Genomic DNA, 144179 nt, shown 5'->3' on the forward strand with positions numbered 1-144179 from the left:
TGACAAGGGCCAATTCACCATATATGACAACAAATCTACTTCAGACTTATCCATAGATATTAAATGTATTATATTTTTTAAAGCCTTTTTATGTTTCTAAGGACTTTTTTTTATTATTATGAGAACCTCTATTTATTTTCAGCTGGAAAAACACTAAATATGCAGTATTTACAAAAATGAATGAAAGGCCAAAGGGAAATATTTGTGATGAAAATATTACAGCCTTGACCGTGTCATTAATAAATAGCAGAATTGAATTTAAAGGTGCAGTCCGCAACTCTCAGATCCCACTTTCCCCCTCCCTCCCCGCTGCTCTCTTGCCCTGCCTCCAAACTTTCCAAAGTCCCTCCCTCAGAGTAGCTAACAAGCTAACGTTAGTCAGACAGCAACATCACAGTAATATAACATTCTCTGTTAAAAGCATGTTACTGCAGCGCTTCTCTCTCTCAATGTGCACACAGTACACCAATCTATCAGCAGCAGCAACAACAGTATCACTTACAGCACCCAAACAGAGGCTTATGCACTACATAGTTCTAGCGTAACAATTACAAATCCAACATAATGTAAATCAAGCAGCAGTAATTACCTTTCAAGCAGAAAAGTCACCAATTCCATCTTCAACTCCTCCAGACCATACACTGTAAAAAAGACGGTGCTCCAGCCCGGGAACGGGGCGGGGCCTGTGAGCAACAGCTGACAGACAGCCCATCAAACACAATCGAGGCTCTGATTGGTTCTTTTTGCTCGGTTGCGGTGCATTCTGGCAATCTGCCAAAGGCAGCAGGAGCAGCAGGGGGCGGGGCTCAATGAGTCTGTTTTTTTCACACAAACTACTAGCTTGATCTACCGGATGCGGCTCCGCTGCGTTACGTCACCGCCGCGTCACCGGAGCTGATAGGTTTCCACTTTAGTCTATGTGTTAATTTCCATCAGGTCCACTGTGGTGCGTGTCTGCTGTGGTGTGGTCGTCCAGTGCCCTCCACCAGATACAGTATCAGCACAGAGCAAATGAAGCTAAACAGGAAATTATGGGTTACAAAATAAAACACTTTAGATTATATTTCAAGTAACTATATCACCAAAATGTCATAATGTGTAAAAACAATATCACATTCACTATATTGTTTCCTCTCATACTGTAACTCACTGTAAACTGCAGCAACTTTGATTTAGTTCATGTTTTATTGGTTTTACAGTTTTATCTCTGTTGGTTGTTGATAAAAAAAAAATGTGTCAATGACAAATCCAGAGTCCAACTTTCTTGTTCTCCTTCGTTAGGAACACTGACCTGTTTATCTATTTATTGTTGTGTTTATAACACATACATTTAACCGCGTTCTCGCGCAATTACATACAGTAAATATTGTGAGAACTGCTCTGTCTCGTGACCTCACAGTCGTCCAACCGGAAAAGGCAACCGGTGGGGATTACCGGACGGCAAAACCAAATCGGTGCCGTGGCGCAGTGGAGACGTATCCAGTGTAGACCCCCAGTCAGGCTGTCCTTACATAGACACACCTTTAGCAAATATAACAAAAAGTCACTTTTAAAAGAGTTGCAGACTGCACCTTTAATGCATTAGTATTTTTGGCACAAGGACATTTTTAGGTTAAATATTAAATATGTTCACCTTATATATTTTGCAAGATTAAGAAATCCTTCACTGAAATGTACCTAAAATGTCTGGTTGCTAGGAGGTCATTACACCTAAAACATATTTTCCCAATGTTTTCACATATTTCTGAAGGTAAAGGTATTGATCTATTAGATATTATTTGAAAAAGAATTGTATGTCACGATTACAGTATATGAAAAATATGTGGCTACAATTTAGGAGGTTACTCAGTGTCAGTATGATGCATAATACAGTAAATGTCTCTATTAACTTCCAATAAACAGGACTTTAGAATTAAGCAAAGATAAATGTAAAAACAATAGTGGCAAAATTTCATACAACTAGCCTTAAAAATGACCAGAATATTGAAAGGCAAAAACAAATAAAAAACACCCAAAATTGAAATAACCATAGTCACAACTTTTGAAACAATATTTGTAAAAAGCTGCTGAAAAATCAGGCGTTTTATGGTGTAACAATCGCAGAAATTTTGTCGCGAAATCTTTAGGTTCTGAGAAATAGGAAAAAGTCATGTTACCAATTTATTTATAGAAACCATTTTTATAAATTAAAATATGTAATGAATAGTTTTTTCCCCATTCATTTAATGTAAATCTAAAACAGGATATAAATCTACCTATATGGTGATATAAAAAGTTTTAAATATCACACAGCACTAGCTCAACAGTAAAATAATGTTAAAAACATTAAAGGCTCCCAGACAGTCAGATATAAATAATAATTACAGTGTAGAGAAATTTAAGAGATTTGTGAAAGCACCTTCAGTTTTATTTACCGTGAAAAATCAAACCACTAATTACATCATGTAAAATAAAAAGAGTTCAAATTTACAACGTTGAATTATTATTGCTTTGACAAAGCTTCAGATGTTCTGGTGCAGTAATAAAATGCTTTAAATGTGCTGACTCACAGCTGCTGGAAAACAGAGCAATCGATGGTCAACATTTCATTTTTAACATGTTTGTGTGTTTTTTTAAAACAAGTGTTTTTCATAAATGAGCAAAAACAGCAACACCTGAGGCAGAGAAATGGCAGTGGTTTGTGTCATTCTGCTAATACCACATGGGGGCATTAGGTGGCAGTGTCGAGTCATTGTAGCGTTAGTAACTGATCTATTGTTTAAAATAATAACATCAGCATCCTGGGACTTCTGTACGGTGTAGAGTTTAGGACATCCTCAGGTCTCAGAGTGAGGTATCATGACTCAGCATAATCAATGTCATTTGTCAGACCAAACATGACTCAGCAAAATCTGTTATTGCCACACCAGTCATGACTCAGCAAAAATCAGATTTCTATACAACCTCCTTTAAGAAATATTGTCTTGATTTATTTTTACTTCAGTTTATTATTTCCTTTTATTTCAGAATGGTTTTATTTTCCTTGTGGAAAAAACATATATAAACGTACATTGTTAGATTAATAAATACATATTTAAATGTAACATTGATAAAACTGAACCTTTAAAAATAAATAGAAAATTACAGCCTAAAACTTTACTCCTCTACCTGAAGCAGCACATATTGATGACGTCATGTATACTTCTGGTTTCTTCAAAATAAAACGTGTGTTTTAAGGCCTGAGGCCGTTGAGTCTGATGACCGTTTGGTTTGATCAATGAAAGAGGTTTTGCTGAGTCATGATACCTCACTGAGACCTGAGGATGTCCTAAAATGTTCACATATCAACACATTTTAAGTTGAAGAGTAAAAAATATTCCAGTTCTTACAACATGGACAAGGTTAAAAAGGAAAGGGAAAATGTAATGACAAAAATGGGGAATATATATCCACGTTATTTAAATAAAAAGCCGGCGAAAGGCCTCACAGACGGTAAATCTGCTGAGCTCATGATCCTCGTGTAAGTCAGCATATCCGTCACGTCTCATCAGGCCACAGAAAAAGAAGGTCTGATGTCAGAGTTCAACGTGACGAGCGTCAGTCGAGGGAAATGATGTCCGATATGCCGGCGTCCGTCCCTGAGGCCACGCCCCCTCTGCCTGTGACGAGCCGCGCCTCGTGCACGGAGCTGGTGGTGTGTGCGCTGCTCTCGTAGAGGCTGGAGGTGGAAACCAGTGCTGAGCTGGTGCTGGCTGCAGCCACGCTCAGGTTGTTCAGGAACAACTGGGGACGAAAATGCTGGGAAACAAAAACAACACGTTAACAACACGTTAAACCTCAGTGATTACAGCTGAGATCAAAACACACCTTTGAACATCTTTCACATTTGTTTGTGTTTCATTTATTAATCTATGAGGCCTGCACTGGTTCCATCATTTATCAACCATTCGTACGTTCAGACCTGAACTTATTTTTAACCCCAGGATCCTGGAGCGTCTCAACAAAAACTCACTTTAGAAAACTGTGTCATTCTAGAACAGAGGTTCTCAAACCTTTTTTGCTCTATTCCCCCTTTTCTCTTATTACTAAATCAAAGTCCCTCCTTTGTCCGACTATATTTTGCTTAGAAAAGAATTTAAAAACAACTATAGATCATAATAATGGAATTAACAAGTGATAGCACACATTTTAAAGTATATCAGTTTGTAAATCAGTAGAAAGAAACAATATGTAGTGCAGAGGTTACCAATCTGTGTGACACCATTATGATTTCAATCATTTCTGGTGACCCCAAAGACATTTTGTTTTAGTTTTTGATCATGTTTGAGCTCAGATTTGTTTAGTTTTTACTGTATTTTAGTTGAACTAGATTCACAAAGTGAAAGTATAGAAATACGGTTGTTTAAAATTTGTGTTGTTTTAATTTAAAAAAAAAAGAAGAAGAATAATTAAAACATTTTAAAAATCTGTTTTAATTTTTTAGAAATTTCAGGCGACCCTTCATGGGGTCCAAAACCCAAGGTTGAAAAACATTTATTTAGTGGCTCCAGAATAGATTTATTTATAGTTTTTATCATTTCTGGTCATCTCAAGACTGACACTTTATTTGATAATTGTCCCCTCTCTCATGTATCCCCTGAAGTGCCATTGCGTACCCCTAGGGGTACACGTACCCCCATTTGAATTAACCTCATTTAAATCAGGGGTTCGAGACACTAGGAGGGGGTCGCCAGATGCCTTTAAGTAACAATTTCAGCTCATTATTGCTCATTTTTACCCTTTTTCTGCAGTCAGCATTTGTCTCCAGTTTCATTTTGTAAAATAAATCGTGAATCGAATAGAATCGGGAGTTGAGTGAATCGTTACATCCCTACTCACCATATTTTAACTTATTTTCATCACTTTTTCTTGCCATATTTTTGCTCCTTTCAATGAATTTTTGCGACATTATTCACATTTCTGACACTTCTACATCACATTTCAATGTCTTTTCTGCACATTTTCCACCACTTTTTCACCTAATGTCACATATGTTGACCCATTATCGTCACTTTTAACCTCTTTTTACCATATTTCATGATTATTTTTTACCAATTTAACCACATTCACGATTATGGGATGGACCCCAAAAATCTCTCCCCTTTATTCCCCCTTATAGATGGTCCTGTCTCCACATGACTGTTCTTCAATGTTCATGTCTGTGTTCAACCACCTTCAGCTACAGTGGGGGTCCCTGGTCTCTGGGACCTTTATTTTGGGGCTGAAAGGGTTGAGAACCACTGCTATACAGTACATATTTATAAAACTAAAGCCAACAAACTTACTTGAGAATCAGCTTGAAGTAAAGAGAACAATTCCAGGCCTGTGAAGAAGAAGCACAGGTTATAAAAATAAGCGTCGTGTGAAGGTTCTAATAGTTAATTATGATCAGACTCACTCTGAATGTCTGCGGGGATATTAGCGAGCGTAGAGGAATGGAAGGGTACGGCGTAATCAGCCAGAGAAGATGTCAGATAAGACGGGTCCAGAGTCTGTACGTTTGGCACGCGGACAGTGGGCTGATAGGACAACACCCTGAGAGGGAGAAGGACAAGTAAATCACATAAAATACTCAACAACATGTAAAAAGTAGATCAATTAAATAGTAGATTAATTAAGTAAAAGTTTCTCTAGTTACTTTCACGCCCCACGTTTATTGTTGGTGATAAATCTTGGTACGGTTCCCTTACATACAGTAAACATCTCAAGGAGAAACTTAAGGAAGTCCAAATCTACTGTACCACAATTGGAACTATATTTATTTTACACAAAGGCATCTGTAGAAAATAAAAAGTTTATCAAAATGTACAATTACTTAAATATTAGGGCTGTAGTCAACCAAGGAAACGGTTGGGAGACAAAAAAACGGAGAATGAATGTTTAGGTTCAGAGGACGAGGAGGAGAAAGAAAGAGACAAATATTTTGTTTTGGCGTTTTGTGGTGCAGATTTGCTTTTAAACACACACCATTTATAATATGAATCTTATCCAAGCTTTGACCAGAACCCGACAAAGCAAAAGTAAAACCTACAGGTCTGACAGAGATTAGGTATTTATATCAGAGCCTGACCTGATACCGACAATTAAAACATATTTTTGCCTCATACAAATGACATATTTACATTTGTTTTAGTGGAAAACCTGCTTTTCAGTCACTCATTCAGTGCCAGCCATTCTCAGATTTTCTACCCCCTCAGTACCAGCCGTTTTTGAGCATTTTGACTGATTTTAAAGACCCACAGAATATTTTCTACTATGACTATCTGAAATCTGGATCAGATTCTGAAAGATTGAAGTCTCTACTTTCATTAAAAAAAAAGTTAGTTTCTGGCTCATTTCGTTCTTTAGTAATCAGCTGTTAAATAAAGCAAGTTTTACACAAATCTTCAGTTTCAGAGCAACAACCTGAGAAAAAAGCCTTTTACTAAAAAAAAACCCTCTCAGTGATTTTAAAGCTATTTTTTCGCTTTAGTGACAAATCTAACATCTGAACATCGTTTCCTTATATAAAACAATAAAAACACTGAGACAGGGCTTTTGATGGCAAAACTATTATTATTTATCTATCTGGTTCAGAGTTGAATGGATTTCTTACTGTATTTTGGCGTTCCTCCAACTTTCGCTCCTGTCAGTCTGCACACACGCAACTACCTCTTCCTCCGGACATGCAGAGTGTCACTGCGTTCCCCTTTTTTTTAATGGTTTTATCTCACCATCGCCACACTATCCATGAGCTCCACACATGCTCTGGTTGAGTGTGCGCTGCATGAACGTCAAATATCGTACGTAGCGCAATTTTCTGTCTGGTAAACGCCTTTCCTCCTCTCCCTCTGAGCTCTGCTGAGCATGGATGATCTCTCATCCAAAGGTGCGCTGCTACCTCCTACGTGTCACCTATTATTTTGCTATCTGGCTCACAGGCTGGGGGTATTTTGTCTAGTAATCCCCGTGAAAAAACGCAAATGACGAGTTATCTCGTCAATGGCACTGAGTGAGTTAATAAACTGTTATGTCAACATCAGATCAGTGCACGGGGAAAGAAACGCACGTTAAACACAGGTGCGCAGTGCGCCCGAGGCGCCAGAGACAGCAGTGGATCTATTTACATAATCCACGTATCAAATATAAGAATAATCCATGTTCTTGTGCAGAAAAAAGGATTGATTTAACAGTGGATGCTTGTGCTTCAAGCCTGTCTTAATTTGTTCCCTCTCTGATGTGATCTGCTCTGAGGACAGAGCACTGTGCCGACACTCACTGACAGAGCTGTTACTGGACACAGAATCATGTTTAGGCATTAAATACATTATATTGATATTTAATATTTATCACCTATATAAGTGCATTGCATCTTTTTTTTTTTTTTACGGTATTGAAACTGATACCGTTGCTGGTCGACCAATGAATTCAATTCAAAATAAAAAAAATTCTGAGGCTAAAATAACTGATAAATAATAATCATATATAAATATTCAATAATAATACATGTTTTGTTTTTTTTGGTGCCGTGCATTACGTATAATCTGATTGGTCGGCTATGATGTGATGCATTTGATTATTTTCTGGTAATTTTGTTTTTTGTAGTTTCACGATGTCCGTTGATCATTTTTAAAATGAAAATAATAATTTACTCAGTAATGGTTGGGAGTAGAAATGTAATGAATTACTTTACTTCTTTTAAAATGCACTTTAGTAAAAATTACTGATTTAGAAATAAAACTAAAAAAACTACAAGTACCCATAAAAGCAACTACAGTAACATGAGTACTTGTAATCCATTACTTTCACCTCTGCACAGAGCTAATAATAGCTTGAGTCTGGATTATTATTAGATGTAATAAATAAAGCAGTACAAAGTAACACACTCACCCTTTTGAATGGATTTCTTCGCTCTTTGAAATGTACGCACAGCTTTTTTTTAGCGGGGGGTCTGAGTCTGCTTCATCTTCTGAGGAGGAGGCGGAGCTTTCCAGAGTCAAATCTATCACATCTGCCTTCTTTGTGGGGCTCGGCTCCATAGAGGTGGAAACGACCAATGGCTGACGAGCAGGAGCTAAAGCAAAGACATCAAGGATCACATTAGCATCAAAGAATACACAAATCTCAATATCATTTAAAAAATCTATGATTGATTGAAAAAGAAAAAGAATTTGCTTGTTCATATTGCCCAAATGAGACTTTGGTCCTGTTTCCACGACAACGTTTTGCTTCTGATTTTGTTTTTGTTTAAAAAAAGTTCTGCATTCACACAGCAACATATTGAAAACAATCTCTGTTTACATGAGACCACTGGAAACATAAACAATGTAGTAAACATGCCAGGCCAATAGATGGTGGTATGATTTATCAATGAACCAAAATAAGCAAACAAGTGTTGGTGTGCATCACTCTTTGGATTTAAAATGAATTTATCCAACAAAGTGTAGATTTACTTCATCATCACTTCGATCAGAGACATATTTCGCGTCTGCACAAGATTCTGACCAATCACAGAGCTGCACTTTTACAGACAAATATTAGGGTACCTGGGGTCGGCCTTAATTTCTATCTTTTTAACACGGACTCTGGTCGAACTCTGTTTCAAAAAGCGCGAGATGACGCACAAATGTTTGCTGTGGAGGTGAATGGATGACTGTCCTCTGGTACATTATTAGATGTGAAATGTTAAATAAAGATGAGTTATTAAAGAAACTCGTCTAGATGTGTGCGCTGCGCACGGATGTTGAATAGTGTGTCAGGCAGCAATAGGTTCAGGATTAAAAATAAATCAGCTTTTCTCTGTTTCAGGTCGTATTCTGACGGCTCACGGGCTGGGTCAGGTCTAACTTTGTAGGTATGATTAAAGCTAAAGCTAACATCTGAGGCTCTGTAGCCTCAGTGAACATGTCAATCACACAGAAAGTTCAGTTTCCCTGTTTACACGGACACGGAAGGGGATGCGTTTTCAAAAACTTCCACTCTGAAGTTCCGTTTTCAAGGACCTTTGTGAGCAAAAGAACCCAAGAGTGTTTTAACTGCTCTAGGAATCGTTGTCGTGAACACACCCTTAGAGTAGAGGAGAATTAAACAGTAGGCCTACAGTGGTTAAATAGGGCCTTATACACATCATAGTCTGTAACATCCACATAGCATGAACGCTAAAAACTAGAGATGCTTTTGGTTACTAAAGTCTAGCTGTGGGACAAAGGGATGAGGAGGGCTAGGACAGATTGATTAAACCCTGATCCAGGTGTCCACAGGAAGTCCTTACCTTCTATTTTTGTGATTGGCTGAGAGGAGACCTTGACGGTTTCTTTCTTTGGTCTCATTGGACACCAGGTCCCGTCCTCCTGGAACTTGATTTCATCCACGTCTGAACAGTCATTGAGGATCTCTAAGAATAAACTGAACAGGAAAAAGAAGCACATCACATGACTCCAAAACATTCAGTCACTCAACAGACTAAATAATACTTTCATGCAAAAGTTTCAAAACTTATAAAAAGAAAATCTATCACAAAAACCTAAATGTTTAAAGATCCCTTGATTACAGTACATTATTTAAACGCTCATTAGGAAGGTAACAATTCACTCAACTCCAGATACGATACAATTCGATTCACAATACGATTCTCTCGCGATTTATTTCACAAAATGAAACTGTAGACAAATGATGACTGAAAAATATTCCTGTATTATTTTCCTTGATCTTTCACTGTCAAAAGAATCCCTTGATAAACTATTCAAAACAATGCAATTTAACTAAAAATAAATACTGAATGAAATAAATAAACAAATAATACAAATGAAGAAGAAGCCTATTCATTCAAATTCTGGCTCTACAATAAACAATGCGAAACTGCATAATAGTTCATTTTCTTTTTAAAAGTGCAACTGAAAATGTATTTTGTGCCTTAACAATTGCACAGTCAGCGTACTGTATTTACAGCAGATATTGGTTTGGACCAGCAGAGGGCGCTGGTAACCCAGTGGTTGGTTTGGCATGCAGCTATTCTAGCAGTGAAGAAGAGATGCTATGCTAGCAGACAGAGCTAAAAAAAAGAAAAGTGACTTTTACAGATATTCAAGTACTACTACAGATATTCTTTTGGTGCTAAAGGGGTAAGGAATCATTTATGAACATGTTTAAAAGTAGTAAGCGATTCCGCCTGCCGCCTACACTTCTGGATGGATAAATAATCTTCGACATGACGAGTGCTGTTGTTTGTATCAGGCGTTTTCTTCCACACTACTTGCTTACAATGAGCTACAATGAGCTGACCAATCGTGGCAAGGTCAGGTCAATGTCACTCTCTAGGTTGCCAGTTTGTAATTACAAACAAATGCATGGCTGGATAGATTACTGGAAATGTCCTCTGAAGTTTTGATGCGCGCAATGCACAAAAGTACCAGTAACATGCTAGTGGGGTTGCCAGATTGGGGGCCCTCTAGTGGCCAGGGGGCCCTAAGCAGCCACTTAGTCTGCGTATAGGCTGGGCCATGCCTGGCGCCTACGCTCACGTCACGTGTGAGTGACATAGTTCAAACAAGAGAAGGATAAATAGATAGCGGCCTCTGCTGTTGAAAAAAAAGTATTGCGATTCAATTTGTAGAGTATCAATATGAACCGTGACACCTATGAATCAATTAATAGCTGTCTTACGATTCATCTTTACATTTCTAATGCTCATTAGTCCAAATTATTCCAAAATAAAAACACATGAAGGCTGTTTCCACTGGATGGTGTTTGGAAACTGACCCATCGATGATGAGGCTCTCGTACGTAGCTTTCTTATCACACACTGGACAGATCCACGTGGGTTTCTTCTCGTTCATCTGCAGGTAGAGCGCTGCATCGAAACATTGCAGGTGAGAGCACGTCACCGCCCTGCATGGCACCGTCAGCCTCATCTTCCCCAACTGGAACGTAAACGGGTTACATTTGCTTCACATAAAATTAAATATCACCGTTGTACAGAAACTTATTTTAACAGTTAATGCCTCTTTTGTCCTGCCTTTTAATATTTGTTTTTTTTTTTTTTTTAAATCCTGTATCACTTTGAGATTTGGTATCAAATGTAAAGTGCATTACAAATATAATGTATTATTATTATTACATGGGCATTTTGTGGTGTGCTGGTTTTCATGTTCTCCCTGTGTGGGTTTTCTCTGCACATTCTGGCTTTCTGCTACAGTCCAAAAACACATCTGTTGGGTTTATTAGAGACTCTAAAATGCCAAAAGCAGGAGAATGAAACCCCCAATTTCCACTGGATATCTGCTGCGTTATGTAGCTAATACAGGGTTCACACACTTTTTTCACAATTATTTTCCAAAATATTTTACCAAATTTCCAAGGCTTAGTTCTGAAAAAGCGCGTATGTGTGAATGAAGGCGGGCTGAAGGAAAGGAGGAGGTGATGTCATTTATTTAGGCTGTCTAGAAATCACTGAACATGGAGTTTTCCCAACGCTTTAAATGTCATTGAAATCTCTGAAAATGATAAACTTCACTTTTAATTTGAAACGCCTTCATTGATAAACAATATAACAAGTTGATTTGATTAGATCATTGCAGTGTGACTGAGTCACAGTTAAAATCTCTCTCCTTGATCAGCGCTTCATCATCATCATCATCACTGTAAAGTGTGACAGAGTTAGATGCTGGAGAGATGAGGAAATAACGTGTCCACAGAGCGTCCTGCTTTAATACAGAGGGATGTTTGCAGTGAAACAGAACTATTAACTCCTATAATACACAGTTTTAAATATAACTAGTTCAAAGTGACCTGAGCTGAGCCTCATTAAAATATGTGTGGGACCAGTTTGTGTTCCATCCTCATCTGCATATGACAGCTTGTTTCACTCTGTAGTGGATCAAACTGTGACTTTACGTTGGACATAGTATGAAAATAGTTGAATCACTGTGACCAACGTGGACAGAAGTCTGCGTCTGTCAGAGTTTTAATTAATCATGCAGCAGCAGCTGAGTGATCACAGCTGCTGCTGTGTCTGTGTGGTTTCAAATGTAACTAAGTCCATATTTCTAGTGCAATATAATGTTTCACCTTATTGGGGCGCTGCACTTATTCCAGGGTTAGAAGAACGTAAGAAGAAAAGGACTTAAGCACACCGGAGAATGCGCGTAAAGCCAGATTTGAATGGGAACGCCCACATTTCAGGGCTGCTCCACACACAGTGCGTGACTGGGATTATGGCTGACTTAAGTACAGGGGGAGAAAACAGTGTGGCTTTTTGGACTGACACACATGGGGAAATAGACCCCTACATACATTATATTGGTATTTAATCCTTATCGCCTATATAAATGCATTAAATTTATTTTTAAATGGTATTCAAACTGATACCATTGCTGGTCGACCAATGAAAATCTTGGTCGAACACGACGGCATCGACCAACTACTTGACTAAACGACCAAAGTTGGCAGCCCTAGACTTTTCAAGACTGGAAAATCAGTATTTCAAATTCCATAACTTTTCCAGGAATTTAATGGCCGTGGGGACCCTGCTAACACCTCTCCATTCTTTTGGCCTTTTATTAATCTCTACAGTCAGGACACGCACTCACGGTGAGGCGTCGTTAAAGTTTTACGGCCCCGTCTGTGGAACAGTCTGCCAGAGCACCTCAGGGCTGCAGAGAATGTTCATATTTTTAAGAACTTTTTTATTCTATGTTACTATAGCTTTTTATTGTATATTAGCTCTTATTTAATTTACATTTTTCATTTTACTTATTTTATTCCCTCTATTATAACCTTAACCGTATTTCTATATTACATTTCTATTACTTATATTTTATGTTGTTTTTAAGGTTTGAGGATTGCTATTTTAAACTGTGTTTTATCCTTAATTATTGCTGTTGTTTTCTGTGATGCTGCCCTCCTTCCAAGATCCTCCAAGATTGTACTTATCTTTATTCTATGTGTGTGTGTGTGTGTGTGTGTGTGTGTGTGTGTGTGAGATGTTGTTGAGGTTTCCTGTGGATTGTTTGCGTGGAGTATTTTTTAATCTATGTTAATTTTAATGATGTAAAGAGTTTTGGACTATATTTTATATATGAAAAGCGCTAAATAAAAAAATTGTTTCATTTTATTCTAGTCAATGTGACAATTTCCACGCCATACGTATGCGGTCCACCACAGCTGTGTAATGACTCCATCAGTCCAACGCCGTCCCCAGCAGATACGCAGTCCTATTTTTGCCAAAAAGCGAAGCAACGACGCATAAATTCAGCAAAGATAAGCTGGTTTGGGACAGGAAGTAGTGCACAGACACAGAATAAAACATTAGGTTTATTTTCAAAATAAAATACTTCAGGTTGAAGGCGGATCATATTTCGAGAATTCTCACCAGGAATTTTTCATTCACAACGAAGGAGGAGCGCGTGGCTTTGGGGTTTTAAGTTTGTCATTTTCAGACCTCGCACCCTTTGGCACCAGAGTGTGTTTTGTTGAACACTTGATGATATTTATATGTAATCATATCAACAAACAAAGAGTAGATTTATTTTTTAAAAAAAAGCATTTTCCTACCGGACACATAAGTGATACTCGAAGACTTGTTGTAGCGACCTCGCTGTCGGGGTCCGCCGTCAGCTTTTCTTTGACTGGAAAACAATGAAAACACTGCATTAGTTTGACAGTTTGCAATGTAAACTTAATATAACCAATAACTTAAAGGGGGGGGTTATCATGTAAAAATCATGTTAGTGTGTCATTCCCTCCTGAAAAACCTCCCACCTCTTATGTTCTCTTCCTTAGTTCAGCCCACAGCACCCGTCTCTGCAGATTTAGCTTTTAATTTACTTATTAATGGCTTATGTTGTCTGTACTCATTAATGTAAAATGTAAATAAAACTTGCACCGCTCCCTCGCTTCCAGCTTAGTCAAAACAGCTGCAGTCACAGCAAACAGCTGCTGAGAGATAACTGCGTGTCGATAGGTCTGCTCTGCTCACCGTAGTAGCTGCCCGTCTTTAGTTTTTAAAAATGTCTTCAGCGACAAAATGTATTTTTGGATGTGAAGAAAACAGCCTTCTTTTGATTGAAACAATTGGTCAACAATGGTTGAAGTTCATCTTTGGAAGCGGCGCTCGTCCCAAAATGATCTGCTGTTTGTTTCATTCACTTTTCATATGACTGCTTTAAAACAAGAGCTTATGTGAAAGTGGATTAATAAGTACAATGACACTAAAAAACAATGCATTCCCTATTTGTAAAGAGAACTACTTCTTCAGAGCCAGCAGCAGCACGGGTAAGCGTGTGTGTGTGTGTGTGTGTGTGTGTGTGTGTGTGTGTGTGTGCGTGTGTGTGTGTGAGAGCCAGTGGCTGGGGAGAGAACACCTCCTCTGACCATATGTTAGCATTCCTCACTTTCATAACCATTCAAAAATGTAGAAAGTAGCCAAATTCAACGCACAGAAACACAGAAGTAAAACGCATCCGCTTGTGCTAAATTTTCCATGAAATGAGCAAGTTTATAAACTGCAATTTAGTTTTTCGCCTCTAGCGATTGCAGTTGGCCGGATCTGAGCACTTTTGGAAGCACTATTGATGCTAGAGCTGCTTTCACATTGCCCTACCCCATAAACACAGTACAAAGAGGTGGCACCCTTCCCGCATTTACACGGACTTTAAGTTTTTTTTAATATTTGCTGCATTTTCCCAAAAAATGTGGGCAGCATATTTATTTGAGTATGCTATAAAAAATGATATCCCCTCTTTCAGGGCAGTAAGACTGTGGTATTTCAGAAGTCAGGGGGAGGGGCCTCTAAGTAGATTATTGGTCTTTTTGTGTATGACTTTGTGGCCTTACTCAGAGCTCTGGAGTGGTCTGGGTTCCTGATGCCCTTCATCCTGAGCCTCTGTAAAAGCAATGGTGATGTGAGCTGCCTCACCAGGTACACAGACATGGAGTAGGTCTGAAAACAAACAAACACACAATGTAAACTACACACAGAAAACAAAGTGTGCACGTAAGATAACTTTCTCCTTTCATCCTTACTTTTCCAATCTCTTGTGCCCATGTGACTGAAATCTGATTGGGTACTGCAGAGGAGAGCCGTACCAGTGACGTGATGTTCAGGGGTCTTCCTGGTCTTTTTTGTTCTATACCATTTTTGGGCGGTGGTGCAAAACCCTTTAGTAGCAGAACATAGCTTTAGTATTTTGTGTCCATTGGGTAATAAACAATCAAGATGAAAAAAAACCAAATACTTACAGGCAAAGGAAAGAGTTTACCATTGACCTTAATGCAAAGACTGTTGGGGTAATTATCTTCTTGAAGGCAACTTGTTTCAGACAAACAAAACCTAAAAACCAAGAAACTTAATGTGAATCCAGGTGTTTTTAAACGTTAGTGAGATTAATCAACAAAAAACCATCATACATCATCCTACACTTTTCAGTATGTGTAAATATCATCAAGACCACAACATCCAGGTGACGTAATACCTTCAGTCTCACTTCTGTTCATTTGTTTTTAATCTGTGTGTATCGTACATATTTTGTAACATTGGTATGTTGTGACAGGTATGGTTGTTGTTTATCTTTTATTTTATTTTATTTATTTATTATTATTTAGTTTTTATAATTATATAATTGTAATTTTGTTTACTTATCTTTAAAATACATATCTAAAATAACAGTATGCTGTGTGTTTAATTTTATACGATGTATAGTAAATTTTGCTCATTTTATTAATACATGTAAATGTGCATATATCAATGGTATGTGAGTGTCTTTGTCAATGTTTTTCAACCTTGGGGTCACCTGAAACGTCTAGTAATTGTTGTAACAGAAAAAAAATTGGGTAAAAAAAAATAATTTATTTTTCATATCTACATAACACACAATAAATATCAAATAAATGTATCCTATACTTACACTTCCTCAAATATAAATTTAGTTCAAATAAAATGCAATATACAAATATCTAAGGTACTTGTCACTTTGTGCACTAATCTCGGCTACTGTATTTGTACACACTTTAATAAACATGAAAAATTAAATCTCGAAAAATTAAATGTCTCTGTGGTCACGGGACATTTATAATAACAAAATGGGGTCATGACCTGAAACAGGCTGGTAACTTCCGGTCTATATACTGTATATATGCATACATTCTAATTTTGTGTGACCACTAAATATTTTTTTCACACTATTGTTGCTTTTATTCCTACTATTTCTACTGTTATTCAGTTTGTTAGTTTTTTTTATTTAACCCTAATCTTGTTGTTTCTTTGTTGTTGTTTTATGTTTTTTTTATGCACTTAATTTCTGTACTAAATGTGGAAACTTGGTAATTGAATGCCAAAAATGTGTAATAAAAATAAAAAAGGTTTGGGGAAAAAACAAAACTGTCTCACCTTAATTGAATTTGAACCATATAGTCTCTCCTGCCGCCAGGTAGAAAGTCCCTGGAAAAAAACAAAAAAAGAGGTCAATTTACTTTCAATAAACATTTTTCCTGCAAAAAGGTTCACGTAAAACACCCAAACCCGGGCATCGTCCCAGTGGGCCATTGACCCTAAGTGAGCCGTTCTGATCCATTACGTTTATTTTTATTTTTTGAAGAGCGAGTGGAGGCAGACATACTAACAAGTGGCCAAAAATGGTCCAAAAGTGGCAAAAATGTAGCAAGAAAAGAGTTTAAAGTGACTAAAATGGACAAAAAGCAGGCATGAGTGGCCAAAAAATGGGCAAATAAAGAGGAACCAGGTGGTATGCAATGGCAAAGGGTAATTTAAATGGACGAAATGTGGCAAACAATAGTGAAAAAGGGCAAAATGTGGAACAAAAACAGGCAAAATGTAGGAAAAAAGAAAAGAAGTGGTATTTATTGGGCAAAAGTTAGCTTATTTGGATAAAAAGAGGCCAAAAAAAATTAAAGAAAGGACAAAAATTGGATAAAACTTTACAAAAAATAGTAAAAAAGGGATATTTATTTGCAAATTGTAGCTAAAGTCTGAAAAGTGTCAGAACTTTTGAAAAGGGGCAAAAATGGGTTAAAAAGTTTCCCCTTTTAAGGTTTTCTGGGGGAATAATGATTAAAATTAAGACAAAGAGCCACATGTTGAGAATCACTGACTTAATAACAGCAGGGGAAACTTTTTAACCCATTTTTGCCCCCAGGTTTTCTGGGGGAATAATGATTAAAATTAAGACAAAGAGCCACATGTTGAGAATCACTGACTTAATAACAGCTTCTACATGGCGTCACTCATAATGTAGATAATGAGTTGGTCTGGAAAAGAAAATGCCGGGGCTGAATTTCTGTCCCTGCCCAAACCTACCGGGATATGCAGACTTCCCGAACTTGCTGTGGAGTGAGGGCGAAGATGAAATGTTTTTCTTGATGGTAGCGCTGTGCAGTGCTGGCCCCTGAAAACACAGAAGACAGAGGTTCTTACACAGAACCACAAAAATAAAATAAAAGGTCATGCATATCCAGGCACAGTGTTCAAACCCACAACAGGCATCAATGACTTCACACACAAAAAAACTGTGCTATAAAAGACACTATAACAGTGCTATCATAAGTACAAGTAAATGGTAAATAGGCTTCACTTATACATTGGAAGTAGGGCTGTGCATTGGCATGAATCTGACAATACAGTGAACAGTACAATACACATCACAATATCAATATATACAAATGCTACCTTTACAAGTACGAGGGATGTCCCGATACAACTTTTTCATTTCCGATATCAGTGATTTTAGATGTAGAAGATGTATGAGATACTTTATGTTTATCATATAAAGTTTAACTTTTATTTTTACATAGGTCTGGGCAAAAAAATCGATTTAATCGATTTATCAAATTTGTAGACAAAAACTATTTTTATTTTGCAAATTCAAGTTTTTAAAAAAATATATATGTATTTTTAATTTATTTATCTATTTTTATTATTATTTTTTTCACCACAGTTTTTCCGGACTTTTTCTGCGTTTCGTCCTTGTGGGTTACTGTAGCAAGATGTGAGCCCGCCCCCTCTTTGTTTACATTTGTTTACCCTTTGAGTAGCTATGTGTGCCACAGGCATGTTTAATTTTTTATTCGCACTATGCTGAGATGCTAAGGGAAGAGTTATTATTTAAATTGTAATATCATAAAATATGTAGTTATCTGTTTTCTTAATTAGAAAATTTAAGCTACTGTGAAGTTGCTGTTGCTCTTTTGCTTAAACCTGGTTAAAGTTTGAAATTGTTGAATGACAGAGAATCATTTACTTCTTATTTTGGGATTGTTTTATGCATTTTAACTCTTGAGGACAATCACAGCAATGAATTTGCACTTTTGACAATACATCTGATGTCTGCTGTCATTTTTAGTGCATTGAAGAAAAAAAATTGAAAATCGAATCGAAACTTAAATTTTTCTTTAAAAAATCTGAGATTTCTTTCTTTTGGCAAAATCGCCCAACCCTATATTTACAACACATTCTGATTCTGTTAAGGTCTTAATTAAATAATTTTTTTCGTTAACTAATTTTTCCTTACACCCTTAAATGGAAGCACATCATTTATTAAATAAAAATTGAGAAGACATTTCACATAAGTCAATATTAAGGCGTCACTGAAACAACAGCATCCGTCTTTTCTTCTGCAGCTACACAAATTCCTGATAGCCCCGCCCACTCTAACTACCCAACTACACAAAATAAGACTTTTTATGCTCTTAGATTATAGCTGTGTAATTTCTTTTCAAAGTAGGCTCTGCTTTTATTTACATAACTGCAGGTTTTATTTTCTGGCTTTATTCAAAACTACAAAACCAAAATCTTCTGAAAATATCTACAAATTGGAACAAAACATGAAAAACCTAACTACCAGTATAAACTATGTAAAATATAATTATTTTTTTGCTAAAAATGTTGACTTCATGCACATGTGTTTTGTTTTTTACATTAAAGGGGACATATCATGGTTTTAAATCCTTCCTTTTTACATATAAATCATACAGTTGTGGTCTATATAAAGTGGAACTGCAATGCTTGGGTCTGAATTCCTTATTATTATAGCTCCACCCCTTTTCTACCCCTTTTCTGATGTGCTTTTGAGAGCAACTCGTTTTGGTGCTGTCTCTTTAAATGCAAATGAGACACTTCATACCCCGCCCCCTCTTCAGATGACACTCGGTTCACCTCCACCCTGCTCAGCCATTTTTGTAGTTTGATAGAAGAGATACGGCTATGTAGCAGCGCATAAACTTTTTATTCAGAGGTTATTTACACAATGTCAACAACGTTAGACTTGTCCATCCATCCTTACATTTTCCAGCCAGAGTCTGACCCAGCGGAGCGAGATGAAAATGAAGATGATGAACCTGCAGAACCCTAACAAGTGAGCTAACACAAGCACCGAGCTAACGCTAGCGCCAAGCTAACATTACGAAATGCATTTTAATACAGTCTTTTCAAAGACAAAAACGGCAAAATGAAATGACTAATGAAAACTTTAGACTTAAATTAAATCACGTAGGCCATATCATCAAGGATCTAAAACGAGCACACAGCGCTAACATATGAAGACGGTGCAACTGCTAATGCTAACAAAACAATGACAGGGACGTCTTATCATCACTTTTTAGCGTTATTTACAGCTTACCGAAGTGCTCTGTTCATCGTCTCCAAAGATAGAAGGAATTGAACCCTCAATCAGACAAAGTCTTTCTGTAAATCCTTCTTTATACTGGTGGAGGTTGATGAAGCAGTCATCATTGAAGTGCTTCACACACACAAAAATGACCTTACCCACAGATGTGGTACATTTCTATAAAAAATAAAACTCAACCAGACACTTTGAAAAGGTTCTGATGTTGAGAGACGGTGTAATGAAGTGTGTGGGTTACTACATCCAACAACCCAACATTTTGACTTATCCTCTCGTAACTTCTGCATCCTGGAGCTTGGACTACAAAATAAAAGCGAGAAATAAAAATGGCGGATTGCTCGAAGTGTTGGACCTGGAGTTGATGAACTAATTTGGCAGTTCTGCTGCAAATACTGTGATGTAATAGTTCAAAAAACGTAATAGAGAATAGAAAAATCGAAACAGATTGAAAAATAAGAGCAAAACAGAATATAATGATATCTACGGAGCACCTGAAGAGACTAATTTGATTTTTTCTGTACTTCTAAGCACTCTAGATATACAACAAAATGCATTTAAGGGCTAAAAAAGTGGATTTAGCATGATATGTCCCCTTTAAGGTTCCCAGAGCACTGATTAACAGATAAACTGCATAAATTGTATTTCTTGTTTCTAATCCTAATATTGACTTGTAATTTAAGTGCACATTTCTGAACAATAACTCAGAAATATAATCCCGTCTTTTCTTCACCATGTGATTGTGGTTCCATACCTCACTGGCACAATACAACTAACTAATAATGGTGGTCACATTAATTCTTAGAAATTACAAAATAGGGGTCGCCATAGCTAAACAGTTAGATTAAAAAAAAAAAAAAAACAGAACTGTGTGGATTAGTTTAGTACTGTGTGAACAAAACAAAGGTTCACCTAAACTTGAGGGCTTAATGAGAACGTCCAGCACGTCGTAGAAAGGGAGGGGCTTCATCTGCACGTCTGGGTGGACGGGGGGCATGAGAGGGGTGGGCTGCTGCAGGTTCATGCTGCTTCTGGATGCTGCTGGAACACCTTCCCCAGTGGAGCTACAGGCCTGAATCAATCTGAGACACAACAGATGTCCACCGTTAGCCAGAAAACAGCAGAACAGAAACAATTAGTCGACGAGCCAGTTGGTCAGGCTTTAAATGTTTTTGTTGCCGTTTCAAGCAATTCCCTATCCCTATTGTATTTCTGGAGTCATTTTATTTTTTGATATTTTTGTAATATTTATGTAGTAGTCTTGTGTGTTTTTGTTGTCTGTGTATTTGCATTTTGTGAGTTTCAATGTAAATTAGTGGGGTTTTTTAGTCATTTTATGTAGTTTTGTGTAATATTCTGTAATTATTTATTTTCTTATTAAATTTAGAGCATTAATAAAAATTCTTTAAGGCCATGACTATATATTTCACAAAGAACTGAGGGGTATTCCATAAAGAGGGTTATGTTCAAAATATGAGTATGTTGGGGCTAGGGGTGGGAACCTCACGATACGATATGATGTGCAATACTAAGCTCACGATAACGATTATCTCACGATATGACGATACTGTGATTATCGATATATTGGTCAGAAATCAATCTACGATAATCTAATCTATGCATATTCATGATTGTCCCGTCTACAAACACGGCCACTGCATTTCTCCTCGCCGAACGGTGACATAGGGCCAGAGGACGGCCCGCCCCCCTCCCACCCACTCTGTAGTCAAGTTCTCGCAGCTTTATAAACACGAGACAGAGCGTGGGGGCGGGGCATTCGCCGGTACATACATAGACTGTAGAAAATACATACATAGCAATGCGTGAAGGACGCTGACATGCTCGCCTTCGTGGGTGTGTTTGTTTACATGTCAATCACAGCAGGGAGCTTCCTGGAGGCGTGGCTTCTCCAGCTCAGTGCCGCATCAAATTCGTCATCAAAGTGGGAACGCGTCATCAAATTGTAGCGAGGTGTCTGGGCTCGCCCTGCAATAAGAATGGAGCAAATCACCCTCTAACTAATTATCGAGGGAATCAAAGAAAAAACACTTTGGACATGTGTATGAAGCCATAATAGAACTTTATCATGTTTAAAGCACAAAAAAGCCCATTTACCGTAACATGGGCCCTTTAAACAGTTGTCACGTCAATGAAGCAATGAAGCGACCAAAAAGCGCGACTAATCACGGGCAAATTAAGAGACCATAGTCGCTGAAGTGGCATTCTATGTGAACGCACCTTTAGAACAGGCTCATATTCCCCTATAAACACCGGCTAATTTCACCCATCGGGATGAATAAATCACTCTCTTCCAAGTGGTTGCCATGGCAGCTCGTGTAATCTTTGCTCCATTGATGATGCCTTTTTATCGCATGTGTGCACGAAAGTAACCCAAGGTTTACATACTCAGGGTTGATTGACCCAATTCATACCAGCTGTAATGGAATCAGATACCCAGAGTTTCCCATCGCGGGGTATGTTGACCCAGAGTTTATGGATAGACTCAGAGTTTGTTAATCCTCCTTTATGGAATACCCCTCTGGTGAGTTAAAATAGATGTATTTATTTATCTGCAAAATCAACACCACGATAAGCAGGTGGTAGCACAATCACCACTTTTTTTTTCCACTATTAACTTAATTTCACGCTTATCCTTTTTGCCAATTAAACCACATTCACTATTTGTTATGGCCATCATTTGCCAGTTTAAAATAATTGTTCATACTTTTTGAATAACATTACCCAAAATTTTTTAAATAAATTACACTTTGAGTTTGTAAACAACTATATCAATAGTGTGTGAAAGATCTCTTAAAATGAGCCAGCAATTGTCAGTTATTCCTCAAAATTTTATTAGAAATTATTTTTCAAAACTTAAACACTTCAACTTAACAGTAAACAAATACCGGGGCACGATTTAAAAAAATATATACAACCCATTTCCTAAGGTTTATCAAAATAAAAAAGTAAAACGGGTGTAGCCCGTAGCCACTGCTATAACCCGTCTGGTTAAGACCTGTAGCTTCCTCCACGGTGCGTGAGGGACCTGTGTGGACAAAGCTGTCCATGGGCCGCTGTGATGTACTGTGGGGGACAAAAAACCCATTGATTTGTACAACAACTTCAATTAACTCGCTCATAAGTAAATCTATATGATAATTAATGCAGCTTTGTCCATATTTAGCATTTTTTAATAAATATTGTTAAGTTTGTTGTTGTTTTTTACTTATTTTTATATTTTGTCGTTTGGTGTATTTTTCTGTAATGTATGTTTTTTGGAGTCATTGTGTGTATTTTTGTATCTTTCTGTTGTCTTTTTATGCATTTTTTGTATAATTATTTTTTGTTGCCATTGTAGTGTGATTCTGGAGTCATTTCGTGTATTTTTGTATCTTTTTTGGTGTAGTTTTGTGCATTACTGTTGTCATTTTGTGTATTTTTTGTATAGACCCATGCCACATGACCTCACAGGTCACGTGACGTATGGCCCTGCGCCATGTTGGAAGAACCAGCCACCGCAGGAAAAGTTTTTAAATCATAAACTGTATATAGTGAAGCAAAGAGCCCACAGCGATGGTAAACGTTTGCGCTGTGTTTGGGTGTTCTAACACGGCTGGGACTGGAGTACACAAGTCTTTCTTCAGGATACCAGCTGTGAGAACCACCCAAGGGGAAAAAAACCAAGGCACTTTCTCATGAAACGAGGAAGGCTTGGCTAGCTGCCCTGTGCAGGACTGACCTAAAGACAACAAGCCTGTACCTGTACCTGTACAGGATTGGCTGATCACGCGAGTGGTGTAGCAAAGGTGTTACGCCTGTTCATTGTAGCCATGTTGTTTCTTACCCTGATGAAGGTCCTTTGACAAAAAGTTTGGGAAATTAAATAGTTTTATTTGCATTGATCCAGGTGTGCAGATCTATTTCTCACACAAATTTAGGTCATCAATAAAATAGCTCAGATTCTGAAAACCCAGCATTGCACACTCATATTACAGATGAATTCTGAAAAATTAGCCAACTTACCCTGGGTTTAACCACATGGAGTTCATTATGAATAAAAGCAGCTACTTCACAAATCCAGCCACAAACAAACTGGTTGTAAACTTCCAGTCCCTTGAAACTTTTCATGTGGTCCATAGTGTATGAGCTAGATGTAAAGACGAGGTAGTTCACAATGTCAGGATAAGTCACTCCCAGGATATCAGAGACATCTTCATTCCATTTGTCAACAGCGACATTGTAGGGGTCATTCCCACTGATCAGACCTAGTTTCTCCTTGTACCGACTTCTTTCAGCTTCTGGTAGAGTGTCAACATAATCCGTGTTCTCCGACATACTGAGGCCAAACGGAGACGACCTTCGAATATCGTTTAACACATGGGCTGCTTTCAATAAGTCAAAAAATAACTATTATTCAAGTAAACACAACCACACAGGTGCATCCGTTTCAGGCAGTCAACTTCCAAGATGGCGCTGGGTCAATGCGCCATGACGTCAGTCACAAGGGTCTATAGAGGGTTTACACGGCACGTCATCAACCCAGAAGTCGCCATTTTGGAGATAAGCAGCACGTTTACAAACAGTACACAAACGAACAAATCCTAAAATTATGAGAGGAAATGGTGAACTACTGCCATGTTTTTGGCTGTACTAATCAGTTACACCATGAAAAACGTGGAATTTTATAGCCTGCCAAAAGTTACAATGTCTGCATTTTATAGTCAGTAGTTCTACATCAGGAGAGCAGTAATATGAGACTAGCTCACCATTGTTGCACCAGTTATTGGTGTATTCCGGCAGAATTCCGAGCCACACACACATTCCTTCCTTTTATAAACCTGTATTTTTTATCTGATTGCTTAGATGTCAGTATGTAAACTTGTCATGGTGTGAAACCCAGGGCTGTGGCTATGCAGCTCCAAATGATAATTCTCTTTGTCCAAGGTGTTGTGACAAACATACATTATTATTTAGGGTATTATAAAATCCACATTAACAAAATCGACCAATGAAAACAGAATCGCTGTCACCGTGAGGCCATTAACACATTTTTTTATAAGGAAATGGTTTTAGGACCATTGATGACGTGATTTCTTTTCCAAATTCTGTTTTATTTTTTTCTCAGATTCTGTGTTTTGCACATAATTTTTTTAATATTCCGTTTTTTAGAAATATTAATCAACTTATTCATGAAATATTCGTTTTTAACTCCTGTGAGGAAACAAAAATACTAATAAATAAAAAACCTCACAGTTTCACAAAATTGTCAAAAATAAGGTAAGATACAATAAAAGGTATATATAACTTGTAGTGACATGGATTATTCTGACTGCTCCTTTTTAATTATTTACATGTCATATAAAGATGTATGAGAACCAAATTAATGTCACCCAATTGCAAATTCCAAGGATCGATGGTTTACTGAACCTAATCAGGTTTATTGATTAAGTTTTGATCTGTTTATGCAGGAAATATCTGTGTGTGTGGCTCAGAATTCCGCCGGGATTTTAATTCCGGCTTTTACCAGGATCCCAACTCACCGCGAGTTTTAGCCTTCTACTTTTCTTTCTGGACATCTCTATTTATTGTTTAGTGTTTTTATTTATTTTTTATTTTTCTCATTTAGTGTATTTTTATTATGAATACCGTATGTGTGGTGAGGGCGTGTTTTGAGACGTGTGTGTCTTTCTGTAGCGCCACACGCGTCGGAGATGTGAAGAGGAAAGATATGTAAGTGAGATTTTAGCGCATTTGCCTCTTGTTACTTATGCCTCATCATTATTAACTCATAATCAGGCTAAAAAGCGTTACCGTATAGAGGATCCGACTCTGCTGGCAGAAGTGGCTTTCACGTGAGGATGTTTTCTTTTCAGGTGCTGCAGCATCGTGGAAGTGCTGTTATGGTAAGCTAGAGCTATCCCACAGTATCTACACAGGACTACTGTTTCCGCATCGCAAAGCGTAAAATGTTCCCACGCTTTAGACAATTTCTGTCGTTTTCGCACTCCACCGGTGTCCACGTATTTCGCCATTGCCAGGGAGATGATAATGATGCGCATCCATTAATTCAGTCCGGGTGAAACATGACGCCCCACAGACGGTCTACAAAGCGGCCGTGATACGGACTTTGGTGACATGAATTAAATGAAGCCTCGAGGCAAAAAAAAATCACGATATATTGCCCAGTTCTACCTGGGGGACTAAAACACACACACACACACACACACACACACACACACACACACACACACACACACACACACACACACACACACACACACACTTCTATTTCATTTGTGGACTTTTGTTGGTTACATTCGTAGTAAAACATGTTAATTTTTTTCCGGCGAAAAACACAACAGATTCGTCACATCTCGCGATAACAGCAGTGTCGGTTTTCGCAAAAGCAACAGGACCTTTAATTTGTTGCATTGTGTTACTCTCAGACTGTTCTTCGTGTTTAAACCCTGACTTTCTTCTCTCTCTTTTTTTCCACAATACTACGGTGTTGTACTTGATTTCTTACCATGACAACATGAAAACACAGCTCCCATTAAAAGATTTAAAGATAGATACATTTGAGCAGGGACTGTTTATCTGTTAGCACTTTGGCTAAACACCGGAACAAAGACGATGTGCTGTGACAACACAAGCTTTTACTCAACAAGACACTAGTATGTCCCTCACTGGGGTTTTCACACATTACCTGAGTCTTAAACGATCTAATAGCTAACAGAGAACAGTTACAATTTGTGTTTTTATTTCCACTTACCAGAAACTCTCCCTCCTCCGCCATCTTCTTTTCCGGTTAGTCCCGCCGACAGACGGACTACTTCCGGGTCACGATCTACTTGGGATTTTCTTGCAGCCTAGTTCTTCTTCTTCTTCTTCTTCTTCTAATGGTTTCCGGCAGGCTGTACACTAACAGCCTAGTTCTTTGTAATAATAATAATATATATATATTTTTAACGAATCATTAACAATAATGATATATTTGTATATTTTTACTTATTAGTAATAATATGTGATTTAAAAAAATAATTATTTAAAATAATAATATTTAAATGTATATTTTAACTTAATGATGATAATTGTTTTTTTTAACTAATTAATAATAATAAATGAATATTATTACTTATTAATAATCATAATGTTTCACAATAGATAGAAACAGATAGATAGAATGCCTTTGTCCCTGTACATGTGTATGATGAGATTTAAAAAAAAAAAGCCAACTCCAGTAACAGTGCAAAACAGTGTAAGAATATACAATGTAAACATAGGACATAAATAGTGCAAGAAAGGAGGTAAAGTGAACAGTCATGGGGACTGGGGAGTATGTGCATTTTGCATAAAAAAAATAAACAACTACAGTGCTATATACAGTGTCTGGTGTATATGTGTATAGCACATTATCTAAATATAGATCATGTATTGTGTCCATTTAAGGTTATTCTGTCCAATTCTGAGTCTCTGCATTGACTAATTGATGTCTTTATTTCACACATGTAAAATTATTACAGAACAATAGTTTAAAAAACTAAAAATAAAAAATAGACTATTAATTTGATCCACAAATACGTAAACTTCTCATTTTACATGTGCGAAAAGAGGTAGGAAGAAGTGTAGACTAATTTAACCCGACCCCTTTATTCACTACAGATTTGTAATTATTATTATTTTTTAAATACAACTAACAATACAATGAATTTCCCATATATAATCATACAAACAATCTATTCACAAATAGTCCATATCTTATCAGTATTACTCAAAACAGAAAAAAATAACAAAAAAACAACTGATTAGTAAAGCCTCTTCATTCCTGTACTTTGTGAAATAATTTCTTTATAACTGTTTTTAAACTGAATTATGTTTGAACATTGTTTTACTCCAAAAATTGACATAAAGAAACCTTTCAAAGTTGTTTGAACACTTAAATGTTCTCTCTCTTTCAAAGAACAGGTTTTGGATATTTTCTGGCAGTAGAAATTAACCAGTGCAAAAATAAGTCACCATTTCTCCTCCTACTCCAATACTTTTGCTATTTTTTTCAAAATTTTCTTCCGCACCATCTGGTTTTTTTGGGCAGCTGTTTGAAAGAAAAAAAATCAATATCCATTTACTAGAACAAAATATACAAACACTGAGCAAAACACAATACACAACATTGAAAATAAAAAAACAACCAAAATAGACTGAAACCAAAATTAAGCAGACATCGGTCAAAAGACAAACTTTCAATAAGTTGGAAAAACTTAGCAGCAAGATTAGAGTCTATAAACTTAAAAACATTATTAAATATTTTTAAGTCATTTTAAGAATTTGACAAATATGGCTTAATTTTTAGATATCTACATTTATGAATGAAAAATGTTGCCAAAATAAAATAAAAATAAAAATCCTTACTTTTATGCTTAAATATTTAAACCAAACTCAAGTGATGAAAAATTAGAATCCCAACGAGAAAATGAATCCTACAAAAAATAGATTAAAAAAACTCTGATTTTTGAATGTGAAAATATAAAAATCCAAACGTACAACAGTGTCAGAGTAAAAGAACAACCACACACACACACATCAATATTAAACTTTTGATTAAAAAAAAAATATGTCACAATAGCTATTATTCATTATTTACTTTTAATTTCACAAACCACCCGTTTGATGAATCCATTATCTCACAGTACTATTGCTCTAGGATTAAAGCTAGGGATGAGACGATACACGGAGTTCACTATATGATTGATGATAAATGGGCTCGCGAAATCGACACAATATTTTTTGGAAAGGAAAGAAGACAAAAAAAAAAAAAATGAGTAAGCTGCTGCTGCGCTTCCCAAATTCATCATTGTAACCTCACAGCTTGATTGTTGTAAATATCTAAATCATATTTGTATTATTTTTGTAAATATATGGATCATATGTATATCATTTGTATAATTATTATTATTATCTATCCTACTTTAATTTCTACTACTGTAATGTGTATCTTATCCCTATTTTTAACAGTCTTACTTAATTATACACATCTGTTTTTTTTTTTTTTTTTCCGTCTTTGTTAACGTTTTTATTCTTTTAGTTGTGATTTTTTTTTTTTTCTGTGGCTGTAACAATGGCTGGAGGAGGCGTGCGTGGATCGGGAGCTCTCGGCATCTCTGCTGAGACTGCTGCCTCTGCGACCCGGCCCCGGATAAAGCAGAAGAAAATGGATGGATGGCTGTAACATAATTTATAAAATAATTCTGATCCTGAAAGCACCCTCAATCCATTTAGCGCGTTTCACTCTAATGAATATGTATAGTAGGCGGAGCTCAGAAAGGGAGCAAAAATATGGGAGGAGGAAATGCATACAAGTTAATGCAGGGGACGCAATATGATTCATCTTTGCTGGACTTCACTGCTGCTTCTGTTTTTCCGTATAAATTTAGCACCACCCACAACCAGGTGGTAACTGTCAAAGCTTTTTGCGCAATGATGACATCAGTGTTATTTGTGAGGAGGCGGGGCAGGGGAGAGGAAAGACCACCGAGGGATGGAATTTTCAGACCTCCCGTTACAGATACAACTTTTTCACTTTCGATTTGATACCGATATTGCAGCCTTGAGTATTGTCCGATACCGATATCGGCCCGATACAATATCAGCACAAATCATACATACTTTTACTTATTTTGTAGTGTGGAATGTTAGAAAAGGCTTGATCAAGTGATGTTACTCAAACAGAGAACAACAGTCAACAATTAATGTTTACTTTAGTTATTTTTTTACTGTCAGTATATGGTGGGAACAACTGAGGGAGGGGACAAAAACAACAAAAACTTAGTGAATTCCTCGCAGCAGGTGACGAAACTACGTCACTAAAGAATTTAGGGAAGCAACTGGTTTATTTCAGATCTTAGTGAATCCGCCCCACTGAGTATGACCTTTTCAACTCAACAGAAACACATACATGTATAAAAAACAGAACAATCTAGTGTTTAGTAGATTATGTGATTTTTTTTTTAATTTATTTATCCGAAACATGAACCTCCAAAGCTTTCACACATATTTATTTTTTTCACTTGCTTATACAGGGTTTCAACATTTCTGGATCTCTGCACTTAGAATAAGCATTTGTTCATTTATTCCAGTTCCCTGTGCTGGCTCATGAAGTGCTAAACGTAAAAGAAATAAATACTGGTAACATCTGAACAGGTACAGGGTGTTTACAACTTTACAGGTAACATCATCCACGCTGCCATTATGGCACCAGTGTGTGTCAGAATACACAGTCACTGCGATGGAAGTGTGAGTGAAAAACACAAAGAAAACAAATGTCAAGAAAAGTTCAGCAGGTGTAGAACAAACAAAGGAAGTTATTTAGACCTGGTTCAGATGTAAAGATTCAGACTAAATTATATGTAATGATTCATAAGATGAAGGAAAAGTGGAAACAGGTTGACCTCCCACACCTGTCCTTGTTAAACACACTGTTCTACTGTTTGTTTGCAGAGGGGATAAAAATGTATCTGTTGTTATGGTGACGAGGGAAATCCCAACCTTAACAACAACACAAATAATAGGAAAAAAAAACATTTGATTTCCCCCGAATGACAATATATCTTCTATACATTTCAGCAGTGTTCCAAATTAACCCATGAAATGAACAATTCTTTACAAAAATAACAATGAGTGTGCGTATATGTACGTGTGTGTGTGTGTTAGTCACTCATATATTCCTCTATAAGCAGATCAGCGTTCTCTAAAAGGACCTGGTTTGTGTTGGGCTGAGGTTGACTTGCAGGCATTTCTTCTTCAGTCCCATCCAGATGTTTCTCTCTTTCTTTGTCTTCCTCCTCTTCATCATCAGTGTCCGTCTCCAACAGGGCTGGTTCTTTGTCTGCCAGGGTCTCCAGTTTTAATCTGTACACACAACACAGAGGAATCAGAGCTTGGATGTGGGGGCATAAACAGAGTTTGAAATTGTAATTACAATGTGTGTAACATATACAATAATGAAAAAAATGACTAATAACAAAACTGACAATGCTGACTATAAAAATGTGTGCCGACGCCTCGTTTAATGTTTTAAATTCATGATAAAATCTTTCTGCTTCATTGTTGCTGCAGTACCACATATGAACTGCTGGGGGCAGCGTCGCTTCACCATTTACATTGTGAAGAAGAATTGTGAAACAGAAGAAGAATAAACAAACACCCCCCCCCGACTAAAACTATGACTGAAGTGATTTACATTATCGTCAACAAATAAAGGACGAGATGAAAATAGACTGTGATGAAAATCAGGGAGAGATGTATCCTGGAATCATCCTAATCTCCTTGTATTATTCATATACAGGCCATTAGTCTGGAAGCGCTAATGGCGTTTGAGTTCTGGTGGCTGAGCAGGGGCGGGACAAACACACACAGAGTAACCAATCAAACAATGAGCAGCTCTGACGACAAAAGCTCAACAAGCGTAGTTCTGATTTTCAATGTTTTTTGCTGCCGATTTTAATGTTCTTATTGATTTTAAGCGGTTGAATATTTTCTGTTGTACTTTTTGATCATGTAAAGCACATTGAGTTGATTTGTGTATGAAATGTGCTACTAGCCTTTTTCCATAAATGGAGCCAGCAGCTGAAAACAGCGTGTAGTACGGTACAGACTTAGTTTTAAACATGAGGTATGTTCTTCTCTGAGTATGTTACCATGGCAACATTGTCCGTGAACTAAACCTGGTCGCTGGCAGGTTTTATCAAAGAAACCCTGGGTTTCTACCTGGCTCCGCCCACCTGAACACTGTTTCTGAACACTTTAATGAACCTTAACACTTTTCTCTGAAACACATTAGTCACATCACACACCACAGACATGTTCACATCATTACTAATGTTGTGTTGATTTACGTGTTTTTTTTGGTTTTTTGTGCATACGGTAATTTTCTTTATAACATTGTGGATACAGATCATTAAATGAAAGACACTGAGAGGTTGATCTACATTAAAACATCTACTGATGTCTGTGGTAAAGTTCACTAAATACAAACCTATGGATAATATAAAGGAGGAGATGATCATTTAAATTAATCCACGTTTGAGCTACGATTGTTGTTTTATATTGTTATACAGTTAAATCTGTAGATGAGTGAATTATGACACTGCTCTTGGAAGCGATAGGTTGCAGGTTCGCGTCCCGCTTCAGTTTTTTTTTATGACATTTTTTGGACGTTGAGATGACTCTGGCGACAATATATTACATTAAAAATCAATATAAATGATGCAATATGAAGCGACAGTCACTGTCTTTATATCCAGTGTAACAGGAGGGCTCTCTATGCAGCCATCCTATGCTGCTGCCACATCTCTACAGACACATTTTATTCATATTATTCACCGCTTGTCACGTCACTGAACCAATAAAGTGATGAAGCGACCAAAAACTGTGACTAATCACGGGTGATTTAAGCCACTATAGTCACAGAAGAACAGGCTCATATTCCTCAAACACTGGCTTATTTCACCCATCAGGGTGAATAAATCACTCTCTTCTGGGTGGTTGCCATGGCAGCTCATGTAATCTTTGCTCCATTGATGATGGCTTTTTATCGCGCGTGTGCACGAAAGTAACCCAAGGTTTACATACTCAGGGTTGACTGACCCACTTCATACCAGCTGTAATGGAATCCGATTCCCAGAGTTTCCCATCGCAGGGTATGTTGACCCAGAGTTTATGGATAGACTCAGAGTTTGTTTACCCTCCTTTATGGAATACACCTCTGGTCTTTTAAAACAGAGCAGAGTGCAGCTGCGATGGTCTTGTCCGTGTCAGCCACCATGTTTGTTTTGATACTGCTTTGTGGAGGGGATATGACGTTTTTTCCTGTTCAGCTCTCATTGGCTCGACCTGTCACTACCTAATCTTTTCACAAAGTGGATCCTTTCAACGCATGCGTAAAACGCGGCCTATTTTACGGCAGTTTGTGTACTATTTAAAAGGTTGAAACCCTGCTATTTAAAAAGAATTAGAAATGTATGTTTTGAGTGAATTCCGATTTATTTAGTTTTTTTTAATCTTATTTTCTGTTTGGTTTTTGAGTTTATGATCTTTGACATTTGCACTATTTGTTTTGTATAAATTGAGTTGCAAATGAATACTTATTGCACAAAAGTTGTTCTGGTAGCTGGAGAGGTGCCTTGAGCAAGGCACCGAACCCCAACACTGCTCTGGTGTGCTCCCTTTACATGCTGACATCTCTCCATTAATGCATATCCACAGGTCCTGTTTGTGCATGTGTGTGATTTAGGCCTGTGTGTGAGAAGCATGTTCCTAAAATAACAAATTTTCCCCTGGGATTAATAAAGTATTTCAAATTAAAAAAGATAAAAAATTCATCCATGGTTGTTGGATCATAATAATCTCCACAAAAGTTCAAGATTTACAGGACAGGACCTTCTGCTCCAAGGACACAATCAACAGTTTGTATGGCTTTGTGCTTCTATTTGTCTTCACTACAAGTCATTAAATCATGCAATTACAAGTGAATTAGCGAGATATTCTGAGTCCTCACTGCAACTGATACGCATCACGGACAGAGGAGGTGGAGATTGATGGACTGCAGTTTACGCAGCGGAGACGTTACGGAGTAGTTATGCATCCAGTGGAAATCCAGTATTAGCTCTGTGGCTTTGCTTATCCATAACTTATGATATCAAGAGGAAAAACATCATATGGTACCTGCCAGGACGTTTCCTCAGTGGCATCTGACCAACATCCTGGATGAAAGTGATCTGGGCTGGAGGACAACAGAACCATGCATGGTCAGAGGTTCCACAGCAAACTACAACACTGTGCTTCTCCAAATGCATATCAAACATTCAAACAAGGCTAAAACATACGCATTGAGACTTTAGGCCTATTTATGTTCCACACTAAACTAATATTTTGGTCTCACTACACCATTCACAGGTTCTCAAACAGTGGTTCTGTGTGTAGATGTGCTACCTTGGTTCCTCATAGGGTTGGTGAGCTTAGCCAGGTACGGCAGCAGCTCAGTCTGTAGAGTGACTGGAGTCAGACAGAAGCTCCTGAACATGGACTGAGCAGCAGAACAGTTCTCTCTGTACTGAACACACACACGCACACACGCACGCACACACACACACACACACACACACACACACACACACACAGAGTGATTTGATTGTCTGCGTGTTCAATAATAATAATAATATATAAGAAAATAAATATGAATAAAACTATACTACAAAATTATAAAATAAATAAAATAAACAATACAAAATAAAAAATAAAAAATACATAAGAATAAATAATAATAACATATATAACAATAACAATGAAATAATATTACAAAAATAAATTATATATATATATATATATATATATTCTGAGTGTAAATTAATGAGAAATAAAAATAACTTTTTTTTATTTTAGCCAATGGCTGCAATGAAAGAAAGTGAAAAATTACCCACTGTATATAATCAAGTGTTCAATAATACGGTAGTAGTATAATTATCAGTCCAGAGATAGAACGTGAAGCATCTGCATCAAAATTCCATTGTTTTCCTTTATTACTGTGTGCTCAGATTCTTTCCCTAATGAACCAACAATAGTGGAACAAAAATGTAATTATTTAGTCCAAAGTAAGTTCATGAAACAAAACTTATCCCAATGACTCCATATAAACACATTTTTTTTCCTAAACTGTGTCCTACTGAAAGCTGAAACTGCAGCTCTACTGACATATGATAGAACATGTTAATGTCCTCTATGTGTCCTAATCAAGTGTTCTGATGCTAACTTTGTTCTGAAAGCTGTCCTCCACGTGTCCTACCTTCTTGCTGACCAGCAGCCAGTGAGGTTTGTGCAGTGGTCTGAATCCCACAGAAACCTGCTGGGAGTTTGAATGAAGGAGACCTCTGGTGGCCACGGAGGAACCGTAATCAGCCAACGTGCTTCGACTCTGTAAACAACACAGAGGAGCCACTTACGTTCTGTTACTGATCAGGGTGTGTTACCACTGTAATGAACACAGGATATATGCATAGTCTGCTTTTCTATTGTATATGTGCACATATAAATAAACATTTATTATGAAATCATACTGGGCCTGTACAATGAAGCTGGATTGGTTTGTGACACTGAAAGTCCTGTAAGATAACGCTGCCAGGCTGTATAAAATACAAATAATCTACACGTTACATGAACGCAGCATCAGAGCCACGGACTGCACCCAGAATGAGGCGGAAACGTGAATTTATATTCTGATTAACTCATTGGCTGCCAGCCATTTTCAGAACAGCTACCCCCCTCACTGCCAGCCATTTTAGAGCATTTTGACCGATTTTTAAAGACCAACAGAATATTTTGTACTATGACAATCTGAAATCCAAATGAGACTCTCTACTTTCATCAGATTTTTTTTTTTTTGTGTGTGTTTCTAGCTTGTTTCGTTCTTCCGTAATCAGCAGTTAAATAGAAGCATGTTTCTGACAAAAAGCTGAGAAAAAAAAAAGTTATTCTAAAAAAAAAAAAAACAAAAAAAAAAAAAACCTGTCAGTCAATGGCAGGGAGTGAGTTAAGCAATATTGTAAAATCTTACAAATTTAGGCATTAACATGAAATCTCTGCCTGCATTCCTTCCTTCCTGCTTTTTCTGCATCAACAGTGTTTTGGCCTAAATCATGCATTTTAAATCTTTGTCCCTACTTAATTAAACGCACTGACTTTAATTAACACAAGGCTGATGGGACTTCCTACGTCCAGTGGTTCCCAACCTTTTTCGGGTCGTGAACCCATTTTTCTATCATGTTTTTCATCATGTTTTTTTAAATACAGGATTAGTGCACAAGGTAACAAGATGAGACAGCTCAGATATTTTAATTGAGAAGAATACTTTTGTTTGAGATTGTGTGGTAAATAATATTAATAAACAATAATCATAAAATATTAATAATTTAATAATTGAAAAATATGTACATATATACTGTTAATAAGTAATTTTTTATCAATTACTAGACATTTCAGGCAACCCCATATTAATTACCGGCGACCCCAAGGTTGAAAAACACTGGTCTATACTGACCGAGTGCACCGTTATGCATAAAGAAAAGAATGTAATATCACCAAGAAGCCTGTGTGAGTTCAAGGCCAGGCTGATCAAACTGACCGTCCAATCAGCAGTGAGTAGGTCAGCGTCAGACAGGTACCCACTGGCTCTGTCCACGTCCTCCAACTCAGAGAAGAAGTCCAGGTAGTTCTGGTGCAGGTACAGGTTGAAGAACTCTCCAGACATGTGTGAACGCTCAACGACCAGCTGAAAACAAACAAAAACAAATGTTAACAGAGGAGGAGCTTAATTTTACTGTGATGTTTTCTACCTCAGGGTCCATTTGCAGTGGCTCTCTATGATGACATAACAGATGAGAAGGTAGATCAGCTCCAGAAGGACCTTCACCTGCTGCCACACCTTCAGAACTACCTCCTGTCAACAGAAAGTAAAGAGATCATGATTGGATTAAACATGTGGCGTTAGATGATGGGAAGATTGCATTGTATTTATAATAATACTAATATTACATATTTTAAGATTAGTTGATAATTTACACAATGATTTTCTCTGTCATTTTCACTTCTACTGACAATTAGATGCTAAAGCATGGCTTCTCAATCTTGGGTCAAGACCCCATTTAGGGTTGCGAGACACTGGGAGGGGGCCAACAGCAGATGCCTTTAAGACACTAAAAATATTTTTGTTTATTTTTACCCTTTTTCTGCCACTACAACAAACTCACCATATTTTAACCTATTTTCATCACTTTTTCTTATATTTTTGCTCATTTTAATGCATTTTTGCTACATTCCTGCCACTTCTACATCAAATTTCAATGCCTTTTCTGCACATTTTTCCACTTTCAAGACATTATCAGCACTTATAAACACTTTCCACCACTTTTCCACCTAACGTCACATAACTTTTAACCTCTTTTCACCATGTTTCATGCAGCTTTTTACCAATTTAACCACATTTGTCATACCCATTTTTTCCAGTTTAAACTAATTGTTCCAATATTGACACTTCTGTCCATTTTTATCCACTCTAATTTGCAACTTTTAACCAATTTCTGTGGTTTTCAAAATCCCATTTCACCACCTTTTCCACCATTTTTGGTAATTTTGAACCCATTTTATTTGTGATTAAAACCAGGATTTCCATCTTTAAGATGACTATAATAATAATAAACGTTCCTGGATAACAGTGGATATTATTCAGATGAATAAATAAATGTGGTTATCACAGATTCATAGAACAATGGACCATCATTTTACTGACTTTATGGATGGACCACAAAAATCTCTCCTTTATTCCCCCTTATAGATGGTCCTGTCTCCACATGACTGTTCTTCAATGTTCATGTCTGTGTTCAACCACCTTCAGCTACAGTGGGGGTCCCCGCTCTCTGGGACCTTTATTTTAGGGGTCGTGGGCTGAAAAGGTTGAGAACCACTGCTCTAAAGCACCAGATTTGGCCCCCGGGGTCAACTCATTTGGTTCAATTGAGAGTACTAAACTCAATGTCACAACAGCAATAAATATCTGAGACATCTGTATAAAAATGAAAATCAATGGTATGTTTAGCGATAAGTCATTTGGAATTCTAAGTAGATTTGATTTGGTGTTTTTAATGATTTGGCGAAAGACGTCACATTAAAGGTGAAAGAATTGGTTCAACCAGATAAATAAACTTCTTCTTTTATCCATTATTTCTTCAACTTAATCTGAAGTGACTCACGTTTGCAGTGCAGGATCTTCCCCAGTGCCCTGAAGAGAAACAGAGCAGCATCTTTTCCACCGATTGCCTGTTCTCCGCTCTGCTCCTTGGAATGTCCAGACTTTGGTTTTCTACGGTTGGTTCTGGACACCACGGTTCTGCTCACTGACGGGACCGCCCTGTCCTTTGTTGTCCTCCATAAATCCTTTTCCAATGATGTGTCTGAGAGGTTTCAAGAATTAAAATAGTTTGAGTAAAAGCTCAAATAAAACTAAGCTCCATCAATATAAAAAAAGGAGAGGATAACACGTGAAAAAGGTCAAAAGTTAGACCTGAAGAGCAGGAAAACTGGAGGCTGTTGATGGCACTGCGGATATCTCCTGAGCTTCCTGAACACAGCATCTCTAACGCTGCCTGATCGAGGGCGCTGAGTTTCCCACAGCTCTGCTTGGAAGTACATAGAGATCATTAGTGCTTTATCCTAATTAAAAGGGAACACTTGGAGGTATAGCTTTACTCACCTTTGCTGCCTCCTGGGTCGAAATACACGTCAGAACCTTCTTCATTGTGGTTGGAGCCACTGGATTAAAGCTGGAATCAGAGTTCAAACACATTAGTCTAAGGTTTTTATTTATATTAACACTTTAAGATCAAATATGAATTGCTTTCTCAATGCGAGGTTTGACATGAACATCCTCCCAAATGCTTAAGACATGTTGATTTTAGTGACTCAGTCACTCCCATTGGCTCCTTAGTCTTCCTAAATAAGAAATAGATTACAACGGGACATTAAACCACTGCTATGTTCATTATGGCCTGCAGTGTCAGTATGTGAGTTGCGTAGGTGCAGTGGTCAACTGTCTCGTTTTTTGTGTGACAACCAACAGGTTCCAAAACCTTTGTGTTTTTAAAAAAAAACAGCTGGAAACTGTGAGGTCTTTGAAGACATTCCAGGGTTGGGGTCAATTATAACTGTAATTGATAATTAATTACAATTATGGCGTAATTGTATTTGTAATTGTAATTCAAATAATATGTTGTTAATAACTGAATTGTAATTGGGTTCAGATAATTAACTTTGTAATTGTAATTGTAATTGTCAAGGAAATTCTATAAAAACTGTCAATTGCGATTTAATTTAATTTAATGTAAAATACATAGTAAACAATCATTAAAATATGTTTCATATCAACTGTTCCCACTACCTGCCACTTCTCTTCACAAACATTTTACCATTTAAAAAAATAAAATAAAAAATTTAGGGAAACAGTGACAGAAAAAAGGCTCAGACGCCCACATCAAAAATATTAATACCAATATTGTCATTGATTAGGGAGCCTAACAAGGTAACTAAGAGATGAGAAACTAATTGATGATTTAAGACATGGGTCAAACTGACCCGTTATAATAGGAGATGCTAACAGAAACCAAAAATAAGACGAAGGTTATGTTTTATTGAATTATTTATCAAAGACTGAGTAATTGTGATTAACTGTAACTGAACTTTAGTAATTGAGAACGTGATTATAAAATACTTTCAGGGGAAAAATAACTAGTGTAATTTTAGTTGTAATTTGACAAAATGTTGTTCACGGTCATCGTAATTGAGTTGTAATTGAACACAGATAATTGAAGACGTAATTTAAAGCTACTGTATTTCTACTTTCCTGTATGGTTTGACTAGTCAGTAACACAAATCTAAAACCAAAGAACACAATAGAATTATATAGAATGGAACAAGAATTAAAGCTAGGGTAAGTAATTTTCTCCAGTTACGCTTTTTAAGTTTTTGGTTGAAATTGTCTTTATGTCCTGACAGAAATTAACATCTTATGTGCTCTGAAAAAGGAACAAAGAAAATCTGTAGCAGCTGTAAATCTGTAATAACTTCAACCAATGGAAAAAAACTCGACCCCTCACATGCACGAGCTCACACTGAAAGCGCGTCACCGCTGACAGAGTTAAAACAGTGTTTCTGGTCACGTTTTTTAACATATATAATGATAAAGTTTATTGTTTACTTACTGCTGAATGAGACATGAGACAACGTAGTTTCTACACAATACAAGTGATGAGCTGAGGTCTGCTATTGGAGTAGCTGTGAGCATGCATGTGAGTGAGACGGAGCACAAGGGGGAGGGGCGAGGGCGGTAAAGGCGGAGCCATCAGGGAGGCTACATTCCAAATCATGCTAGCTTTTGAAAATCGCCTACCCTACCTTTGAAGTGTATTTGACCCTAACCCTGCTTTCTATATGTGTCCCACCCAGCAGTGCTGAAGGCTCCAACCTGATGTTGCTGATGGAAAGTTCCTCCTGGATGTCTTTAGGGAAGAGGAGACGAGAGCTGCTGTCTCCACTCAGACTGTCTGACACGATGAACACCAGAGGACATCGACTGGTCTTTACAAAGCGCCTGTAGGACAACAGGAAGACACCCTGATTAGCAATTCTTTTCATTAATTGTAGGTAGAGAAGAGAAATGACAGTGGCTGATACTGTATTTATTATCATGTCGTGCACAGAGGTTTTCATCTGCTGATGTGAACTCTGAACTAAACACATTGGCCCTCGTTTATGAAGCGTTCATACGTTCAGATCTGAGTGTATGACGTGCGTTTGACCAAATTCACACAAGCTTTAGTATTTAGTTTATCAATTTTGACGTGATCGTACGCTACGATCAGATCGCACGTCAGATCTGAGCTCATGTAGATAATCTGAGTGGATTAGTGGAGCAGCAGCAACATGTGACTGAGACTGAAAATAAAGTATTAATAAAACCTAATCTGTCATTTCAGCATAAGCAGAAACACATTCAGAACAGATTTAAATGGATTATTAAAATAAATTAAACAAAATAAAATACATTTTTAAAAAAAGACGACGTTATTACAGATACCACTTTTTTTCCTGGTATCCTGCCAAAATCCAAAAGGAGGATAAGGGGAGTTACACGCTGAGGCGTCCGGTCACGTGTAGCAACAGAGCGCGCCTAGCGGACGTGGGGCGGGGAAGAACGGGGCGAGCAGAGTGATAGAGCGTACGCGCAGCATCGAGATGCCACGTCGACTCAGCAGCGGCTGATTCCCCCATCCACCAGGAGCTCTCTCCTGTTGAGTCTACCCGTGTAGACGTCCTTCTACACCGTGTAGTAAAACTACTTTGTCCGTTAGATGAAGAACCACACGAGAAAAGTTGCTCTCAACTCAGCTGCGTGTCGCACACTGTTTTATTACCATCACACCCTGGGAAGCAGTACAGAACATTTTTTAAAATAAATGGAGTTTATATCATCTATTGCCATTTTGAGGAAAAATAAAAAGATATGATTATTGGTTCATATCAGCCAGGCCTAATGTACTGTAACAAAAACAGTAATGTTTCATCTTGTAAAGGTGATGATTGTCCAAACTATGTGAAATGAGTCGTTCAAACACTGCTTAAAGTAGGATTTTATTAAAGCTAGGTTCGGTAATTTTCTCCAGATACACTTTTTAAGTTTTTGGTTGAAGTTGTCTTTATGTCCTGACAGAAATTAAGATCTTATGTGTTCTGAAAAAGGAACAAAGAAAATCCATCATCTGTAGCAACTGTAAACCTGTAATAACTTTGACCAATGCAAAAAACAAACCGTTTTTTTCTTTTAACCAATCACGTTTCCCTGTCTCCCTGCTCGTTCTCGATCCCTCGCATGCACGAGCTCACACTGAAAGCGTGTCACCACTGACAGAGTTAAAACAGAGTTTTTAGTCACGTTTTTTAACATATATAATGATAAAGTTTTTTTACTTACTGCTGAATGAGACAATGTTTCTACACAATACAAGTGATGAGCTGAGCTCCTCTTCTGCAGCAGCTGTGAGCATGCATGTGAGTGAGACGGAACACAGGGGGGAGGGGGGTAAAGACGGAGCCGTCGGGGAGGCTACATTCAAAATCATGCTAGCTTTTGAAAATCATGCTATCTTTTGAAAATCATGCTAGCTTTTGAAAATCACCTACCCTACCATTAATATAAGTGTGTTACCTCAAAAACAAATGGAAATCACTAGACTGATGTTGCCTTGTTATGTAGCAAGTGTTGCTAATGCTAATGTTACACCTCTTTAGTTAAACAAAGTAAAAAGACTGTGTTACTAAAAGAACATGTCATCCATTTTGTTTGATGTTAATTGTACAGTTTGATGAATTGCTAACATAATTGTTTTTAATTGTTTGAAAAGTACCCTGACTTAAATTATCTTTTATCCTTTTTTTTTTTTAGGGCAATGATTTTAAGTTGGTGAATTGGTTTGTTTTATTGGTAAACAACTTTAAAATAGTCTAAATGATTTGAATGGAAAAAATTGTGATAAAATAGAGATTGTGATTTTACAAAGACAAAATTGTGATATAAATGTTTTTCCATATCGCACACCCTTACCTCATAGTGATGCAAAGTCAAAGTAAAAAAGCTAAAATGCAGAGTCAGCAATCACCTTAGGATGTCATGCAGGGTGCTGGGCTGTCTGTAGAACTGGTTTGGGAAATCCTACAAAGATTAGCAGAAAGAGAAAATGTTACGTCATAACGTTAATAATGAAGTTCATTACACAGCGTTTGATTATATGTTTAGAATAACAGGCCGGGTTGGGGTCAATTATAATAGTAATTGCCTAATTGATAATTAATTACAATTATGAGATAATTATAACTGTAACTGTAATTGTGTTCAGGTAAATGTAAATACATAAAAACTTATAAACATTTATTAATTAGTTAAATGTAAATCTAAGGAACCATGCTACAGTTATATGGCTTACAAATACTTAGTTAACATTTATTAAAATATGTTTCAATCAACTTTTCCTGCTACCTGTCACTTCTCTTCAGAATCATTTGATCATTTAAAAAAAAAAAAAAAAAAAATATATATATATATATATATATACAGTATATATATACAGTATATACACATATATAGGGGTATACTAATAGAAAAAAGCTTAGACACCCACACCAAAAATATTAATAGCAATATTTCATGGATAAAGAAGCATACCAAAGTAACTAAGAGATGACAAATAATTTATATGATAGATAATATTTTTTGTGGATTTTACAGCTGATTTAAGACATGAGTCTAAATCGATGCTAACAGAAAGCTAACATAAGAAGAAGTTTAAGTTAAATAGGGTTATTTATCAAAGGCTCATTAAGTGTGATTAATTTAATTTCAACTTGAGAACTTAATTGTAATTGACATTCAGGGAAAAAATAATTATTATAATTTTAATTGCAATTGGAAAACTGCCGGACACTGCAACCGTAATGAAGTTGTAATTGAACATGAATAATTGAAGACAGAATTGTAATTGAAAAAGATTAAAGATGTCTCTTTAGAACCGGATAAAATAAATTGTGATGAAACATTGTGGTGAATGAAAAAAGGTTGCACACATACCTCCACCAGTATGAGTTTCCTGTCTGTAGCTCCTCCCCCTTCGTCACATGTCATCCTCAGACAGTTGTATTTGTTGGCTCTGAGCAAGAACTCTTGGAACTGGGTTAACTGGGAGATACTGCTGAAGCCATGTGTCCACTGATCTGATCAATAAAAAAACAAATACTTTATTGATCGGGTATGTGAATTCATTTCACTGCAATTAGCCTATTTGACTGTCTTTGGTTATATTTTCATGAAAAAACATGAATTATGCATAATGTGACTAATCATTAGTGATTTTACAGTCCATGTCAGACATGAGCAACTGGCTACATGTGGCCCTTGATCTAATTTAATGCGGCCCCCAAAGTAAACATACAAATTGACAGAAAAATGCGCACAAAAAAAGCAAGAATTATAACACTGCAGGAAGATAGAGTGAAAGACAAGAAAAACACCAAAAATGAACAAAACGAAAACAGAACTACACAAATTAACTCTAAATAACACAAAACGACAACAAAAATATACAAAATGACTCAAAAAAATATACAAAATGACTCAAAAAAATATACAAAATGACTCCAAAGAATATACAAAATTACAGAAAATGACATCAAAAGTACACAAAAGACAAGAAAAACTCAAAAAATTACTCCACAAACCCATAGTATGAACAAACAAGCAAAACAACAGCATAAATACTGAAGTTACTGAAAAAGTTACTAAAAAAATGCAAAATGACAACACAAACACACAATAGGACTTCAAAAAGCATTAATTATACAGAAAAAATACACAAAAGGACAAGAGAAATGCACAAAACGCTTCATAAAGAGCAAGACAACAACAAACATAACCAGAATGACAGAAAAACACACAAAAATACAATAAAAACTCTTTGCTTTTTCCTGTATTAATGCTCAGATTTGTCATTATTCTAAATGTTGATGTGACTGTTGATATATTGTCCACCAGATAAGATGTATAGCAGATCTTTTTCTATATTCTGAGAGAGTAGGTGGAGCTTATTACTAAACCATATTTACCTTTCTATGTGATGGAGTTTCTGACATATTGGAAGATGAACATGAAAAAAAAAATAAGGACACACCCCCCTCACTAAATAGTCCATATTTAAAAAAATATTAATCGGATCAAACCAAAAATTACAGTGTGACTTGTGGATATTTAAGGAACAATTGGTAAAAAATGTCAGAATTGTTTGAGACCGAAGTGCGTGGGAAGTCCTGAAAATGTGCTGAAAGGACCTGTGATGACTCATGAGCAGGATGAAGACTCCTCTTACCCATCTGACTGCTGAACGGCTCCAGGTTTGAGGGGTTCGTCCATTCCTGAATCCTGAGCTTCAGTTCCAAGGATAAGACCCGGACTGTGGCCGTCTTTCCACAACCTGATGGACCCGTTAGCAAAAGGATCCGCCCCTGAGGCGCGGTGGGAAGAACCGACACGTAAACCTTCACAGACCATCACACACAGTGGCCACGTTTACATGGGAGCTTTGATTTCTCTTTAATTCAGAATAAAAGTGAAATCCTCTTTAAACTGACCTTGTAAACACTTAAATCCAAATGCAAATGTAATTCCAAATTAAACTTAAATCAGAATTAGGTGGCTGGTTTATAAATAATTCCTCCATCTTGTAAACACTTAATTCCGCTTTAAGTTAATTCTGGTGGTTGTGAGCATGCTCGACCAGGCGCGATGACACGCTAGTGACGACATAATCCAAGATGGCCGTCCGGATTAAAGCCGATACTATTCATTTAATAAGAGCCTTAAAAGACATGGATATAATGAAAAGAGTGGATGAACGGAAGAATGAACATGAGGACATTCACACGGACATCAGGAAACGAAACAGGCTGTATCAAACGGGAGATACTAAAACCCGGAGCGGATTAAATGCGTCCCCGTACTGCATGCACAGAGTTTATCATTGTACCAGTTGTTAAAGCTACTATCTTTACTAGGGAGAAAAACATTTATTCCTGGTTATTGTTTCCCAGAGTGATTAGTTCTTATCTCCTTCTCCTGCTCAGCTGACCAAAGTGAGACCGTGTGTTATTGTCCAGCTGCTGCTTAGAATTAATATTTTCATGTAAACATGAAGCAGAACACTTTAATTACGAATAATTTACTATTTTAAGTGCCATAAAACACAGTGACTGTACAAAATATATAATATGAATTAATCTGTTGTTCTTTTAAAAATACTAGTAGAAGTTTTCAGTGAAATGGTCCCGAACTTTTCAGACTTTAGGTTGGTTCTTCTTCACAATGTAAATGGTGAAGCGACACTGCACCCAGCAGAAAGACTTTATCATGAATTTACAACATTAAACGACGCAAAATTTTGTAGTCAACATTATCAATTATGTTACTTTTCATTATTATATATGTAACACACGAATCTCGAGACGGTCTATATATTTAATTATTAAAAATATATATATTTTGCCTCCCATGGTAAGAATCTTAAACTCAGCCTATGCTGTTATTGTACCTTTGCTGAGTTGGAATGAGCTTGTAGCCAGTTCTCCACCTCTTCTATCTTCTTCTTGTGAACAGCCAGATCGCCCTAATCAATCCAACAAACAGTAAATCAATCAATCAAAGCAGTGCTTATTGAAGAAATGTGCAAAGTACCAGTTCCTACCTGAGAGCGGGGGGAGTATCTGTCCACCCAGGGTTGATCCTGATCCCTTAGGACCGACTCCTTCAGTAGGTGAGAGCTCAGGCTCTCTGCTTTCCTCTTTCTGGGCATCTTCACCTCACACCTGGAAGTGTGATGAGTCTTTCCTCCTCTTTTCTTTCCATAAACAGGAACAATGTCGTCATCGCTCAGATCAATGAACGATGGAGCCACCCACTGGCTCACCTGTTACAATTTAAAGACATCTCGTTTTCAGGAGACAAAACATCAGTAACGTATTACAGATGGTGGTGGTAGCCAGATAGCCCTGGACTAGCTGATAACAATGTTTGTGGAAATTAGCTCAAAGGCTAAGGATAGAATACCTCAGGATTTCATTCAATCATAATGTATTTGTAAAAATGGAAAGTAAGGAAATTTGGCAATTTTCTCTGAAAATGTGTGGGAAGCATCATCAATATACCATAAATTAATATGTGCATTGATTGTTCAAGCTCTCAAAGAGAGAAAAATAACACGTCTCATTTAAAATATAAACTGGTGACTAAATAAGTAGTATTAATGTCTAATAACTGAAAGAGGCTGAAAGTATAAAATGGGATGAAAAAAAAGTGAATTGTGGAGGGAAAATCTTTAAGTCATGTCCATGTAAATCTGACACAAAGATTACAAACTCCAGCTTTGATTGCCAATTTTAAAAATAATCCACTTCAGGCCAATAATAATAATAATTTAAATATCATTAGAATTCCAACTTTTGTGATGCTACATTTGAACCACATCATTAATCCCTGTATATTATACAAAATCATTAGCCTTCCCCTTCTGATTTCAACACACAAAATGATAGAGAAATACAACAAAAGAACAACAAAATACAGAAAATAACAAAATTCAAAATTCACAAAATGAAAGAGCTAATATACACAATGGCAATAAAATACTGTCTTGGCTGATTTGTTGTTTGTAATGTTTTCAATCTAACTCTGGGACATGCACAAGAATTCCATTGTTTTCAACTTGTACATCAGAATCAGAATCAGAAATGTTTTTAATGGCCATGTACAGTTTTAAGGACAGTACAAGGAATTTGTCTTGGTAGTATATGGTCATATGGTAATAAACTTTATTATATTATATTCTTTTTTTTCCAACAATGTCTTTATTATTTTTTGCTTTACAACACACAACAACAGTACAACCTCCCAGACACACACCCGTGCTTCTGCTTCTTCAAAAAGAATGTCATGTTACAGGAGTGTACAGAGACATCTGTATTTCCAAGAAACAACAAAACAAAGGGTAACTAAAAAAATGAATATAAAACTTAAAAGGTATAGTCCCAAGTCCGATTAGTCTCATGAGTCCTCATTACGATCCTCGGATAGATTCAAACGTTCCACGTAGGTGATAAATGGCCTCCATATGGATTCAAACAAGTCACTTTTCCCTTTCAGAAGATATGTAATCCGTTCCAGTGGTAGAATTGTCAACATCTGTTTGGCCCATTGACCAATACTGGGAGCCCTACAGCTTTTCCAGTTCAGTGCAATCAGAAGCTTGGCTTGTAGTAAACCAATGTCAATAAGAATCCGTTCACATTTAGCGTATTTAGGATAGTTTGGATAAATTCCCAAAATGAAAAAAGCAGGTTCTTGAGTGAAGCTTTTTGAGATGATGTCTTTTAAAGTTTGTGTAACTGCATTCTAAAAAGACTGAATTACCCTACATGCAGTGAAAAAGTGTACCCTTTTCTTCATTACACTTTGTAGAAGTATCTGGAATGTCAGGGTTGTATTTATTCAATTTAACTAGAGTGATGTAAACTCTCATTAACCACTTATATTGTAGTATCCTTAACCTTGAGTTAATAGTTTGTTTTTGGGCTTTTATACAAACAGAACGCCATTCTTCAAGAGATAGATTCATTTCTAGGTCCTTTCTCCATGCCTCTAGTTTAATAGTTGAGTTCTCTGAAGAATTTGAGGCCAATAAATTATAAAATTGTGAGATTGCTCCTTTTTTCGAACTGTCTTCAGTAACTAAGACCTCTAATTTAGATTTAAATGGTTTTAATAGATTGCTTTGTTTTTTCTGAATAAAGTTTCTAAGTTGAAGATATTTTAAAAAGTATTTCCTATGTATATTATATTTATATTGAAGAGTTTCAAATGACATCATATCATCTGACCCTGCAGTGTATAAATCCTGAATTTTACCCAAACCATTTAGTGCCCATTGTTTAAACACTGCATCTGCTCTGCCTGGTTTAAATTCTTGGTTTGCCCATATCGGAGAAACTGGTTCTTTCATACATTTTTTAGTATTGTACCATACTTTAACCATATTCTTAACAATTGGATTTGTGGTTTTTTTAAGTAAGTTAGCTTCTGAATCGGATAAAATCTATAGAGGTAAAGATGGGCTTATTTTCCATTTCTGTCCACTGGGGAGCATCCGTTGTACTGAAATAATACCTGATGGACCTAAGTTGCGCTGCCCAGTTATACCACATTATATTTGGACATTTCAGTCCTCCCTCACCATGAGATAAATGAAGTAGGGACAGCCTTATCCTAGCTCTTTGGTTTTTCCATATGAAGCTTAGTATTAATGTTTTAATCTTCTTAAACCAAACATTTGGAGGTGGTAAGGGAATATTCTGAAAGATGTACAGCAATTTGGGGAGTACATTCATTTTGTAAATGTTGATTCGACCAACCAGAGACATGGGAAGAGACATCCATCTATTAACGTTATCAGTTATTTCTTTAGTTACAGATTCATAATTATTTTGAACTATTAAATCCAAACTTGGGAGTATTTTAATTCCTAAATACGTAAACTGGTGGACTGAATGAAACTGTGAGGTTACTACAGGAGGTGTATCTCTCTTTTTCTTGTCCAGCAGGAGAATAGAGGATTTAGATCTATTTATAGTATAACCTGAGATATGATCAAACTCATCGATTAGTTGTAGCAAGGCAGGGATAGATTTATCTAATTGAGAGAGAAATAATATTATGTCATACGCGTATAATGAGAGTCTATGTTCTACTTGATCAACTACAATTCCAGAAATATGTGTATGTGCACGTACTGCTATGGCTAGTGGTTCCAATGCTAGAGTGAACAGGAGAGGTGACAGGGGCAGCCCTGCCTACACCCACGCATTATTTTAATTGGAGTAGACACATTTTTGTTTGTCAGAATTTCTGCCATGGGATTTATATAGAGTAACTGAACCCCCCTGCGGAATGTTTCTCCATATCCAAATCGTGACAAAACATTGAAAAGATAAGGCCACTCAACCCTATCGAATGCCTTCTCAGCATCAAGAGAGAGGAGCGCCCCATCTGCAGCATTGTCAGAGCCATGAATAACGTTAAGGACCCTACGTACATTGTGCAGACCTTGGCGACCCAAAACAAAACCATTTTGATCTCTATGGATAACTGTCGGAAGGGAGTCTTGTAAACGCATTGCCAGCAATTTACAGAGTATTTTTAAATCTGAGTGAAGCAAACTTATTGGCCTCATATTACCACACCTATCATTAGGTTTCCCTGGTTTAGGTAAGAGAACAATTAATGCGCGAGTCATCAAGTCAGGAAGGCTACCATTATTAAATGCTTCTAGATACATTTCTAGCATCGGCTTTATTATTTTATTTAAGAATTTCTTATAAAAGTCAATTGGGAACCCATCAGGACCACCTTTCTTTCCAAGTCGCATATTGTCAATCACCCTTTTTATTTCTTCTTCACTAATATCGGCTTCCAACTGTTCATTAATCATCTGTAATAGTGGGAATAGATCATTTATCCAGAAATGCATTATGTAGACTAAAGTCTACACCTTCCTTAGAATCAAACAGTTTTCCAAAATAATTTTTAAACTCTATATTTATTTCCTTTGGGTCCACTACAGTCATTCCATATACATTTATTATTGAGGTAATGTTTTTTTGAGCCTCCAGTTGTCTAATTTGCCAAGCTAAGGTTTTGCCAGGCTTCTCTCGTTGCTCATAAAAAGTTTGATTGAGCCTTATGATATTAGAGGTCGCCCGGTCTGCAGATTCTTTATTATACTCGGCTTTTAACAGTAACAATTCTTTTTCTGCCAATGGATTTTTATTTTTGAAAACCTGTCCCTCTAATGTTTTTATTTTCTCTTCCAATTGAATTCTTTTTTTTCGTGAATCCTTAGACTTTGATGATGTAAAAGAAATTATATGCCCCCTTAGAACGGCCTTAAAGTCCTCCCACCTGATACAGGCTGTGGTTTGTGTAGTGTTCATGTCAAAATATTCATCGATTTTATCTCCTACGTATTTAAGGAATTCCTTATCCTTAAGCCATTTTAGGTGCAGGCACCATCTAGGGGGGTCCGACCTAAGATCCTTATGGGAATATACAATACTACAGGGAGAGTGGTCTGATACTGTTATACTGTCGTAGTAACAGTTAATTATATTAGGTAGTAACTCTGCTGAAATTAGAAAGTAATCTATTCGAGAATATGAGTTAAAAGTTTTAGAATGGCAAGAATACATTATGTCAATGGGTTTACGATGACGCCAAATATCTAGCATATTTAAGTCCTTCATAAAGTCCTGGATGACATCCCTACTTTTATGATGAGTTAAGTCAGTCCCAGTTGATCTATCTAAAGTAGGGTTCAAAACACAGTTCCAATCCCCACCAATGATGGTTTTTCCTGAGAGATGAAATGGTTAGAAAGAGATTTGTGAAAAATTGATCATCATCTATAATAGGCCCATAAACATTTACCAAATTGATTTTTTCATGTAAAATAAGTCCTTGAATTACTAAATATCTACCAAATTTATCCTTAATAAATTATATTATATTCTATTCTAAAATGACAACACAAACCCACAGAAACCATTCTCAGGTAATGAAGGATCATGTGTGTAACGGAGGATTTAGTATTCAGTACTCTGATACTCACCCTGCTTGAGGAAGCCTTGTGTCCCAGTGTGAGTTTGTTCATCCTGCAGCTCTGACGTCACACAGAGGTCAGCTGACCGATGCTCGTCATAACGTTACATTACACTGGAGCTGATGGTTGAAAAGTAACGTTACATTAGAGCTGATAGTTGAAAAGTAACGTTACATTAGAGCTGATAGTTGAAAAGTAACGCTACATTACATTAGAGCTGATAGTTGAAAAGTAACGTTACATTAGAGCTGATAGCTGAAAAGTAAGGCTACATTACATTAGAGCTGATAGTTGAAAAGTAATGTTACATTACATTAGAGCTGATAGTTGAAAAGTAACGTTACTTTTGTTTTGTCTACCTAAACCAGAGGTCTGCAACCTGTGGCTCAAAAAAAAACTATTGAAAAAAAATAGTTATTTTTTTTACAGAGACTATTAATGATTAATGACAAATAAAATTTGTTAATCTAAAATAAATCACATTGTACAATGACTCAGCACGTTCCTACTTCACCTCCTACAACATCTACAGACCATCAACTTTCCTCCACCTGTGACTAACCTTAAGTTTTAAATCCCTGGTAAGAAACTAAACCAACAAAAACACTATTCTGGAAGAAAATACAGATTTTAATTGTGTGGGAACAAATTCATTTAACCACCAATGTACAGGTTAAATATGTATGTTTTATGTGAGGCAAGAAATGAGTAATTTGCATGTGTTGATCACATGATCATGTGTTATCAAATTCATGTTACTTTTTGTAGCCTTTCAAATACATTAACAAAAAAAAAATCTACTTTATATAACATTGTGTTCATATAAACTGAATTTGAAGATGAAGATACCGTTTTATTTCTTGATGTCAATTTATTTTATTCTAAACTGTTTTTAAATCGCCATTTACATGATCAATATAAAGCAAATCAAATGAAATCAAACATTATTGTATATAATTTAATACACTGTATTGTCTTTATTAAGAAGGTATTTTTGGCTCCAGGAGGACTTTAATCCAGGTGAGATGAGCTAACATGTTTCCTTGTAGAGTAAATGTTGCAGACCCCTGATCTAAACACACACACACACACCAGTATTTAAACTTTCCTCATTACAAACGAACATCTAATTAAACGTCTGTTTGAATAATTCTGACATTAACTACAGTTGTTGTGTTGTTCGGTGCATGCGTCTTCCTGTGTTAAACAGTCATAAAAGCTGAGATTAAACGGTGATAAAGTGAATTTTACCGTGTTTAAAAGCTTCATGTCACAACAGAGTTCCGTTGGTCGGTGCCTTTTCGAGTAAATATATCACTAACCTGTGTTGAAAGAGGTGAATAATGAGGAATAGATGCTCTTTATCGTCACTCAATAACAAACTCCAGCAGTTGTGGTGATGCCGTAAAGTGACGGTGAAATGTCGTAAAAAGGCTGCGAAGCAACACTTTACGACAGCGCTTGTTTACTGTCCCGGTTCCGTAGTTTTTCTGTCCTGTTTAAAGGTTTGGATAGTGTGTGTATGTGTGTGTGTGAGGTGGTAATTAAAGCTTGTATGTGTAAAGCCTTCACACACACACACACACACACCTTCATCATCATCAGCAGCAGCTCTGTGTCGTTCTACTGGAAACACGTGGTGGAGCCCAGCGAGATATGAAGATAAACATGAGGCCCAACATTCTGTTAACAGGTCAGAAAAGTTCTACAAACTCTCATTGTTCTAACATCTAGGACTAGTTGCACTAGTCACACACACATATTAAGGCAGTGGTTCTCAAATGTGGGTACGCGATAGCACTACAGGGGGTACTTTAGAGAGACAGGGAGGGAAATGTACTAATAAAGTGTCAGTCTTGGTCCCAAACCAGGCGTGAGATGACTGGACAGATCGATTTTTTTATTTCTTTTTTTAAATTATTTTATTTTATTTTCAACATTAACACAGCAGCAGTGTATTTACCACAATGAGAAAATATTAATAATTTTAAAAAAGCCTGTAGATCAGGGGTCACCAACATGGTGCTCGCGGGCCCCAGGTAGCCCACATGGACCATGTGAGGGCCCCTCTGGAGCTCTAGTCACCAATGAATGAGCTCCATCTAAAATCTGATTTACTTTCCAGGATTTAAACTCACAAAGATGAATACATATGACAGATGTAGTTAGTACTAGGAGTTAAATATTGTTGTATGTGATTAAGTTTTAGTATTAAAATAACCATCTTTAAATGTTTATTTTTACTGAAACATTGTGGCAAATGTTAAGTGTTGCAGATTGGGTGTATGAGTTGTGATATGTTAGCTATAACATAATATATAAGATGTATTTTTAAAAACAAAAGGTGGATTTTTTGGAAGATATAACATAATTTTTGCATCTTACAAATGTCGCATGTTATACGATTAGTTAAAAGTTGTTTAGTATCTAGTAAAATAGGAATATGATTATTTTTCAACCATGGGGTTGGGACCCCATGTTGGGTCACCTGAAATTTCTGAAAAATTAAAATATGAAATATGTAATTATTTTTTAGCACGATAATATAAGCTACATATATGTAGTGAAAGCCTACTTTTTATTTTAATATTATTATTATTACTCACCTTTGTTACAAACGTTGCTCACTGAGGACACCTGCTGGTCAATAGTTACGGGGTGTGTTTTTTTAAGGATAATAGACCCGCTTTAGTTGTTTTTAAAAGCCCTTTGTGCAGTCACGTTTCTACGCAGCTTTTAACTTATCCTGAGTTACCATGACTACCTGCATTTAAGACCATTTTATGAAATAATCTATTTACGGTGTCATTGCAGTCCAAACAAATCTGACGTTGCATACCCTTGAACCAAGCAGCAGCCATGTTGAAAGTCTCAGGTCAATCTGAGCCTGATGCACAGAGATATTTGACACACACACACACACACACACACACACACACACACACACACAGTGCTTCCTTGCTTTATAGATCAAGATAGATATAGATCATATTTTGGAGGAAAATTCAGAATAGTCAAAATACAGATTCTTATACTTTTATTTCAATTGTCAATAATTGTTGTAACTAATGTATTTTTCTTCCTAATAACCTTCTTACAAACCGTTTGAACTCATAAACCAAAACATTTCTTCATTTATAACCATGCAAAATTACACAAAAATATACATTCGTAAAATAGAAATGTAAGATAAGTGAAAGAAAAGGTTAATATTATAACCTTTTTCATTTTCCGACTAAAGAAAGTCAAAATGCTGAATACTATTAACAGACCGACTGCTATAGATATGACTAATAATAACCCATTAGGATATTTAAAGTGATGTAATGTGTTTTTTATTCATTGTGTTCTTTCCTGAAGTCAGTTATTATTGTTCTTTGTTTTTGATGTCGTTCCAGGAACTCCTGGAGTTGGTAAAACCACTCTGGGAAAGGAACTGGCCCAGCGGACGGGTTTGACCTACGTTAACATTGGAGACCTGGCCCAGGAAGGTAGAGCTGCTTTTAACACTTATAGAGACACTGCTGAGCTTTCAAATCAAGTTATTATCAGGGTCCCCACAGTCCTGGATTCCTGGAAAAGTTACAGAATTTGAAAAAACAGTTTTCCAGTCCTATTTTATTTTAATGTTTAAAATACGTTAAACCCCGAAGATGTTAAGCATTATCTCAAAGTGAAAGTGCTGCATACCAGCAGCATCAATGAGCGGGAATCACGAGATCTCACAAATTCACGCAAATTCACTCTCCGCCTCATTTATAAAACTGTGCGTTGGTAAAATCACTTCAGCCGGCGTACGCTAAAAACCAGGAAATGCATACGCATTAGCTTCAGAACTAAGTAGGGATGTAAAAATTAATCATGAGGCAGTTAAAAATGTGATTCAAAGGTGTCACGGTTCACATCGATACTCTGAAATTGAATCGCAGTTTTTTTTTTATTATTTTTTTTATTTTTTTTAACAGCAGAAGGCACTATCTATTTAGAATTTGAAATTCAGGACGCACCACCATGTTTTAAATCAGAAGTGTGGAAGCATTTTGGTTTCCCCAAGACAAAATGAAAGAAGTGAGAAATAAAGAACGTGAAATCCAAGGTCAGAAGGTCACAGAGAGGAAAGGTAGAAAGAATGAAAGACATAGTTTATTTATTTATATTATTTCTTTGATATGGGATTTGTTTTAAAATTCAATTAAGGCACAAAATACATTTTCAGTTGCACTTTTAAAAAGAAAATGAACTATTACGCAGTTTTACATAGTTTACTGTAGAGCCAGAATTTAAATGAATAAGCTTCGTCTTCATTTGTACTATTTCTTTATTTATTTCATTCAGGATTTATTTTTGATTAAATTGCATTGTTTTGAATAGTTTATCAAGGGATTCTTTTGACAATGAAAGATGAAAGAAAATAGTACAGTATTTTTATTTTCATTTTTGAAGAAAAAACAATGAATATTTTTCAGTCATCATTAAGTCTACAGTCTCATTTTGTAAAATAAATTGTGAGAGAATCGTATTGTGAACCCAGTATCCTGAATCGTATCGGGAGTTGAGTATTTCGTTGCATCTCTAGAACTAAGTCATGGAATTTTGGTAAAATATTTCGGAAAATCATTGTGAAAAAAGTGTGGGAACCCTGTCTTATATGGTTCAATGCAGCTTTTATTTCCATTTTTAAATCTCTAAGTATTTATTCATAACACTAAAGGCTGTTTTAAGTGACCATTTTAAATGTTGAGTTAATAACGATCAGAGGGCTTGTTCCTTCCTCCTATAGGTCAGCTTTATGATGGATATGATGAAGAGTATCAGTGTCCCATTCTGGACGAGGACAAGGTGAGTTTACTTTGTGCCACTCAGTGACTCGTCAATTACTTAGAATTAGTACAGTAATTACTACATGAGTCTAGTACATTATTAGGGCCTCTGATTTGCCATTTAGAAAATGTTCCAAATTCTGATGCATGATTAGAATTCACAGAAATAACCAGAGTTTTTAACGAACAGATCCAAATGTCGCTGTTACACAAAGGTGGATTGTTTCAGTTTAGTTTACTGCCAAAGATGGGCCGTCGACTCGAAGTGGGTCGGTCCGGTCCATTTTTTTTTATGAACGAGTGGGGGCAGACATGGTAACGGGGGGGGAAAAACAGTCCAAAACGTGGCAAGAGAAGAGTGTAAAGTGACTAAAATGGGTCCAAAGCGGTCATGAGTGGCCAAAGAATTGGCAGATAAAGAGGAACCAGGTGGTATGTAATGGCAGAGAGTAGCTTAAATGAGCAAAATGTGTCAAACAATAGTGGAAAAGGGAAAAAATGTGGAAGAAAGTGACCAATTTTTTTTTTTTTTTTTTAAGTACAAAAATTTGATAAGTCTCAAAAAAATAGGAAAATAGGGATATTTATTCGTCCAAAAGTAGCAGAAAAGTGACTAAAATGGACCAGAAGCAACCAAAAGTGGCCAAAAATGGGCAAATAAAGAGCAACCAGGTGGTATGTAAAGCTAAAGGGTAGCTTTAATAAGCAAAATGTGGAACAAAAAGAGGCAAAATGTAGGAAAAAAGGAAACAAGTGGTATTTATTGGGCAAAAGTTAGCTTATTTGAATGAAAAGTGGCCAAGAAAATTCAGGAATGGACAAAAATTGGGTAAGTGTCAAAAAGAACTTAGAAAAAAAGGAAAGAAATTGAAAAAAAGAGAAATTTATTGTGAAAATGTAGCTAAAGTCTAGTGTCAGAACTTTTTGAAAAGGGGCAAAAATGGGACAAAGGAAGTTGCAAAATGGCCAAAGGAAATAGATAAAAAGTTTTCTGGGGTAATGATAGTTTAAATTAAGACATAAAGAGCCACATGTTGAGAATCACTGACTGATAACAGCTTCTACGTGGTGTCTCTGACTGGTGTGGACAGAAAATGGCCAGGCTGACATTATGGTCCATGTGCTGTGTATTATGTGTATATGCTGATGGTAAATAATACTGCGTGTGCTTGGTAACAGGTGGTGGATGAGCTGGAGGATCAGATGGGAGAAGGTGGAGTGATCGTGGACTATCACGGCTGTGACCTGTTCCCTGAACGCTGGTTTCACATCGTCTTCGTGCTGCGTACTGACAGCAGTCAGCTGTACACTAGGCTGGAGGGAAGGTCGCTAAACGCAGTTATTTATTATTTAATGTTCTCTAAGCCTCGAGTTTTTTTAATTTTAGTTTTTTAGTTTTTAGGAGAAGATTTCTCATTTTTTAGATTTTTTTAAGGACAGATTGTTATAATGTAAAAAAAGGTGTTTTTGTTTAAACCTTATTGACAATAATAACTTATTTATTTACTATATTGTATTTTGCCGTTACAAGAAAAGGTTGGTCACTAATAAAACTAAATCAGACTTTGCTCTCAAAATGAACACTGGTGTTTAGTATTAATATTTTCTATATATTTATTGTCATTAGAAGAAAGCTATGTTTATATATATTGAATAGATAGATATGTATTTGTTCTTAGCTGTTTTCAAACATACAATACAAAGAGTAAACATTCATTTTAAAAACCTAAAAAAGGAATGAGCTGAAACAGTAACTGAGTCCATCCACAAACAGCATTATAATAAAAACACAATAGAAACCACTCAATAACAGATATTCATCAACTTATGATTGAAAAGGTGCAAAACATTTGTTTTTTTAAATAATTTTTGAACACAGACAGTGAACTCATTAACATAGTGACTTTAACACCATAAACAGAAACACATCGTGTTCTAAATTTACTTTCTTCAAAAACATAAACCCCTCTTAAATTATATTTAACTTCTTTGTTTTAAAAGTGAAATAATAGTTTATTTCTTACTCATTTCTGAGTACATTTTTAACCTTATTATATTCATACGTTTTATTGTTCTAGATTTATTAAACAGTTTGTTAGTAGATGCCTTGAATTCCACTTTATTATATCTTAATGCTTTCTTTTGTAATGTGATTAATGGATCTATATATGTTTTACATGTATTAGCTCAGCTTTCTGATCAATAGTCCAGGTTTGGTAATATAAGAGATGAATAAAGCACTATTTATTATTGTTTTTATTCTGTGTAGAATGCTAATAGTAACCAGAGTTGTAGCTTCTGAAATGATACATTTAATGATATTGTTGTGAAAACATCTCCATTAACGTGTATAAACATATAAATATAATTATTCCACGGTTCTTTTCTCTGTGACGTGACAGGAACTACACGGGGAAGAAGCTGCAGGACAACGTTCAGTGTGAGATCTTCCAGACCATCTACGAGGAGGCCATGGAGGCTTATAAACACGAGATCGTTCACCAGCTTCCCAGCAACACACCAGAGGACATGGAGCAGAACCTGGACCAGATAGTACAGTGGACCGAGCAGTGGATCAAGGACAACAACTAGAACTCTCAACATCCAACAACCAGAACGATTAACATCCAACCAGGGCCGGCCCTCGCTTTTTTGGTGCCCTAGGCGAAATTACTTAATGCCCCCCCCTTCGGGACATCCACGGCTATGTAAAAAATCACAACAGTTTAATACGTACAAATATAAACTTTCACGTAAAAACAAAATCAGAGCTGTGTAATGAGAATAATATTCAAATTAAAAAAAGAAAGGTTTTCAAGTAATAAATACTTATCTGGAACAACAAAAGTATAATACGATAAAAAACATTTCAAGAAAAAAGGTTTTCTAGTAATAAATGCTTCACTGAAACATCTCAACAACAGGGGCCAGCTTTAGGCCCTTGAATGAATAAAAATAGATACAGATTTTTTTCCACAAGTCTATACACAGTGTGTACACATTATTTATTTTAAATATCAACACAAAACAATGCAATTCTGTGACACCATTGGAAAAAAAATACAACCCATTTTCAAATGTAGAATAAGGCACAATAATACATTATAACACCTACAGGTATAGTGCAAATGTTTCAAGGGAATAATAACAAAAATGGTGCAAAATAATCTACTTTCCTGTATGGTTTGACTAGTCAGTAACACAAATCTAAAACCAAAGAATACAATAGAATTATATAGACTTAAAGCTAGGGTAAGTAATTTTCTCCAGATACACTTTTTAAGTTTTTGGTTGAAATTGTCTTTATGTCCTGACAGAAATTAAAATCTTATGTTCTCTGAAAAAGGAACAAAGAAAATCTGTAGCAGCTGTAAACCTGTAATAACTTCAACCAATGGAAAAAACAAACCTTTTTTTTTTTTAAACCAATCACGTCTCCGTCTCCCTGCTCGTTCTAGACCCCTCACATGCACGAGCGCACACTGAAAGCGCGTCACCGCTGACAGAGTTAAAACAGAGTTTTTGGTCATATTTTTTAACACATATAATGATAAAGTTTGTTTACTTACTGCTGAATGAGACAACGTTTCTACACAATACAAGTGATGAGCTGAGCTCCTCTTCTGCAGCAGCTGTGAGCATGCATGTGAGTGAGACGGGAGCACAGAGAGGAGGGACGAGGAGGGTTAAGGCGGAGCCATCAGGGAGGCTACATTCAAAATCATGCTAGCTTTTGAAAATCGCCTACCCTACATTTAAAATAAATATAAATATAGGCAGAAGATTATCAGGTATAGTGGTGCCTGTGTTGCCTGTCAGGAAGGCCGGCCCTGCATCCAACAACAACGACTAGAACTCTCAACATTCAACAACAACTAGAACTCTCAACATCCAACAACAACGACTAGAACTCTCAACATCCAACAACAACGACTAGAACTCTCAACATCCAACAACAACTAGAACTCTCAACATCCAACAACAACGACTAGAACTCTCAACATCCAACAATAAATAGAACTCTCAACATCCAACAATAACACCAACTCTTTCAATATATTCAGTTTGAAACAGTTTCCACAATTGTTTAAGGCAGTGGCTATCCGTAGGGTTGCCGTATCAATATTCCAACATTCTATTCGTACGCAGCGCCCCTATTTGGTCAGTTTAGGTCGTGTGACTAAGACTAAACCTGACCCTAAAAATTGTTGCAATGTAGGGTTATAACCTCACCCTAAAACGCTACGTATGTGTACTTCGGTAACCGTACCAATAGCACCAGGGGTTGTCCATACAGCAACCGTACAAATAGACACTTTCATTGTTTAATGAAGACTTGGTTTGTTTGTTTTCTAATATGTTCAATTTTTATGGAGTTTCTCTAGTACAGTGTACATTTTAGACATTCTCAGGGTGAGGTATCGAGTATCAGGAAAACCTCTGTCATTTATCAGACCAAACAGACTCGTGACTCAGCAAAACCTCCATCAAATCAAACGGTTAAGTTATTTCAACGTTTCATTTAACTTTGTATTTATTAATCAAACAATACGTTCATATATCTTAACTTTCAAAAAAATAAAAGGAAAGAACAGTTTTCAACTTACTTTGTCGTGTACTTTTGGTTCCTTCAAAATAAAACGCCTTAAGGCCTGAGGCCGTTAAGTCTGATGACTTATTTTGAAACCTGAGGCCGTCTCATTCTACGGCGCTTGTTTTGAAGTGAGGCAGTCAGGTTTTGCTGAGTCATGAGTCCGTTTGTTCTAATAAATAATGTTTTTTTGATACCTGTCCTAAATGTACACCGTGAATAAAAGTTTAAAATATGTCCCACATGTTTAATTTCCACCTATTTTTTACATTTTGCATGATTTAAATGTTATTTCAACTGAAATAAATGAACGTTGTCCACATGCATATATTATCATATTTCATTAAAAATGATCAAATTTGAGGCGCCGTGTTTGACCCTAGAGAATCTTTTTAAAAATCTAAAAAAAAATATATATTTTTTTTTTTTTTTACCTCAAAAGGAACAATATTTCACCCAGGGAGGAAAAAGTGTTATTTTTTGTTTTTTTTAGCCACCCTAGTGATCATGTCCTCAAAGACGATGAAAAATAGAAATTGTAGGTTATTCGTGACATGGACCTCATTGTAATGGCAGCAGTGTTCTAAGGGGGTGTGGCCTCTTTCAGCAGGATAACACCTGACCACAAAGCAGTAATGTTTGAATAACAACCAGTTCTCGGATCGCATTTCAATCCACCTTCATGTGGGATAAACTGGACAAACGAGTCGGATCCTTGAGATTCCCAAGACGTAACATTCAGGAGTACAAGGAGACACGGTGGTTTTGGCATCAGAAGAAGAACACAGTTTAAAGTGTTTTTGTTTTTTTTCCAGCAAGTTGATTTTGTCATTTTCTTTGAAATATTATGTTGATGTTTCATTTATTCAGACAACTTTTTTCAGGACGTTTTCTTTGAAGTTTACTTTGATCTGACATTATTTCAACTGCCAACTGTCAGTCTTGCCTACTGATTGCTTTGATGCTTTCCTTAGAAAACACCTCGTAAGGATACATCAAAGCAATCAGTAGATGCCTCTGAGGAAGACTGACAGTTGGCAGTCAAAACATGTCAGGAGATCAAAGTAAATTTCCTAAAAAAAAAGAAGTCTGAATAAATGTAACCTCAACATATCTTTTTTTTTTTTTTTTCCATTACAATAGCAAATACAATTTGAATTGCATAAAAAAATACTTTTCTGTTGTATCTAAATTAAAATAATGCTGGTGATGTTTGTTCCTTTCATGATGACGTGTGTTTTTTTAAACACGTCAGCAGGTCAGGGAAGTGTCACCTGAACATTGTGGGAAATATCAGGATGTTTCACTAACCAATGCAATAAAAAATAAGCTCCACCCACAAATACTACAACAGGGATAATTACTGGTAAAATAAACAGGACGGCATATTTCTGCAGTGGAAAATAGGCTGACAGACAGCTGGATTTGACAAGGATCTCATAACAGGTGATAATTTCACACTTAGCTACACTTACATTCATATGATGTCAGTGTAGCTACAGAAGTAAGTTTACTGTGCAGTAGATGAGAGATAATGTTAGAAGGCAGATGTTAGAAGTTTTACTTCTTTCTGCACCTTTTCATTCATCTTTTCTTTTTTCAATGTGGAGGAGAAATAAATTTGTTTGAATGTTTTAAATGAAATAAATGAGTAATTTTATGGAGGTCGTGTTGTCTCAATTATTTGGTACAAAATTTAAAAAAACAGCATTTTCAATTAAGAAAAATCATCATCAAATCCATTAACACATTTTCAAAGAAAAAAAAGTGTTCAAATGCAAATAAAAATTTGAAACAAAAAAAAATTGCATTCAAACTATTTTTGTTCTTTAAAAAAAATACATATATATATATATATATCGTATTTTTCAGACTATAGGGCGCACCGAATTATAAGGTGCACTCGCAATGAATGGGTCTGACTGGGTCTATTTTCATTCATAAGGCGCACCGGTTTGTTATTATTATTATTATTATTATTAAGACGCGTTAGGCGAAACAAAATAGTCAGATAAGTCAAACTTTTTTCAACTCATTAACAATAACTCTGAACAATGTTCAGGTTTAACACATAAAATATAGAACATTACACTCACTGAAGCCTAACCTGAAGACATCAGGAGGAAGATGCTGAACTCATGTTCTCCACAGTTGCTGAACCACGTTGCTGAAGTTACAGCTGATTAGATCATGGCTTTGTTTCAGCCTCGGGGGAAACAAGAAGATACCATGTCCCTCCCTGAGGAGACCATGTTCCTCCATGAGGAGACCATGTCACTCTCTCAGCAGTCAGCAGTGAAGGTGGAGAACCTAAACCCAGAGCAGCTTTGAGATTAACATTTTAAAAACTTTAAAATATTAACCATAAAATTAAGGGACCTGTGAAAATAAATTACCAACATTTGTCATCTTTTTACGTTGTGAGGTCATGTTAGAAGGTCTGAAAAGTAACGAGTTAATTTTTAAAATGTAAGGTGTAGAAAATACAGATATTTGTTAAACAAAGTCACCAAAAAATCAAAAAATACTCAAGTAAAGTACAGATACCAGGAAAAACTACTTACGTATACAGTATGTACTTCATTATTTGTCACCTCTATGGAAAGAAAAAAAAAATCACAAAGGAAAGTCATAATTATGAGAAAGAAAGTCATAATTATGAGATAGAAAGTCATAATTATGAGAAAGAAAGTCATAATTATGAGTTAGTAAAGTCATAATTATGAGAAAGAAAGTCAGAATTATGAGTTAGTAAAGTCATAATTATGAGTTAGTAAAGTCATAATTATGAGAAAGAAAGTTACGAGATAGAAAGTCATAATCATGAGATAGAAAGTCATAATTATGAGATAGAAACATTTATGGTTTCTATCTGTACCAATGGCACTGACCAGAAGTCTCTATTTGTTTCCTTCAGCCACATCAGTTTGAACCTTTCCAGAGCTTCTTTTCATTTGTATTCTTTCTATGATGAGTTTACTCAGCAAACAAAGTATTTGATCATTTTTAAAGCCCAGTCTAAAGTAGTTAGTCTTTAATAGTTTTATCAGCGTCAGCTACTCACCACGTGAGCTGCTGTAAATGTGTTAAAGTATCTCATAATTATGACTTTACGTGATCATTTTTTGTGTTTTTTTGTGTGGCGGAAACGGGCTTCCATCCAACTGTGATTATAACTGCATAATAAAAAATAAAATAAAATCTTTAGTTGTTGTATTTCTGTCTGTTGTCCACCAGGGGGAGTCCTAGTCCTCACTACAACCTGATCCTAATCCGGAGAAGCAGCAACACGTCAACGCGGCTCGTGAGAGTCGGAAGTGGTGCAGTTCTACAGCTGCTGATACACATGGAGTGAACAGGGACACAATGGGTACGTGGTTCTTTACATTCTACTCATTCATGTCTGTATCTGTGTCTGTTACTGACCCACACACCGCGGTTCGGTTACACCGCGGTTCTGTCTCTGTGAGGCTCATTTTATTGTCGGTGTTACATCACAAATGATCAGATGTTAATAATCCAGGTGTGTCACACACTCTGAAAACTTTATTTAGTAATGGCTGGTTGATCTGTGAACCAATCTATTGATGATACAGTCACTGGGTTCTAATGGTTCTAATGGTTCTAATAAGTGATTAGATTACACATCATTGATTATATTCAGCAGAAGTGTAATAGTACTGATATATAACTCAAGTACAAGTAAATCATACATAAAATACTCATGTACAAGTAAAAAGCAGCTGAATTAAATAGAACTCAAAGTATTAGTTACAAGTTTCTTTCACCCTCCATGTTTATTATTGGTAATAAACCTTGGTACGGGTCCCTTACATACAGTAAATATCTCATTTAGAAACTTAAAGAACGACACAATCCACCACAATTGGACAATTATTTTTTATATAAAATAACACAAAATAATTCAATTTATAATAAATAAATCCTCAGGCTATAAGTATAGATACTGTACATTTATTCTAAAACTGAGAAAATAACCTCCATTTAAAGACAGGGTAGGTAATTTTTGTAAACTTGCATGATTTTTAAAGCATCCTCCAAGTACTGCACTTTTACCCGCCCCCTTCCCTCTGTGCTCCCTCCAAAGCCACGCCCCTCACACGCATGCACGAGCACAGCTGCTTCAATAGCATAGCTCTCATGTCTCATTCAGCAGTAAGTAAACACTAAACTTTATCATTATATATGTTAAAAAATGTGACTAAAAACTGTCATCGGTGACGCGCTTTAAGTGTAAGCTAGTGCACGCAAGCGGTCGAGAAGAAACAGGGAGACGTGGTTGGTTAAAAAAAAAAAACGTTTATTTTTTGTCATCAGCTGCTACAGATGATGGATTTTATTTGTTCCTTTTCTCAGAGCACTTAAGATCTTAATTTCTGTCAGAACATGAAGACAATTTTAACCAAAAAGTTCAAGTGTATCTGGAGGAAATTACCTACCCTACCTTTAATGCCGTTTTGGTGCCGTGCATTACGTTTAATCTGATTGGGCGGCTATGATGTGATGTATTAGATTTAATCTAATTGGGCGGCTATGATGTGATGTATTAGATTTAATCTGATTGGGCGGCTATGATGTGATATATTTTATTGTCTTCTTTTCATTTAATTCTAAAATTCTTCAATCATAAGTTTACGTGGAAATTAACAGGTCATTTTCTACGACTTTGAAACTCTGAGAATGTATCACTTCAGCTTTGAGTGAATTAAGTATTTAAGTGTCAATCTTTATCGTCTTCAGGGTTCTCACAGCGTAGGAGGATCAGGTGGTGCACGAGTGTCTCAGGGGGATCCTGTTTGTAATGGACAGTGATTATGGGTTGCACACAGGCAAGATTGGGGGCAGCTATGTGGCTGCAGGGGTCCTCAGGTAAAGACAGGAGCATCCGAGCAGATGGCCTGTATTAAATAGATGATGCTGCTGATGTGTGTGATTAAAAAGAGTTTAAACAACACGTGCACGCCTGGAAGTCCAAGTGTGTAACAATTATTACGACGGTATCGATTAAGAAAGGAAACAACAGAAAATCTCCCCACGCTGCTGAAAACGCACTGTAGGGGGCGACACCGCACCGTAGGGGATACACATGACAACGTTGGGGGTTCCTACGCTCAACAGCGCTGGAGAGAGAGAACCCTGGTTTTAGAACAGTTTAAGAGCAGCCAATGGGAAAAGACAGTTGAACGTGATGAGCCTACACCTGTGTGTGTGTGTGTGTGTGTGTGTGTGTGTGTGTGTGTGTGTGTGTGTGTCCTACAGGGACCTGCAATCATGCCACAGCCCAGAATGATGCTGGTGGTGACGGGGGACGACTTTGGTTACTGTCCCAGGAGGAACCAGGGCATCGTGGATTGTTTCCAGGCTGGAGGAATCTCCAACGTGTCTCTACTGGTCAACGCCTCCGCGGCCAAAGAAGCTGCTGACCTGGCCAAGAGGTATGTTACGCTCAGCCTAGGAGCCACTGAACGGCACATGAACACGTCATCCTCCACCAGCCTCAAGCAGCACGCCAACACATCTGTTTCAAACTGGGCTATTTATTTGAGCCACATAAGAAAAATAATAAGTACCAAACTGGGTTACGCAGAACCCACAAATAAAAGAACATAACTTTCCAAGCCAACTGGGCCTAGCTGAACAAAACGTATCACCGTTTCGGTCTCGCTGTAAAGCTGTCAAAGGGCAGAAAGAAGTGCTGCGTGCTGGTTGGAGCATGGGTATAGGATGACCCGCCCTCTGAACCACCTCTGGCCACACCATACGTCATCTGGGTCTTTTTGTAGCCGCCCTCCACCGAAGCTCAGCCAATCCGAAGTGGACCCGTTATTCTCAGACCACGTAGGTTGGGCTGTTGATAGAGAGACACACCCCCCCCAGCGCACAACACAGAAACACAAGTAACACACAAACAAACTGAAAGATGACAACAGTCGTAACACCCCCTTCCCTAAGAATTAAACACTCCCGAAGAGTTTAATTTAAAGAGGATCGAGAAAGAGCATCAGCCAACACATTTTCTGTGCCCTTCTTATGAAGAATGTTGACATTAAAATCTTGTAAAAGAAGGGACCACCGCATAAGGCGTTGGTTTGAATTCCTCATCCGCGAAAGGAAAACGAGGGGGTTGTGGTCGGTATTCTTTGGGCACCACTACCTGATGAACCGCCTGTAATTCATCAGCTTCAGGACTCCACTTCCTCATCAGAACACCATCTTCAAAGAAGAACACAGGAAACGTGTTTACACCAGCTGATGCAGAAGACAAACAAGATGTTAATGTTTTATCATTTCTTTGAGCAGTTATTAACATCTCACGGGTCACATTTAATGTTAACTCAGCATCACTGGGGAATAAACATAGTTCATTTTTACTTTTTATCTCGTTTTCAGATTTTACAATATTTTCAAAAATGTTGGATTTCACATTTTCATCAACAGTAGTCATGAACGAATCAGACAAATCTACAACGTCACACAGTTTACGAGCCTGTGCGCGCGTAACGGCGCACACAGGGAACAGAGATGGCACAGAGGGGTCAGCAGGAGCGGCCATGGACGAGACGGGGATCGGATCATCGGCAACCACTGGGGAGGGAAACACATTTCCACCAGCTAAATCATTCCCTAGGATAAACGAAACGCCACTAACGGGCAACCGTGGACACACGGCCACTTTGACAGGTCCTGACACTAACGGTGACTGCAGATGCACCATGTGCAGTGGGACTCTCATCACAGTCATCCCGATGCCCCACATTAACACATCAGCATCACACGAAGTTTCATCCGACAGGGGTAGGACGTCACGCAACATTACGGACTGATAGGCAGCCGTATCCCGTAGGATGTTAATAGGTGCCTTTTCTTTTTCTTCACCAGTCACAGAAACAAAGCCCTGCGTAACAAAAGGCTCAAAACGAGAATCCACGTCTAACATTGCAGCTTTCGGAGGCGCAGAAAATAACTCAGGTGAAGACACAGTCTTAATCAAACACATACCCGCAGGTTTACTTGGTTTGGACGGCTCTTTCTTTCTTAAACTCGGACACACAGCAATCAAGTGACCTGGCTCTTTGCAGTAAAAACACTCACGGCTGTCCTGCGCACCCGTGGGAACAGTTTTACGAGCGAGCCTCGGTGACCTATTTCTATTTCTAAGTTCATACACATTATTTTGACAGCGCGACGATTGCATTGGAAACACACTCTTATGTGTCAAAATAAATTCATCCGCTAACACAGCAGCTTTTGTAACAGAGGACACTTTTTGTTCGTTCAAATAAATCACGATGCGCTCAGGCAAACACTTTTTAAATTCTTCAATCAAAATTAACTCACGCATTTCCTCCAAGGAGTTAATTTTACATGCTTGACACCACTTGTCAAACAACACGCTTTTCTCACGGCAAAATTCCACGTACGTCTGATTGGTATTTTTTTCTCTATTCCTAAATCTCTGTCTATAAGCTTCAGGGACAAGCTCATAGGCACACAGCACAGCTTTCTTTAACGTCTCATAATCTAAACTCTGCTCAATAGACAAACTGGCACAGACATCCTGTGCTTTCCCCACTAGTTTGCACTGCAGTAGTAGCGACCAAAATTCTGTGGGCCAATTTAGCGCAGCAGCTATGCGCTCAAAAGCACTAAAATAAGAGTCGACCTCCGACTCACGAAACTGAGGAACTAAGGCAATGTGCTTACTCATGTCAAAGCTAGCCGCGGAAGCAGACGCACTGTGACTGGGGACGGGCGTGCCGGGAGGCGGGCTCCGCTCCAGTTCTAGGACGCGGAGACGAAGATGCATTGTCTGCACCTCCAACTCACGGTTTCTCCCCTCTGCCTCTCTGATTGCTAGGGTTAGGCGGAGATCCTCTGCAGTCATGCCTGTCAGAGAACCAGCGGCCGATTTGCGATCTCCATCAAGGACTCCACTGGCACCCTGCGGCTCCAATGCGTCTTTCTGAAGTGCTGCGGCCTCACTCTCACCCCCTCTAGCATGCAGCACACCGGCGTCCACCAGCTGTCGACCCAGCACTCTCTGCATGTCTGCTTTGCGGATATTAGCAGACACATTTAATCTGAACTGATTTGCAATCATTAACAACTCATTTTTTTTACATTTCTCAAAGGTATCCCAAGAAGGATTATCACAAAAATCTTCTACAGAAAAATCTGCCATCTCCCACCTTTTTTCCTCCCACACAAAAGAGAAAAAATACACCAATCAGAGAAAAATATACACCGCAACACTACTGCCTCAAAAATCGCGAAAAAAAACAAATTCCGTTGGACAAGCCCCCAATTCATGTTACGCTCAGCCTAGGAGCCACTGAACGGCACATGAACACGTCATCCTCCACCAGCCTCAAGCAGCACGCCAACACATCTGTTTCAAACTGGGCTATTTATTTGAGCCACATAAGAAAAATAATAAGTACCAAACTGGGTTACGCAGAACCCACAAATAAAAGAACATAACTTTCCAAGCCAACTGGGCCAAGCTGAACAAAACGTATCACCGTTTCGGTCTCGCTGTAAAGCTGTCAAAGGGCAGAAGGAAGTGCTGCGTGCTGGTTGGAGCATGGGTATAGGATGACCCGCCCTCTGAACCACCTCTGGCCACACCATACGTCATCTGGGTCTTTTTGTAGCCGCCCTCCACCGAAGCTCAGCCAATCCGAAGTGGACCCGTTATTCTCAGACCACGTAGGTTGGGCTGTTGATAGAGAGACACACCCCCCCCAGCGCACAACACAGAAACACAAGTAACACACAAACAAACTGAAAGACGACAACAGTCGTAACAGGTAGAAGAAACGTAAAAGTGTCTACTTAGTGTCCCAGACTTCACCACTGCTACAGTACATGTGTGAATAAACACACCGAGGCTCGTCATTAACAGAGCAGAGCTAAAGCTGTAACGTGTGTGTGCATCATCATCATCATCATCATCATCGTCATCAGCTGCTGCTTTATAATAAGTGAAACATTGATCATTTCTGAATGCAGGAATGTATGAAGTTAAGAAAATTTGGTATTAACTCATTCACTGCCACCAATTTTAGAGCATTTTGACTGATTTTTTTAAGACCAACAGAATATTTTGTACTATGACAATCTGAAACCAGATTCTGAAAGATTAAACTCTCTACTTTCATCAGAGTCTTTTTTTTGTTTCTAGCTTGTTTCGTTCTTCCGTAATCATCAGTTGAATAGAGGCAAGTTTCACCCAAATCTCCAGTTTGTGACAAAAAGTTGAGAAAAACGTCTTTTTCTGAAAAAATGTATTTGTGACTTTGAAGCAATTTTTTTTTTGCTTTAGTGACACCTCAACATTAGTTTCCTTCTATAAAACTACAAAAACAACACTGAGACCAGGCTTTTGATGGCATAATTATTATTATTTTACTATCTATGTCAGATAGTAAAATAAAAAGTTGCTTCCCTCCACACGTAACTTTATTGATCGACTTCTCTCACGATCGCGACACTCTCAGTCGTCAACTTAGTTCCACACATGCTCTGCTCTAGTGTGCGCTGCTGTTAGCGTCACCATCAACTCTCGTAGCGCCATTTTTTTGTCTCGTAAACTCTTTTCCTCTTCCTCTGAGCTCTGCTCATTATGGCTAACTACTGCCACCTACATGGCACCAGTTGGTCACTACATCATAGTACAAACCTGATATTCATGAGATAACTCCGTCACACTGTCTCCTAGCAACCCCCGTCAAAAACACATTTGAGGTATTTTTTTTATTTTTTTTGGCGGTGAGTGAGTTAATATGAGGAAAAAATGTGTCCAGTCCTCACACTGTAATAATAATAATAATAATTTGTTTATCAACAAAGACGTTTCAAATGAAAAGTGCGTTTATCCATTTCACAGATTTCAGTGACATTTACAAGCATTAGGAAAACTCCATCCATCCATCCATCCATCTTCTTCCGCTTAGCCGTTCTGGGTCGCGGGGGCAGCATCCTCAGTAGGGAGGCCCAGACTTCCCTCTCCCCGGCCACTTCCTCCAGCTCTTCCGGGGGGACCCCGAGACGTTCCCAGGCCAGCCGAGAGACATAGTCTCTCCAGCGTGTCCTGGGTCTTCCCCGGTGCCTCCTTCCGGAGGGACGTGCCCTGAACGCCTCACTAGGGAGGCGTTCAGGGGGCATCCTAATTAGGTGCCCGAGCCACCTCATCTGGCTCTTCTCGATGCGGAGGAGCAGCGACTCTACTTTGAGCCCCTCCCGAATGACTGAGCTTCTCACCCTATCTCTAAGGGAGAGCCCAGCCACCCTACGGAGGAAACTCATTTTGGCCGCTTGTACCCGTGATCTTGTTCTTTCGGTCATGACCCAAAGCTCATGACCATAGGTGAGGGTTGGAACGTAGACCGACCTGTAAATAGAGAGCTTCTCTTTTTGGCTCAGCTCCCTTTTTACAATGACGGACCGGTGCAGACTCCGCATCACTGCAGACGCCGCACCAATCCGCCTGTCGATCTCTCGCTCCATCCTTCCCTCACTCGTGAACAAGACCCCGAGGTACTTGAACTCCTCCACCTGGGGGAGAACCTCATCTCCAACCTGGAGAAGGCACTCCACCTTTTTCCGGTCGAGAACCATGGACTCGGATTTGGAGGTGCTTCAACTCTCACTGGATCGGTTCGCAGCCGAGTGTGAAGCGGCCGGAATGAGGAAAACTCCATGTTCCATGATTTCTAGACAGCCCCAAAATAATGACATTATGTCCCAGTCCACCTCCTTTGCTTCAGAATGCCTTAATTCACAGACCAACGCACTTTTGGTTGATTTACGTGTGGTGGGCGTGTCAGGATCCTGGACCGGAGCGTAACTGCAGGCACATGAAAAAAACGCTTAAGTCCAGACGGGAGAATATGGCCCTGGTGAACCTATGAGCTCCTGACCAGTAGTAGGGGGTCTCAGTGGATTTATTGAAGGAAAACCCAAAATGTGCAGGTATTAGTAATAATGTGACCTTTTTTTAAATCCATTTTATTGACAGGGTCCCCACGGTTATGAAATTCCTGGAAAAGTTATGGAATTTGAAAAACTGATTTTCCAGCCTTGAAAAATCATGGAGTATTTTAACTGTTTTGGAAAAGTTTTGGAAATATATTCTGTTTTATTTTAATGTTTAAAATATGTTAATCCCCAGTGATGTTAAGCGTTATCTTAAAGTGAAAGTGCTGCATATTTTGAGCGGGAATCACGATATCTCACAATTTCACGCAAATTCACTCTCCGCCTCATTTTTAAAACAGTGCACACTCTCGGTAAGATCACCTCAGCTGACGTACGCTACAAACCAGGAAATGCATACGCAAAAAAAGATCTTAGCGCTTCAGAACTAAGTCACGGAAATTTTGTAAAAAGTTTTGGATTTTTTTTTTGGAAAAGTTACAAAAATCCTTGTGAAAAAAGTGTGGGAACCCTGTATTTAGTTTTAATAATCAGGTTAGATCTGTTCTGAATATGTTTCTGTGTATTCAGCTTAGGTTTGTTTAATACTTTATTTTCAGTCACATGTTGCTGCTGCTCCACTAATCTGTTCAGATTATCTACATGAGCTCAGACCTGATGTTAGCGTACGATCACGTCACTATTGATAAATACTGAAGTTTGTGTGAATTTGGTTGAACACTTAGATCTGAACTTATCAACGGTTGATAAATGAGGGCCAATGTGTATATTGTGATCAATCAGATATTCTTCTCTTTCCCAGACACAACATTCCCATTGGTCTCCATGCCAACCTATCAGAGGGCAGGCCTGTGTGCAGGAGCCTCCAGCAGGGCTCCACCCTCATTAACCAGCATGGATTCTTCCACGGGAAGATGGGCTTCAGACAGGCCTTAGAGAGAGGTCAGCTGAGCATGAAACAGGTGAGCACCATCGCACGCCTCCATTCCACCTCCAGTGAGACACTGTGTGTGTCCTGCTGCTGTCAGTTTGTCCATAAACCAGTCTGTGTGGTTCTCACTAGCTGAGAAATGTACATGTCAAACTAATGTTCCAGGTGGAGGTGGAGCTAACAGCCCAGGTGCGACTGTTTATGGATCTGACGGGACATCTTCCTCAGCACATGGACGGACATCAGCATGTTCACGTACTACCAGGTAACAGCTAGCTTCACCTCATTAACAACAACTAGCTTCACCTCATTAACAACAGCTAGCTTCACCTCATTAACAACAACTAGCTTCACCTCATTAACAACAACTAGCTTCGCCTCATTAACAACAGCTAGCTTCACCTCATTAACAACAGCTAGCTTCGCCTCATTAACAACAACTAGCTTCACCTCATTAACAACAACTAGCTTCACCTCATTAACAACTAGCTTCACCTCATTACCAACAGCTAGCTTCACCTCATTACCAACAGCTAGCGTCACCTCATTAACAACAGCTAGCTTCACCTCATTAACAACAGCTAGCTTCACCTCATTAACAACAACTAGCTTCACCTCATTAACAACAGCTAGCTTCGCCTCATTAACAACAGCTAGCTTCGCCTCATTAACAACAACTAGCTTCGCCTCATTAACAACAGCTAGCTTCACCTCATTAACAACAGCTAGCTTCGCCTCATTAACAACAGCTAGCTTCGCCTCATTAACAACAACTAGCTTCACCTCATTAACAACAACTAGCTTCACCTCATTAACAACTAGCTTCACCTCATTACCAACAGCTAGCTTCACCTCATTACCAACAGCTAGCGTCACCTCATTAACAACAGCTAGCTTCACCTCATTAACAACAACTAGCTTCACCTCATTAACAACTAGCTTCACCTCATTAACAACTAGCTTCACCTCATTAACAACTAGCTTCACCTCATTAACAACAACTAGCTTCACCTCATTAACAACAGCTAGCTTCACCTCATTACCAACAGCTAGCTTCACCTCATTACCAACAGCTAGCGTCACCTCATTACCAACAGCTAGCGTCACCTCATTACCAACAGCTAGCGTCACCTCATTAACAACAACTAGCTTCACCTCATTAACAACAACTAGCTTCACCTCATTAACAACAACTAGCTTCACCTCCTCATTAACAACAGCTAGCTTCACCTCCTCATTAACAACAGCTAGCTTCACCTCATTAACAACAGGTAGCTTCACCTCATTAACAACAGCTAGCTTCACCTCATTAACAACAGCTAGCTCATTAACTACAGCTAGCTTCACCTCATTAGCTACAGCTAGCTTCACCTCATTAACAACAGCTAGCGCATTAGCTTCAGCTAGCTTCACCTCATTAACATCAGCTAGCTCAGTAGCTACAGCTAGCTTCACCTCATTAACAACAGCTAGCTTCACCTCATTAACAGCTAGCTCATTAGCTACAGCTAGCTTCACCTCATTAACAACAGCTACGTATGTGTAGAACTACGTAGAACTGTAACATGGTTCCCCGTTTACAATTACAAAGTCAATTATAATTCAATCACGATTACGACAGCAACAGATTTTAAAAATTGCAATTACGACATAATTGTAATTAATCATGAATTATGCGATTACAATTCTAATTGACCCCAACCCTGTTCAGAATCAGAATCAACTTTATTGGCCAAGGGTGTATGAATACACACGAGGAATTTCTTTTGGTGACCTGTGCTCTCTCAGATAGTATAACTAATATATAAATAATAACAATCAACTAGAATAAAGAAAAATAAATAAAATAAATAAAAAAGAAGTATAAACATAAATATAAGAGTAGTTAGACTAATATGTGCAAACTAAATAAAAATAACAACATAATAATAATAGTAATAATAATAATAATGAAATAAAATAAAAATACAATAATAATAATAATAAGATAATAGTGCAGTAGTGCATTGATGAGTAGTGCAGGTGAACATTTAAATGAAAAAATTATGTCCATGAACATTTCACAGTGACAGGTTGTTCCAGGGTTGATATGTTTAGTTCCAGGTTATTTCACAGTAACAGAAACAGGTCTGACACTCTTTGACTGTTTAGTGTTGATCAGAGTGACAGCCTGGGGGAAGAAACTGTTTTTATGGCGGGTAGTTTTGGCGTACAGTGATCTGTAGCGTCTGCCGGAGGGGAGGAGTTTAAACAGATTGTGTCCAGGGTGGGAGGGGTCTGCAGTGATGCTACCTGCCCGTTGCAGACATTAGGATTAAACAAAACTAAATAATTTCACCACTAGTGGGCAGAATATTATACAGTATTAGAAGTTATGAGGTTATCATGAACCTACGATGTTACAGACGTTACAAGTGTCCATGGTCTCGTGAACAACAACAGAACAACCTTTGCTTACGTCATCAACGCTTCCTTGTTGTCTTTGGAACAGTTGTTGATCTAAGGCAGGACGACACGGACTCTTCTACAGGATGTAAATACTGTCAGTGTTCACTCTGACAAACATTAGTGAATGAAAAATTAAAAACACAGTGACTACAGTGGAAACTAGAATATAATTAGAGCAGCGAGTCCAGTGGTTCTCAAACGTTTTTGGCTCGAGTCCCTCTTTCTCTTATTTCTGAATTTTTTTCACTTGTCTTCTGAGCGGCGAGAGGAAGAAAGTAGTCCTCGCTCACGCAGAAAATCAGAGAATTTGGTCATTCTCACTAGTTACAAAAAATATATGTAATTAAGACTAAAAATAAATATATAAATAACAGACAAAAAAAGATAACCATATGATGAAATAAAATTGTGATTTGTATTTATTTTTTTATTCCAGTGGTCCTAATCCTCTTCCCTACATTAGCTATGGAAACATTACATAATTCCCAAAGTTTTCTTGTTTGACAGATAAAGACACGCCCCAACTGATGATTGCCAGAAATGTATTTTCCTGTTTCTTCAGACAATTTTGGTTTCATACATGAAAACTAAAGCAGGAAGCAATAGAATACAGTATATCAGACATGGGCAACTGACAGGTTAATTTCATGCAGCCGCCAAAATAAATGTACAAAATGACAGAAAAATACACAAAACAAAAGCAAGAATACATTACAAAAAATACAAAGAATTGCAAGATTGCAGGAAAATACAGTAAATTACAAGAGGAAACAGAAAATACTGCAATAATACAAAAAAAATCAACAAAAACAGTAAAACGCAAAATTACACAAAATCACAATAAAAGTACACCAAAACACAAGGAAAACCACAAAAAATGACTGTGCAAACCCACATCACTAACAAACAAGCAAAACAACAACAGAAACACAAAAATTACTCTAAAAAACGCAAAATGACACACACACATACACAATCGGAAAATACACAAAAGCACAACAGAAATGCACAAAATGCTTCACAATGAGCAAGACAACAACAAACATACACAGAATGAGAGAAAAACACACAAAATGACTTTAAAAACTCTGTTCTTTCCTGTATTAATGCTCAGATCACTCATTATTCTAATGCTAACATCAATGTTGACACTAATCAGCATAAAACATACCGTGTGCTCCTTCTGTGCAAACATTGAGGAGTGGTTCGATGTCCATGACTCAGCAAACTCTTCTGAGCCCTTTTCCCAATCAACACACCTGCGTGTGCTATTCATTAAATTACCACCAGGGGTCAGTAACGCCTCAGTCAAATCAAAAATAGTGGATTTTAGTTATTTTACTACTTAAATGAACAATATTACAAAGAAATATATTTCCTGCAACAGCCACACATAACATTAAGTAAAGTTATTACTACTCAGTATGATGTCATCAGGGGAGTGTCTTGGTGAAACCACTGCAGAGTGATGATGATGATGATGATGTGTGTGTCCTACAGAGGTGAGGGAGGTGTTTGCTCAGGTCCTGTCATCGTTCAGGATCCCCTTCACCCGTGTTCCAGTGGAGCTGGGTCTCCACAGCTGCTCATGGCTCCCTGCCGTCCTCCAGAGGTTCTACTCCCAGGTGGAGAGAGACGCCCTGGACTCCATCCCCGTCTTTAAACGCCACGGCATCAGGTGGGTGCACCCTATACTTTATTATTGATCAAACATCAGCGTACGTCTGTCAAGCATGTTTTTAGGGCGGGGCTACCGGACTCGCTACGCCCTCACTTTGTTGTTGTTGTTGTTGTTGTTGTTGTTATGTACACTATTTACAATCACTACTGCTCTGTTATTCGTGAACGGATCAGGCTGAAATGTGGTCGCTATAATCTATAGATGTGTACGCATCCACTCTCACAGCCTGATTTTGGATTTGGGGCTCCAAAAGAAAATAAAAAAAGAAAGTTGATTTCTCATGTCTTTGCCAGTCAAATATTACAACGGAACCAAATCATTGGCACATACCATTATATAAATAAGGCCTATTACCTCGTACGTGTCACGGTGGCGCCAGGGGCCCCTGGGGGCCCCATTTTTTAAATGACTACTCCTCTGTTAGTTCTTGTTAGATCAGACTGCAGTTTGGTATGAATATTATATGAATGAATATGATGAGATGCTCTGAGCCTTGTTTTTGAAATAGGGCCCACCCACCATTTCCCCTAATTTCAAAATGTATGGGAACATAGTCGTGTGATATGTCGTTTCAAAGGTAATTCAACATAGATTATTGTTAGATGATGCTTTGCACAATTCAATTGGGGGCCAGAAGGACCCACCCCCTTTTTTTTCGGCAATTTAAAGTCATTTTCTCATTTATTTGTGCGTCAAATATTGCGACCGCGATATTGACCGTGATCCCAAAATCATTGACACATACCAATATATGAATGGGGCCCATTACTCCGTATGTGCCACGGGGACACCAGGGACTGAATTCTCGGGAACGTGGTACGGTGTATTCGACGCCGAGACGTTCCGTGGGCCCGGCTGTAGTTTATCCGAACTTGTTGAAAATGACGATAAAGACATAGTGCATGCGTCATATTAATAAATCAAAGTTTATTTGTTAGAGTTAAAGGTTTAAATTGCTGTTCCAAAGCTCTAATGTCTCTTAGAGATTGTGCAGAGAACATTCTTTATTGGGCAGCATATGAACAACGACATTTCACAATGATTCTTTGTACCGTAGTCTTCTAATAATCACTGAACTTGTGAAATGATAAAACAGCTGATGTATTATTATGGACGAGAACCTGAAAGATGTAAATATAATGAATTTATGTTCGGAACGTTGAAGTGTTTCCAGTGTTTTAAGTACATTTTAAAGAACAAGGGATTAAGAAACAGAGCTCTTTTCATTTTAAATTGTTTTATTTTCCTTTGAAGCAAAACTAAATTCATACACATTCCTGTGTTTGGTTTATTTTATGATGTAAAATAAACAAAACTTTATCAAATAAAATAACACTTCCAAAGGACAATTGTTGAACCCTGGTGGTCTCATTCAAAAATAAAATAAATAATAAACAATGATTCACTACTTTAGATAAATAAACCTGTAATAAACTGCGTCCGAATATTGCTTTCCTATCTCCTTTCCTTTCTCCTTTCCTATCTCCTTTCCTATCCACTTTTTTTAACCCTCGGAAGTGTTTAAGTGGCGGCCATGATAAGGAGCGTTCCAATTCTCTTTGAGCTAAGGAAAGGAGGCTCAATGCTTCCTTTATAACCTCCTTTAGCCTAGGAAACACTGATACATCCTTAACCAAAGGAGACCACATAAGGCTTACCCACAATTCATTGCGGCAACACAATTTAAAGGGACCCACTCATCAGAGTGTTCATGGAAACTCAAAGACTGAAAACAGACTTTGTGGTTCAAGAAAAATGGATCAGAGACATTTTTAGCCACATTATGTTTTATTCAACATCTTTTATTCAGGTTGTCCGTGTGTATGTCTACAACATTATGTAGGACTAAATCTTGCATAAATGTAACATTTTCAAAAATACTGCTTATTTTGGATAAAAGTGGAAGGTGAGTGTGAGCAACCATTCTCAATGTGACGTTGTTTAGTTTCACTTTAGTTCCTCGTAGCCTGGTAACCTCTTTTCCTTTGATTTACATTCAAACCTTGTGATATTTGAGATAATATCAGCGTTAGAGGCACAGGAGAAAGTGTTTACTAACCTTTATCACTGTAGGATTATTACATCATCTAGTGGAAGTGCTTCTAACTCCTTTAGGAAGTCTCCTAACACCTTTCCTTAACCCTGTGACGCCATCCACGGGGTTAAAGAAAAGTGGATAGGAAAGGAGATAGGAGGGACTATACAGCCCCACAATGGGCGGAGCCTATATACCACCGGTATATATTGCACCGTGGATGGTGTACTGAACGGCATGCCTAGTACATCTAGGTCATATAGATGTCTGTGTGTGTGCAGGTGGCCCAGCGTGTACCTCGGATTGAGCACCATGGGTCAGAACATGTCCGTATCCAGCCTCCAGAGGGCCCTCAGCCTGGCCCTCAGCCTGGCCCTGGCCACGGGGCCCTCCTGTACCCCCACCAGTGCAGATTCGGGGTCCTCCCACCCCGAGGTGGTCACCGCAGAGCTGATGGTTCACCCTGGGTACCCCAGTCAGCCCCAGCAGGGGGGCTGTGGGGAGGGGCCTGATGACTTCTCTCAGTCTGTGGACAGACAGCACGAACTGAGCGTGCTCAGTGACCCCCGGGTTCTGACCCTCTACAACCAGCTCAGGGTCCAGCTGTGTGCCTTTAAAGACCTGTGACACACACACACAGAACCAACACACGCACACACACTTACACACACACGCACAGAACCAGCACAGAACCAGCAACGCGCGCACACACACACACACACACACACACACACACACACACAGAACCAACACACGCACACACACGCACAGAACCAGCACAGAACCAGCACGTACGCACACACAAACACACACACAGAACCAGCACACACAGAACCAACACACGCGCACACACACACACACACACACACACACAGAACCAACACACGCACTCACACTTACACACACACACACACCCGCACAGAACCAGCATACACAGAACCCGCACACGCACACGCACACACACACACGCACACGCACACGCACACGCACACGCACACACACACACACACACAGAACCAACACACACAGAACCAAGACACGCACACACACTTACACACACACCCGCACAGAACCAGCATACACACACACACACATACACACACGCACGCACGCACACAGAACCAGCACACGCACACACACACAGAACCAGCATACACACACACACACACATACACACACACACGCACACACACAACCAGCAAACACTGCCAGCCACAACAAAGTGTTGTGTTTAACTGAAGGAGCTTCTGCGAAATTTTAGAACGTCAAACGTCAAACTTGCCATTTAATCTTATTTGATCTTATTTGATCTTATTTGATCTTATTAATATCATATCTGGGTTTTTAATAAGAGGTGATTTTGTTCCAGTTGAAGTCTCAAATTGTTTATGAATGTTTCTCTCATTCTTTTAATTCTCAGCTTTTCTAATTCCTTTGTTTAAAGTTGATCTTTATCATTTGATGAATTGTTCTCTAGACCAGTGGTTCTCAAATGGGGGTACGTGTACCCCTAGACAGAGTGGCAATACAGGGGGTACTTTAGAGAGAGAAAGAGAAGAAAATTAACAAATAAAGTGTCAGTGTTGGTCCAACCCCAGGTGTGATATGACCAGAAATAATGAAAACTATAGAAATGAATCTATTCAGGAGCCACTAAATCAGTGTTTTTCTACCTTGGGGTCAGAAACCCATGTAGGGTCGCCTGGAGTTTAAAAAGGGTCGCCTGGAGTTTCCAAAAAATTCAAATAGATTTTTGAATGATTATTATTATTATTGTAAAATGAAAACAACATTTGGGTTTTTAATGAGAGGTTATTTTGTTGCAGACACACACACATCATATATATACAGTATATATATATATATATATATATATATATATATATATATATATATATATATATGTTTCATTGCAACATGCATTTCGCAGCATGCCTGTAAAAAGAAAAGTTTCTTTCAAAATAAAAGACAAGTCCAACATGACAGACATTAGGTAATTATTTATTTTTGACCAGCTGTCCACGGCCTTGTTTTGGGTCCCGACCCACCAGTTGAGAATCACCGCTCTAGACCAAATGTCTTTAAAGTGACCATGACCGATAACCCATTGGTTCCCAAACTGGGGGGTGTGTCTCCAGAAGAACATTGAGGAAACTCAAAGAACTTCATTATTATGGTTCTAAAAGGTGATTTGCACATTTTATGTTTTTTAATACATTTTGAAAAATAAAAATGAATTTTTTTTACTTATTCAATAATGGTTAAAACAATTTTACCCATTTTTTGTAATTTTTTTTTTGCGATAAAAAGATCTTTATTCTTTAAACGGTGGCAACAGAAAAAGTTTTAAACCACTAAAAACATTTCTATTGTTTTTAAAAGAGAAAAGACTTTAGTCACATGTTATTATTTAAATTACAATTCTGTCTTTACTGATCCATGTTCAATTACAACTTGGTTAACATTACAGTTACCAGCATTTTTTTAAATTACAATTATTGTTTTTCCTCTGGAAGTCAATTACAATTACGTTCTTAATTACTGAGCCTTTAATAAATAGATGTTGTGTTTGCTACTATGGAGGATTAAACCTGCCAAAATGTAAATTAAATGAATAAATAAATTAACGTGAAAAATAAAAATAAATAAATATAAGTGGGGAAAAATACAAAAGTTAAAATCTAAATACATCATTAAATAAATAAATGCAAAAATATTCTCCAAAAATGTGATATAGATTGATAAAGAAAATACAAATATTTTTATTTTATTTTTTGCCTTTATTCATTGAATCATTTATTTTGTACATATAAAAAATATTTTTATTTTTATGCTTTTATTATTGCAACAAAATATAAATAGTCAGTGTTAAACTGTTTGCAATATAATATTTTTTTTAACTTTGTATTTCTTCCACTCATATTTATTTATATTTAATTTTCAATATTCCTTTTTTTCACATTTATTTAAGTTATTCATTTAATTTTTTATTTTACCTCATGTTAGTTTGTTAAATAATAATTAAGGGCTTTTCACTTTAAATATGATTAACATCAGCAGAGGAACAGAACTGCACAATTGTTGAAAAAAATGGGTGAAATTCATATGATTTTTTTGACCGAATCTGTGTTTTTTCTACTCATGGAAAAATGTGTGAAAGAAGTTTGTACGTGGGATATTTATTAATGTTTTAAATGAACCAAAAACAAAATAAAAGGGATTTTGTCAAATGCATTTCTAATCATATTTGACAGTTGTTTGTATTTATATATTTATTACAGGGGGTTTATTTTAATGGATCAGTTCTAAAGATGGTATTTTTCTGTAAGTTCGAGGTGGTTTTTGTTCAAATAAATGATAAGTTCAAACTTCAGCTCCAGTTTAAAGGTGAAACTTCTAGATGTATAAGGTATAGATGTTAGGTTTCATCTCACATGTTCTGAATCTAAAATCACATTACTTGAAATATCATCCACTGACATGTTTGTTTTGGTTTGGTCAACATGTTTTAAATCTGGAGTTTTCCATCTTTTCAAATGATGTACACGGGTAAAATGAATGAAAGTGTAGGTGTGTGTCATGTGACTCTAAAGCTGAATGTTTGTCATACTTAGAATTGTTTGATCTCCCAGACTATGAGAAATAAGATTCTCTGGTCTGATGACACCAAGATTGAACTTTTTGGCGTTAATTCTAAGCGTTATGTGTGGAGAAAACCAGTCACTGCTCATCACCTGCCCAATACAATCCTAACAGTGAAACATGGTGGTGGCAGCATCATGCTATGGAGGTGTTTTTGAGCAATTGGTTGCAATTGAAGGAAAGATGAGTGCGGCCAAGTACAGAGAGATCCTGGAAGAAAACCTCTTCCAGAGTTCTCAGGACCTCAGACTGGGCTGAAGGTTGACCTTCCAACAAGACAATGACCCTAAGCACACAGCTACAATAACAAAGGAGTGGCTTCAGAAGCACTGGTCCAACCAGAGCCCTGACCTAAACCCGACTGATCATCTCTGGAGAGACCTGAAAATGACTGTCCACCAACGTTCACCATCCAACCTGACAGAACTGGAGAAGATCTACAAGAAGAATGACAGAGGATCCCCAAATCCAGGTGTGGAAAACTTGTTGCATCATTTCAAAGAAGACTCATGGCTGTAGAAGGTGTTTCTACTGAACAAAGGCTCTGAATGCTAATGACCATGTGATATTTCACTTTTTCTTTTTTAAAACATTTTCAACAATTTCTACATTTCTGGTTTTTTCTGTCAAGATGGGGTGCTGAGTGTGCATTAATGAGAAATAAAATAAACTTTTTTATTTTAGCAAATGACTGCAATGAAATAAAAAGTGAAAAATTTAAAGGGATTTGAATACTTTCTGTACTTAGTGCATGTGGTTACAGTGGGAGTCATTGAGTCACAAGGTGTCAGTATGATGCATAATATACAGTATGTCCTTTTATATTAATTTCCAATACAAATGACTTTGGAATTAAGCAAATAATTTAAAAAAAAAAAGATTAACAATGACCAGAATATTGAAAAGCAAAACAAATAAAAACACCCAAAATTTCACTTTTGGTCACAAAAAAGCCATGTTTGTCATACATACTAGCTATGTTTTTGGATTCTTACATTTTCATATTTGTTTAAATTAAAATTTCTCAATAATATTCTTGCTGTCAACATTTAAAAGATAATAAATGATGTTGAACAGCTGATCTTTGTCTTTTTCGCTGGAAGTAGATTACACTTTATTTTCATAAAACATACTGGTCACATATATATATATACTGTATATATATATACTGTATACTGTATATATGTATATGTGTGTGTGCGGTTACCTTTTTCAAATTAAGAATTTAATAATCAGAATCTGCTGTAGAAGCAAAAGTTCAACTTTTTTGAAAAATGTAAATTGCCAGAAAAACATATACAACATGTTTTTGATATTTGTACTTGAATTACAGTTAGTTTCCATTTACTTTTTAAAAATGAAATAAATTGTATTTCATACCATTTGGTACATGTAATAATTGATATTGCGATATATCATGATGTACATCATAATTATCGTGACGTGCAATTCATTTATCGTATCGTCAGATTCAAGGCAATGTACACCCCTACTATTCATACATATACATTACATTAGCCACTGTGTGGTCCTTGATTTATATTATTTTGTTAATCATATTTTAAGATAATTATCTGCTAAATGATCTCTCCACCCACTGAAAGGGGCGGGGCTAATGGCCCAGCAATGGTCATAATGGTATTTAGGTATATACTTCCTCCTCATTTAAGCTTGTATTACTATTAATCAGGGTTGGGGTCAATTACAATTACGTCTTCAATTATCCATAATAAATTAAAACTCAATTATTACGCTGACCAACTTTTTTTTTCCCAATTAACAATTTTTTTTCCTCTGAAAAAGTTACAATTACGTTCTCAATTACGTGAGTTAAATTACAATTAATAACAATTGCTGAGCCTTTAATAAATAACCTAATAAAACATAGCCTTTCTCGTGTTAGCATCTCTAATGCTAACGGCTCAGTTTGACTCATGTCTTAAATCAACTGTAAAATTAATTAAAATGAAAACTACATTATCATCTAATTAGTTTCTCATCTCTTGGTTACCTTGTTAGGCTTAATCAATTAAAATATTGGTAATAATATTTCTGTTGTGTGCGTCAGAAAAAAGCTAGATTTAATTTTTAAATAGTAAAATGTTCCTGAAGACATGCAGGGTTCCCCCACTTTATTCACAATGATTTTTAAAAACTTTTTGAAAATATTTTACCAAATTTCCATGACTTAGTTCTGAAGCGAATGCGTACGAACTTCCTGGTTTTTTAGCGTACGCCAGCTGACGTCATCTTACCTACGCACAATTTCATAAAAGAGGCGGAGAGTAAATTTGCGAGATCTCGTGATTCCCGCTCAATGATGCAGCACTTTTGCTTTGAGATAACGTTTAACATTTTAAACATTAAAATATAATGGACTATTTTCAAAACAGTTCAAATTTCCCATGACTTTTCAAGACTGGAAAATCGCTTTTTCAAATTTCATATCATTTTCCAGGAATTTCATGACGATGGAGATTCTGAATTATTAACTACACACAGTATGTGTAGAACTGTAACATGGCTCCACAGTTTGATGTGAAATTTCTATCAAATTTTTTGGCAAGTGCAATTACAAAGTCAATTATCTGAATTCAATTACAATTTAATTACATTTACGACGGCATTATTCTTAAAAATTACAATTATGCCATATTTGTAATTATCAATTACAATTAAGCCCAACCCAGCAATATATTTTTCCAATTATTAGTTATAATTACATCATAATTATAATGAATTACGAATTATGGCATAATTGTAATTTTAAAAAAAATTGCTGTCAATCATAATTAAATTGTAATTGAGTTTAGATAATTGACTTTGTAAATGTCATGACAACTTTATAAAAATTGTCAATGGTAATTTAATGCAAAACTGGGGAACCATGTTAGTTCTAAATAATTATTAAAATGTTTCATATCAAACTTTTCCACATTAACATTTTTTCAAAACCTATATTTTCATTGATTATGAAACCGATCAAGTTAACCAATAGATAGGAAATAAATGAGATGATAGATATTTGTTTATAATGTATTTTACAGCTGATTTATGACCCGTTAGCATTAGAGATGCTAACACAAGAGAAATGTTAACTTTTACTAGGTTAAAGGCTCAGTAATTGTGATTAATTGTAATTGAACTTTAGTAATTGAGAACGTAATTTCTGAGGATAAAAATGATCGTAATTGAAAAAAAAAAGAAATTGTAACTTAACCCAATCCTGCCTGACAGAATATTTTCTAAATCACAATGACATTTATAATTCTGTGATAATTGTCATGATCAACCCTGTCTATTAATATTAATAAGTAAACACAGCAGTGATATAAAGACATACAGTGAGGCCAAATGGTGAGCCAGCTTTATTATCAAACAATATTAGGAGCAGATCAAATAGCTGTTACACGGTGGTTTGTTTCTGTTTCTTTTCCTCATCCAGACACAGAACCTCCCCCAGCTGCCTTCAACGCTCCTGAGCTTCTATTTATTTCATTTATTTATCTCCAGCCTCCCCCCCCTCCCCCTCCCCCTCCTCCCCCGATGGCTGAACGTGTCCAACAGTGATGCATCAGTGTAATAAAGGGCTTTAACTTTGACTGGTGGGAGATTTTTCTCAAAAATACATGAAGGTTCCCACGGAGATGAGACAATTGTACATTAAAATTTACCCAATACATGATTCCCACCCATTTTTCATTTATTTATTTAGTTTTAAGTGCCAATCCAAAGCATTTCAAGTAAAAAAAAAAAATGTTGCCGTTCCATCAGATTTCATACACTGGCTGGTTAGTCACTGTTGCTCCTCAATAACTTAGCGTACAAAGTTGCCAAAACATTCAGCAATCTGATGTTGGTTGCCCTACTGTAGTTGTCTGGTTGATTCATTAATGCAACGTTCCATTACACCATTCAAATGGAGGTTTCATCCATCAATAGAACCAAATCCACGGCCCCTCCGCCATGACTCAGCTGTTAATTTACTGTTGAGTCATGGCTACTAAACGCTATTAAAAAAGAAAAAAAAAAAAAAGGGGGGAAAACCAAAAATCACACGGTATTTGATCATGCAGAAAACCATTCATAAAAAGCCATCAAAGGGTAATCAGACAAAGCTCTTATTTTGTCAAACTTCTATTTCCTGTCCTGCTGCCATCATGGGTTTCTCCTCAGCGGTTTACAAAGTGTGGGAAGGAGACGTGTGAGGGACATGGAGATAAGTTGACGTTTACACTTCCTGTCACATTTGTTTTCAGCTTCAAAGGTTAAATATGATAACAGGGAAACAGGATGTTGTTTTTCTTATCAAAACAAAATGCCTCAGGGAAAAAAAACAAACAAAAAAAAACAAATCTACCAATTGTCTAAAAAAAAAATATTGTAATTTTTAGCCTGGAAGAAAAAAAAGATCCAAAGATTGTCTCCATTTATCTCACCTTCACTTAGCATTTTTTTTTTTGTACATTTTTTAGCATTTTTTTATATTTCAGGTAGGAATATAAAGATAGAAATGGTTTATGGCTGAGGTGGAGGAGTGGAGGGAGGAGGAGGAGGAGGAGGAGGAAGCCATCTGGTCCACAGAGAGTCCTGGATGAGGAGGTTTGAGCTCAGCAGCATGGGGTCGGAGGAGAAAGACGAGTGTGCAAAGAAAGTGAAGAAGAGGAGGAGCGAGAGAACAGCAGAGGAGGGGGGAGGGAGGGGGAGGAGATAAAGACAGAGAGAGGACTACGCCCTGGCCATGTGATCAGTCCATTGGCCGCTTCTCGCCGTGTTTCTTTGTAAACTCTTCTGCATTCTTCAAGAATTTTTTACGGTCCTTTGAGTATTCTTCTGCTAGGTCTGCCCTCAGGGGGTGTTCAGGCTGGGGGTCGTTGACCAGCGCGATGAGGGACTGGATGACTGCAACACACAGGAGGACACGTTAAACATTAGCATACACAATAGAACGCCAAATATCGTTTAGCATCTGTTTTCATTTTTAAATGTTCAGCATTCACACGGCAACGTTTTCTAAACGATCTCCGTTGTAGATGTAGTAAACATGTCTGGCCAATAGATGGCAGTGTGACTTTCTAATGAACCAAAATAAGTGGGCGTGCACTGTAGCTGTTCCCACTCAATGTTCTTGAAGCCAAAATACGGCGCTAAGGGGCGCTGCCATCTTGCATTTTTAGAACCAGAGTCTGCGCAGTAGGGTTCGGTGGGAGGGGCCTTGGTAACATGCCCCGCCCATTTAGCGTACTGCCCTGATGACTCATGCAGCCCAGCTAAGCCAAGAACATAAGTATCTTTCCCACTGGAAACGCCTTAGAACAGTTTACTGCAGAACAGCTCATGTTGACAGTTTAAACAAGTGAAAAGTTAAAAAGCGTCTCAGTTTTCCTTCATAACATACAGTAACTACTATTCACAAAGGTAAATACGCAACATCCACAGCTGTCAATCATCGTCATATGACGTCAAATCCTGTTTTTCAACCTAAAATAACTTATTTAAAAGAAACTATACAACAATGAGCACTTGAACACAATGTAGATGAAAATCATTAATTATCACAGAAAATTTTAGCTTTGGGAAAAAATTATGTGATGAGTATTTTAACTTTACAGTTTGACTCATTCTATCTGTTATCACTGAGGAGGCGGGGTTTATGACCTATACAGCAGCCAGTCATTCTTTTTACAGTTCCTCTGAACACAAGGAAGAATGTTTGTGTGCTTCACTTTTTGGAATTGAACTAAACTAATTAAATGTAAGTGTTGATTTACTTCATCATCTCTTGGATCAATAGAAACATATTTCAATCACAGTGTTAAACTGTAAATATTTACGCGCTTAATTTCTATCTTTTTATGCTGGGCTACTGAACTCAAACCACTACTTCTCTGTTACGCGTGAACGGATCAGGCTGAAACGGTATCTACTGTATAATCTATGGAAGTGTACGCATTGACGCTCAGAGCTCGATTTTCAATTTGGGGCCCAGGAGGGTCCAAGGAGCCCCACAAGAAAAAAAACAAAAAACAAAAGTCGATTTCTCATTTATTTCCGAGTGAAATATTACGATGGTTGGTGGTACAGAATTGTTGGCACATGCCAAAATATAAATGGGGCCCATTACCCCCTCACAGGAGGCGCCAGGGGTTTTTCAAATGACTACTCCCACGTTAGTTCTTGTTAGATCATTATGCAGTTTGGTATGAGGGGCCCACCCCCCCATTTCCGGTAATTTCCAATCTTATTGGAACATATTTGTGTGATAAATTGTTTCAAAGGTAATTCAACGTAGATTATGATTATGCCTCACACAATGTGATTAGGGGCCCAGACTCCCCCCTTTTTAAAGACAATTTCCATTAAAGTCATTTTCTCATTTATTTGTGAGTCAAATGTTGCGACAGTCGGTAGCACCGAATCATTGACACATACCAATATATGAATGGGGCCATTGCTCCATATGTGCTCGGTGGTGAGGAGGGCAAGAGCCACACAGGCAGAACAGACTAGACACAGATATTTGATGACATCTGTCCAAATGATACGACAAGGACTGGAAAAGTTTTACCAAAGCAGAAACATTTTATCTTGCAAAGGATATTAACAAAATCCTTTAGATTGATCCAAAATGTAATGGAATCTTCCATAGTTTTCCTTACTAATAGCAACAACAGCCATAGTTAAAGTGGTGTCCGGGTTGTACACATTATGGAATTACTGAGTGTAGAGGTTAGGTTTTCCCATTTTAAAGGAGACATTATGAATGAACATACCCTGAAGCGCTGAGACGGACTCACAATCACAATAGTTTCTTAAACATCCATGTGTTTTACTGTAATGTGCAGTTTTTTGGCTGAAAACAATAATAACAACATGTGGATAGCAAAAATAAAATCGTTTTTGTGATCACTGATCTCCCTCAGAGGGAGGTATTAAGTCAGTGTCTATGGACACACCCACTCATGACTATGCATAAGTAAACCCCAAAACAGCCTGATTTCAGAACTGCTCAGAAAGTGACTTTTCAGAAGCGAGTTTGGGAAAATAAACCTCAAATACTATGTTTTTGGGGTTCTTAGAACAAATGTAAATAAGTGAAAAATAGCATATTATGTCCCCTTTAAAAATTCCCCAAATACGACTCAGAATTGAACCTTTTCCGCGTCAGTTTAGCCGTTTCCATTTCATCGGCTTTCCCAAATCAAACTTCAGGTTAGCTCCAGCTTTTTAAAAGTTACTCATTTACACTCTTTGTTTATTATTAGTACTTTGTTCAAGACCACTTACACCTTAAGTTTGTGATATTTAATTTATTCACAATGTTTATGTTCTCTAACAATAAGCATCATGACATGCAGCAGCTAACCCTGAGAGAAATGTTTCACGTACCTTGGTCAGTTTTAGTGGCAGGTTTCCAGTTCTCAGCACTGATCACAGGCAAGCACACCTGGCCCTTCTCATCAATGTTGGGGTGGTAGATCTTTGTCTTGAATGTGATCTTGGGGGGCTTGAAGGGGTACTCGGTGGGGAAGATGATTTCAATCCTGAAGGCGCCCTTGTCATAGGGAGGGTTGTCCTGAGAGGGAGGGAGTGTGTAAGGATGGGTGGTAGATCACAGAATCACTGATCAGATCACAGTTCTACTCACAGGAACGATGAGCCCCTGCCATGACAATAGGTTCGACTCCTCCACTTGGATGTTTCTGAAGTTTTTCATTCCAGATCTGCGAATCTCATCAAGTTCCTGAGACGACAAGCAAATGATAAAGATTATCTTCAAAGTTAGGAACGACATTGACATTCCATTTTGAGTCACTGAAAAGCTGTGTTTTTATTACAGTCGAGGATCAACGCTGAGCTGTGGAATGTCCTGATTAGAGATCAGCCCAAAACTAGACATGGACAACATATCCACGTTCAAGATATATTAAGATTTTCTTTTTGGCAATATAGAAAATTACAATATCGCCTGTGATGATATATTCATTTTATAGCTTGTGTTGTATTAAAATACTCATCTCTGCTTTTCACTCACACGTGCTGTCCCTTAAGGCGGGCATACACTGTGGGATTTTTGTCTTTTTCTGAGCCGATTTTCAACGCGTGCGTCTATTTAGTGGGATCGTATGAGTCTCTGCTAGATCGTGTGTCGTGCATCGTGTAGTATACATGGGGTCACGAGAAGCGATGAACACCTCACGACCAGCAATCGTAGGTCGTAAGGAAATCAAAGGGTATCTCACAGTTGAAGCAGTGCCACGGACCGGTTTACCGTAAACGCTCACACTGCGCATGCGCGAACACCGTAGGACCGCTGTAAAAAGTTTAAAAAAAAAAAGACGAAATGGAAAAGACAAAAAAATACTTATCGTATATATCGCCATTTTTTAGAGCAGGTGATTATAGTTCTAGTGTCCTTCCCAACGACAGTAAAATAACTAAAAACATTCTGGCTTCAGTTTTCTCTTTTAGTTACAAATTCAGATCTTTTTTTAATCCTTTAACGTTAGTATAAAGGAGTTCAGCTCACCTTATCAAAGAATGTGAATCAGGACATGGGATGTAAAATTCAAGTGTTTATAGTTATCACTTCCTTACAAACACAAATTAATGTGAATACATCAACACATTAAAAAAGGCTACAATAACTGCTGACTCAGAGTTCATGAGCTGATATTTGATGGAATATATTAGTGCATGTGGATTATTATTAGTGTTATTGTATTTCATTTATTTATTTCTTCACTTGAAATAAAAAAAAGCACAAATAACTTTAATAGTGTTTTTTTTACTGCTGATGAAACTTGTTTATTTCACATTTGATAATGAGTTAATGTACATAAAGTTATGGTTGATAAATATACCTCTCTGATTTCCTATAATTAAACCAGATCAAGCTGATGATTTAATCATTCAGTATATTTAGGTGTAATAATCTCAATAGTTACATTAGTCTAATGGTTTGTGTTGTGAACACGTGAAATATGACATTGTGTGACACATTTATCTTTTATACACGTAAATCTAACCATAAACAAATCTGTGGCTCTATGTGGTTTTATGACAGTAAGACGTGTTCTTTTTAATCTTTTCCCTTATATGGAGTGGTTAGCATTAGCTCTGTGTCGGTGTGTTAGCTTAGCATAGTTAGCATTAGTTGAGTTTCCAGTAGGAGTGTGACCTTGAATAGGTTAACTTTGTTGGATGGTTTTCTGGTCTGAACCAAGTAGTTTTCCATGATGTATCGCAGCACAGCAGCTTAAAGTAGCCGTGACAAGCACCTCACACACACACAGAGGTGTGTGAGGGGGCGGTGGCAGTGCACACCGTGGAGGCTCCACGGCAGAGCTTCCGTAAACAACGTTCTGCTCCAGAAAATACTAAGATGTTGACAACAAACGGGCAGTTTTGGCCCCTGGGACAAGGTTTCTTGGGGCGTTCCTGGCTAAATTGAGAGAAATGGCCCGTGGACCTCGCTATTTTCTGACATGGGAATTTATTGTTTATATCGTGGGATGACATATTCTTACCGGTGAGAATGATTTTGACGATAAATCATAAACGATCAAATATTCCTGGTAGCTGTAACACGTTAGTATGAAAACTAACAAAGCAGCGTATTAGCTTTGCTGTAGCTAAATCACTTCCTAAATGAGCTAAAAGAAACAAACATAAAATATCTTTGTGCAGTCATCAGCAGCTTCTAGAACAGGGGTTTGCAACCTTTACTCCCAAAGGAGCCATTTTGCCTAATCTCACCTGCATTGAAGTTGTTCTGGAGCCTGAAAAAAAAAAAAAACCTTCCTAATGAAGACAATTCAGTTAAAATAATATCAAATAATTTGATAAATTATTGGATTTGAAGGGGTACAAAATATAACTTGAATTTGAGATCACGTGATCATGTCGGTCAAAACATGCTAATTTCTTGCAACGTATCAAGCATGCATATTAAGCCGGCATGTTGATAGTTAAATAAATTGATCCCCACACATATAAAATCTCTATTTTCTTCCAGAATAGTATTTTTGTTAGTTTAGTTATCTTAACAGGGATTTAAAACTCAAGATTAGCCACAGGTGCAAGGAAAGGTGAAGTCGGAAGGTGGCCGACTTATTGCGCAAAATTGATGTATTTTTAGGTTATCAAATTGTTTTGTCATCATTTTATGTGAAGTTAATGTCCTTAATCATCAATATCATCTGTAAGAAATAACAATTCATTTTTATAATATGTTTTTGAAGCTATAGGGAGCCATTGCGAAAGAGTCAAAGAGCCACATGAGGCTCCAGAGCCACAGGTTGCAGACCCCTGTTCTAGAACATTCTCCATCCTCTGATCCACCACAGGCTGCTTCATCAATGTCACAGAAAACAAAAACCCATTCTCAGAATCAGAAACCTCCACAAGAGGAGCTGGTGGTAGTGGGCTCAGCTCAGCTAGCAAAGGTTGCCAGGTTGGACAACACGTTATATCACATGCTTGATTAGTGCAACTGTAAAATAGTTCTCTCTCAAACAATGTCCCTGTGGAACTTGTGTATGCTAACGCTATATATATATATATATATATATATATATATATATATACACACATACACCGATGTTGAGTTATCTGAAAAATTCAAATTATAACACAAATTAGGTATGAACCGATGTACCACCCCAACTAGTGTCAACATAGGACAACTAATTCAGGGTTGATAAATAATTATAATAGTTTTTTCTAAATATCAACAAGGCTTTAAAGCAGGGAAATACACTGTAATGTATAGTGGACTACGTTATGTCACTGCATGGATGGAGAGTTTTTCCCCTTGTGAAGTACGCTCAACTTTATACATTTTTTAAAAAAATGTAAAAGTTTTTTACATGAACAATAAAAACACTAGATAAAAGCTGACTCCTATTTGCATAAATTTGAATAACCACTGAGAAATAGAGCAATAATAACAGAGTAAAACATAATGTACTGTTACTTTGCTAATTGTTTACAGGAAGCTTTAGTCGTCATTGAATCTTTTTGTAGTTGAACGAGACCCGAACAGATATTGGTGATTTCTTACATTTGAATTGTAGATCCAAGTGTTTCACTGAAATTTGTAGGGATGTAATGATTCACTCAACTCCCGATACGATTCGATTCACGATACGATTCTCTCACGATTCATTTTACAAAATGGGACTGTACTTAAATGACTGAAAAATATTTTTTTATTTTTTGGGGGGGGGGAAAAAAACTAGAAAATACTGTACTATTTTCCTTTTATTTTTCATTGTCAAAAGAATCCCTTGATGAACTATTCAAACAATGCAATTTAACTAAAAATAAATCTTGAATGAAATAAATAAAGGAATAATACAAATGAAGAAGCCTATTAATTTAAATTCTGGTTCCATAGTAAACAATACAAAACTGCATAATAGTTATTTTTCTTTTTAAAAGTGCAACTGAAAATGTATTTTGTGACTTAACAATTGGACCTTAAAAAAAACAAAAAAAAAAAAAAAAAAACAGTCTGCACTGTATTTGCGTCAGATATTTGTTTGAACCAGCAGAGGGCGCTGGTAACCCAGTGGTCGGTTGGGATGCAGCTAATCTGTGCAGTGAAGAAGAGATGCTATGCTAGCAGACAGAGTTAATAGAAAAACGTGACTTTTACAGATATTCACTTAATATTACAGATATTCTTTTGGTGCTAAAGGGGTAAGGAATCATTTATGAATATGTTTAAGAGTAGAAGGCGGCCAGAAAGAAAGTATTAGCAGATTGGCGGTGGGCGAAAAAAAGTACTGCGATTAAATTTTCACAGCATCGATGTGAACCTTGATACCTATGAATCGATTTTTAACTGCCTTACGAATAATCGTTACATCCCTAGAAATTTGTGATTGACAAAACTTAAAAATGATTTTTAAAAAAGGTTTAGAGACTAATGCACAAGTTCTTTCATAAAATAAAGATGATAAAGTTAGAAAGAGTCAAAGCAGAGAAGGGAACAATTTTTTAAATATTAAATTAAGCATAAGAAAAAAATTAAGAACCCTAAAAATTGTAAAAGTCACAAAGCACTACAACATAAAAGCCATACTGAATAAATAGGTTTTTAACTAAACATAGCTCCAAGCATTGCACATTCTCATAATTAAAAAAACCAGTACTTTAAATTATATAACGCATATTCTACAATATTCAACAACAAAATGAATAAAAAATAAATAAGACCCTTAAAAATAAGCTGAATAAATACAAAAAACTATGTTTCTAAATTGAGTAATAACCACTAGTTTAACTTACAAAAGCATATTCAACAATAGAATAAATTAAAAATGAATTATGTATTAGAGTCTGAGAGCTAATGTGGGAGATGTTTGATGCAGGACGATAAATATATCGATTGATACTCGTTTGTTGCTGATATCAGATCAATATCAATATTGGATTGAGATGCCCTAGGTTAAACATTTTTAAACATCTCTACAAAGACTTGATTCTAGAACAATTAAATACTGCGTGTGATGATCTATTATAGAGTTTATCATGTAGTTTTCTATATAAATGTGTGTAAGTCTGTGTCGACTACAGGAGTGACGGTGTGTGTGCTGACCCTGTGAGTCTATCAGTCCTTGTATCATGACTCAGCGCTTTTACCCTGAGCTCAATAAAGATGTGTCATAGGTGTAGTGATACAACCTTCAGTGTGACTATAAAATATAACCACATACAGACTGATCTGATAAATGATGATTTATTCAACCTAATCCATGTTTACATTTAATAAACTCAAATAATATCGACAGTTTAGAATCATTATTACTTTAGAACAGTGTTTTTCAACCTTGGGGTCGCATGAAATGTCCAGTAAATGATAAACAATAAAAAATATTTACTCAAACATTTGTTGCTTTTCTTTCTGTTGTTTTTTTCTAATTTATTAATGTCCTACATTTTACATTACTATCCTATATTAGTATTTATTTTTTCATATACTGTGTTACTGCAAATGTGAACTTCCCTTCTCCATTCTATACTTTCACTTTAAAATATATATATATATAATGAAATTAATAAATATATGGATAAAGTGCAGTAAAATAAATATCTGTACACTAATCCTGGCTACTATTCTGCATTTGAAACAATATCACAAACATGATCAAAAACTAATTCCAAAAGAAGATGAAAAATTATTTGGGGTCGCCAGAAATTTGTGAAATCAAAATGGAGTCACGATCCAAAAAAAAGGTTGGGAACCTCTGCTTTAAAATGACAAACTGTAGAGAGGAATCGTGTTTAAACTGTGTATGATTATTATGGAATGTGTGATTCTCCAGCCCTGATACAGAATGTTTATTGGGTTTTTTTTTTTTTTCGAGCAAAGTGACGTTAAACTGTTGATTTATTGTATAAATACATTGCTACTACTGACGTAAGCATCGTTTGCTTCCCGCAGTACTACGGATATGTTTTTAATTTACTGGAACCGATATATATTAAAACAACGTCATGATGTAACCAATTAAGCCCCATTAAACATCCATGAGTGAATGTTTTAATTTAATATACTACAGCCATCCCAGTGGCTCTACTTCCAAAATGATTTAATTTGTATAATATTAGTATTGATATTTACATTTAATAATATTATATCAGAAATGTCCAGAGGTGTAGGCGGCGGGCGGAATCGCCTATTGCTCTCTTTCTGGCTGCCTTCTATTTTTTTAACATGTTCATAAATGATTCCGTACCCCTTTAGCACCGAAAGAATCGTTAAAATCCATGAAAGTTTGAAGTTCTCCACACTTTGGGCAACTTTTGCAACACTGTTTCAGTGGCCATTTTCTAAATCTTGTGCAAAGTCTCTTGTGAGTTCATTTCACGCTCCACCAAGCAGCAGCTTTACACGCCTCTCCATCAGCGGGTCAAATCACTCTCCCGAAGCACGCAAATGTCTGATATTGGCAGGGAGAAGATGATTGATCAATAGTTACACGGTACCAAATTGTAACGGTTCCTACTATACTGGAAATTCTACACAACGCTCCTACCGGTGCGAGTTTCCGCTACCTGGCGGCCGCCTCTACTCTCCTCCCAGCTTCTGCACAGTCTATGCTCACTGCACGCTGCTACTCGCATGTAAACAAACCAACATGGCAACTGTACAGCTGCTGAATGATTGGCTGTTTGCCTGTTACTGGTGACGTGCGGGGATGTGATAGGCTGTTTCTGCATGCTGGGTCCGCCCATCTGTTAGCTGTTCTTGTGTTTCTACAGATGGAGTGTAAAGTCGCTTCAAAACAAACAAGTAAAAGTTCTGTCTAGCCCAGAAGCACGCACGGCTACAAACACGAGGCAACACACTCACTCGGGGTGTAAACAAAAAAAAATCAATTTCACGATATCAATTTTTTGGGTGTTGATTTTAAATCATTTTATATATATATATATATATATATATATATATATATATATATATATATATATATATAAAAAGATTTTTAATTTTTTTTAATCAATATTTTTGTGTATCTGTGCAATATTTCAGTGGTCACAATGCTTTTAATGTGTTGTAATGGTTACTTGATGCACTCGATTTTATGATGCAGTGTGTAATGGGGGATACGCGATACAAAGCTCATGATAATGATTATCTCACAATATGACGATACTGCAATTATCGATATATTGGTCAGAAATCAATCTATGATAATCTATGACATAACAAGGAAAAAAAAAAAGATCAAATGAAAAAATAAAATTTTTATTTTACATCTGAAAGACAATAAATTGAAAAAGTATCCTATGAACAGTGACACTATTTTAGTGCAACATTTCTGTAAATAAGTGTCAACATACCAATGTAAACAAATAAGTATCTCCAATAGTGCTTAAAAAAAACATAGGGTCTTTCTTACCAGTGACATCATTACCAGTACCTGCACATTTTAGTGAAAAAGCAGAAAAGGTATAAAAAATAAATTAAATAAAATTGATACTTCGACAATTGATCATGCAAAAACATATCCCGATATATCGCTCATCGTCACACTCCTAGTGTGTAAAGCCTGCAATATTTATGTATAAACAGACATTCTATTTTCATATAATCTGTTCAGATCAGTGTTTAAACTGACACAATAGGAGACATTTTTTTCAAATTTTTGTGCATTGTCAGTAACTCAGGTGATTTATCCTTAATAGTCTCACTTACAGTTGTTACAATGTCGTCAGTATGTTGTCATGGTTACTTTGAGAATTCTACACAGTAGTTTCAGTGAAAAGAAAGTGTGTTAACACTGCATTTTCTTTTTTTCAGTGAAAATAATAATAAACACTAATAATAAATAGGATGTTTTGAAGTAAATAGTTTGACTCAATTTGTCCCCTGAATGATCAATATCTTCTGATGAACATATACAGCAACTTGATTTTTCATCTCTATGTTTAATTTTGATATTAACTGGGTAAAATATAATAAAAACGTACCGCGACCCAAGTATCATGATACGTATCATATTGCGACATTGTTGCCAATACTCACCCCTAACACTCACCATGGCAAAAGCACCAGGCCTGAGTGGCGAGTCTGCCGCGGTGACGGCGTCGTCAGTGGCGCCACCAATTTTGCTCAAAAAAATCAAACTCCATAAGTCACATTTGGAACTATTTGGCTTCAAACGAGGCAGAGATTGTAAAGCAATAGGAGATGGCCGTCCACTGTGCAGGTGCTGTCACCAAGCTATAGGACCCAAAGGAGGGAACACATCCAACCTCATAAAACACGTGTGAATACCAGGTTAGTTTCAGTATGGTGGGCGGTAATGCTCCATGCTCTGGTTGCCAACCGCCGTCAAACTACACAGAAGAAGAAGTATCAGTATGAACTATGCACTGTTTGTTTTCTCATTAGACTATATGCTCCATGTACACGCTGTTAAAAGATGTCACAGTACAAAGCACCTAGAAAATGGATAAAAATATAGTTTTTACTAGTGGCGTACCAATACATCAACCATATCGATATATCGATTAATGAATTAACAATCCAGCTACATCGATGCACAATGAAAACATTGATAAACATATAAGTAATTAATAAGTATTTGTAACTTCTACAAATACATTGCAGAACAAAAACCGTAATAGTTTTAAAAAAAAAAGGCTGCAGTATCACGTTAATACCCGGAACCGTGATACTTTCTCTGGTACAGTATCGTAGTTACTCATTTTGGTATCGTGACAACGTCACACTACAAACCAGCCATCAATAGTGGGCTTTGTTTGTAACGAAGAAAAGTCACTGGTGACAATATTTTTTCTTATTATTTAGTTTTATTTTTTTTATTGCTAAGAATAATTCAGACCAAATTTTAAAAAAGTAGATTGTTTTAAATTCTCTATGGAAATTTGAATCCGATATTTGTTTTCAGGCTAATATCGGACCGATATCGGATTGGGATACCCCTACTTCTTAAAAACATGAAATAGGTCATAAATGTATGCATGCCCCCCGATAAGGGATGGGTGATATTGACTAAAAAAATTATCCCGATGATTTCTGGTAATATCACGATAACGATAAATAAAAACTATGAAAAAAATAAATATAAAAATTCACAACTTAGTGTAAACAGGTTCCTTACAAACATAAATAAATCTGAATACATCAACACTAAACATTAAAAATGGCTACAATAGCTGCTGACACAGAGTTCATGAGCTAATATTTTATAGAATTTATTAGTGCATGTGGATCACTATTAGTGTTATTGTATGTAATTCATTTATTTCCTCATTTGAAATAAAAGAATTTTCAAAAAAGCACAAATATCTCCAATAGTGTTCACTGATGATTATTCTTGTTTATTTCATGTTTGATAATGGATTACAAAAAGTTATGTTTGAAATATACATACATAAAATATATTTCCTATAATTAAACCAGATCAAGCTGATGATTTAATCATTCAATATATTTAGGTGTAATAATCTCAATAGTTACATTAGTCTAACAGGACCAGCTTTGTCTGTGAACACGTGAAATATAATTACAAAAAACTGCGTTTCACAATAAAATATCGCACTTTCCTACCCCCGACCCTAGTTGTTGCCGCATTTTTCTGTTAGACAGGTCCCTTAGTTTTATGGTTAATATTTTAAAGTCTTTATAAATGTTAAACTCAAAGCTGCTCTGGGTTTAATTGAGCATGTGTATTTTTTTTTCTTTAAACATTTTATTCATAGGTTTTATCTATAATGAGTGCTAAATTCTCCAGGTGTTCAAAGGTAACAGATTTCATTTATTTCCATGTGCCTGTTTTCTACAAGTTCTTTCAAAAAACAAAATATGGAATTTGCTGGTTTAAAACCCTGTCTTATTATTGGGGACATTTGTTTTTACTTTTTCACTTAAGTACATGTAATGGCCATTTTATTGGTGTATACAAGTGTGGATCCTAATTGAGCGTGTCACAGACTATATATGTGATGCCACTCCCTCAAACGGTTTCTGACCACAATACAGGAACACCAGAACACCACGAACACTGTTTGATGCTATAACGTGTGTCGTGCAGAGGTTTACAGGTAAACTGATTGTTTCAATGAACACATTGGCTTGGAAGCAATTAAGCATAAAATAAAGAAAAAGTAAGTATACATCAAGAAGTTGTACGTGATTTAGCTCAACTTGACACTGAAAGGTGTACACGGTGGGTGCGTCAGCCATTCAGCCCTTTATCAACCCGTCAACGTAGCCAAGTCGTGGATTTGGCTACTACAGTACATTTAGTAGCATGTACTTTTACTCAGGTAAGGGTGCAACTTCAATACTTTCACTTTGACCTATGTCAGCTCACAATTATTTTGATCTATATTGTAATCACGATTATAATCAATTATTTATCATATTAGGGTAAAAAAAAAATCTGGTTTTATTACACTGCTTTTGAAATACAAAGTTTACAGTGCAAAATGAAGCTTTAAATAAGAATTGTACAAATATATATATATTTTTAAATTAACTTAAGAATTTAAAATGTACCAAAGGCTAATGAAACAAATACATTATTACAAAGAGCAGAACCTGTATTTTATATGTAAATATTTCAGACAATCAGATCTATTTAAAACCAACCAAAATTGTGATCACGATCAAAATTCGATTAATTGTGCAGCCCTACTCTGAACTTTGGACCTGTTGACAAGACTGAGCAGGCACAGGGAGGACTGGGGACTCCACACTTTCTCTTTCGTTTCTCTTTGGGCTGATAATGAAAGCATGCTAACCCTGAGCTCACTTCACTTCCGTCCAACCTGTAGAATAGGACAATCACTTTAGAACGTTCTTCAGTACAAAGGCTCCCAGGAGTTAGTCTGAACCTAATCACATAAACACGTGGTGTTAGATGATCAAACCCCACCCAATCACGTAGATGGACTGAACCCCTTCACATAAACATAACAAGGACTAGAACCAAACCCCAGCTAATGTTACTCAGACTTAGTTAAACCAAACCTAACGTCATGCCAAACAACCGGCGTCAACCAGCCTCTAGCTACACTTACGCAACACGCAATAAACCTGACATGTTTCGCGGAAACAAACTAACAAACACAAAGGATGAGTGTTTTAAACTAAGTAAAAATCCCCGGGATAAACTCTAACCATGTCCGATGAGGGGTTAAACTGGACGGACCGAAGCTAGCAGGCTACACGCAGCTATAAGGTGTAGCCAGGATAGCATGTTAGCTTGTTAGCACACACACATTTCTACTAGGTAATAATCATCCAGTGTTAACGTTATCCACATCAGAACCGCCCGTAGCCGGTGTTTACTGAATAACATAACCGAAGTGAGTCTAAAGTCAGCGGGGAAGCCGAGTCCAGCTCCCCGGTGGAGGGCAACAGACGGTGGCCTAGTTTACCGGCAGCTTGGCTCCAACGGGTAATGTTTGTCGGCTGCCTGTGACCTCGTTGTAAGTGACTATAAGCCATGAGCTTTTTTTGCTCTATCGACACTAGTGATACCGTAGATCGGGGTTTAAACAGCAAACAGACACACTGGCTGACCGGCGCCGTGTGTTTTAAAAGGATAAATAAAGTGAAACTAAAAAGATCGGAGATTTACCTTGGCCAGCCTCCTGCTCGCCGCCATCTTGAAACTACTGTAATGTTCCCAGAATACACAGCGCGGGGATTATGGTGAGTAGTATGAGTAGTATGAGTAGTATGAGTAGTATGCAGTCAGAACGAAAATAAAAATAACAACTCAGCTGTTAAATCTGTGGCTCTAATTCTTCAAAACTCTTCACAGAATGAACAGTGAAATGAAATATATATCTGAGATAAACGCAGCCATACCATGTGACGTCATCAAACAGGAAGCTCCGCCCACAAATATAACTGAAGGCATGTTTCTGTTTTTGTTCTGCTTCACTATTCCAAATAAAACATAAATTAGCATTTATTTAACAAACTATGAATAAAAATAAATATATTTATGGAGTAATTATATTTTTCTCCTCTGCGGTGTCTCACCCTGTATTACTAATATTTTTGATTCACTCATTTATTTTTAAAATATATATTCAGCACGTTGATATGCCACATCTGTGAGGCGGGATGGATTATCTCTGCTCACTAACACACATTTAGACACATTTGTGAACAATATTTGAGAGAAATATGTCTTTTGTGTTTCTAAAAAAATGTTTTAGATCTTTGAGGCTCATGAGAAAAGGGAACAAAAACAAAAGTGTTGCATTTATATTTTGTTCAGTATAAAAGATTTGTCAAAATGTGCCAATTTCTTTTAAAATAAAAAAAAAATACTAATGAATTTAAATCAAAATAAAGGAAAGATACATTTATGAACTCTAAAAGTAATAAAATAAACTCCATTTAATGCTGTTTTGCTGCATTACGTTTAATCTGATTGGTCGGCTATGATGTGTTGTATTTGATTGCTGTCTGGTCATTCCACTCTCTTTATGTTGCACAATGTTCATTGATCATTTAAAACAATAATAATAATAATACTCAGTAGTACTCAGTAACGGTTGGGTAGAGAAATGTAACAAATTACTTTAATTCTTTCAAAACATACTTAAGTACATGTAAAATTACTTTTTTTTAGAAATATACTCAAAAAAGTACAAGTACTCATAAAAGCAACTCAGTTACAGTAAGGTGAGTACTTGTAATCCATTACTTTCACCTCTGGAAGTAATAGATGTACTAATAGACTTATTAGAGCTGTTTTTACAGTAAGGGTAAAATAAGTCCAAAATATACATTTTTCTGGATCGCTTACTTTCCAAATCTTGATTGGAAAAATATTGCTTTTAGCCTATACATTTTCTAAACAAACAAGACAAAGAAAATTCAATATAAAATAATAAATATCTATCCCACTAATGTCTACATTTTAAAGTTTGATGAGATAAGTAAAAAAATATATAAACATTTTTGCAAAACAACTGAAAACAATTTACTGCACTTATTTTACAAATGTCCAGTAACTCCTAGATACTCAAAGTGGGGTACGGGTACCCCCAGGGGTGCACAAATTGTCATAGGGGGTACAGGAATAAAAAAAAAAATGAAATAGTAAACTAGAACATAAGTTAACCAGCAGTCAGGAGCCTCACTGCATATACCACATATTACACATTAGCCGATGTAAGATGGTGACAGAGAAACAATCTCAACAAAAAAGTACAAATATGACGAGACATTGCTTCACCAATTTACATTCCTTACAAATTATTATAATTTTTTTAATATATACGTTATTATTGCTCAATAGGATAGGTACAATTTACTGTAGGGCTACATTGTATGTTGCATTACATCAGTGGTTCCCAACATTTTTTAGGTTGTGACCCCATTTTAATATCACACACTTTTAGGTGTTTCCAGATACTTTTTCTTTTTTTATTAAAAAATTGCATTTGATCATGTTTGTTGTTGCCAAGATTAGTGCACAAAGTTATGAGATGCATTTTATTTGAACTAGATTTATATTTAAGAAAGTGAAAGCATACTTCTTACTATGGACTCTATATTTTATTAAGCGCTTTGAGATGACTTTGTTGTAATTTGCGTTATATAAATAAAGTTGAATTGAATTATTTAAGATTATTTTGTGTGTGTGGTGTTATACTTTGAATATTAATAATTAAAAATGTCAAAAAATACATTTTTAATCAGTATTTTTTTTTTATTATTATAAATTATGAGACATTTCATTGGCCCTCATTTGAATTCCAGGAACCCCACATGGGGTCACAACCCCAAGGTTGAAAACAACTGCATGTGCAGCGGTAGGGGGTACATGACTTCAGGTTAAATGTCTGAAGGGGTACGGAACTGTGAAAAGTTTGGCAACCACTGCATTAACTAAATTGTTCATAGCGAACATTTTTTGATGAATAATTTGAAAGTTACAATAAATCTGACAACAAAATAAACAATTTTGTTAAACCAAAAACTACAACAAACAATTAATCTGATGATATTTATTGGTAAATTCCACATCCATTATAAGTCTAAATAACAGAAAACTAACCACACTTTACAGCAGAAGTAGGCAACTATTATTACAGCAGGGCCACAAAAATGTGTTTGTTTGATCAGAGTTTCACATGATCAACATTCATGACTCAGCATATAGAATAATGAGCGATCTGAGCATTAATACAGGAAAGAGTTTTTATAGTCATTTTGTGAGTTTTTCTGTCATTCTGTGTAGGTTTGCTGTTGTCTTGCTCGTTGTGAAGCATTTCTGTATTCCTTTTGTGTATTTTCCTGGAAAATATATGTTTTTTAGAGTCATATTGTGTATTTGTGTGTGTCATTTTGCGTTTTTTTTGGGAGTATTTTCTGTGTATTTCTGTTGTCGTTGTGCTTGTTTGTTAGTACTGTGGGTTTGTGGAGTCGTTTTTTGTCTTTTTGTGTACTTTTGTTGTAATTTTGTAGATTTTCCAGAGTAATTTTGTGTATTACTGTTGTCGTTTTGTTAATTTTTGTAGTAGTTTTGTGTGTTTTTGGAGTAGTTTCTGTGTTTTTTTTCTAATCTTTTACTGCATTTTCCTGAAATATTGTAAATGTGTTTTTTAAATGTACTCTTGCTCTTGTTTTGTGTATTTTTCTGTCATTTTGTACATTTACTTTGGGGGCCACATTAAATTAGACCAAGGGCCACATGTGGCCCCGGGCCACCAGTTGCCTATATCTGCTTTACGGTATTCAGCATTAAGTGTACATATTACATAGAATTTATCAAATTAATCAATAATAAGAAGTTTATCCACCAGACGTGTAAAAACTACATTTACATTACTTGATTGAAAGTGTACTCAATACAAGTACAAGTAAGTCTAAGTGAGTAGTACTACTCATACTAACGTACTACTCATACTAACGTACTACTCACACTGACGTACTACTCATACTAACGTACTACTCACACTAACGTACTACTAATACTAACGTACTACTAATACTAACGTACTACTAATACTAACGTACTACTCACTAACGTACTACTAATAGTAACGTACTACTAATACTAACGTACTACTAATACTAACGTACTACTCATACTAACGTACTACTTATACTAACGTACTACTCACTAACGTACTACTAATACTAACGTACTACTCATACTAACGTACTACTCACACTAACGTACTACTCATACTAACGTACTACTCACACTAACGTACTACTCATACTAACGTACTACTAATACTAACGTACTACTAATACTAACGTACTACTCACTAACGTACTACTAATACTAACGTACTACTCATACTAACGTACTACTCACACTAACGTACTACTCATACTAACGTACTACTCACACTAACGTACTACTAATACTAACGTACTACTCATACTAACGTACTACTCATACTAACGTACTACTCACACTAACGTACTACTCATACTAACGTACTACTCACACTAACGTACTACTCATACTAACGTACTACTAATACTAACGTACTACTAATACTAACGTACTACTCACTAACGTACTACTAATACTAACGTACTACTCATACTAACGTACTACTCACACTAACGTACTACTCATACTAACGTACTACTCACACTAACGTACTACTAATACTAACGTACTACTAATACTAACGTACTACTCATACTAACGTACTACTCACACTAACGTACTACTCACACTAACGTACTACTCACACTAACATACTACTCACACTCACGTACTACTAATACTAACGTACTACTAATACTAACGTACTACTCATACTAACGTACTACTCACACTAACGTACTACTCATACTAACGTACTACTCATACTAACATACTACTCATACTAACATACTACTCATACTAACGTACTACTCATACTAACGTACTACTCATACTAACGTACTACTCATACTAACATACTACTCATACTAACGTACTACTCATACTAACATACTACTCATACTAACATACTACTCATACTAACGTACTACTCATATACTAAATCTGATGTCTAAATGAGTATGTAGTGCGTTCACATTAGTTTGAACAGATTGAGTAGAGAATCAACAGAGATATTTAGCCTCAGTGTGAACATGGTTTTTGATGCTGTAGGTTCCAAATGCATCTTGGGAAACTTGGAAGTATAGTTGAGTGGGAACGCTCATCATCTTAATCATACTATAGTTAGTATGTACTAGATAATATATACTCATTGAGTGTGTAGTACGTTCGTATGCGATTATGAGTTTTTAGAGAACGTTGATCTGATGATGGAGGAATATATGAGTGACTAACACACATGTACACAAACACTCACTGCTCTTTAAAAAAATAACATCTTCCTTTCCTGGTTCATAACAGTTGAAACCCTGTGTCATAATGTGAATAAAATAAATATGTGTGAAAGCTGATCAGAGGCTTGTTATTGACCGCTGCTGTAGGACACGCCCCTTTAGGTAATATTTACCCATTTATGATATTTCCTCATGTGAAGAAGACCACACTCAGCAGGATGAAGGACTGGATGATCCTTTCAGAATAAAGACACATTCTGCTAAACTATCTCTACTCATCGTTGTGGGAAACAGATCATTATCCTTACAATTAGCAATAATAATAAAAAGTATGTTTTATTTAAAAAACAACAAGGCACATTAATCCCATTCTGTGACATTTGTGACTACAATGTTTTCTTTACAGCTTTCTGGATGTAGACTGAATCTAGTTTTATATGTTCTTGGTTATTAATAGTTAAAAAGGGATATTTTTGGCATCACAGAGATATGCCTTTAGAAATATTTTCTCTTTAATGACAGATGAATGATGCTGTCAGGATTTAAGTTTGTAGTCACACGTAGTGGAAACAACAGCCTGCTGTTATGATAATAATATAAATATGATAATTATTATTATTAATAAAAGATTCAACTAGGGGTTCCCAACCTTTTTTGGGTCGTGACCCCATTTTGATATCACACGTTTCAGAATTTCAGAAATTTGAGTTTTTGATCATTTTTCTTGAGTGAGTTATAGCCAAGAAATTATGTGTCGTGTTTTAATGTGAAAAATATGAATTAAATAAATAAATAAATAAATAAATAAATAAATAAATAAATACCCCAATGTTAAAAATGACTGGACTAAACTGTTCTTCATCAGAAAAACACACATTTTATCTTCATAAGTAGATGGAAGGTCTACCAGTTTAGTAGTAATACTACATTTTCACCTCAGGTTTCAAAATGCAACACTCCTAATTTATGCAATTGTTTTATTTTCATTACGCTTCATCCTAATGTTTTCATCTCATTAGCCACAAACAACTTTAAATAATCGTTAAACATTTCACGTGTTTGTACTATTTAACCATTATGTAATATTTTTCAAAAGTCCACTTGTATAATATGATGTTTTTTAAACATATCACATTCGTCACAATGTTTTAGTGAAAATTGACATTTAAAAATATGAATTTAATACAAAAACGTATAAAGTGCAGCAGTGTGTAACTCCACTAAGTACTAACTACATGTGTTTTTATCTGTGTGGGTTTGAAGTCTGGAAAGTTCATCAGATTTCAGATGAAACTCATTGGTGACTAGAGCTCCAGAACAAGTCTGAGGGCCCCACACATGGTCCATGTGGGCTACCTGGTGCCCGCGGGCAACATGTTGGTGACCCCAGGGATAGAGTGAGACAGTTACTAAGTGTAGCCAGCAGGGGGCGGTAAAGCATGGAGACGAGGGCAGGCTTTAGGGCGGATTGGAACATAGAGTAGTTCTACAGGTGGACCATAGACTAGTTCTACAGGTGGACCATAGAGTAGTTCTACAGGTGGACCATAGAGTAGTTCTACAGGTGGACCATAGACTAGTTCTACAGGTGGACCATAGAGTAGTTCTACAGGTGGACCATAGACTAGTTCTACAGGTGGACCATAGAGTAGTTCTACAGGTGGACCATAGAGTAGTTCTACAGGTGGACCATAGAGTAGTTCTACAGGTGGACCATAGACTAGTTCTACAGGTGGACCATAGAGTAGTTCTACAGGTGGACCATAGAGTAGTTCTACAGGTGGACCATAGAGTAGTTCTACAGGTGGACCATAGAGTAGTTCTACAGGTGGACCATAGAGTAGTGAGTAGTTCTTTTTTTTTTTTTTTTTTTTTTTTTTTTTTTTTTTTTTTTTTTTTTTTTTTTTTTTTTTACCTTGTTTGCACATGCTGTTGAAGGTTAACACTACAAGAAGTGCAATCTTTTAACAGCAATGCATATTTTATTATTGCAATTAAATAAATGAGTTTATTTCATTGCATAATTGTGACCATCACCAGCCCTCCCTAGGGAAGGGTAAATACTTTATTAAAGGGAGGATGTAAAAGAGAGAGGGCAGTGTTACACCAGGGTGAGGGGGGTGGGGGGGGGGGAGTTAACAGGGAGGAGGGATACAAGATAGGAAAACGAATGGGTGGGGAATAATCAATAAGTTTCAAGTGATGTGATGTGAAATTGTGGTTGTGTATATTGTGCTTATTGTTGTGTTATCAAGCCAGTCTGGTGACCAGTGTGCGGCTTAGGAATAATGGTGGTGGCTGTGAGCAGAGGAGGAAGTGAGTGGAAGTTACATAAAACAGGTATTTGGGAACAACGTGTCTATGGTTGAGCCCAGTATGAGTGTTATCCCACAGCCCGAGGCCAGTGCGTCCATGACAAATGTGATTCCAAGAGCCGCTACTGCAAAACCCATGAGCCGCCCCCGGGCCCGAAGAAGCAGTCGGGCCAGCAGAAAGAGCGAGAGATCTAGGGGCCCCCGGCGACCACCCCACGGCCAAGCAGCCCCCCGAACGCCCCCAAGGTCCCAAGCCGAGAGGCTGCCATTGCCCCCCCCATACACACCCGAAAAGCCCCCAAGGAGCCAAGGACCAAGCGCACCACGCCACCGACTCCAACCCCCAACCCCCAGGCCCCCCAGCCCCCCACCCCCCCACCACCACCCACACCCCCGCGCCCAGCCCCCCGAGGGGAGGGCCCAGAGAGCCCCCCGCCCGAGACCCCAGCGGAGGAGCCAAAGCCCACGCCCAGCAGACGACCAGAGCCACGCCGAACAGGCAGCCGGCGGGCACCCGCCGGTGAGCCCAGAGCCAGCAAGGACCCGACCCCAGGCCAGGAGGACCCGGAATGGATGCAGCACCAGGAGCAGCCCGCCCAGGGCGAACGACCACACCCCAAGCCGCATAAGGCACCAGGGGGCCGCTGGGAGTCCCCCCGCCAGTCCCCAGGCACCCCAACCCAGCCCCCCCGGGCGCCCCAGATGCTGATGCCGCCCGCGCCACGAGCTTCAGTTCTTTAAAGCCAGGGCCCCCTCCAGAGGCCAAGCCAGACCGCCCCGCCGGGATGTGGCCCCCTAATCCCACCCCGACACTCTGCCTCACGGGGGACTGCCCAAGCAGGGGCCGCACCAGAAGGTATGCAAGGGCGCGGCACGCGCCACCCGCCCCAGAAGACCCCCGCCAGGACCGGCCCGGCCAGCCGGCCAAGCACCCCGGGCCCCAGGAGTACCCCCAGGGACCAGGACCCCCCAAGGGCAAGCCCCCCGGGACGCGCCCCCCACCCCAGCCCAGGTCCCGGCCACAGCCCAGCAGGACCGCACAGCCCCAGACGGCACAAGGCCAGCAGCCCAGGGCCCGCCGCCCCCCGGACAGCGCAAGCCACGGGGCAGCGCCCCCCGCCGGCCCGCGAGCAACCGGCGACCCCCACCGCGGGGACGGAGGCACCCCACCGGCACACATCCAGCGCGGGACAGCAGCCCCCAGCCAAAGATGCCCCGGACCCACCCACCAGTCCGCAGATGGCAGGACATACCCACCAGGCGGCCGAAAGCAACCTCAACCATCGGAACAGCTAACGCCGCCCCCCCAGTAAACAGCATCATCCCGAGGCGCCAAACAACCCTGCCCCAACCCCGGTGAGGACACCAGCACCCCCCCAGCACACCCACCCCCCAAACCGGCGAGGCAGGCCGCCCCGGGCCCGCACACCGCGGGGCCCGCCCCCAAGGCCACCAGGAGACAAAGCAAGCACCAAGCCACACCCAAGGGGGAGAGGCACCCCCGCGCCCCACCCGGCCGACACAGCCCGGAAAGACCCCGCAAGGAGAAACCCCGGCAAAGCCCCCCCGAGACCCACCGCCACGCCCGACCGCACCATCTTGATGTGCTTTTACTCTATGCAGTGGCCCAGCCACCAACAGAGGGGCCAGGCCCCCACCGGAGAGGCCCAAATATGTGTACCAACCCACCACCCTGTTATGGTGCCTCTCCATTCCCCAATGGAGAGGCACTTCCCGATCCCCTGTGTGAATGTGTGTGTTTGGTGAATGTATGGGGTGTAATTAAAAGAAGGGGGATGGAGGGGAGCGGTGCTCCCCCTCCAGCCTCTGTGGATTTATGTGTATGTGGTGTAATAGGCCGGAGGGTGTAAATGATGATACACCCTCCGGGGGGTGACATGTTGAGATGCGATTAAAATTGGAGGGATTAGTAGGGCAACTAGAGGTGGGAGGGCCGCCCCCACGCCACTACATAGTAACACAGGTGGCGGGCCCCTCCACCCCCAGCCCCACCATCCAGCCCCCCAAGGGTTGGGTATTGGTGTGTGGTGCATTTAGTGAGTGAGCCAGACCAGCTGGGAGTGGGGTGAAGTGAACATGTAGGAGGCCTGTCCAGTGTGAGCCGGGCCCGTCCGCGTGGCGGGCCACGCGAGAGGGTAGATGGCGCAGACGGGCAAGTGGCACTGCGGGCCCCGGAACAGCACAGCCGGAGACCCCCCCCCACGGCACCCCCCAGACCGCGCCGGCCCCGCGGAGCACGGCGACACCCCCCACCCCCGGGTACAGCCAGGCACCAACAACATCCCCCGGCGCCCCAGGGGGCGACCCCCGCCGCCCGCCGGCCCGGAGCAATGCCACCCCGCCACCAAGGGGAGCGGCCGAGCAGGGGGGAGGCCCATGCCCGCACCAGGGCCAGCACAGGCCCACCCGGCGCCACGATACAACACTCTCCACCGGGAGGCGGCCCCGGCCCCCCCGACGAGAGAGGACGCCATCCACCGCCAAGCAGGGCCATCCCGCCAGCCACGGACCGGCAAGCCAGAGTACCGAAGCACCCCCAGCCCGGAACCGCCCCCCCACACCAACGGCGCCAATAGAGCCCCCCCCCCCCCACGGAGGCAATCCCCGACGACCCACACACCGGCACGAGACACCCCCCCGACGCCAGCACACCCCGAACAACAGCGGGCCCAAGGCCACCAGCCCCGCCCCGCCCAAGGCTGCGCAGCGCCGCCACGAGCCGCGGCCGGTCCCCGGGCAGATGGCCGGAGAGCACCTCCCCGGACACGTAGCCCAAGGATCCGCCCCCGGGGCACCCCCGCCCCGGAATCGCGCCCACGGCGCCCGGTGCACCCAGCCAGCAGACCAGCCAATCCCAACGCGGATCCACCGGGCCAGGAACCACGCGCCGCGCCCCCGCACACCCGCCCAATACGACCCCCGGGGAGGCCCCATAGCACCCCTCACCCCACCCCCTAGCCATAACGTCCACACCCCGGCCATCGCGGTCGTACAAAAAGCCCCCGAGGGGGCCCCGGCTGGCTCGCCGCGCAAGCGACATCCCTAGCAAAGGTGCGCCCCAGGGAGCCAAGCCAAGGACCCGCAAGGGCCAACGGAGCAACCCACAGCCACACCCCGCCACCCAGCAACCCAGGAGGCAATCGCCGACCCCGGGCAGCAGCCACCCCCAAAGCTACCCCCACCCCGGATCCCCCCGGACCGGAGCCAAGGACCCCACCACCCCAGGCCCCCCAACGAGACCACCCCCGAGCCAACCCACCCGGCACGGCACCGCCCGTCCCCCAGGCGGGAGCCACAGCCCCCCCACCAGTGCCCCAGGCCAACGGGAGCCCCCCAAACCCAACCCCACAGGATGGCGGGCGCAAGAGCAAAGGAGGAGGAGGGGGGAGGACGAGACAGGGGGACAGGGAGCAAGGGGAAGGAGCGGCAGGGGAGCACGCAGGGCCCCAGCCCCAGAGACCAGCCAGATGCGCATGCAAGGGGCAACGGCGCCAAATCAAACAGCCCCGGGACCCCGTGAACACCCAGAAGGAATGCACACCCGTGCTGAGGCAACAAGGCACCCCGGCAACCCACCCCAGCCCCCCTGACCAAGACCACCCCAGAGGCCCAAGGCGGCCCCGGCCTACAGTTGGGCTAGTGCGTTAGTAAAGAGTGGTGCTGGCAGTCGCTTGCAGGCTAGATCATCAGGCTTTTAAAAATTTAGATTTAATGCAATTAAAAAAGGAGTCCAACGCTCCTCAAAGCACGTTATTTTTTTTTGTTTTCTGAGAGCAGACATCTTTTCCATGGAAATAAATTCTGTGAGGAGATTTTGCCATTGGTTTATGTTTAAGGATTTTTTGTCTTTCCAATTTAGTAATATTGTTTTTTTTGCAATGGCTAGTGCCGCAAGGATTGATTGTGATTGGTTTGCTGGAGGTTGAAGCATTGTCAGGTCTCCAATCAAACAAAGATTTGGAGATAAAGGAATTCTGTAGTCCAAAATGGAGGACAGTTTTTCAGTGATTAGAATCCAAAAGTGTTGAACTGGGGAGCAAAGCCATAAGGCATGTAAATAGGAATCCGCTGTATTCTGGGTGCACTGAGAGCAGATGTCTGTTGCTGAGAAGCCCATTTTATGCATTTTCTGTTGGGTAATGTGGGATCTGTGGAGGACCTTGTATTGAATTAGCTGAAGGTTTGTGTTTTTTGTCATCTTAAAAGTATTACAACAAATTTCTGCCCAGAAATCAGTGCTCGGGGTGATTGAGAGTTCGGCCTCCCACTTCGCGATTGGTAAGTAATTACAGTTAGTGTTCGAAAGCGCTCTGTATATTTTTGAGAGTTTTTTTGATTTTGTTGAGATTTTTTTCATATATATAGCCAGTTCTGGAGGTTGTAACGTAGTTAAGTCTAGTGGAGTGGTTTTCTTTATTGTCTCTGTTACTTGTAAGTACTGTAGAAAGTTACTTTTATTTATATCGAATGCTTGGGTTAGATTATTATATGACCTGATCTTGTCATTTTCAAAAAGGTCTTGGAGATGAGTGATTCCACTCTCTTCCCATGTCTTCAGATAGAGTGGTGTTTTTTTATTTTTAAAGTCGGGGTTGTGCCAGATTGGAGAGAGTATACTAGTTTTTAATTGGCTATTTGTGATGTCCAGGGCTTTCCACCATGCAGTCAGTGTGGAGGCAATTAGTGGGTTTTTAAAGCAGTTGTGATGTTTGAGGGTCGCAGTGATAAAAGGGAGATCAGAGAGTTTAATGTGTTTGCAGTCTAACTGTTCTATTTCTAGCCAGGTGTTGTAGTATTCTTTTGGATTTAGCCATTCTGTTAAATATAGTATTTGGTTTGCTAAGTAATAATGCATGAAATTAGGGGCTTCTAAACCACCCTCGTCTTTGTTTTTTTGAAGGGTAGAAAGGCTTATTTTAGGTTTTTTATTTCTAGTATAGAATTTTGTAGTTGTAGAATCTAATCTTTGAACCATTGTTTTGGTGGTTTCAGTGGTATCATTGAGAACAAGTAGTTTATTTTTGGTAAGATTTTCATTTTAACTGAGGCTATCCTGCCAAGTAGTGAGATGGGGAGATTGTTCCATCTCCGCAGATCTTCTGTGACTTTGTCCAACATCGGATCATGATTTAGTTTAATTAATTCATTTAAGTTTGGTGATATATTTAAGCCTAGATATTTAATTGTATTTGTGGTGGAGGGGTGTTGTGGATTTTGGTGTTCAGGATTCCAAGAGTTTTTTGTCAAAGGGAGGATTGATGATTTTGTCCAGTTAATGGAATAGTCTGATAATTTAGAGAAGCTGTTTATTAGATTAAATACTTCCTCTAAAGAGGATTGCGGTTCTTCCAAATAGAGTAAAATGTCATCCGCGTAGAGATTAATTTTGTGTTCTGAGATGGATGAGTGGATTCCTTTAATAACAGAGTTCTGACGTACAGCTGCTGCGAGAGGTTCAACGAATATTGCAAAAAGCAAAGGTGAGAGTGGACAGCCTTGTCTGGTTCCCCTCTGCAGTGTGAAGCTTTGGGATGTTATTTTGTTTGTGGTTACTGAGGCCTTAGGTTTATTGTACAGGGTGGAGATCCATTGTATGAATGATTCTCCGAAGCCAAATTTGCCAAGGACAGTTAGGAGGAATGACCAGTTTACTCTATCAAATGCTTTTTCTGCATCGAGTGACAAGATTATTGTTTTCTTTTTAGAGTTCTGTGCCATGTTGATCACATTAAACAGTCTTCTCACATTGTCTGTGGAGTGTCTATTTTTAATAAAACCTGTCTGGTCTTGGTGTATAATTGACTGTACTACTTTCTCTAACCTGGATGTGAGTGCTTTGGAAATAATTTTTAAGTCTGTGTTAATAAGTGAGATGGGACGATAGCTTGAGGGTAATATGGGGTTTTTGTCTGGTTTAAGTAACAATTTAATGTTCGCTGTATTCATGTGACCTCCTACATGCCCTTTATTTTTGATCTCTGTTACTACTCTGAAAAATAGTGGAGCCAGCATTGACCAGAAATGTTTAAGGAATTCAGCAGGGATCCCATCTGGACCTGGTGCTTTGCCTGTTGACATGCTATCTAAAGCATTTTGTAATTCTTGTAAGGTTAATGGTGAGTCTAAGGTGGTTTTCTGATCTATAGTGAGCTGTGGTAGGTTTAGTTTATTAAGAAAGGTTTTAATATCTTCAGGGTCAGGGTTTAAATTTGATGAGTATAAGTTTTGATAATAATCATGAAAGATGTTATTAATGTCCTGAGGTAAGTTTAAAGTTTGACCTGCGTTATCAGAAATTGCTGCTATAAAGGAATTTTCTTTATTATGTTTGAGCTGATTTGCTAAATATTTGCCTGATTTATTATTGTAGTCAAAGTTTTTGTATCGTAATTGTTGCAAAATGAAGTCGGTTTTTTTAGATAAGATGATATTCAGATTAAGTTTTGTATTTTGGAGTTTTTCCCATAAAAGTTCAGAAGGGTTAGCTGCGTATTCTTCCGTAAGTTCTTTGATCTTTTCTTCAAGTGTTTTTTCTGTTATCTGTTCCTGTTTTTTCTTAAAAGAAGAGTATGATATAATCTTCCCTCTAATGACAGCCTTGCCAGTTTCCCAGAGTAAGGACGGTGATATTTCCGGGGAGTCGTTTGTCAATAGAAAGTCCTCCCATTCTTTTCTTATAATTTTTTCAAATTTACTGTCATTAAGTAATGAAGTGTTAAAGCGCCATAGAGAGGATACTTTCTGATTAGAGTCACACTGCAGGGTGAGGGATATTGGGGCATGATCGCTAATAATTATAGGATGTATTTTAGATGACATCTTATGTACGATGGAATTATTTGAAAGAAAAAAGTCAATTCGGGAGAAGGATTTATGCACGGGGGAGAAGAAGGTATATTCTTTTTTAGTTGGGTTATTCAGTCTCCATACATCTCCTATTCCAAGATCTTCCATGTAATCCATTAATACTTTAGCAGATCGAGATGGTTTTGTATTTGAGCACTTACTAGATCTGTCCAATGATGTGTTGAGCGCCAGATTGAAGTCACCTCCGATGATTAGAGACGAGTCTGCAGAAAGGTCTGAAAGCTCTGAGAAAATTCTATGGAAAAAATCAGGGTCATCATTATTGGGGGCATATAGATTAAGAATTGTGAAACATTTATTATAGATTACTACTTTGATAATAATATATCTACCCTCTGGGTCTATGACGGAGTTGATTATGTTAACGGGTAACTTTTTGTTGAGAAGAACCGAGACTCCTCTTTGTCTGGAATTGAAACATGAATTATATATCTTGTTAAAATTTGAATCTGTCAGGGATTTTTCTTCTGATTTAAGTAAGTGAGTTTCTTGAAAGAAGACAATGTCTGCATTTAATCTTGATACATAGTCAAATATCTTAATCTTTTTAGCCTGTGAGCGAATGCCACGCACATTCCAAGAAGTTACTGTAAACTGATACATAGAATGAGGTGAGTGTTAGTCCATACATAGACTAGTTCTACAGGTGGACCATAGAGTAGTTCTACAGGTGGACCATAGACTTGTTCTACAGGTGACAGGTTCCACGTGAACACACCACAGAGGAGGAACTAAACAGAACTGTTTGTTTCTGTGTTTAATGGAATGTTCCTGTTCTATGAGAGGACGTAACGTTACTGTAACGTTTATGAGTTATTCCTCAGACACAGCTGGATAAGGTAAGAGTCACTGTTAGACAGAGGTGGTAAAAGTGCTGAGTCATCACTACTCATGTAAATATACTTAAATCAAAATGACTGGTAAAAGTAAAAGTATTGAAGTTGCTACTTGACTAAATGAAATAAATTAAATCTGTTACCTTTGAACACAGAGAATTTAGCACTTATTATAGATAACATTTGTAAATAAAATGTGTCAAGAAAAAAAAAAGTGCAAAACCTCATTAAAACCCAGAGCAGCTTTGAGTTTAACATGTTAAATAACTTTAACCATAAAAGTAAGGGACCTATCTAACAGAAAAAAGCTCAAACCACCTACATTTTTACGTCGTGACGTCATCTTAGAAGGTCTTTAAAGGAACGAGCTCATTTTTTAAGGAGTAGAAAGTAAAGATATTTTTTTTTTTCAAAAAGTAACAAAGTACTTGTACTTCGTTACTTGTCACCTCTGGTGTTATAGATTAGTATATCACTACACCATTCTGGGCACATTTATTACAGCTGCACAATATGTGACACTCTTTCTACTATAAGGGACAGCACGTGTGAGTGAGTTGTGTAGTGGGTAAAGATCTAGGTTAGAACACACTCAGCAAGCAAACAGTAACTCCTAAAACTGGTATTTTAATACAAAATAAGCTATAAAATAAAAAAATAATTGATTTAGGTGGCGCTATTGTATTTTTCGATCTCGCCAAAAAGGATCCATCCACCATCTATCTGTCTGTCTGTCTGTCTGTCTGTCTGTCTGTCTGTCTATCTATCTATCTATCTATCTATCTATCTATCTATCTATCTATCTATCTATCTATCTGTCTATCTGTCTATCTGTCCATGCATCCATCCATCCATTTATCCATCCAACAATCCATCCATTTAACCCTAAATTCTGGTCAAACTTTATTTGATTTAAAATGATTGAGATTTATATCATAATTCACCATTTTGAGATCAAATATTGAGCTATGAGTTTTGGTCCATATTATGTGTTGATGAGATGTTTGGTAGGTATAGAGTAGATCACACTAAGGTTAAACCCTGGTTGCAGATGCAGGAGGACGGTGAGGTGCGTCTCCCTGATGATGACATGGTGGATGGAGACCTGGGTGATGGGATGATGAAGGAAGCCTGTGCACGGAGGAGGATCCATCAGAGCTTCTGTCTGTCTGAAAACCTGCTGCTCAGAACTCAGCTGTTGACTGGTGACCTCCTGGGGATTCCTGGTCTGAAGACCTCACACACACATCAGGTCCCAGGCAGGAACATCCCACACCTCAGTAAGAACGCACGTTCACAAACCTGCAGGGAATGGAATGAAAATAAGGCCTTAAAATATCTGAAATCAATGTTTCAAAAGTGTCATATTTTAATACATAAGTATGATTTTAAAATTATAATTAGTCTCACATTTCAAAATAAATGGTAACATTTGTTTTTTTAAAAAATGTATAACAACATGGTAAAATGTACATTTAAGGAAAATTGCCTGTCCAACAAAGAATTTTGTGGTTTTATAGATTTCTGGTTATTATTGTAGTCATCTTGTGTTTTTTAGAGGGATTTTGATTATTTTAGTCTTTTGTGTATTTTACTGTCATTTTGTGTATTTTTGTGTGTTTACTTTGGGGGTCTGCACTAGACACTAACCCCCCCCCAAAAAAAACCCTAATCCTAAATTATATTGTGGCATTTTTTTTATTGTGAAGTTAGTTTTAAATTTAATTTCAAACGGCAAGAAAACGTCTTAAAAAGTCTTGAATTTAATTTGACTAAAGCTGTATGAACCCTGGATGATGAACATATTTTGGTAAAAGAAATAGCATATTTTTACAGTTAGGTGAGCAAGTTTTCCCCCTTTTTGAATTAGTAAACATTTTTTACCCAATCACACTATTTATATCAATAAATACGATATTAATAGAGTGAATACATGCTGTCAGGGTTAGAGTCAATTATAATTGTAATCACATAATTGATAAATGATTACAATTATGGCATAATGTAATCTGTTGCTGTTGTAATCGTAATTAAATTGTAATTGAGTTTAGATAATTGACTTTGTAATTGTAATTGCCATAAAAATTCCTTAGAAACTGTCAATTATAATTTAACTCTTAATTGTGGAACCATGTTCCAGTTCTATGTGTACAGTTCTACACATATGTAGTTAATAATTATTAAAATATGTTTCATATCAAGCTTTCACACATTTTACCATTTTCAAAATAAATGAATTGGGTATAATGACACATTGATTATGAAGCGTAACAAGGTAATCAATAGATAGGAAATACATTAGATGATCGATATTAGTTTATTTTACAGCTGATTTAGGACCTGCATCTCTCCATCCATCCATCCATCCATCCATCCATCCAACAATCTCTCTATCTATCCATCCATCCATCCATCCATCCATCCATCCAACAATCTCTCCATCCATCCATCCATCCATCCAACAATCTCTCCATCCATCTATCCATCCATCCATGCATCCATCCATTTCTGTTAGCATCTCTGATGCTAACAGAAAGCTAACACAAGAGGAAGGTTAACTTTTATTAGGTTATTTAATTCAGGCTCAGTAATTGTGATTAATTGTAATTGAACTTCATTAATTGATAACATAATTGTAATTGACTTTCTGAGGATGAAAAATAATTTAATAAAGGAATTACAATTAGATAAAATGAAAAATACAAACTCAATCTATACAAAATGACAGTTTTTTCTCCATAATTTGACACATTATTATTATAATAATCTGACTCAGCATGTTAATGTGAATCATCAGGTTCCATCACAGAGATGTCCAAAGAGGATCTGACAGTGAGATTACAGGAGGCAGCAGAGGTACCAAATATTCTGTATTTATTAAAAACTGTGTCCATGTAATCCAGTAATCTTTTACTGTATTTTCATTTAGGTAATAGATCTGTTATGCTGTGAGCTGGATGTCACATATCGCTACCTTGAAGGAAAATATGAAGCTTTGAAGATCTTACAGGGGAAGGTAAACTTATATTAAAATATATTGTTATTGATTTTCTGTCTCCTTTGTTTATAATCGTTAATTATTTAGATTAAACATTTTCGTCATAGTTTTCGTTGACTGCATTTTATTTTTTATAGTTGCCAATAACTAGAGTATGACTAAAAAACAAATTAATAAAAAAAATCCTAATGAAAATGCAACTTTAATTTCATCACATGGGACGAAATCCAATCTGATCTCATGTGATCATGTGATCTGTTTGTTTGTATTTACAGACATTAATAACACCCCATAACAGGTTAATACAGTAAAAAACTCTTAACACAAGACGAAAGCTACGTTTAATAAAGGCTCAGTAATTGTGATTGTAATTGAACTTAAGTATTGAGAATGTAATTGTAATTGTAATTGTAAAAAATGTCATACATAATTGTAATTGAGCCCAACCCTGGTACACAGTCATAGCCATACATGCTGTGGTTTGTGGTTCCTCATTTTTGTGTTTCAATCAATAATTTCTGTGCATTTTAACTTTTTATTTATCATTGAGTGACTTTTTCTACTATGTTTAAATTATAGCATTAGTTGTTCTAAAATGTGTCCTGTGTTGGTCATCTCCCTCTTGTGGTGATTAGGAGGAATTGACCTCATATTTTTACCCTCATGGTAAATACAGATATTTTATTTGACTGTAAAAAAAGGTTGTGGTGCAGTTTTAATAAGTGTTACAGTGACTACAGGTAGAAATATAACAGGCTGGATATAAACCCTGTCAAACCTTTATAATAAATAATTAACACATGCTCCAACCCATCAGTGTGTGTCTAGTGTTGGCTATGCTACGCTAACATCCTGGAAAGCTACAGTAAGATAGTCTCGGTCAATATTTACTCTGGGTTTTCCCGCTGACAGCACTGTTGATCTAGTGTGGGAATCTGCACATCCTGGAATGTTAGAGCTGCACAAACACTGGTGAACAATGAGCAAATAATACTTTTAATTATCAGTGCAACACTAATGTGAAATACATAGTTAATGGTCTTTTATATCCTTTATATGTTCTGTTAGAAATAAATGAACAGAGGTGAAGTAATACTCACGTTACTGTAGTTGAGTTGTTTTTATGGCTACTTTTACAGTTTTTAGTATATTTCAAAATTTTAAATAATTTTTAATTTTAAAACAAGTGAAGTAATTCTTCACATTTCTACACCCAACTTTTACTGAGTAAATTATAATTTTTGTGATTTAAAAATATTCTGTTTCATATGTATGTACTGTATGCAAGGGGACCGTACCAAGATTTATTAACAGCAATAAACGTGGGGGGTGAAAAGTAAACTATTGAGCACTATTTAATTGAGCTACTTTTTACTTCTACTTGAGTTGAATATATCAGTCCTCTTTATACCTCTGGTGATCACGTAGAGCAGGCGAGGGACACTGGAAACAGCAAAAATACACAAAAATGACTAAAAAACACACATGGGCTACAAAACAACACAAAAAAAATAGAGAAATATACAAAATGAATAAAAAAATTCTTAATATGACAACAAAAATGCACCAAATTACTTGCAATGCAAACACCAAAGAAGAGAAATATACAAAACAAAGACAAAAATACACAAAATGACACCAAACAAACACTAAATGAGAGACAAATAAATAAATTGACATCAAAAATACACTAAATTACAGAATAATGTACAAAATGAAATGAATAAAAACTGTTTCTACATGAGATGTTTACTGTATGCAAGGGACCCGTACCAAGATTTATTACCAACAATAAACGTGGAGGGTGAAAGTAGCTGGTAACTTTTACTTTGAGTATTATTTAATTGATCTACTTTAGTATTTTATGTATGACTTATTTGTACTTGAGTACAAGTCTAATCTAGTAACAGTACATGTACATGAGTATAGAATATATCAGTACTGTTTACATCTCTGGAAATTAAAGAATGCTCTACAGGTTTGGTCTGAATGAAGTTTGACACAGATATCATGTGACCTTCTTCTCACAGGCCATTCTTGAAAAAGCCACGATTCACACCAAAAGTCTGCTGCAGAAAAGTGAAGACAAGGCCAAAGCTCTGGAGAAGGTAGCAGTAGTTAAAACATGGCTTGGTCAGTTTGTTCCTACAGAACGTGTGTTCAGTTTATCAGACATTCAATCTTTATTAAATAATGAAAAAAACCCTCACTCATTCTCTAGTGTAGAGATTATGCTAAAGCCTAGAATCAGGTAGAGCTGGAGCCTTAGAGTGAAACTCTAGATTTATTTAGTGGATATTTAGTGACTTTCAGACCTTGTTTAGCTTTTCTACATATTTCAGGAGAACGAGAACTTTGTTGTTAAAGGATCCTCCAATGTTTTTACAAATGTGGCCTAAAACCTTTGAAATGTCCTTATTATTAGATCTATGCCTTATAAAACACATCATTATGCACTTTATTATTTATAAAAGCCTCTTGGATAGCTGTTATTATCACGTGTGCTAAAACACTCAAAACAATACATGTGGGTAACTAATGCAATTGTGATGTTCATATCAAATAAAGGGAAATAATAATAATATTCATTTTATTAACTTTAAAAAATGGGACTACTTTACAGTTTTAGAGCCTGTGTTCCGCCATTTTGAAATCACTTGATTGATGATGTCACACGGCCTCACTGCCTGTAAACATCCCATTGTTTTCTATTGGAGTGAAACATTCAGCCTGATTTTTAGATCATTTGGCAACTTTTTCACATCATTTAGTAGCTTTTTTAGATAATTTAACAGCTTTTAGATCATGTAGCAGCTTATTTAGCATGTTCAGCATATATCTACTAATGAGGACATTTGTGAAAATCACAGTCAGAATGAAGTATAAAAACCCTTCTACGTATCTGTCTACTGGACTCCACATCCCACAATGCAATGCACAAAACATTTCCTATAATGTCAATAGAGTGTTTAGAGTGGAGATCAAAACAAACTTTCGAGCAGCAATTTCAACCTTTTATATATATTATTGAGCTGATTTATTGATCTATTGTATGAGGCCTACACTGTGTCTATGATGTGATTGTTTCCTGTAGGAAGTGAACAGCCTGCAGTGGGAGCTCAGCTTCCTACAGCTTCAGATGAAGACGTCTGAGCAGAGCTGGAGCAGAAACACAGCAGGTTCATCTGCACGTTCTCATCCTGGCCGTGGTTGCTCTTAGTCGTGTTCATGTAAATCCATGACTGGTGTTGTTGTCATCAGAATGCTGAGTGAGAACAAAGCTTTGACTGAGAGTCTGGAGGAAACAGAGAGTGAGCTGCAGCAGCTACGAGCACAAAACGCAGGTAAATGATGAATAAAGGCTATACCTACACATGTCTGTGTGTATTTTACACACTTTATGCTGATGTTCATTAATCATGTTGGTGGCTTCAGCTCTGAGGAGAGAGTACTTGGAGCTGCTCTCTTTGCTGAGTGTCAGGGACCAGGTTCTGTACCAGAAAACCAAACCTCCATACAGCCCAGAGAGTGACGCACATGTCCTGGAGGTGAGACACGCACGCACACACGTCAAGAGATTACTGTTGGTGTTGCCTAGTAACAATATTTTCCTCACAACATCTTTGAAATGGGCAACTTTCATCACAACATGTGAAACAGAAACATGACTGTATCTGATCCGAGGACCACATTATTACAAAATGAATATCAGCCTTTAGGATAATGACCAATCAGAGCGTTACTGTTTAACAGCATTGGTCTAAACATGTCCTAAACTGTAAAACACAGTCTACATGTTTCATCATGATCTCAGATCAACAGTTCAATCTCCTCACCAACTAAACACGTCTCAACAGAAACTCATTCAACCACAAACACTAGCACATAGTGTCACCGTGGAAACACACACTTATCTACACAATACTATCAACAAAGAGCGTTACATTAGAGACATGTGAACTTTCAACTTTGAATGGTTTTTGTCAGGTAACTCAGTATTTTATTATAAATAATATTGCACTTTAATGGTTCTAAATTATTGTATATGCTGTGATTAGGGATGTTGTAACGATTATCGTAAGGCAGTTAAAATCGATTCCTAGTATCAAGGTTACATCGATGCTGTGAAAATTGAATCGCAGTACTTTTTTTAACCAGCAGAGGGCGGCGGGGCGAAAATCTACTAATACTTTTCTTTCTGGCCACCTTCTACTCTTAAAACCTATCATAAATGATTCATTACCCCTTCAGCACCTAAAGAATCTGTAATATTAAGTGAATATCTGGAAAAGTCACGCTTTTCTATTAACTCTGTCTGCTAGCATAGCATCTCTTCTTCACTGCACAGATTAGCTGCATTACAACCGACCACTGGGTTACCAGCGCCCTCTGCTGGTTCAAACAATATCTGACGCAAATACAGTGCAGACTGTTTTTTTTTTTTTTTACGGTCCAATGTTACGTCACAAAATACATTTTCAGTTGCACTTTTAAAAAGAAAAATAACTATTATGCAGTTTTGTATTGTTTACTATGGAACCAGAATTTAAATGAATAGGCTTCTTTCATTTGTATTATTCCTTTATTTATTTCATTCAAGATTTATTTTAGTTTAAATTGCATGTTTGAATAGTTCATCAAGGGATTCTTTTGACAATGAAAATAAAAGGAAATAGTACAGCATTTATATTTTTCAGTCATTTAAGTACAGTCCCATTTTGTAAAATGAATCGTGAGAGAATCGTTAATCGTGAAACCAGTATCGTGAATCGAATCGTATCGGGAGTTGAGTGAATCGTTACATCCCTCGCTGTGATATATTGCAGCAAAACTGTATCAGATTTGCAGCCAATTTACAGTAATCATGAACATTTGTGCTTTGCATAAGTACAAAAAATATAAAGATGACTGTAAACAGAAAAATGTAAAGTCTCAGGATTCAGACTGTAGTCTCTGTGTTTGCAATTGGATCATCGTTTTTATTTAATTTTAATGTCAATATTTTTGATATGATTTTCAATAGATTTCACTGTGGCTGCAGCAGACGTTCTTCATGTTTTTTCATTGTATTTTGTTTGTGTTTTTAATTGTTTGGAACAAAGTGTGTTAGCATTTGAAAAATGTGCTGTAAAAGTTTAATGTTTAGCAGGTGGTGAAATAATTATAATAATTAATAATAATAACTAGTGACTGAGAAAATAATTCATGATGTTTGGTGACTGTGGTCACTGAATGTATTTAGTGTAAAATAAATGAGTTTCACAGTTTTAAGAGTTAAGATCATGTGACGTATGCTTGTTAGCAAACTGTAATAAAGAAAGAACAAAGGGTTAAATGCATGTTTTTGTTGTCATTTTCTATATTTCCTGACATTATTGTGTATTTTTGCTGTTGTTTTGTATTTTGAACTCATTTCATTATTATATTACATTTGTATGTTTTTTTTTTCTATTTTCTGTGTGTATATGTTGTATATTTTACTGTTTTTTGTGTTTATTTTGGACGCCACACAAAATTGGAGCCCCCGGTGCCACCAGTTGCCTTTAGATTACATGTGTCAAACCCAAGGTCTGGGTGCCAAATCCGGCCCTTTGGAGCATCCAATGCGGCCTGCATGAGAAAGTGAAAATTACAGAGAAAACATTTTGTAATTGAAACTCAACAATATTTGCAGGTGCTCACAGTTTTACCGGTGCTTATATCACATGATTTCAGTCATTATTAAACAAAATCTAGGAAATTTAAAGTGTAGATCCTGTTGGGACTGATATTTATCACTTGGATATTGTAGGTTTCTTACATATTTAATATTTTATGTATACGTAGAAGTGTAAACTAGAGAACAATAATATTGAAATGACTTGTTTTCTATATTCTGTGTCCCACTCATGAGCAAACGGCTCTGTATTTGACCCTTGGACTGAATTGAATTTGACGTCCCTGATCTTTAGTTGATGTGGCAGCTGATCTTTGTTTGTTTGTTTGTTTGTTTCTTTGTTTGTTTGTTTGTTTGTTTGGTTGTTTGTTTGTTTGCTTGTTTGTTTGCTTGTTTGTTTGCTTGTTTGTTTGTTGTTTGTTTACTATGAGCAGTTAGCAGTGCTGGGGGCCTGTCAGTGTCTGGGAGTCAATGAGGTCTGTCCATGCAGTCGTAACGCTGCTGCCAGCAGGAAACAGGTTGTGCTGTTACATCAGGAGGTACCACACACCCCAATAAATCTGTGAACACATGTTTTAAAATCCTTATAACACAATAAAAACAAATACAACACACACCTGACATGTATCTTATTATTAGACCAGGGCCTTATACTGTACTATGAAGTTGGATGAACAATTGAATTTGAATCTATTGATTATTTAAAAGAGACAGTGCACATTAATAAACAGACATGCTGTAAAGTAGCCAGATTTAGCCATAAAAGGCTAGTTTTCATCTGGTGTCCCTGGACAGATTTTAAAAGGCAACCTAGAATGTAAAAGGTATTAAAATACAGAGAGAATACAACATGACAAAAGAGAAATAACAAAGTAATTACTGATAAAACAAAGCACTGAGCCAGGAATAAACCTTCCACACTGTAAATTACAACAGGGACACAGTTCAAACAAAAATAGTTAATCCATATTTAACACAAGAGAAACCATGTACAAGAATTAAAATTAAATCAAATAATGATAAAATAAAAGGCACAAAAATCAAAACATACCCCTCCCCTCACTAAATTGTCCATACCTCAAAAAGTATTCATACAATCTAACGAAACATTTACAGTGTGACTATTTAATAATCACAGAACAATTGGCAAAAATTGTGGAATTTTTTGTGACTGGTGTGTTGGGCCATTTGTTGAAATGTCCTGAAATGATCCATATGCTCTAAAATGTGCTTTATTAACCCACACCTCAGTGCACAATCCAGCTTTGTAGTACAGGACCATGGAATGGAACCACAGCAACACTCCAGAATTTCATCTGCGCATAGAAACCCTTCATATGATACTTAATAAATATAGCAGTGATGTCATGTGTAAACAAACCTGGCTCTTTCCACAGCTGGGATTATGTATTGTGTGTAAAGTGATTCCTTATGGATGTGTGTTTGCAGCTGGATGCTCAGCATTCCAGAAGAGAAGAGGCTCTGATGGTTGCTGATGCTTTTCGTATCGCCTTCGAGCAGCAGCTGAAGAAACGCAGTGAGCATCTCCTGCTGCTGGCAGAGACCAGTGTCTACAAGGCTGAAGGTCAGTGTGTTCACTGTCTCAGGTCTGTGGTTTATACTGGAACTATTGTCCCAGACTGGGACCCAGCACAGGGAAAAAGATCAACAAGGAGGATATTTCTGTGTAAGCCCCAAAATAAAAAATCCACCTTTGTTTTGATGCAACTTTCAGTGAAAACACCAGAAATGTGTTGGAAAGACACTTTGAAAACACTAGAAATCACAGTAAAAACAAACCGTCTACAGGACTCCACATCCCACAATGCAATGCGCCAAACAATTGCAACAACTTCAATAAGAAAGTGTTTACATTTAAAATCAAAACAAAACTTTTGAGCAGCAATTTTAACCTTTACATATTGTTTTGAGCAAATGATCCTCAATTTATTGATCATTTTATATCTACGTTATGTTTTTTTATCTGATGAAGAAATTCATCTCCATCAGCTTTAACAAAAACAAAATGTTCAGTCTGTCTCAGAGCAGATGTACTGTAGGTATAGATGCAGCCAGAGCTTCATTTGAGCCAGATCCTGCTGGAGCAAGATACGGCACCTCCCAGATTTTGACCGACACTAATTTGATTGGCTCCAGCGCCTTGTTTATTTTTCCCAGCTTTCCTTTTAGATGTTTTTATTACATTTAGAAGTATTATATTTGGACAGCTGTGTTTTTTATTAATTTTAAATTACTGTAAATTTCATTGTAAACACAAAAGTGAATGTAAAAACTGAGCATGAGTGAGGAAGAGAGGGGATAGTCAGGCCACGCCCCCACGCTACGTCTAAAGTGAGATTTTCCACAAAAATAGTTTTCTTGTCGGCTTGGAACACGGTAGGAAAAGGCTAAAAAAAAGGCAGTATTAGCCTAGCGTTAGCAAAAGCCTAGCATCAGCATTAACCTAGCATGAGCAATAACCTAGCAATAGCATTAGCCTAGCATTAGCAATAGCCTAACAATACCATTAGCCTAGCATTAGCAGTGACCTAACATTAACATTAACCTCGCATTGGCATTAGCCTAAAGTTAACATTTGCCTAGTATTGGCATTAGCCTAGCATTAACATTCGCATAGCATTGGCATTTACCTCGCATCGGCATTAGCCAAGCATTAGCAGTCGCCTAGCGTTAGCATTTGCAGTAACCTCGCATTAGCATTAGCCTGACAATAGTATTAACCTAGCAACATTACTTTTCTTCCGTACGCTTCAACTACTTATTAGTGCGGACGCCTCCTGCATCCTCACTAATACGTCCAAGGTTGTTTCTGTGAAAATCGCGTATCAAGTTAGAGCATCAGTTAGCATAGCGATTAGCATCAGTTAGCGTAGCGATTAGCAGCACCTGTAGCGATGATGCTAAAGCAGGAGAACTTGTCTCCAACAGACAGGAAGAGAACTATCCAGGGGACATGAGGACGACTCAGGGACAGAGAAGTTAAAGTTCTGACATAGACATTAAGACAGAGGCTCAGTTCAAAGCTAAGATGAGCTGCTGCTCTAGGTTTATGAAAGACAAGGCTGTGAAATACATAAAAATTTGCGGGGATACAAAGTTCTCCATGGCTGTTTTTTTGGTTATTTTGGACAAATAAAAGGTAATCTCACATTTTTAACAGTTAACGCCTCCTTTTAGTCTTTTAATATATGTTGTGTTGTGTTGTTTTAATCATACAATAGCACTTTGAGATTTGGTACCAAATGTAAAGGGCATTACAAATAAAAAAAAAAATTATTATTATTTTCATTTTCTGCTGATTCATCAGAGGAGTTATGGCCTTATGGTTGTAAAAGATTGTAAATATTTTGTATTTGTGTGTTTTTGTGTTGTGGTGTAGCGCTGTCCGTGGCGTTGAAACATGGCAGATGTGACAGCTGTCACTCAGAGTCAGAGACGGATGCTTCTCTAACGCTGATTCTTTTAATAAACATTTAGGTTTATTGGTTGTTTGTGTTCATGTGATATTATTGGCTCATCGAGTTTTAAAAAAAAAGTTTTATTCCCTGACATTTTTGTCTCTCTCTTACTGTCGGAACAACACGCCAGGACCTGATGATTTACACATTAAATGAAGCACTGGATGTAGCTTACCCCCGTAGCCACTTGAACAGATTCACACCACACTGACTGGTTTGTGTGCAGGTGGCAGTAGAAGTCCTCTCATCAGTGTGAGACAGAAGCTGAGAAGTCTTCTTCCTTCTTCTGTGGATGTGAAGAGGCCTGAGGAGCTGCTGGAGACGCTCTATAAACTGATGGACCTGGTCAGTGTATCTACACCAACATGTTAGGTCATTACCCTGACAGCACTAGGGTGCAGCCCCCACCCCTCATACAAACCCTCCTTTACACAGAACCACCCTGTCCTGTCATCCCTGTATTTATTTGTAATCTGATTAATTCAACGTTTCAGGTTCAAACTGTTCATGTGCGCCTGTCTGTGCATTTTAGTTGAGTAGCTATAGCATATGTGTCAAACTCAAGGCCCGGGGACCAAACCCGGCCCTTTAAAGTTCCCAATTCGGCCCGCAGGAGAAAATGAAGATGACAGTGAAAACCTGACTCGTTGTGTAAATCACCAACGTATTCAGCCGTAGATATCTCAGCCTCTCCAAATACACACATTCACAGTTTTCCCACGCCTATATTACATGATGGCAGCCTTTTTTAATCTCAAACTGTATTATATACTCTCAATCTTTTCCAAAATACTGCAGTTTCCCTCAAATTATTACCCAAGATTTCCACAAATTAAATAATAATTGGTGACAAAGTAAATTTATGAGTAGATCTTGGGACTGATACTTGTCACTTATTGCTTAGATATTGTCAGTGCCTTACATACTTTAAATATTATTATACGTGGGAAGATGAATGATAATAGTGCTCATTTTACTACAGATAATCTGTGGCCCACTTGAGATTAAACTGGTCTATATTTGGCCCCTGAACTAAAATGAGTTTGAAACCCCTGAGCCAATACAATACATTATCAATACATTATCACTATATTATCAGTGATGAAACCATGTAGAAGCTGTTATTAAGTCAGTGATTCTCAACATGTGGCTCTTTGTCTTAATTTTGATTATTATTCCCTTAGAAAACCTTAAAAGGGAAAAAACTTTTTAACTTCCTTTATTCTGACACTTTTTTCAGATTTTAACTACATTTTGACAATTAATATCCCATTTTTCCTATTTTTTGTTCAATTTTGCAAGTTCTTTTTTACACTTTTATCCAATTTTTGTCCTTTTTTTAAAAATTGTTTGGCCACTTTTCATCCAAATATTCTATAAATACTACTTGTTTCCTTTTTTCCTACATTTTGTCTCTTTTGTTCCACATTTTTGCCCTTTTTCACTATTGTTTGCCACATTTTGCTCATTAAAGCTAACCTTTGCCATTACATATTACCTGTTCCTCTTTATTTGCACATTATTTGGCCACTCTTTACTGCCTTTGGCCAATTTTAGTCACTTGAGACTTTTTTCCTGCCATGTTTTTGCCACTTTTGGACTATTTTTGCCACCTGTTACCATACCTGCCTCCACTCACTCGTCTAAAAAACGCAGCGGACCGAACCGGCCCACTTTGGGTCAATGCTGAGCTATAGTAACAACAGAATAAATGCTTCTGATTGGTTCCAGGGAGAAGCAGATTAAAGATGTTTTTAATGTTTGTTTGTAGCTCAATGATAAGGAGGAGGCCCTGGCTCACCAGAGGAAGGTTAGCCTGATGCTAGCTCACAGCGCTAAGGAGCTGCAGAAGAAGTTGAGTTCAGATGAAACCAGGATGGAACCTCAGCAGCCACAGCAGGACTCATCAGAGAATGAGGAGAACCAGGAGAACTCATCAGAGATCCAGGGGTACCAAACATGTGGTTCAACTGGATCTGAAATCAGGAACCCACGAGCAGAACTACAGCAAGAAATGAGTGATGCTTTGCTTCAACCTGGACTAGAACGTTCTCCAGAGAACAGAACAGAACTTGTGAGACCAAACACATCATCACAGAACATTTCCACCATTCAGAGTCCAAGAGAGTCAGAGACAGGAACTCAGATCCATCAGAATCCTGAACGACACTGAACCACTTCCTGTTGGTCACAAGTCATCACTGCCATGGTTACGTGTGTGTGTGTGTGTGTGTATTGGACAGAAGTTAATATTACCTGGAATCTGATTACAGCGGACGGGATTTTCTACTTCTTTGACACACCTTGGTTTTGCTGTGAGATGTTTGAGCCCATTTACACTATGTGTAGTAATAGTTTGAAACAGAATGGCCCTCATTTATCAACCTCGTGTTAAAACAGGTTTAAATCTGAGTTCACATTGTGTCGTACGACAGGACCATTGTGTGATTTATCAAAAATTGGTATCTGACCGATCCCAGTATACCAATGATCAGGTGTGTACAAATCCTGTGGCTGAACTTCATCGTCTTTAACTTGTTTCGGAGGCCCCGCCCAGTGAGGTCAAACAAGAACAGAAGCTTTTCCAAGATGAAAATCAGCATCTTCACATCGAAGGTGGAGCAAAACAAAGATTTGCTTTTTGAACGTGTGAAAACTGGACTGAAAGGAGCTCATTTTAACGCTCTGTGGAAGAGGATCAGCTACTGAGCAGGTGACGTCTGCCCCCCTGTGTGCGCTGAGAACAACTTCACAACAGAGATCCTGGATATGACGTTTATATCAGCCTGAGTCCACACGCTTTAGCCAATAAATAACATTAAGATTAATGAACCTTTAAACCCCGAAACCTTTAAAAATGACTAAATGTTGTCCCTTGCGTATTCATTATGCCTTCAACTATTTCCACCTATAATTTGTCACATGACCGATCAAATACTGCAGCACATAAAAGTTAAAGATACACTTTTCATTTGAAAGAATGTGCTGCTCTACTAATCATAGCGTTTGCTCACGTCACAATTGATAACTACTGAAGTTATCGTACGGTCAGTGTATGTTTTGGTCATTGAATTTTCCGTTCAGAAAAGGAAATCAAAAAACAAAAAACGCTAACATGATTTTGAATGTAGCCTCCCTGATGGCTCGGTCTTTACGCCCTCCCCCTCCCCTCTGTGCTCCGTCTCACTCACATGCATGCTCACAGCTGCTGCAGAAGAGGAGCTGAGCTCATCACTTGTATTGTGTAGAAACGTTGTTGTCTCATGTCTAATTCAGCAGTAAGTAAACAATAAACTTTACCATCATATATGTTAAAAAACGTGACTTAAAACTCTGTTTTGACTTTGTCAGCGGTGACGAGCTTTCAGTGTGAGCTCGTGTATGCGAGGGATCGAGAACGAGCAGGGAGACAGGGACATGATTGGTTAAAAAAACCATTGGTAGAAGTTATTACAGGTTTACAGCTGCTTCAGATGATGGATTTTCTTTGTTCCTTTTTCAGAGAACATAAGAACTTAATTTCTGTCAGGACATAAAGACAATTTCAACCAAAAACTTAAAAAGTGTATCTGGGGGGTGGTGTGTTTAGCTCAGTGGGTAGAGCGCCCGCCCCATGTACAGAGGCCATAGCTCCTCACCTGCAGCGGGTCCAGGTTCAATTCCAGCCTGGGACCCTTCCTGCGTGTCATTCCCTGCTCCCTCTGACCCCCTTCCTGTCAAGCAACTGTCATATAAAGGCCACTAGAGCCAAAAAAATCCTTTAAAAAAAAAAAAAAAAAAAAAAAAAAAAGTGTATCTGGAGAAAATTACCTACCCTAGCTTTAAAAACTAAAATTGAAAATCAAGGCATATTTCTTAATCCGTGTACCCTCAAAACCAAATCATAATAACAAATAAACAGCGTGGGTATTTTGTTTTACTGATTTAAAACCAAAACAGAAAAGCACTGAAGTCCACTGCCCCTGGTTTCCCTCCCCAGGTCCAGGACCAGGTTTCCTCACACAATAGGACTGTTTAGGATTTATTTAAGCAGTTTCTGGTTCTGCTCCTGTTCTCATTCAGTCTGTGGATGTTTTAGCTCCTAAAAAGCTGCTATTAAATATGCATTGCGTTGACTTGTATATGAACTGTAAGTATAATAAATAAACAAATGTGCTTCATATGCCTTTTTATGTTTTAATTTAGGCTGTGTTATTATTATTATTATTATTATTATATTATTAGCAGTGCTAGCTTAGCATAGCCACATTGCGTAATGAGCCAATTATCATGATGACACAAGCCTATATAGACACAAAAACACATACATAAGTCTACCTTAAAGAAAATATATGCATCCAAGCTTTTGTAAGTTCTCATCTTCTCCATTGTGTAGAAGCCAGGGCTTTTAATGAGCTACTTGTAAATATCAGGCTATTGGAGATCTGGTCATGTTGTCAGGTTGTTTTTCCATGAACCTTGAGGTGTTTGGTATGGACATATTCCATTGACCTTTGGCTCTAATCTGCTGAAATATTCGTACAACATTGACTAAAACCTTCGTGTTGTCTGTGGTAAATAGTGTAAATAGCAGTTGTCAGGCAAATGTAAAGCCCTCCTAAAATGGTGGAAGGCATTGCTAAGGCAAATGTCCCGGATGATGATGTCACCGCGAAAAATGTGTATTGATGAGGAGCACATCAATTCCGCCTTTTTTTTTTTTTTTTTTTTTTTTTTTTAATAGTTTATTGATACCGCTAAATGGTCACATGACACAGATAATTGATAGATTAATTGCTCCTGTGGGAAAATAAGACTGTTACACGTTGATGCAGCGACCTGTAGTAGTGGGGCCCCATTAGGGAGGTTCCGGACGCATCAATGTAACGTGTCAAGTTTGTCACACTGATATCTGCCGTCTGTCGGGGCCCCTACTAGCAACTAGCTAGTGACTACTCAGAAAGGGTCCTGGCAGGGGATTTTTGATGCTCTGTCGCTGCAGCGTCTCAAAGCGGTTTTATTATTTTGTCATTGAAATTGACCGTCAGCCGTCCCTTGGGGGCCCCCTTCAGCTCAGGTTCCTAGGCAGTCGCCTGTGTTGCCTACCCTGTTGCGACGCCTCTGCTCGTAAATATCCAAATATCACACAAACAGAACCAGATTTAAACAGAAAAATACTGCTTGTTTGGTTTTTGGTTCCATTTGGTTTTTGGTTCCATTTGGTTCCATTTGGGTGACTGTGGCTCAGGTGGTAGGGTCGTCTTCTGATTGAGAGGTTGGGGGTTCGATCCCAGTACCTGACTATGTGTCGAAGTGTCCTTGAGCAAGACACTGAACCCTAAGTTGCTCCCAGTGGTCGACTAGCGCCTTGCATGTGCAGTCCTGTCCCACTGGTGTGTGAATGTGAGAGTGATTGGGTGAATGAGCTGATATGTAAAGCGCTTTGAGACTGTTTCAGTGGTGATAAAGCTCTATATAAATCAAGTCCATTTACCATTTACCATTTGTACGCAGCGCCCCTATTTGCCAGTTTAGGTCACGTGATAGGTCAGTCATTGTTAGCCAGTTTAGGTCGTGTGACTAAGACTAAACCTTATCCTAACCCTAACCCTGAGACGCTACATACGTGTAGTTCGCTAACCATACCAATAGCACCAGGGGTTGTCCATGCGGCAGCCGTACAAATAGACACTTTCACAAACAAGGCTTGTCATCTGCAGAAATTGCTGCAAAGATATCGCACCAAAGTGAAAGTTTTTCAGCGAGACATGTGAGGAGATTTATATATTTTATTTTGTTCTTGTCCTCTGGTATTTTTGTTTTTTGGTTTTAGAAACAAAAATTGAAAATGAACCGATTTAGATGATCTAAAGTTCTGTTGTTTTTCTGTTAATTCTGTTTTTAACATGCAGTGCCGTAGATGAGCAGCTGGGGGCAGTGTTGGATTGGCTTTACGTCACATTCAGAATCAGAAATAGAAATAGAAACACAAAACAAAGAAAAACGCACATAATTAAGTAAAATCCTGTTAATTAAATAAGGATTAAATACAAGTGCACATTACAATAGAAACATTTTTTATTAGATAAAATAATAATAATAATATAATAATAATAATAATAATAATAATAATAATAGTAATATAGAAATGTACAAATATAATACAGATATATACAACAATCAAAGATCCATGAGTGTAGCTTTATGTCTTTTAGCCAATCAGAATAACTGTGGCCATACATCACAACCATCACTGACATGTTCTCTATAGGTTTGGAATTCATGATTAAAATAGGAATTTTTTTTGTTTTTTTACGTGTGTTTATTGTGAGAGTAATATTTAACACAAATAGTTAGGAAATGTGTTCATGTATTAGATTTTTTGTAACAATGATTCTGAGAAATAAATCTTATCATTAGAAAGTCTGTTTATTTCCTTTTTAAATGATGCCACATTTTAAAGGTGATGAGCAGCAGCGCTGACTATGTGGGTGACAGTGACACCCATAAAAACTGCCAAATCTTTTATCTCTACTTTTTGCACTTGTGTTGAGGTTTTATATAAAATCCTCTATGATTTTGCCAACATTCAATGTTTAATGTCTAATGTTACAGAGAAATTCCCCTTTTTCTGACATCACTGTACCGTTATATTAATAATCTAGTAGGAATTATACCACTCTTTCATAAAGACTGCCTTTTTCATCTACTTTAATTTACTTTAAGATCAGTAGAATTTTATGAAAATGTTCATTTTAAGAAGAAAAGAAATAAAACTACTGTACATAATGTTGTAGACATACACATGTACAATCATACAAAGCATTCCTAGGTGAATGAAATATGTTGATGAAACATAATGAGGCTAAAAATGTCTTGAACCACAGAGTCTGTTTTATGTCAGGTATAATCTGATAATATGTCTGCATATCATAAGATATGGGTTTTAGATGATTTAAAGTTGATCAAGGCATATTATTGCATTGGTAACTTACATGCAGTGTTGGGTAAGTTACTTTGTTACAAAGGACTAGTTATTTTCACATTCAGTGCAAATTAAGTCTGTAAATACATGTAAAATAAATACATGTTTAAAAATAATTGAGGATATTTTCCTGCTTCAGCCTGTTTTGTTGTTTTTGTTATTTTATGTCTTAATGGAGTCATTTTGTGCTTGAGTTGTTTATTGTGTGATCTTAGTCATTTTGTTGTTTTTATTTACATTATTTATCATGAAATAAGCTCACAGGAAATGAACCTATGACATCATCAACAGTCGGCCTTTGATGTGTATGTTCTGTGATGTCATTGAGTGAAGTTGCTACTGGTTCTTTGTTGCCTTTTATGTTCATTCAGTTCTAAATTATATGTCACCATGTTTGGCTGTGTGAGGAAACTTTTCAAAAAAACAATAATAGAAATAATAATAATAATAATAATATAAGCCCTCATTTTTACATAGGGCTATTTTTTAGCACTAAAAGACACTTTAGGAAGTTTTTCCAAAAGTTTAAAAAGGACAAATCCAAAGATGTGGAGCGGAGCTGCATCCCACAGCAGATACCACAGCAGGAGGATGATGAGCACCATGAGGGAGACACTGAACAAAGAAATATTCAGTCAGGACATCTTTTTCCAGACTTGTCAACATATCTTCAGATTCATCAGGGTTTGGTTGTAGTAGGACCATCATAAATCCAAAGAGTTGGACCTGGGAAACGATACCGTCTTTCCTTCATCTTCCACTGGTTCAAACTCTAATGTATCTTCAACAGACTTGAATGACTCTTTCCTTAAAGTGCTGGAATATTCTTGTCATCACCCTGATGCCATAAAAACAACATTCCACCAATTCAGCTGTCCTGAGGAGCAGCGAGGAGTTCACAAGCAGGTACAAAGAAGAGAAACTGCTCGGTGAAGGTGGATTTTCACAGGTTTACGCTGGAGAACGTCGGTCCACTTCTACACCTGTGGCCATTAAACATATCTCCAAGAAGGACGTGGAGTTGTGAAAGTGAACTGTCAGGGTAATGTTTACAATGAGATCTTGGAGGTGTTCCTCATGGAGCAGGCGGCCGGTCGTCTCTGTGACGGCAGCTTTGTAAACCCCGCCGTGATTGGCCTCATGGACGTCTTTCACCTGGAGACGGAGGTGATTATCGTCATGGAACGACCGCCGGACACAGTGGATGGGGAGTTACTTATTTGAAGTAAATCATATACCAGAGGACCAGGCCAAGGTCATCTTCAAACAGATCATCAACGCCGCATTGCTAATGCACAAAAATGGCGTCTTCCACCGGGACTTGAAGCTGGAAAACATCCTGGTTAATAGGAGCAAAGGAACTCCTGAGATCAGAGTCATAGACTTTGGTGTGGGGATTTCGTAGAAAACGAGCCCTTCAGTAGGTTCTATGGAACTCCAGAATATGGACCACCAGAACATATTGATGGGGAAACTTACATGGCCGAGGCAACGACGGTATGGCAAATCGGAGTCATGCTACATATGACCTGTACCAGGGTCTGTTTCGATACATCGTGGTACATGAAAAGACAAGAGATGCTGAAAATGTATCGAAGGAATGCAATGACTTCTTGAGCCAGTGTCTGGCCTTGGACCCAAATCAACGTCCAACCTTAGAGGATCTACTTCTACATCCCTGGCTGGAGTGAACTGGTCCCCACAAACCTAAAAGTTGTTTCAACGTGGCAGACACCGAGGGTGCTCCGTCATGTAAATCATAACACCACCAAGGAGGTGGAGTTATGATTAAGCAAAAGACACTTTTAAATGTAATGAAATAAAAGTCACAAATGACAATAAATTGGAATTTCTTTGCTTAAATGTAACCATGTCACTGCAAATGTCTTTTACTTTAGTTATTTACATTAAATGTTGATTTTTATGAGAAACTAGAATTGTTACTAAAACAATGAAATCATAGCAAAGAGGTAATAATTATGGGTGACTTAAACATAAATTGGGATGTTAACCAAGGAAGGAGAAGTTTGAAAAAGGTTGTGGATGAAATGAACATGACTCAGGTAATTAATGGCCCAACAAGAATTACAAAGTCACTCAAACTGACTTAGCTTTTACTAATAGGCCAGAAAGGATCATGAAGTCATTTAATATGCTCACTGGATTGTCTGATCACAATTTTATAATGGTGTCTAGAAAATTAAATGACCACTGGCTGCTACTGAATTTTTAAGAATACCTAAACATGAACAAAAAAACTTCAAAAATGAAATCCAACAAACAAATTGGGATGAATTGATCAATGGATTTGATTTAGACCATGACTGTTCAAATTTTTCAGACAAAAATCATGAAATTATGACCACATTTACCCAAAAAATATAAATTAAAGGCCAAGAAGAACTGTCTTCCTTGGTTAAATGAATATTTTCTAAATGTATTGAAAGAACGGGACAAGGCCTTAAAGGTGGCTGTCAGAACTGGATCCAGGCTTTAGTTTGTCTCACTGAGAAACAAGGTGGTGAAAGAAATGAGAAAAGCCAATTTCTTTGTTGCAGCATTGAATTCTGTGCGAGGAAATTCTAAAATGATTTGGGACCAAATAAAAAAAATGACAGGTGATCACCACAAGAATAAATGTAAACAAATGGAAATGAATTTCAATTGAAACTTCTTAAGGAAGCCAAAGTTAATCTGTAACACAATCCCTTTCCATTTCAAACATAACTGAGACCAAAAGTTAAAAACATTATCAGGGCCCTTAGATCATCTAAAGCTAAGGACGTCTTTGGGATCGATACCAGCGTGCTTAAAGAGCTTGGTTCAGCTTTAGCTGGTCCCATTGCCTCCATTATAAATATCTCTGTCACAAATGGACAGTTTTCCAATGCATGGAAATCGGCAATAGTTACACCAATATTTAAATCTTACTAACTTAAGCTCGTTAAATGACTATCGACCCATAAGCATTCTCCCAGCCATCTCCAAAACAGCAGAGAAATGGGTATCAGAGCACATAGTCCAACATTTAAACAGCAGCTCCCCCTCTCTCCACCACATGCAGTTTGGCTTTAGAGCCAAACACTCAACAAAGATGGCCACTTGCCTATTTATTGAGAAAAAAATCTTTTCTGGACATGGGTGGTGTCGTAGGGGCGGTGTTCTTGGACCTCAGGAAAGCTTCGATACTGTAAATCATGCTGTCCTCTGCTCAAAACTCTCAGATTTCAATTTCTCTGATATTATGGTGAATTGGGTGGAATCTTATCTGCGTGGTCGTACTCAGTGTGTGGCAATTAATAACTGTAAGTCTGAGCCACTTTTGATTGCCACAGGAGAACCACAGGGATCAATTTTAGGTCCCCTTTGTTCAGCCTTTACATTAATGATCTGCCCCGAAGTCGAGTGCATAATGTACGCAGACGATACGGTTCTATTTTGTCATGGTCGCTCCAAAGATCTTGTTGCAGCCAAACTCACCAAATCAATGGAACACGTTACATCTTGGCTGAAAAAGTGCTGCTTGCAGCTTCATGTTTCCAAAACCGTTTCCATGGTTTTTGGTTTGGTTTTTGGTTCCATTTGGTTCCATTTGGGCGACTGTGGCTCAGGTGGTAGTGGGTCGTCTTCTGATCGAGAGGTTGGGGGTTCGATCCCAGTACCTGACTATGTGTCGAAGTGTCCTTGAGCAAGACACTGAACCCTAAGTTGCTCCCAGTGGTCGACTAGCGCCTTGCATGGCAGTCCTGTCCCACTGGTGTGTGAATGTGAGAGTGATTGGGTGAATGAGCTGATATGTAAAGCGCTTTGAGACTGTTTCAGTGGTGATAAAGCTCTATATAAAATCAAGTCCATTTACCATTTGTACGCTGCACCCCTTTTTGCCAGTTTAGGTCACGTGATAGGTCAGTCATTGTTAGCCAGTTTAGGTCGTGTGACTAAGACTAAACCTTATCCTAACCCTAACCCTGAGACGCTACATACGTGTAGTTCGCTAACCATACCAATAGCACCAGGGGTTGTCCATGCGGCAGCCGTACAAATAGACACTTTCACAAACAAGGCTTGTCATCTGCAGAAATTGCTGCAAAGATATCGCACCAAAGTGAAAGTTTTTCAGCGAGACATGTGAGGAGATTTATATATTTTATTTTGTTCTTGTCCTCTGGTATTTTTGTTTTTTGGTTTTAGAAACAAAAATTGAAAATGAACCGATTTAGATGATCTAAAGTTCTGTTGTTTTTCTGTTAATTCTGTTTTTAACATGCAGTGCCGTAGATGAGCAGCTGGGGGCAGTGTTGGATTGGCTTTACGTCACATTCAGAATCAGAAATAGAAATAGAAACACGAAACAAAGAAAAGCGCACATAATTAAGTAAAATCCTGTTAATTAAATAAGGATTAAATACAAGTGCACACATTACAATAGAAACATTTTTTTTAGATAAATAATAATAATAATAATAATAATAATAATAATAATAATAATAATAGTAATATAGAAATGTACAAATATAATACAGATATATACAACAATCAAAGATCCATGAGTGTAGCTTTATGTCTTTTAGCCAATCAGAATAACTGTGGCCATACATCACAACCATCACTGACATGTTCTCTATAGGTTTGGAATTCATGATGATAAAATAGGAATTTTTTTTGTTTTTTACGTGTGTTTATTGTGAGAGTAATATTTAACACAAATAGTAAGGAAATGTGTTCATGTATTAGATTTTTTTAACAATGATTCTGAGAAATAAATCTTAAATCATTAGAAAGTCTGTTTATTTCCTTTTTAAATGATGCCACATTTTAAAGGTGATGAGCAGCAGCGCTGACTATGTGGGTGACAGTGACACCCATAAAAACTGCCAAATCTTCTTACCTCTACTTTTTGCACTTGTGTTGAGGTTTTATATAAAATCCTCTATGATTTTGCCAACATTCAATGTTTAATGTCTAATGTTACAGAGAAATTCCCCTTTTTCTGACATCACTGTATCGTTATATTAATTATCTAGTAAATTATACCACTCTTTCATAAAGACTGCCTTTTTCATCTACTTTAATTTACTTTAAGATCAGTAGAATTTTATGAAAATGTTTCATTTTAAGAAGAAAAGAAATAAAACTACTGTACATAATGTTGTAGACATACACATGTACAATCATACAAAGCATTCCTAGGTGAATGAAATATGTTGACTGAAACATAATGAGGCTAAAAATGTCTTGAACCACAGAGTCTGTTTTATGTCAGGTATAATCTGATAATATGTCTGCATATCATAAGATATGGGTTTTAGATGATTTAAAGTTGATCAAGGCATATTATTGCATTGGTAACTTACATGCAGTGTTGGGTAAGTTACTTTGTTACAAAGGACTAGTTATTTTCACATTCAGTGCAAATTAAGTCTGTAAGATACATGTAAAATAAATACATGTTTAAAAATAATTGAGGATATTTTTCTGCCTCAGCCTGTTTGTGTGTTTTTGTTATTTTAGTCTTAATGGAGTCATTTTGTGTTTGAGTTGTTTATTGTGTGATCTTAGTCGTTTTGTTGTTTTATTTACATTATTTATCATGAAATAAGCTCACAGGAAATGAACCTATGACATCATCAACAGTCGGCCTTTGATGTGTATGTTCTGTGATGTCATTGAGGTGAAGTTGCTACTGGTTCTTTTGTTGCCTTTTATGTTCATTCAGTTCTAAATTATATGTCACCATGTTTGGCTGTGTGAGGAAACTTTTCAAAAAGAACAATAATAGAAAAATAATAATAATAATAATAATAAGCCCTCATTTTTACATAGGGCTATTTTTAGCACTAAAAGACACTTTAGGAAGTTTTTCCAAAAGTTTAAAAAGGACAAATCCAAAGATGTGGAGCGGAGCTGCATCCCACAGCAGATACCACAGCAGGAGGATGATGAGCACCATGAGGGAGACACTGAAGTCAAAGAAATATTCAGTCAGGACATCTTGTTTCCAGACTTGTCAACCATATCTTCAGATTCATCAGGGTTTGGTTGTAGTAGGACCATCATAAATCCAAAGAGTTGGAACTGGGCAACTATACCGTCTTTACCTTCATCTTCCACCGGTTCAAACTCTAATGTATCTTCAACAGACTTGAATGACTTTTCCTTGAAGTACTGGAATATTCTTGTCATCACCCTGATGCCATAACAACAACATTCCACCGTAATTCAGCTGTCCTAAGGAGCAGCGAGGAGTTCACAAGCAGGTACAAAGAAGAGAAACTGCTCGGTGAAGGTGGATTTTCACAGGTTTACGCTGGAGAACGTCGGTCCACTTCTACACCTGTGGCCATTAACACATCCCCAAAAAGGTCATGCGGTTTGTTCAAGTGAACTGTCAGGGTAATGTTTACAATGAGATCTTGGAGGTGTTCCTCATGGAGCAGGCGGCCGGTCGTCTCTGTGACGACAGCTTTGTAAACCCCGCCGTGATTGGCCTCATGGACGTCTTTCACCTGGAGACGGAGGTGATTATCGTCATGGAACGACCGCCGGACACAGTGGACGGGATAGATTACTTTTTGAAGTAAATCATATACCAGAGGACCAGGTCAAGGTCATCTTCAAACAGATCACCAACACTGCATTGCTAATGCACAAAAATGGCGTCTTCCACCGGGACTTGAAGCCTGAAAACTTCCTGGTTAATAGGAGCAAAGGAACTCCTGAGATCAGAGTCATCGACTTCGGCTGTGGGGATTTCGTAGAAAACGAGCCCTTCAGTAGGTTCTATGGAACTCCAGAATATGGACCACCAGAACATATTTGTGGGGAAACTTACATGGCCGAGGCAACGACAATATGGCAAATCGGAGTCATGCTACATATGACCTGTACTAGGGTCAATTTTGATACATCAGTTTACATGAAAAAAGACAAAGAGGTGCTGAAGAATGTATCAAAAGAATGCAATGACTTCTTGAGCCAGTGTCTGGCCTTGGACCCAAATCAACGTCCAACCTTAGAGGATCTACTTCTACATCCCTGGCTGGAGTGAACTGGTCCCCACGAACCTGAAAGTTGTTTACAACGTGGCAGACACCGAGGGTGCTCCGTCATGTAAATCATAACACCACCAAGGAGGTGGAGTTATGATTCAAGCAAAAGACACTTTTTAATGTAATGAAATAAAAGTCACAAATGACAATAAATTGGAATTTCTTTCCCTAAATGTAACCATGTCACTGCAAATGTCTTTGACTTTAGTTTGTATTTACATTAAATGTTGATTTTTAGGGATGTAACGATTCACTCAACTCCCGATACGATTCGATTCACGATACGATTCTCTCACGATTTATTTTACAAAATAGGACTGTAGACAAATTTTTTTTTTGGGAAAAAAACTAGAAAATACTGTACTATTTTCCTTTTATTTTTCATTGTCAAAAGAATTCCTTGATAAACAATTCAAAACAATGCAATTTAACTAAAAATAAATCTTGAATGAAATAAATAAAGGAATAATACAAATGAAAATGAAGCCTATTCATTTAAATTCTGGTTCTATAATAAACAATGCAAAACTGCATAATAGTTCTTTTTCTTTTAAAAGTGCAACTGAAATGTATTTTGTGCCTTAACAATTGGACTTTAAAAAAAAAAAAAACCGTGATTGCACTGATTTACGTTATATTTGTTTTGGACCAGCAGAGGGCGCTGGTAACACAGTGGTCGGTTGGCATGCAGCTATTCTAGCAGTGAAGAAGAGAAGCTATGCTAGCAGACAGAGCTAATAGAAAAACTGACTTTTACAGATATTCAAGTAATATTACAGATATTCTTTCGGTGCTAAAGGGGCAATGAATCATTTATTAACATATTTAAGCGTTAGAAGGCGGCAGAAAGAAAGTATTAGCAGACTCCGCCCGCCGCCTACACTTGTGGATCTGCTGGTTAAAAAAAGTATCTGCGATTCAATTTTCAGAAAATCGATATCAACCGTGATACCTACGAATCGATTTTTAACTGCCTTACGATTAATCGTTACATCCCTATTGATTTTTATGAGAAACTAGAATTGTTACTAAAACAATGAAATCATAGCAAAGAGGTAATAATTATGGGTGACTTAAACATAAATTGGGATGTTAACCAAGGAAGGAGAAGTTTGAAAAAGGTTGTGGATGAAATGAACATGACTCAGGTAATTAATGGCCCAACAAGAATTACAAGTCACTCAAACTGACTTAGCTTTTACTAATAGGCCAGAAAGGATCATGAAGTCATTTAATATGCTCACTGGATTGTCTGATCACAATTTTATAATGGTGTCTAGAAAATTAAATGACCACTGGCTGCTACTGAATTTTTAAGAATACCTAAACATGAACAAAAAACTTCAAAAATGAAATCCAACAAATAAATTGGGATGAATTGATCAATGGATTTGATTTAGACCCTGACTGTTCAAATTTTTCAGACAAAAATCATGAAATTATGACCACATTTACCCAAAAAATTAAATTAAAGGCCAAGAAGAACTGTCTTCCTTGGTTAAATGAATATTTTCTAAATGTATTGAAAGAACGGGACAAGGCCTTAAAGGTGGCTGTCAGAACTGGATCCAGGCTTTAGTTTGTCTCACTGAGAAACAAGGTGGTGAAAGAAATGAGAAAAGCCAATTTCTTTATTGCAGCATTGAATTCTGTGCGGAGGAAATTCTAAAATGATTTGGGACAAATAAAAAAAATGACAGGTGATCACCACAAGAATAAATGTAAACAAATGGAAATGAATTTCAATTGAAACTTCTTAAGGAAGCCAAAGTTAATCTGTAACACAATCCCTTTCCATTTCAAACATAACTGAGACCAAAAGTTAAAAACATTATCAGGGCCCTTAGATCATCTAAAGCTAAGGACGTCTTTGGGATCGATACCAGCGTGCTTAAAGAGCTTGGTTCAGCTTTAGCTGGTCCCATTGCCTCCATTATAAATATCTCTGTCACAAATGGACAGTTTCCCAATGCATGGAAATTGGCAATAGTTACACCAATATTTAAATCTTACTAACTTAAGCTCGTTTAAATGACTATCGACCCATAAGCATTCTCCCAGCCATCTCCAAAACAGCAGAGAAATGGGTATCAGAGCACATAGTCCAACCATTTAAACAGCAGCTCCCCCTCTCTCCACCACATGCAGTTTGGTTTTAGAGCCAAACACTCAACAAAGATGGCCACTTGCCTATTATTGAGAAAATAAATCTTTCTGGACATGGGTGGTGTCGTAGGGGCGGTGTTCTTGGACCTCAGGAAGCTTTCGATACTGTAAATCATGCTGTCCTCTGCTCAAAACTCTCAGATTTCAATTTCTCTGATATTATGGTGAATTGGGTGGAATCTATCTGCGTGGTCGTACTCAGTGTGTGGCAATTAATAACTGTAAGTCTGAGCCACTTTTGATTGCCACAGGAGAACCACAGGGATCAATTTTAGGTCCCCTTTTGTTCAGCCTTTACATTAATGATCTGCCCCGAAGTCGAGTGCATAATGTACGCAGACGATACGGTTCTATTTTGTCATGGTCGCTCCAAAGATCTTGTTGCAGCCAAACTCACCAAATCAATGGAACACGTTACATCTTGGCTGAAAAA

General features: G+C 37.7%; 7 protein-coding genes and 1 pseudogene across 11 annotated transcripts; 5 read left to right on the forward strand and 3 right to left on the reverse strand.

The window, feature by feature from the left end:
- Window positions 1-2376: 2376 nt before the first annotated feature.
- On the reverse strand, window positions 2377-26484 carry pias2 (protein inhibitor of activated STAT, 2). The gene is made up of 14 exons (XM_028458524.1): window positions 26401-26484; window positions 20541-20710; window positions 17309-17396; window positions 16382-16432; window positions 15235-15325; window positions 15019-15153; window positions 14830-14935; window positions 13549-13622; window positions 10756-10916; window positions 9269-9402; window positions 7888-8071; window positions 5417-5553; window positions 5304-5341; window positions 2377-3777 (listed from the first exon to the last, which is right to left on the reverse strand). The coding sequence occupies exons 2-14, from the start codon at window positions 20650-20652 to the stop codon at window positions 3577-3579; spliced, it is 1512 nt and encodes a 503-aa protein (XP_028314325.1). The 5' UTR covers window positions 20653-20710; window positions 26401-26484; the 3' UTR covers window positions 2377-3576.
- A 3179-nt stretch (window positions 26485-29663) lies between these two features.
- Window positions 29664-52017, reverse strand: rad17 (RAD17 checkpoint clamp loader component). 5 transcript variants are annotated; one of them, XM_028456670.1, is made up of 17 exons: window positions 51793-52017; window positions 50480-50589; window positions 45509-45730; window positions 45356-45430; window positions 44138-44306; window positions 42847-42989; window positions 41882-41934; window positions 39691-39816; window positions 37924-37993; window positions 37735-37849; window positions 37424-37624; window positions 36011-36114; window positions 35800-35946; window positions 34465-34593; window positions 33615-33735; window positions 33348-33405; window positions 29664-30533 (listed from the first exon to the last, which is right to left on the reverse strand). In XM_028456670.1, exons 2-17 carry the CDS (start codon window positions 50519-50521, stop codon window positions 30332-30334), a joined length of 1977 nt encoding a protein of 658 aa, XP_028312471.1. In that variant the 5' UTR covers window positions 50522-50589; window positions 51793-52017; the 3' UTR covers window positions 29664-30331. The 5 variants fall into 5 exon arrangements, with proteins under 5 accessions (XP_028312471.1, XP_028312474.1, XP_028312473.1 ...); XM_028456673.1 differs by having other exon boundaries at window positions 44138-44273; window positions 51793-52015; XM_028456672.1 differs by having other exon boundaries at window positions 37735-37846; window positions 51793-52015.
- ak6 (adenylate kinase 6) lies at window positions 51899-58072 on the forward strand. The gene is made up of 5 exons (XM_028456678.1): window positions 51899-52163; window positions 53869-53961; window positions 55251-55309; window positions 56470-56615; window positions 57693-58072. The coding sequence occupies exons 1-5, from the start codon at window positions 52127-52129 to the stop codon at window positions 57880-57882; spliced, it is 525 nt and encodes a 174-aa protein (XP_028312479.1). The 5' UTR covers window positions 51899-52126; the 3' UTR covers window positions 57883-58072.
- Window positions 58073-63147: 5075 nt separating this feature from the next.
- ydjc (YdjC chitooligosaccharide deacetylase homolog) lies at window positions 63148-78608 on the forward strand. The gene is made up of 6 exons (XM_028456675.1): window positions 63148-63251; window positions 65162-65337; window positions 71643-71802; window positions 71937-72036; window positions 75720-75897; window positions 78217-78608. Exons 2-6 carry the CDS (start codon window positions 65174-65176, stop codon window positions 78560-78562), a joined length of 948 nt encoding a protein of 315 aa, XP_028312476.1. The 5' UTR covers window positions 63148-63251; window positions 65162-65173; the 3' UTR covers window positions 78563-78608.
- Window positions 65347-68994, forward strand: LOC114469305 (uncharacterized). The gene is made up of 3 exons (XM_028456676.1): window positions 65347-66697; window positions 66782-66871; window positions 67761-68994. Exons 1-3 carry the CDS (start codon window positions 66313-66315, stop codon window positions 67898-67900), a joined length of 615 nt encoding a protein of 204 aa, XP_028312477.1. The 5' UTR covers window positions 65347-66312; the 3' UTR covers window positions 67901-68994.
- A 7438-nt stretch (window positions 78609-86046) lies between the features above and the next one.
- On the reverse strand, window positions 86047-100877 carry ube2l3b (ubiquitin-conjugating enzyme E2L 3b). Its single transcript, XM_028458529.1, has 4 exons — window positions 100708-100877; window positions 89226-89321; window positions 88967-89153; window positions 86047-86479 (listed from the first exon to the last, which is right to left on the reverse strand). Exons 1-4 carry the CDS (start codon window positions 100732-100734, stop codon window positions 86325-86327), a joined length of 465 nt encoding a protein of 154 aa, XP_028314330.1. The 5' UTR covers window positions 100735-100877; the 3' UTR covers window positions 86047-86324.
- Window positions 100878-106863: 5986 nt separating this feature from the next.
- Window positions 106864-130402, forward strand: ccdc125 (coiled-coil domain containing 125). The gene is made up of 13 exons (XM_028458589.1): window positions 106864-107223; window positions 115245-115437; window positions 116486-116714; window positions 118232-118290; window positions 118364-118450; window positions 120463-120540; window positions 121527-121599; window positions 121681-121776; window positions 121868-121980; window positions 124523-124627; window positions 125538-125673; window positions 127794-127912; window positions 129339-130402. The coding sequence occupies exons 3-13, from the start codon at window positions 116486-116488 to the stop codon at window positions 129738-129740; spliced, it is 1497 nt and encodes a 498-aa protein (XP_028314390.1). The 5' UTR covers window positions 106864-107223; window positions 115245-115437; the 3' UTR covers window positions 129741-130402.
- A 4675-nt stretch (window positions 130403-135077) lies between these two features.
- LOC114470128 (uncharacterized) overlaps window positions 135078-144179 on the forward strand; it is an 11167-nt pseudogene continuing 2065 nt past the window's right edge.

This window comes from Gouania willdenowi, chromosome 9, assembly GCF_900634775.1.
Source record: "Gouania willdenowi chromosome 9, fGouWil2.1, whole genome shotgun sequence".
NCBI classification, from domain to species: Eukaryota; Metazoa; Chordata; class Actinopteri; order Blenniiformes; family Gobiesocidae; genus Gouania; species Gouania willdenowi.

Coding starts and splice junctions, on each gene's coding strand:
- ydjc (XM_028456675.1), top strand. CDS start 65,174: ATGCCACAGCCCAGAATGATGCTGGTGGTGACGGGGGACGACTTTGGT. Junction 65,338..71,642: donor GCTGCTGACCTGGCCAAGAG/GTATGTTACGCT, acceptor TCTCTTTCCCAG/ACACAACATTCCCATTGGTC. Junction 71,803..71,936: donor GTCAGCTGAGCATGAAACAG/GTGAGCACCATC, acceptor CTAATGTTCCAG/GTGGAGGTGGAGCTAACAGC.
- ccdc125 (XM_028458589.1), top strand. CDS start 116,486: ATGCAGGAGGACGGTGAGGTGCGTCTCCCTGATGATGACATGGTGGAT. Junction 116,715..118,231: donor CAGGAACATCCCACACCTCA/GTAAGAACGCAC, acceptor GTGAATCATCAG/GTTCCATCACAGAGATGTCC. Junction 120,541..121,526: donor AGGCCAAAGCTCTGGAGAAG/GTAGCAGTAGTT, acceptor TGTTTCCTGTAG/GAAGTGAACAGCCTGCAGTG.
- rad17 (XM_028456670.1), bottom strand. CDS start 50,521: ATGAACAAACTCACACTGGGACACAAGGCTTCCTCAAGCAGG. Junction 45,731..50,479: donor ACAAGGCTTCCTCAAGCAGG/GTGAGTATCAGA, acceptor AAATTGTAACAG/GTGAGCCAGTGGGTGGCTCC. Junction 33,406..33,614: donor CAACCCTATGAGGAACCAAG/GTAGCACATCTA, acceptor GTTGTCCTCCAG/CCCAGATCACTTTCATCCAG.
- ak6 (XM_028456678.1), top strand. CDS start 52,127: ATGAAGATAAACATGAGGCCCAACATTCTGTTAACAG. Junction 53,962..55,250: donor TGGAGACCTGGCCCAGGAAG/GTAGAGCTGCTT, acceptor TTCCTCCTATAG/GTCAGCTTTATGATGGATAT. Junction 56,616..57,692: donor TACACTAGGCTGGAGGGAAG/GTCGCTAAACGC, acceptor GTGACGTGACAG/GAACTACACGGGGAAGAAGC.
- ube2l3b (XM_028458529.1), bottom strand. CDS start 100,734: ATGGCGGCGAGCAGGAGGCTGGCCAAG. Junction 89,154..89,225: donor GGCAGGGGCTCATCGTTCCT/GTGAGTAGAACT, acceptor CCTCCCTCTCAG/GACAACCCTCCCTATGACAA. Junction 86,480..88,966: donor TGCCACTAAAACTGACCAAG/GTACGTGAAACA, acceptor TGTGTGTTGCAG/TCATCCAGTCCCTCATCGCG.
- pias2 (XM_028458524.1), bottom strand. CDS start 20,652: ATGAACCTGCAGCAGCCCACCCCTCTCATGCCCCCCGTCCACCCAGAC. Junction 14,936..15,018: donor GGGCACAAGAGATTGGAAAA/GTAAGGATGAAA, acceptor GTTTGTTTTCAG/ACCTACTCCATGTCTGTGTA. Junction 9,403..10,755: donor GAGAGCCTCATCATCGATGG/GTCAGTTTCCAA, acceptor TTTCCTGTTCAG/TTTATTCTTAGAGATCCTCA.
- LOC114469305 (XM_028456676.1), top strand. CDS start 66,313: ATGTTGGATTTCACATTTTCATCAACAGTAGTCATGAACGAATCAGAC. Junction 66,698..66,781: donor CGAAGTTTCATCCGACAGGG/GTAGGACGTCAC, acceptor TTTCTTCACCAG/TCACAGAAACAAAGCCCTGC. Junction 66,872..67,760: donor AGGCGCAGAAAATAACTCAG/GTGAAGACACAG, acceptor TCTGATTGCTAG/GGTTAGGCGGAGATCCTCTG.